Consider the following 141396-nt stretch of genomic DNA (forward strand, 5'->3'; position numbering starts at 1 on the left):
GCCGAGAGGTGGCTCCTCTGGCAGACTCCTCAAAGCCGTTCCAGGACCCTCCCTCAATTGTTGGGGGACCATTTTATTTCTTCGCTGTCAGCATCCGAGAAACCAGGGCTGGAAGCCCAGCTCTGCATGTGAATGCAAGTGCCTGAGCCCTCTGAGCCCCGCTTGTCAAACCGTGAGTCCAGGCTCGGCCTGGAGGTGGGAGTGAGGGTCTGGGAGTGAACACGTCGAAGGGCCCGCCCCACGCCCTCGCACCAGAGTGCCCACTACGGAGGGACGGAGTTGCTGTCGGGCCGGGCAAAGGTGTGGCCGGGAGACAGACAGAAGGTAAATGGGCCGCAGGGATACGCCGGTCACATGACAAAGGGTGTCAAATAAATGCCATTTGACGTGAGGAAACGTGCCCACTGTTGGTGTGACAAACATCAAATCACAGCAGTGACAATGGAGGAGAAGTCATGTCTCTGTGTGTTGTGTGGGTACTGATGACGAAGGTCCCCATTGGAGGGCCATGCCCCCACCCAGACGAGAAACAGCTGAGGAGAGAGGTGAGGGCCAGGGCAGGGGGAGATGAGGAGGAGGAAGTGGAGAGGAAGAGAACCCTCCCCCACAAGCCCCCTGACTGGATCTCCTACACTCCCCAGAGGACCGAGAAGGAGGACCAGCTTGCAAAGGGGCCCAGAGCAAAGCTGCCGTGGGTGATGGGAGGTGCCTTCAGGGCCAGCAGCAGGCCCTTTGGGGAGGGGTCCGGGAGAAAGGGCAGCATGGCCACGTGGACCAGAGGTTCCTAATGAACTCCTGGAGCGACTGATGCAACATCCAAACTCTCAGCAAACTCCAGATTGGAAAGACTGAAAGCCAACTCTGCGAAAATATTAGCCAAGTTACATCAGGGGAGTAAAATGGAACTATTTTTATTTTTTCTTTGTACTTTTTAGATTTAAAAAAATATATATTTATTTATTTATCTTTTAGAGGGGAAGGGAACTTCTCGTGTATCCCCTGCTGGGAACTGGCTCCTGCCGGGGGAACTGGCCTGCAACCCAGGCATGTGCCCCGACTGGGAATCGAACCACAATCGTCTGGTTTGCAGGCCCGTGCTCAATCCACTGAGCTACACCAGCCAGGGCTGTACTTTTTAAATTTTTAAGAATTGAAAAGGTGCTACTATTTGAGTCAAATTGAGCTGATAAGCAAAGTGTAAGAATTATGTGGGACTGAGTGATCTTCTTGGGTTACGTATTTCAAAGGGAAAAAATGGGACAACTTTATGGGGTCTGAAAGTGGAGAAGAACATGTTTTGGCTTTGTAACCACTTCATCTGAAAACAAATTAAATAAATACCTTATGGAACAGTGAGAACCTAGGACATGGGGAGCAAAGGCGAACAGAGTATGTAGCACCAAGGATTTCAATTTCCAATGCTAAATCCTGACTGACGTGATGAGTCTTTAATCGAATATTGTTGTAGACACTCTAAGAAGCCCACTCACTGGTGTTTCAGAACTGGGGGCCACCTTCCTTCGAGCCGGCCTCGGGGCTCTCAGGACCCACCCGCATTTGAACCAGCACTGCGAAGAAAGGTGGAGAGACAGTTATGTACCCAATTCACAAGCCAGGTTTTGCAAATAATTGTCATGTTCTAGAACGATCTCTGGGCTGCTATAAGGTAAGGATCATAGCACCCTGGATGGCCAAGGAGAGAACAGTAGACCTTACATAAGCACTCTTTAAGATTTTTAAGTCGAAACTCGGGCCCCTTTGATCAGGGACTGAGTAAAATGAAATACTTCTACATAACAAGAACAGAAAAGGAAGAAACGGGACCATATTGAGAGGAACATTGGACCCCCTCCCCCCCCAGAGAAAGCACAGTTTTCCAACCGAGGGGAGGCCTGAGGCCCTCGCCGGTGGAACAGCCTGGACTCAGTCCAACCTGCTCCGAGGGCCGCACCCGCCCGGCTCCTGTGGGCCCTGCTCTGATGCGGGCGGTGTCCCTACAGAGACCGACCTGCTGTGTAAGATCGACCTGCGCTCTGGGTCCTCGCTTGTCCAACTGGGGCTCCCACCACTGGGACAGGCTCTGATCCGCAAAAAGCCGGCGGAGGCCGCTGAGTTGGCGGTGTACGCACTGGTCAGACCCCGAGCCTCTCTGAACGCTGCCCACCTGGACTCACACTCACACTCAGATGTGCACACTCATGCGCGCACACACACAGAACAGATGCACATGAGGAGGATCCCCAGCACGCCCTCCCCCCACGGGGCACTGTGGCCCCCCCGGGGGTCTCCCCAAACCACAGGACCTTTTATCTGAGGACTCAGAGTCTCCACACACGGAGACACAACCCAGCACCACGGACCCACCACCGCGTCACTCCCAGCACGAATTTGCACTTTGCTTGGGTCACAGCCCAGAGACCGCAGAGGAAGCTCTGAAAATTAGCTCCACTGGGCGCACTCCGCAGGCTGTTATTTGCAGTATTTACTTTTTTTTTAAATGGAATTATTGAGTGAACATCCAATTGTTCCTAAATGCACTCTGCGTTTCCCATCCTTGTGTGTGAGAAAGGTTTTATTATCCATTTGTAGTAATTAAGACGCTGTTGGTATATAGGCCCATAAAAATCCTTCATTAAGCTACTAAAGAGCTTTTCGTCAAAATCACTGTGGCTAAGTATTTATTTAAAAATAAAAATTAAATTAAAATGAAGAGCTCGCCAGTACAAGAAGAACAGAAAGCTCTGAGAGATTTTTGAAAGCGGAGATGGGTGCCCCAAACCATGTCTAACCATGGAACTTCATTTTCTTACGGGGAGAAATGTGCCCAGCTGGCAACCAATCACGGCTAGCTGTAAGGAAATGAATTAACCACAAGGAAATAGTTCTGCAAAATGTTCAGAGTTTGTCATATCTAAGCATTCGCGTTCAAGCATTGCTGCTTGCGAAGGGCGTTGCCGTGGTCTGAGACGCGGGAACATGAGGGTGGCGCCGGGTTCCTGGCACTGAGGGTGGCCCTTTGCCGAGCAGGCCTGCCCCGTGCCACCTCGACCGCCCTCGGGCTGGCCCACTCCCCAGCCGGGAGGAAGGAGACACCCAGTGAGTCCCCATGAACAGAAAACCCTCCAGTGCGGTATCAGGTCACAGGGGAGCCCGCTGAAGAGAAATGCAGAATGGCCTGAGGGCAGGCATTTCTTAGCAGGCCTTCCCTTGTCTTTGAGGGTGAGGGAAGGAGCCTCGAGGGGAGCCCAGGTTGTCCAAGGGCGGGTCCTCCGGCCACAGGGCAGCATTCTGCGCCTGGGTCAGCACCCCGGGGAAGGAACTGGGGCCTGTCTCCACTTTCCACCAGAGACCAGACGGCGCTCTCGCCCAGGACAGAGGCCCAGGAGTCCGCAGGTTCTCTGGAAACACTTCTTTGGTCTCTCGCCTTCAACTGTATCAAATCTTTAAAAATGTGGAAGGACGGAGCACTGCTCTCCTCCGCTATTATTCCTGAGCACATGGGCACCAATCAGTGTGGCCTCGTTGGCCGCAAGCTAATGAGAGAAATGATCATCTAGACTTTATATGAAAACGATGTTGGTGCCGAATAAAGGCCCACGCAGGCCGCTGGGTGCCCTGGGAGCGGAGGTCTCCCGTCCCCAGGGGAGCTGGGCTCAAGGCCAAGAGTCACCAGACTCACACTTGCCGTGAGCCCTGGTTTAATGTCAGCCAAACCACAGCATCTCAAACTTTGCCTTGATTGCCAGTCTTTTTAGTTTCACTGGTGTGTGGTTCACAGGTCTGTGTTGGCTGCACAGTAAGGTGTAAGCAGACCTGACAGTTCACACTGGGAGTGGGGGTTCTCAGCTCCAGCACGCTTGTCATCTTGGGCCCCCAAAGTGAGACTGTCTTTGGCATTGCAGGGGGCTTAGCACTATCTCTGGGCTCTGCCCACTAGATCCCAATAGTACCCACGGTTTGTGGCAGCCGAAAATGTCTCCAGGCAGTCTGGAATGTCCCCCGATGGACACGGTCTTCCCCAGTTGAGAACTGCTGGCTGGGGGGACAGGCCAGGGTGTGGGCTGGCAGGTAGGAGATGACACAGTGAGAGGGGGCACTTTTGGGAGGGTTGCATGCGGAGACTGTTGGTGAAGACGGGAGGGGGCAGGGCACACGCGCTTTGCAGGCCCCACAGTCAGCATCTCGCTGTCCCTGCTCCATCGCACACCCGTCTGCTGCTCTACCCTCAGTCCACTTTAGTTCTGTGTATTGCAAAGCAAATTGCGGACACAAGTCTACCTCCCCCCAGCATTTCCATACACACGGCATGCAAACTGCTTTTGATTTTTTTTATTTTTTATTTATTTTTATTTTTATTTTTTTAAAAATATATTTTATTGATTATACCATTACAGTTGTTCTATTCCCCCCCTTCAATCCCTTCCACCCGCACCCTCCCTCCCCCACCATTCTCCCCCCCTTAGTTTATAACCACGTGTCTCAAGTTCTTTGGATTCTATATTTCCCCCACTATTCCTGCCCTCCCCCGTATCTATTTTCTACCTACCATCTATGCTATTTTCTGTGCCTTCTCCCCCCTTCTCCCCCTCCCACTCCCCTGTTTCTAACCCTCCATGTGTTCTTCATTTCTATGGTTCCACTCCTGATCTAGCTGTCCTCTTGGTTTGCTTTTGTTTTAGGTGTGGTTGTTAATAACTGTGTGTTTGCTGTCCTTTCACTGTTCATATTTTTCATCTTCTTTTTCTTATATAAGTCCCTTTAGCATTTCATATAATAAGGGCTTGGTGATGATGAACTCCTTGAACTTGACCTTATCTGAGAAGCACTTTATCTGTCCTTCCATTCTAAATGAAAGTTTTGCTGGATAAAGCAATCTTGGCTGTAGGTCTTTGGATTTCATGACTTGGAATACTTCTTTCCAGCCCCTTCTTGCCTGTAAGGTCTCTTTTGAGAAATCCGCTGACAGTCTGATGGGTACTCCTTTGTAGGTGACTGTCCCCTTATCCCTTGATGCTTCTAGGATTCTCTCCTTCATTTTGGTCTTGGCTAATGTAATTATGATGTGCCTTGGTGTGTTCCTTCTTGGGTCCAACTTCTTTGGCACTCTCTGAGCTTCCTGGATTTCCTGGAAGTCTATTTCCTTTGCCAGACTGGGGAAGTTCTCCTTTATTATTTGTTCAAATATGTTTTCCACTCGTGGCTGTTTCTTTCCCCCTTCTGGTACCCCTATAATTCGGATGTTGGAACGTTTAAAGATGTCCTGGAGGTTCCTAAGCCTCTCCTCATTTTTTTGAATTCTCATTTCTTCATTCCTTTCTGGTGGGATGTTTTGTTCTTCCTTCTGGTCCATTCCATTGATTTGAGTCCCCGTTTCCTTTCCATCACTATTGGTTTCCTGTGCATCTCCCTTCATTTCAATTAGTTTAGCCTTCATATATTCCTCTAATTTGTGACTTTGTTCCTCTAATTTGTGACTATAATCTACCAGTTCTGTGAGCATCCTGATAAATAGTGTCCTGAATTGTGCTTCTGAGAGGCTGGCAATTTCTTGGTCGCTGAGAGTTATTGGCTCTTGGACTTTGAGTTCTTCTTGTGCCATCTTTCGGGTTGTTCGTGCCTGTTCCATAGCAGGATCAGAGCCCTAAAATGTTCACTAGAACAGGGCAACTAAGTCGCTGGGTTGTGACGCTGTATGTGGGGGCGGGGTCAAAGAGGGACTCTGGCGTCCTGTCCGCCACCTGCCGCCATGGCCCTCACCGGTGCCGCAGTTGCTGCCGTCACCTGGCCCACGCGTTTCGTCCCACTGCATGCGAGTGTGCCACCGCCGTCAGCCCTCGCCCCCTGGGGCCTGCGTGGTCTGTCTCACTGTGCGCGAATATGCGCCCGCGGTCTGCCCCGCACCCCAGATCTTTCTCATCTGCCTGCGCGTCTGGGTCGGGGGCCCTGTCCTGCCCGACCCTGCTCGCTGCTGGCTCCGCCCCTCTTACCGTCCCCGTTGAAAGGTTAGATGTAGTTGGACTTCCGTATAATTCAATTTTCTGTCCTTTGGTTGTGTCTTTGTTTCTCCAAACCTTTGTTGTATTCAAACTTGGTTGTGGGAGAAGGCACAGTGTTGTGCCTCCATCTTGGCGAAAGTCTCTGCTTTTGAATACATAGATCGTGAAACGCTTTCACACACCAAGAGGGACCACACACGTCATGTTGGACTGTGAAAGGGGGGGCTTAGGAAGAAGAAGGGTTTGGGGGACTTCAAAAGCACTAATTAGATTGTGTTTGCCACCTTGGACCCGACCTCACCGAGCAAGAGCAGGGAAGCCCCACACTCGCAACCAAACACCAGTGTGTCTGTCATCAATCCAAACAGCGGCTTCGAAAATCAAAGTGGAGACAGGACCTGGACACACTTGCTGCTGTGAGCGGCGTCCAAGGGGGGCCGGCGTGCCCCACGGGCAGGGCCTGGCTGCTGGCTCCAAGCCTTTCGCTTCTGGGAGGGTAACTCCAGCCAAGCGCCCTTTCAAGTCTCTCGGAGTCTGTTGCTGTTTTCCTACAAATATTTGCATGTTGATATCATTGAACATTCTCTCTTTTTTCAGGTGTTGTTTTAGCTAAAGAAGCATCTCACCCCAAGCAGCCCACAAGGCTTTCATCTAGTTCACATTATGTTAACTTTGCCACCTGACCTGAGAGGTTTATTCATTCATTTCCAAGGCAGGCCCAGGTTTCAAAAAGTTCAATTAGCAAGTAACCTGATAGGGCTAGTGAGCCATGCCAGCCGCCTTCCCTTTGACAGATGGGCCCCCGCCTGCCTGGCTTGGGGGGAAACAGAGCACTTTTCTTCCTAAACCAGACGTCACAGGTGCTCCTGCTTTGATGATGGCACCCAGCGGGCACTGTCCCCGTCACACGTAAGAACCCAACCGGACTGACCCGCCCCGGGACTCGCCGCATCCGGCAGTCCATGCGGGACCTGCCCCTGCTGGGGCTCTGCTGGCACTCGGGAGCGTGACACTCAGGAGAGCCTCCACAGAGCTTCTGTGCCCTGCCCACAGGGACATCTGAAGTTCCAAAGTTTAAGGCTGCCCCCAAATTCTGGAATAAATTGCTATGTAGCACGGTGAAAACAATCATTAGAACATCTGCTACAAAGATAGAAAATCATTAGTTTTAATTACTTTTCTACCTGCCAAGGGTGTCCCCTCCCCAACTGCAAACTACAGATGGTGCGTTTCAGTGAACTGGCGCGTGATTCCTGGGTGTCTGCCTGTCGTGCTGGTTGAGAAAAACGAGAGCCAAAGTGGAAAGGCAGTTTATACGTCTTTTTAGGCATGACTGTTCAAGTTTGCATGCTCATGTTTTCCTATTTACAATTTAAGAAGAAACCCTGGCTGCCGTGGCTCAGTGGATCGAGTGCCAGTCTGCAGCACATGAGAACCAAAGGGTTGCTGGTTCGATTCCCTGTTGGGGCACATACCTGGGCTGTGGGCTGAGTCACCAGGAGGGGGCACGAAGGAAGCAACCACGCATCGATGTTTTTCCCCTTTCTTTCTCTCTCCCTTCCCCTCTTTCTAAAAATAAACAAATAAAACCCTAAAAAAGTAAAATAATATTCAAGAATAAGATGGCGGCACAGGCAGACATGGCTCACCTCTCTGCACAGTCTCATCAAAATAACAACTAAAATACAGAACAACTGTCACTCAGCACTGTCAGAAATTGAATGGAAGTCTGATGACTATGGAATTAAAGAAGCCGCATCCACCCAGACTGGTAGGAGGGGCGCAGATGCAGAACAAGCTGGTCCCTCACCCACACGCGATGGATAAAAATACAGGAGGGATATTTCGGGTGCATGGAGTCCCAGCTCCACACCAGGCCCCCAGCCCAGGGTTCCAGTGCCGGGAAGATAAGTCCCCACAATTTCTGGCTGCAAAAATCAGTGGGTATTGCGAGCCCCAGGCTCACCCCTAGCAGCAGCCAGCCTAGATTCACAGCTTGGCGTCGCCTGAACCTCCAAGCCTAGCACAAGTAGCAACCATCTCAGATTGATGTATAGCTCAGCCAGGGTGGCCCTAGGAAAAACACAGGTCAGGGCTGACCTTGGCCTGCACCACCCAGGAAACCCCGGGGCCAGCACACCCAGTGGGCAGCCACAGACCACGTCAGAGCACCACCACTCTGCCCGTGCACAGCTGATCCTCCATGGAGGGCGGAGGTTTGTGGTCATTGGTCACAGCCAGTCCTTGCAGCTGACTGGCCTGGGCCCATCCCTCCCACTGATCTGCCAACAGCAACCAAGGCTCAGCTGGAAGAGGAGGGTGTACTCAGCCCACACGAAGGGTGCACCTTGAGCGCCCAGCTTGGGTGATAAGGGAGGCTGTGCCACTGGACCCTACAGGACACCTACTGCATTAGGCCATGGTACCAAGACCCAAAGTCAAAACAGCTCTACCTAATACACAGAAACTAACACAAAAAGGCTGCCAAAATGAGGAGACCAAGAAACATGGCCCAAATGAAAGAGAGCAAAACTCCAGAAAAAGAACTAAACAAAATGGAGATAAGCAATGTATCAGATGCAGAGCTCAAATCACTGGTTATCCGGGAGCCCAAGGAGCTTAGTGAGGACCTTAGCAGCATAAAAAAGGTCCAGTCAGAAGCGAAAGATACACTAATTGAAAAGAACAATTTACAGGGAAACAACAGCAGAACGGATGAAGCTGAGAATCAAATCCATGATTTAGAACACAAGGAAGTAAAAACGAAACCAAACCAAACCAACAAACAAAACAACACCAAACAATCAGAACAATAAGAAGAAAAAGGAATTCCCAAAACATGAGGATAGTAAAAACAGCTTCTGGGACAACTTCAGGAGGTCCAATATTTGCATCATAGAGGTACCAGAAACAGAAGAGAAAGAGCAAGAAATTGGAAATCTGTTGGTGAAATAATGAAAGGAAACTTCCTTAATACGGTGAAGGAAATAGACATGCAAGTCCAGGAAGCCCAGAGACCCAAACAAGATGGATGCGAAGAGGCCCTCTCCAAGACACATTATGATTAAAATGCCAAAAGTTAACGAGAAAGAGAGAATCTTAAAAGCAGCCAGAGAAAAGCAGGTAATTGCCCACAGGGGAGTTCCCATAAGACTGTGGGTATCGGCACGAAATATTCAAAGTCATGAAGAGCAGGGACCTACGACTATGACTGTCTACCCAGCGAAGCTTTCATTTTGCATCTAAGGGCAGATAAAGAGCCTCCCAGACAAGAAAGAACTACAGGAGTTCATCATCACCAAACCACTCTTATATGAAATGTTTTTAAGGGGCTTATCTAAGATAAAGATCAAAACTATCAGCAATAAAATGGTCATAGATACATACCTACCAACAATTGAATCTAAAATATAAACTAAGCAAACAAGACAAACAGAGACAGAATCGTGGATACAGAGAGCGTTTTGATGACTGCAGGTGGGAGGGCCATGTGGGGGAGAAAGGGTGAGGCGGTGAGGGGGTTAAGTACAAAACAGGTAGTCCCAGAGCAGCCCTGGGGACGCACGGCACAGCACGGGAAGTGGAGAAGCCAAAGAACTTACACACAGGACCCATGGGCACGAGTGATGGTGTGGGGATGGCCTGAGGGAGGGGGGGTGCTGGGTGGACGGGGAAAAGAGGGAAAAACCAGGACATCTGTAGTAGCATAATCAATAAAATGTAATTATACAATGAAATTCAGGAATAAGTGAAGAGCTAAATCCTCTAAGACTTTAAATGCCTTTCATGGTGAGGAACGAACAACATTACGTGTATCTGCTGAGAACGTCCACGGGAAACTAATTTGAGGAAGAAAAGGCTAATTAATAAGAGGAGAAGTGACGGCTACCTTCCTTTCATCTTAGAAATGATTAAACAGTGAAACAACCTCTCCGTTTTACTGGGCACGACAAACAGCGACAGCGAAGGCAGAGGGAGCTCAGCAGCACCGAGCTGGAGAGGCGGGGAAGTTCCCGCCCCAGGGAGCTCCAACCCCGCCCCCTGCCCCCCCTTCCCCAACATTTCCCAGCAGAATTTTGCCCAGGGCAAGGCAGCTCCCCAGGTCCCACCTCCTGTGCTCCAGGGGCCTCGCTGCCCCAGGCCTGGCCACACCCAGTGCTGCACCCCCAGCGCTGGCCTCGGAGGCAGAGCAAGTCCTGAGTAGCTGACCTCGCTCGCTGCTCCTTGGGTCTGGTGGAAAGGGCTACGTGGACCCCTGTGGGGACCAAAGCAGCCTGCCTGGAATAGGGATGCAGGAAGAGGGACTGAGAGGTGCGGTGGGACGGGCGGGCTGAGGGGTGAGCAACAGGGGCCCAGGGACTCTCAAGGGACTGAGCAGGTGGGCGGGCAGGTCCTGGGCAGTCAGAGCTGGGAGGGGGAAACAGCGCCGTCTGTCTGGGTGTCTGGAAAGCAGGCCCCGTGGCCCCACTGCCTTGGAATCAGCCCACCTGAGACCAAATACAACCAGAGCATCAGAATCTCCAAACTGCTGTCCCCAGAGAACGAGTTACTGCATATCCCCAAACTGCTTTGTAAACAGAAAGGCCTGGACACAGGTGCTAGAAATTCTCTTGTCTTGACTGTTTTCCCCAGGACTTGGAGAAGCACCAGCTGCTGGGTAGGTGCCAAGTTAAGACGGTAAAAGCAGACTCGACACGTGAACTTGAAAACCACATGAAAGAACTAACAGTTTCCTACGTGCTAACTAGGTATGTTTCTAGGGTTGCTCAGTTTTGTTGATTTCTAAAAGAAAAGAGAAAACACACACGAGATAGTGTACCGACCTGAAATGGCTGCTCCTAGGAGCCCGACCCGGAGAAGGCTTCAGCCTGCCGCCAGGCCCCTGGAGAGGCAGCTGTGGGGAGGGGGCTTCAATGACGCAAAGTCCCGGGAGGGGAAGCAGAGGCAGCCCAGGGCCTGAGGGGTCGCCTGACTGAGAGCCCACCCACGCCCACACGCTTCACTCTCTCACGGAGATTCCTTCGCCCAAGACCTGTCCAGACGCGCCTTTGCCTACAACTTGAACCACAGCCTTAAAAAGGTCCTTTCCAAGAACTACTGGGTTGGCCAAACGTCAGCTACATCTTCTGCCATGAACTAAAAGACATTTTTCATTTCAGCAATAATGTCATGGATTTGGATACTCTGAGCATGTCGGCTCTCTCCTGCTATTGGCTTCTCGTGGGGAGAGGCCAGGGTGCTGCTCATCACCTTCCCGGGCGAAAGACGGCCCCGCCTCAAAGGGTCGTGTGGCCCGGACGGCAGTGGTGCCAAGAAACCTCACAAACCACTTCTCCCGCAATCAGAGCACCTCCTCCATACACTGCACAAGTCTTTTTTTTTTTGCATTTTAATTGCATTTTTACCCTTCTTGAGACAATAAAGTGCAATAGGACAAAAATATTTCATATCTTCTTCCATCTTCAATATTAAAATGACTATAAAAATTCACCAATTTTGATAAGAGTTAAAAAAATGCACACTGACGTGACAGCTGTCACAATACAATCTAACAAATTGGAATGAAGTTGAAGACAACTAAGCACCACTAGAGCCGTCGTACGGGAAAACGTAACGGGCTTTTTGGCCGACCCAACCCAGCTCTCCTGGTCTTGTGCTAGGCAGCGTTCAGCTTCCGTGTCAAACCCCAAATAACAGTGGGACCAAGGAGTGACAAAAGTTACACGGAGTCCTCACTGGCCCTTTCTAAATCCCACTCCAGAAAAGAAGAGAAATGTGAATTTGAAAGCCTGGGAAAAACAGTGTGTTTCAGGAGCATTACAGATACATATACCTCCACCTTCCTTTCCTTTTTAAAAGTAAACAGTGCAGAGTGTGCAGTGGGACCTGGGGCTCAGAGGCCAGCCAGACACTGCGGGGGCACCCCCTGCCACCCCCGGAACCGCCTGGCTCAGGGCTGATGGTCCCCCACGGGGCACAGGACTGACCTCCCGCATCCCCAGCACCCAGCCCGTACTCACCGTCCACCAGCTCCCGGGAACCGGCTTTCCTGAGCTCGGGGCCACGGCTGCAGCAGGCCCACATGGGGGGGGGCGCTGAGTGAGCACACGGAGCCCCAACCGTCACAAAGCCCGGGGCACCCAGGCGGCTGCAGCCCCGGAGGATGGGAAAAGGCCCCACAGGGGAAGCCAGGTGCCTCCCACTCCACTCCTTCTTCCAGGTGAAACCCCCCTCCCAGCCCCGTTGTAAAGAATTGCGGCAGATATTCTTAATCTAAGGCCGTGAAATGCAGACACGTTTCAACAAACAAACAAACCAACAGAAATCTTGCTCTGAGGCAATTGTCCAGGATTTAAGCACCGGTGTCCTGGAGCCTGTGCTGGATGTGTGGCCCTGCCCACCCCCACCACATGCCATCCTGGGGCGCAGTGGGCACTTCTCCTTCAGCGGACTGGCCTCCTGCGCCTGCAGGCCACGCCCAGGAAGCCCCTGGGGAACGCAGGTGAGCGCCCCACTTGCCCACGGTAGGGCCTCGGCCGTAAGGACTGGGCAGGTTGTTTCCATGTCTTGGCTGCTGTGAATGAGGCCGCGGTGACGCGGGACAGGCAGGCAAACAGAGTGGGGTACATGCAGGGAGGCCATCAGAGTCCGCCGTGGGGCGTGACGTGCAGCGTGGTGACTGCAGTGACAATGCCGTGTTGCACAGTTGGCCTTTGCGAAGGGCGCAAGTCTTCAGTGTTACCATCACACGGGCCCCCAAACAGCAGCTGGGAGGGATGGGTGGGCCCCTCAGCATGAGTGTGGGGACCCTTCGCAATGCAAGAGGACACGGCCAGTCACCACGCTGCTCGCTTGAATAGACGGGTTTTTTGTTTGTCAAGTACTCCTCAGTAATGCTGGAAAAAATTAAAGAAAAGAAGAAATATTCAGAAACCACGGCGTTTCCTGCAGGTAAAGAATCGATAGTCTCTTTAGAGAGCGATGTGGCGTGGCTGGGGCTGCGATGAAACAGAAACATCCCAGGAAGGGGGGACAAGGGGGCTGCTTGTCCGAAGCTCTTCTCCTCCGGGAAACCAGGGTCTGGGAGTCAAGTTCAGATAATGCCACGGCTGTAGGAGGTCTTCGATGCCATATGCAGAGGCCAGCGTATGGACCCACTTTACAAACCCTTCTTTGGAAACCACACCTGATTTTCAAAGATGAAAAGAAAATCTGGGTTGTTTATGGCTCCCTCACTTAATTACCACATGTAACATCCCAATGTATGATTTATTAAGAATGTAAACCTAATGGTAACTCACACCCACCCCGATACCATGATAGATACACGTTACAGTGTTTCTGCCCTGTTCTTATTCCCAAGATCGTGTCTCTTGACTGAAACCTCTTCATCTGATCCAGAAAATTCTCAGCCAAGTTTTCGTCTCATGAGTAAAGATCTACCCACGTGAAACTCCTTTGATGCTGGTATTTTAATTGAACACTAAAAAAATAATACTTCATAGAATACAAGATTTACTGTGGCATATAAAAAATAAAATGACAATAATAAAAAAAATCTATCTCACATATATTACGGCAAAGCCCTAAAAGTTCAACCTCTGCATATCATATATTTTGCAGTTGATTTTCCATTTTCAGCCCCCAAATGCAATAAATTACGAAGTATTAGCATGCAGCATGGTGCCGATCAGACACATTAATTCTCCCCTAACACATCTCGGCCACTTCTTGTATCATATTTGTCTTTCCAAATCTTTATTAACTCCACCAAGAGAGCTTATTGAAGGCCTACCTTCACTTTGACCTCAGGGGCTTGCAGCCAGGAAAAACAGAGCGAATTAGAACTCTGATGTTCTCATGCAATATGGGGAAATCAATAGTTTTAATTTTCACATGGAGGACCACAATTTTCAGCGACGGCTTCAGCAGGTTTTAATGGACACAAACAATTTACTTTTACTGTTTTAATTGTTTTTAGTCAATCGCTTTTTATTGCCCTCCACATCTGACTAAACAAATTAATCGAGCTGTATTCATAAATGATGACTTTGTAAAATGGCCGGTTATGTATATTTCACCATTGGAGTCTCGATTAGGAAGCAGCGGCCCCCAGGTAACTCGGGTCACCGTGGCGGAAACTGGAGCAGTCGGGAGGGAAGGGACAGAACAGTGGCCCCCGGAGTTGGGGCCTCCGAGGACAGCTGCCTCCGTCCCCTTTCTCTCTCCCACCTGAATGCAAAGTGCTGCCATGTGTTCCCCAGGGGGAGACCTGAGAGTTTCAGGTTGCTGCACAGCCAAGGCCTCGGGAGCCGGGCGGATAAGAGCTGACACGGGTTAACTGGGGGATGCTGCGGCAGCTCAGAGGAACCTCAGGGGTTGGGGGTGCGGGCTGCTGGGACGGGCACACTGTCAGGCGGGCCCCTCACCTTGCAAAGCCGGTGGCACCCGGAGGTAAGCGTGCACTTGGGGTGCCGTTGTGTCAAGCACACAGGCGTGAGGGAGCCCCTCCCCACGGAGCTGCCAGGAAATCGTGTTCTACCTGTGAAGGTTGCAGCTTCTCCGTGTCTCCCCAGAGCACCGCTCTCTCCGAGTGGGTCTGACTTCTGCAAATTTGATTCCATGCACTTGCGGGGAAAAAAAAGAAGGAAGAGGGAGAAATGGAAAGGGAAATAGGAGACGCAGCACAGACAAGAGTGTGCCTCACGCACAGGACGAGCAGGTGTCCTCCAGGGGACGTGGGGATGGGACTCAGCGGTCCCCGCAGGGGCCCTGAGCCTGGACTCTGAGCCTCTGCGGAAGCCGCCACTGTGAGTGCTGTGCAGCGGGAGAAATTGCTGCACTGGGTTTACTGAGAGATGGAACTGTAGTTTCCAAAACGGGGCCCCACACAGGCTGGCAAGGCCCACAAGGCCCTCTCCCCTGTCTTCCTCTTGTATACATGCCTGCAGGCTGTGAGGGCCAGTCTGCAGCTCCAGCAAGTCAAATAAGACTCGTGACCTCTGCTCTGGGTGCAACGACCTAAAGCGTCCAGGGGAGGACGGCCTCCCTGTACCTGGTGCGGGGCTGGTGGCAGCACAGGCAGGAGTGAGCCAAGTCAACTGACAACAGACCACGGGCACACGCATAAAACTGAAGCGATAAAACACTGAGAACAAACACAGGAGAAAATGTCTGGGGCTCAGGGCTCGGCAAAGAGTTCTTGGACTTGACACTGAAAAGCATGAGAGCAGGGTGGGTATCTGGACGTCATCCACACTGAAGCCTCTGCCTTCAGACCAGCCCGGTAACAGCACAGAAAGGCGAGCGTAGCCGCGGAGGTGACATCACCAGCCAAAGACGCTGAGAGCACATGGAGAAGCGCCAACGCTCAGCAATCAGGAGGCCTGTCAGGGACACCTGGGAGATGGGAAGCAAATGATCCCCTTCAAACACGGGCCAAAGCCATGAACGGACATTTCATCCGACGGGATGCACAGGTGGCGGCCAGGGACGTCGAAGTATTTTCAGCTGTGTGAGCCATTAGCAAATGCAAACTAACCCACAGCCAGGTATCAGTCCCACCTGTCGAAACCGCTGAAGCAGAAGAGGGCGAGAACCCAGCTCACTGCTGCGAGGACACGGAGCAGCCGGTGGTTCGAACATCACGGGGGGGGGGGGGGGGGGGGGGGGGGGGGGGGGGGGGAAGGGCATNGGCACGGCCCAGCCGCGTTGAGCCTGGCGGTTTCTCACACAAGTAAACAGGCAACCAACCAAACCCCCCCCCCCCCGCCCGCCCAACTAGACAGGCAACCCTCCCATGCTGGGGGAATTATACCCTCATGCATTTCCTCCTAAAAATGGCAATTTTATATTCACACAAAAACCTGTACACAACAAAATGCAACTGTTCAAAGGGTCTTTATTTGTAACAGCCAAAAACTAGAAACAACCCGGACACTTGTTGGTGAGTGTTTACACAAACAGCGGCATGGCCTGCTCTGGGATAAAAACGAACAGAAATAAAAAGAAACAGTGTCGAAGTGTCTGACGATTTCCTCTCATTCATTTATTTATTTGGTAGAGTTTTCTTTCTTTGCTTCTTTATTAATTACGATACGTTTGACCACGTGGATGAATATCCAGAGAATCAGACTGTGAAAAAGCCGCTCTCAAAGGGGTATATCCTGTGTGGTTACATTACATGACATTCCTCAAACGAAGAAGAAAGTCAGCGGCTGGGGAGTGAGTGAGGTGACGAACAGGGTGTTTGCGTTGACGCGACTGCACGGCACCTGGGCTGTGACAGGGGAGCGGAAACACGAGTGACGGACTGACCGCCCTGAACAGGCACGCGCGGAGGGCAGGCAGACTGGGTGAACCCGGACCAGGCGGGCGGCGGTGGCGATGTTGGCGCCCCGGTTGTGCGACTGTGAAGGTTGGGAGGTGTCGTCACACAGAGGGTGCCCAGGGTCTCGCTCTACTTCTCTCAAGTTCATGTGAATCTACAATCATCTGAAAATAGTTTTTAAGGGGAAGAAGGTGGATTTCACTTTATTAAAATGGGCCGTGCGCTGGGGCTTTCTCCCTCTGTCGTCAACGGGCCCGGGCGGCTGGTCAGGAGCCAGGTGGCTGTGGCTGCACCAGGAACCCAAGGGAACCAGCAGGCTCGTGGCCGACGCCCCAAACCCACACGCAGCTGACGCTGCTGCTGACGCCCCGCAGGCCCCGGCGTTTGTAGGCCACAGTGTCAGGACGCTTGTCGACCGATCCCACCCCACCGCTCAGAAAAGACACCGAGACAGCTGCAGAGGCACAGGCCACCCGCCTCATCACAGCTCCCACCGGGTCGGCGCTGAGTTCTCTGGCTCAAGTGGAAAAGATACAAGTGCCTGAGGCCTTGACCTGGCCCCTCGATGGACCCCTTCACAGGCAGGACGCCGCTAACTGCACGTGACGAGACTGGGGGGGCCCCAGGGGTCACGTGGGGTCTGACGACAAGAAGGGGAACGTGACGGCTGTGCTCCGCCCAGACAAGCCAGTCGCATCCGGTTGCTCCAGGTTGTGATCAGCTTCTAAAATCGATGTAGAGTCCAAACTCCCATTTTTCCTCCTTCTGGAGAAAAACAGCTTTCAGAGAGTGGGCCACGTGCAATGGCGGGGCGACCGTGGTCAGGAAGCATCTGGACCCTGGAAACAGGCTCTGGGGGGTTTCCATTCAGCTCTTCTGTAAACTTACAGACTTCCTGGCTCTGGGCAATTAATTTCAAAAATGCCAAAGCCTATACGCAGCTATTGAAGACTGACAGCCTTGTGGTACCGAAGCCTGCTTACGTGGGGTTCACGCAGCTCGCACAGTGGAGCGAAGTGAGGTTTGTCCCCTGGCTCACCAGCAAGCTCCTGTGTGACCTCGGGTAAGTCACTGAACCTCTCTGTGCCTCAGTTGCCTCGTCTACGAAGTGAGGATGATGATAGCTGGTGGGGTTGTGGTGCAGACTCAGCAAACGGGTCTGTGAAGCATTCAGAGCAGCGCCCGTTCTAAGTAACATAACAGCCCAGGCTGGCACGGCTCCGTGGGTTGGTCACATGGAGTCCCGCAAAGCGGAAGGTCATCGGTTCCATTCCCAGTCAGGGCACAGGCCCAGGCTGCAAGTTCAGCCCTAGTTGGGGCACGTCAGAGCAGCAACCAATCGCTGCTTCTCTCCTTCCCTTTCCCTCTCTCTAAAAATAAATAAATAAAATCTCTAAAAAATAAATACCATAACCTCCCAGCAAGTACTGCCTAGGACAAATGCTTCGCTGGAACGAGGAAGCCCGTTCCTTGACTCTTCCTCTTGGTGGGAGAAGACGGAGTTTGGGGCACTTGACTTGTGAGTTTTAACCACAGGAAAGGCCTGTGTCCGATTTCATCCCTGGCAACAGGGGGCGATGACTCTAAACGCTATTTTAGCGGCTGCTGTGACGGCTCCCTGACACTCAGCGTCCCTTCTCACTGTGCTTGGCGTCCGGTCCCTTCCAAGGTTCCACAAGGATGCTCTGTGGCCGCTCCTTTGAGGATCAGGTGGCTCGCTGACAGGCCACAGCAGAGCCCGCGGGGTCTGGTCAGCAGCTCTCCTGGTACCCACAGGCATCTGACCAACCTCTGGCGGCCAAGAGACCTGTGTGGCTGGCCTGCATCAGGCCACCCCGGAGTTAGACTAAGGCCAGGGTCCCTATGGAGACCTGGTTTAAAACGCCACTGAGGCCACAAAACAGGTCCCACGATTTGTCAACAGGCAGCAGGGGCAAGTCCTCCCTGAGGCCAGTCATCGAAGTGAGTGGTGTCCTCACATCCAGGAGGCTGGGCTGCGGGACACGGAGAGGCTGGGATGCTCTCGGATTCCGTGCACTCGTCAACGAGCTGCATCTGTCTCCTGGAGTCACCTGCTCAAGGGTAAGTGATGATTTCTAAGGTCTCTTCCGACTTTTTCTGGAGTCGATTTGTTAACTGAGATCAGGGAAACCTCGCGTTCCATTGCAAATTAGGACTAAGTGCACTTACATGATAAAGTGATTTAAAAATGAGTCGTCAGGGAAGGATCTGGCATTGGATGTACATGTCCACTTTTTTTATCATCTCCCCCACTTTGCCGTGAGTGGCGCAGGTGACCCCCAAATCCAGAGACCACGGGGAGCCCTGGTTAGAAGGCCCCCTGCTTGATCCCGAGGCTGCCTGGTCACCAGGCGGCAGCTCTTTATACTTACGGCCGTGCGCCGCCCCCCATCTGTTACAAGAACACACAGGTGAGCAAAGCTCTTCCCCAAAGAAACAGGCACTTAGATGTGCCTTCCACACTTTGTAACTCATCAGACTGGGGTGTGTTCTCTGGAAGACGGGCTGGGAGGTCAGAGACTGGGGTGGGAAGCTCTTCCTGGGAGCCCAGGCCAGGCTGCGGGGAGTTCAGCTAGGAGACGGCAGGGAAGCCAACAGCCCACCTCGCTGACTCCTCCCTGGAGGGTCGGAATGTCCGAGTGGACATCATGACCTTTGCGGTGCCGAGTTCTAAGAGGGAGTGGACAGGTGTCTCAGTTGTGAAATTAGACAACGGAAGTGTATTTAATGGTCGTATTGCAAGTGTGATGACTCATCTGTCCCAGGAGTGTGGCCCCAGAGGAGGCATCTCGGGTGGAACAGGTTGTGTGGGGGACACTCTGCTGGAGGTGCTTGGCCTCGTGGCAAATGATACCCTCCCGTGCCCAGTCCTCTCAGGAGGTGCTGTGGCTGGAACTGCTGTGAACACTACAACCAGCGGCAACTTACAGCAACTTCCTTATTTAGGATCTGGGGTTGTTGGGTCCGAAAGATGCCAGCTGTGAAGCCTGTGTGTCACCTTAGGGGGGGGGGGAGCCGGGCCTCATGGCCGGTGGCGGGAATGTGACGGACAGGCTGAGGTGGCCGCAAGGGCCCAGAGAGGCTCAAGGTGGACACAGCACTGGTCATTCCTGGGTCCAGGAAAGTGGCCAGCGGAGGCTTTCTGCAAGACAGACTGTCGGACCGTGGGGTCCCAGGACACGCCCACCCTCGGTTCCGTATCCCTCTCAGGTTCAGGCAGAACGCAGGGTCTGATGACCGGAAAGGCAACACCAGGAAGGAAAACGCCACCACTGAAAAACGCTCTGTCGTAGAGGCACCACTTCAAAAAGGAGAGGTCACTTCAGAACACATCACATAGAAAATAATTTATTTTAACTTCACTTTACTTAGTGTCTGTAAGTGATCGGGGTGTTGTGGACGTGCCAGTGACGAGTCTGTCCGTTCCCACCCCCCCAGCGGAGCTCTGCCGCGGGGAGCACTCACAACCATGCCCCTTGCGGTGCATCCTCCCGCCCTGCTCCTCGCCAGGGAGCTTTAAACTCCGTAGAGTGGTGATCCGTCGCTTCCTGTTTAAACCTTTGCCCTTGCGTGGGAATTTTAACCAGAACAATGTTTGCCGTTGGAAGACACATTGAAACGCGGCTGGTCTGGTCACGTGCACTAATCGTTCACCTTGGAAGCCGTGACCTACGCATCGAGGGCCACGCACACGGAGCACATTCAGCAAAGTCGCTCTGAGGGGGCTCCATTAACCGGACATACTGCTGGTTGCAATTGTGCTTTAGGCAGGAAAAATGCGTGTGTAACTTTATCTGAATACAGTTTAAACAAATTATTCTGTGAAAGTAGGCATAATAAAAAGACCTTTTTGAAATTTAAACACTTTATGTAAAAGGCAACAAGTAAAAACGTACCACCGCGATTTGAAAAGGGCCCTGTTTGCTAACACTGCCTTCCAAGGCGGTTCAGGGCAGTCTGTGTCCACTTTGATACAATAGAGCCGTGACCCCGGTGCTGCACAGCTGGGCACAAACATGACCTCGTGACCCAGGGACACAGACCTGCGGCGCTGAACGAGGCAGGGGCTTCTGCCCGCCCGGCACAGCACTTACACAGTCGTCACTGAGAGGAAGGAATTGTACACCCTAGTGCCGTCCGGGGACTTGGTGCCGTGGGTCAGGAGCTCCTGGATCGTCATCCAGTTATCCAGTATTTTTTTGTTCCTCCTCCTCATCATCTTCTTGTGGCTCAGCTCCAGGATGCTCACCTCCCTCCTGTCCTCCTCGGTGGGCTGCTCCCGGGGACCCTCCAGCCGGCTCTGTAGCAGGAGCGCGCGCCGCCTCCGCTGCTCCCGGGCGCGCGCCACGTGCTGCTTGCGCTCCTCGCGGCTCCAGTAGCGGCCCAGCTTCATGTCGCTGGCCGCGTCGTCGTCAGTGGTCACACCGCTGCGCTCCTCACGGATCCGCAGTGCACGCTCCCGCAGCAGGCGGTCACGCACGGGCCGCTTGGTGATGTAACGGGAGCCGTCGCTGCGCACCTTCACCTTCCACTCGGTGCGGGGCTCAGGGGGACTGGCGGGGCCCAGGTCCTTGCACACGCCGAGCAGGCTCACCTGGCTGTGCGCATACTCCACCGCAGACTTCTGCTGCACCAGCTGCATGTAGCTGCGGTAGCGCCGTGCGTGCGCCGGGATGTGCGCCAGCTTGTAGGGTGTATGGGCCGGGAGCGCGGGGCCGGGGCCATCTCCGGGGCTGTGCTCAGGACTCTGTGGAGTCGGGCGCAAGTCTGCGTCCTCCGTGATGCAGAGCGGACTCTCAAGGGACGGCCCGCAGGCCCCCGCCGTCCCCTCCGCCCCTCTCCTCAGGGAGCTCTCTGGGGACATGTCCAGGGTGAGTGGGGTGCTGCGGCAGCTCTCCCCAGTGTTGTAGGCGCTCGAGCTGTCCTTGTCTGACTTCTCGGGGAGCTCGGTGATGTCCGACAGCTCACGCCTACGGCCCTCAGGCTCTGCGTCGCAGCCACGGAAGCCGCCAGGGTGCAGCGTCCAGGCCTCGCGCAGCTGCCGCGCCCGGTGCGCGCGCACGACGCTCAGGCACTCGAGCTCGATGCTGCGCAGCTCCGCGTTCAGCAGCTCCAGCTCCTGGTCCACACTCTCCGGGGCGCCCCTGCCTGCGCCTGCATCTGCTCCCGGGCACTTGAGCTCCAGCAGCTCCGCGTCCAGCAGCCCCAGCTCCCCATCTGTGCTCTCGGGGGCGCCGTGTCCCGGACACTTGAGCTCCAGGAGCCGGCGGAAGCGCTCGCATTCGGCAGCTTCAGCACATTCGGCCCAGAGCAAGGAATCGCCTCCAAAAGGCAGGTCTCCGCTGCCCAGTGTGTCTTGGCTGCACGTGCGCGTCCTCGGCCCGGCCAGCGGGGCGGAGGACGCAGGTGCCTCCTCGCCGTTGTTCTCAGGCTCAGAGCTCTCATCGTTGCGCGTGCTCTCGTCCGTGCGGCCCACACCGCTGTCCTTCTCGTGCTGGTTCGACAGGATGGTGGCTGTGTCTGTGGTCCCCCCGTCTTCTTCATGCTTCTTCTACACAGTGGAAAACAGGAAAAAACGGTCACGGGGAGGGCGGCCTGGGTGCGGTTACCGGGCAAGACCTCCGAAAACAGGGGTTTGGGGCAGGGTTGGCCTCCACCATCAGCCCAAATCAGGGGTGGGGCAGGGTCTGGGAATTAGCCAGACCCATCTGGCAACTACTGATGCCATGGGACAAGTGAGGGGCTGGTCACCTGCCCTGGAGGAAGGACCCAGTGCCAGCGAAGGGCTGGGCCTTCTCTCCCAGGGACAGCAGGGGTGTGATGATGGTGGTGGTGGCACAGCCGCACCGGAAGGAGGAGCTCAGGTTACCAGGGAGAAGGGCTTTACTTTTGGAACCGCAACCACTCCCTGCTGGACCTCAATGCTGCCAGCTCTTGCGTTTTCCCAGTGAACAGGGAGAGTCGGTGGTCCCTCCGCATTTTTCCCGCCGGGGTGCACGGCTCCCGGCTCACTTGGGGGCGCAGGGACCAGCTGCTGTCCGTGCCCCTGCCGCCGGCGCCGCGCCCACGGCCTACCTGCTGCAGCACGCCCGCGGTGAACTGCACGGCCCTGCGGTGCTGCTCCTCCAGCATGTCCATGTGCAGGTCGTCCAGGAAGTCGTTTCTGTCGTCGTCCATCCAGCCCTCGTCCAGCTGCGGGGAAGCAGCGGCAACAGGCCTCAGTCCCTTGCTTTCATTTAATTAATTTACATTTTTTATGAACAGTCGCCTCCTTGGGGAGAAACATTTCCAGGGCAGTCTGCCTGCTGCTTCGCCCTGAGTTGGAACTCTGCCCCGTGTCTGGGGGAGTTGCCAGGGCTCGTGGTTTTGTTTCTCACAAGCTCCTTCACCCACGCCGGCTGCGTTCGGAGACACGGGCGGCGTGGCTGGGCCCTGCTCGTCGGCCACCCCCAAGCGCCACAGGCCGCCCCCGCTTGTCCATGAAGGAGCAGACTAGCCAGGGCCCTAGACCCACAGCCCCTGGGACACATCTGGCCCTTAGTTCTGTTTCAGTACAAAGATTTTTTTTTATATTTTATTTATTTATCTTTAGAGGGGAAGGGAAGGAGAGAGGAACTGAAACATCAATGTATGGTTGCTTCTCGTGCATCCCCTGCTGGGAACTGGCCCCTGCCAGGAACTGGCCTGCAACCCAGGCATGTGCCCTGACTGGGAATCGAACCGTGATCGTCTGGTTCGCAGGCGAATAGCTCAATCCACTGAGCTACACCAGCCAGGGCTCGGTACAAAGATTTTTGACCAACACTTCTTTCATTTTCCCTTTTACACTAGGCTGCCAAAGGATAGCACAGAAAACTACCTATCCCCTTCTCCCCCGAAAACCTTATATTCTTCCCATTTCTACTTTCCTGAAGAGGAGGCACCATTAGGTCCCTTGGAGAGGGACTCACCTTGGCGTCTTTTCTTTAAAAAAAAAAACTCATACTATGTTTAAGGTATTTGTCGTGACTTGATAAACACAGTGAAATCATCATCTAGTCCAGCTAATTAACACCACCTCATGGCTACGTGTCGGTGCTGAGAGCACCTGAAACTGACTCGGCAAACCCCCAGGGGCCAGGACAGGCTGTTGGCTCTGGTCACCATGCTGTGCGCCCTGCGCTCTGTGACTGGATACGAGACCAGAGACAAGGCTTCGGCATCGGTTGGATCTCAACTCAAACATCTCGAGGGGTATGGCTCTGGATTTCCCTTTCTGCGTTTTTCTCTTTTCCTTCATTTGGTCCCTGCGTCCACACACCTGTACCATTAACTGCCAGGGTGCAGAGTGTCTCCAGGTTCAGACCTGATGCTTGGGCAGTGCTCTGCAAAGTCAGGAGCTCAGGTCTTTGGTTCAGGAATAGGGACCCAGCTTCTTGCTTAGGAAGCTCACTCACCTGGAGCTCAGGTCTTGCAATCAGCAGGGAGAAGTTCTTGTTTTCCTCACTAGTGAGAAGAGCCAAGGCCTCCTCACGGTTCCGCACCTCTATCCCGTTAATCTTAAAAAGAAAAAAAGGGGGGGGGGCGGGGAGGCAGGATTAGATCACACAAAATCAGTCCACGTTCTTTCATGCTTGTACCTGTTACCCACTTACGGCTGGAACACGGGACTTCCTGAAAAGGACACTGAGTTTTGGGGGGGCCTTGCTCGGAGGGGTGCAGCATCTGGCCCAGGACAGAGTCCGGGGTGTCCACAGCCCATGTCAGGTGGGCGCCACGTGACCAGAAGAGTGGAGAAGGAACACGTCAGCCAGTTAACGAGACCCAACTCCTGGGCAGCGGCATCAGTATAGATGTTCTCGGAGAAGCGGGAGAAACGGCAGTGGGTCCGAGGGGACATCACGGGAGCTGAGGCCGGAGGAGGACGTGGAGTGGTGCACAGTGTCTGTGTGCCCAGCCTGGCACTTGAACTTGCTCAGGCCGGCCGGCCGGCTGGGCAGTGGGACGGACTTCTCTTACCATCACACCTGGCCGCCCTCCTGCGGGGCTGTTGCTTCCTGCCCTGGGGATTTGGGCTCTGCTGCTCTGCAGGGTCAGTCCCAGGTGGGTGAACCCTCTGGGGACACAGGGACAGTCCCCTGAGCTGGGGGCTGAGCCTTCCACCAACTCCTGTGCCAGTGGCCCAGGAGGCAAGTGAAGGGGTCCCGGTCATTGAGGAGAAACGCGGTGTGCCCCACGGCAGATGCTCGTGGGGACCCACTGCAGCTGTGAGTGGACCGCCAGCACAGAAGTGACCAAGGGCTGGGGCGGTCCTGCAGCAGGGGGACCCCAAGCAGCAGAGGCCTGGCGGAAGTCCAAGGGAACGTGGTATAAGCAGTGAGAAAGGACAAAACCCCTCGGGGTGGAAAACCTGCTGGCAGGTGCAAGCACAGTGACTACCAGAGGCAGATGTGTGCTGGTGGGGCTGAGAAGTGAGGAACCCGGTTTCTGGGAGATCAGAAAAGACGGGCAAAGTGTCTCATGATTCAGAAGAGCAGCAGGCTCGAGGCAAAGAACGACCCTTAGAAGCCATCCTGTTAATGCCGAGAGGTTCCCATTCTGAAGACAAGACCGAAGTTGACACGCTGGTTCCACAATGACGCCTTCAGGAAAGCTACCACGAGATTTATTCTGGGTCATGAGTTACAAACTGGGGCTTGGTCGGACCCCCTCATGCGCTGTCTTTGGCCCGAAGAAAACGAGGTGCGCCCGCTGCTGCCCGGGTGCAGAGTGCCGGGCACCACCCTCTGCACGGGGCGCCCATTCCCTGTAGTCCCGCCCTCCCCGGGGCACCCTTGGCTGTGCCCACGTCTTTATGGCGTCTGGTCTCCTCGCACGTCTGCGATCCGCGTTCTCTAACCCTTGAGCTGTCATCAGAGCCGTCTGCTCTGTGGCGACTGGCGGAAGCTGGCCTACCTGGATGATGCGGTCCCCTTCTCGGATGCGCCCGTCCCTGGCCGCGATGCTGTGCGGGTCGATCTGCAACACACAACGCACGTGTCTCAGCGCATGCGCGCTGCTCCAACGCAAGGCCCCCTCCATCCACCGCCCCGCAGGGACAGAGCTCATTCCGGGCAGAACCGCGTCGGTGTCAAGGACGCAGTGCGCTCGGCGCCCCGCCCCCCTCCCGGGCACTGCGCCCTCCAGGAGCAGCGGAGCAGCGCGTGCCTTAGGTCTGGTCCACCGCCCGCGCTCCGCCCAAAGGCGGAGGGAGCTACAAGGAGCCCTTTACGCGGGTCTGCGGCTCAGTCCTCCCTCTTGGGCGAGGAGCCGGGGACTGGCCACTGGATTCTGCCCTTTCCTTGGGGACAAACCACCCAACCACCAGATGGTGGCTCTCCGGCCTTCCGAGGGCGATTTCGCGGAGTGTGTGGCCATCATGGCTTGGCTAACTCACTCTAACCTAACCCCATTACAGATGCAACTCCATGAGGAGGGAGGGGGCAGGGCGGCGTCCCTGTCATTGCAAAGAGCAGCAGAGGTGAGTAGGTCAGAGCACAGAACAGCGAGCCGCCCCTCCGCGCACCTCGCTGATGTAGATCCCGATGTCGTCCTCGTCGTCTGTCCGGTAGCACACGGTGAGGCCCAGCTTGTCCTGGCTGTTCACTCGGTACAGGTCCACTTCCTGGCAAAGGAGGGCGTCCCCGTGAGACTCCCGTGGGCGGGGGCCCTGGTGGGGGCCCAGGGGCCTTACAGTAGTTCCCTTGGATGAAGAACTGAATTTCCTTGCAGCCAGCGCGAAAGGGACGGTTAACTTACCAAACAACAAGTGCTTATGCGCAAGGCATCCACGCCCAGGGCATTTCTCACCTTCGCCTCAATGTGAAGTCATCTTGAAAACAGTTATTTTATTGCTTCCCTCCCCCCAATTACCTACATTTCACTCAGCATGGAGACTTGGGGACAGGGCCTTTCAAAAGCATTCTTTCAGTGTCTGCTACAAACACCACCACTTCCACGCCCCAAACCACCCAGCCCCTTCACTACAGATGTTCCCAGTGTCTTGGTTAGATAATTTCACATTGTGTGGCCTTAATATTTACAGTAACAGAATGTGCAGACAGATTACACGTAAACTAATCCGGGAAAGGAGAGTGACGTGACAGTAGTAATTAACGCTTCCCACAACAGCTGTGGTATTTATAGTGAGAAATTATTCTCAGCCGCTATCACTGCAAATTAAATAAGACGGAAGCCAAGTGAGCTGGAGGGGGAGACACGCACAGGAGCACGGGGGACACTACAGTGTGCCTGACGGAGTCAGGGCTCTGGGAATGGCTGGGGTCCTGGAGGGCACTCCCGGCCACGGTCCCGCCACCATGCCTGCTGCCCATGCGCTGGGCGTCTGGCTGAAGTTTTCACTCCAGTGGCTCCCGTGGTGAGGCAGCTCCCCGACCCAGCGAGGTCTCTGAGCCACTGACCCTGGGGACCGCTTCCTCTGTCCGGGCTCTCGGAGTTGGGTGGTGAGGATGCAGCTATCTTTGTGGTGAACCTCAGAGCAGGTACATAGCAGCTGCTCCCTAACCCTCCCCACGAGAGGTGCCCAGCACCACGGCCACTGCAGGCAGAGCAGCGGGTGCAAAGGCCCATGGGTGCTGTGTGCACAGACGAGGGGCTGAGTGCAGCCGGGCCAGCCGGGGCCCCACCAGCCTGTGGGGAGGAGGGTTCAAATTTCACTTCACATCATGGGAACCACGACAAAGCTCCGTGTGGGCACTGCCACGACCCCATGGGCCGTCTCCTGCCATCTGGAGTATCGCATGGGGCAGAGTGTGACTGTGAAGCCTCCGGCCCCAGCAGCTCCGTCTGTTGCGGGTGCCCAAGCCTGTGTCCTCACCGCAGTGCCTGACAGGACAGGAGGTGCAGACACCGTCTGACAGCAGCTGCTGTGCCGTTTATGACGGGACGCAGTAATTTGGGGCTGGGTGGGAACTGCAATTCCTCGACGCTACAGGGCGTTCCGCAAACTCTCGGTGCTCCCTTCCCACTGGGAGGCCAAGCCTTGCGCAGGGGAGCACAGGGGCACTTCACGTGATGAAGGAGGTAAGCTTTCCAAGACCGGAATCAAACTGGTGTGAACAATGCAGAGTATTCCTGGATTACAGCCCCTGCCCCCCCGCCCTGCCCGGGTCCTGTTGCTTATCGGTCTAGATGGACCACAGGATAAAAACAAGCCGCTAAGCCTGACATTTCAGATGCGGCTGAAACGACAGTCCAATTAAGAGAATGAAGAGGCCCTGCACCCAGGGTGTTGCTTCCTATTTCAGTGGCAGCCATTTCCGCAGAGGGTCCCAGAGCCCAGGCTGACGGCTGATCTGCCTGCAGGACGATGGGTCCCTGAGGCAGAACCGTGCACCGTCCTGGGCCAGGAGTGCTGTGCACGACTTTACATCACCTCCACACTTCGTCTGTGTGCTTGGTGCTGTGGGGGACGCAGACATGCTTCTCAAAAGACTGTGTTTTCCTTTACTTCAACTTTACCTTAAAGCTGGGAGAGGGCATTTACTTCTTCATTCATAGAGGTTTACGGGGACACTACATGCCGGCGCTGTCCAGGCAGGAGGGGTGTCAGTGCACGCGTCACACTGGGGCCCGCACTTGGGGACTTAGATTCCAGCAGGGACCAGACGCAGGCGAGAAGTCGCCCTGGGGACCTGGGGCTTTGTGCAGAGTGGGGCACATTCTCTGGGGGACGTGCCATGTAGGCAGACACAGGAGCAGGTGGGAAGGCCTGGTGGCCAGTCGGGGTACAAACAGGGACAAAGTCCCCACAGCTCGGAGAAGGGTGAGGAGGTGGTCATTTTTGGCCTCGAGTACCACTGAAGGGGGGTTAGGGGTTTGCTTGATTTCTGCCAGATCAGTGGCAGAGAACTTGCAGGGAGGGCGTCGGTGGGCAGGTCCCCTGGACCCTCGGCTGCCATTCTGGGTACACAGGGGCATGGACACGGTGATGCGGGGGAGGGTGGGGGCTCACAGCAGGTCCGGATCCTCGCATGTCAGATGGACGGGAGCAGGGTGTGTGGGTTCAAACCCCCAGGAGAGGACTTGCTGCCCTCTTTTGAGTACTTTAAATGAAAAAAGACCCTATGAACCAATGTCACCCCAGTAAATATCATTTTAAAAACTGGAAAAAGAACAAGTAAATCTCCGCTTTGGGGTCTGGCTGTCAAACTGCTGTGGAGGGAGAGAAAAGCTCACATGCATTTAAAGCAGCAGGAAGTCACTCTTTTGAAAGAAAGCCACCGGAAGTCACTCAGGTGGGTGACAGAGAACTTACTGGGCGTCATGCAGCCCTGAAACGAGACAAGGACACCTCACCTCCAGCTCCAGCTCCTCCCTGTCCGCGTCCTGTTGGTAGTCGCCGGGGTCGTAGTACTCGTGGGCCGAGGCATGCCTGCACATGGGGGAGAGCTGTCAGTCGGCGCGGCGGCGGGGGCCTGTCAGCATGGCCCGCTCCCAGCCCGGCCAGGCAGGGGTGTCCGGCACGGCCCCACACCTCCCATTGTATTTCCCAGCCCAGCGGCACCTCCATCACAGCGTATCTACTGCACACACACATGCTACACGTGTGCTCACACCAGTGCACACTTGCACACACACACGGGCAGGAGAATGGAGCTTGTGTGTCTCCAGGGCAGCTGTATGACTCGGTCTCCAAACATAGCACATCTCAGAAAAGTGCCGATGGGGACACAGAGCGTCAGCCTTGGTTGATGGCTGGGGACCGAAGGTCCTGTTCTCTAAGGTCAGCGCGATGGCCGTCAGGCTCTGGTCTCCCGCCCCGACACATGGTTTTGGAAGGACAGGCCAGCACGAGGGGTTGTTCAGACGGGGCCTGCTGGGGCACCGGGTGCTGGGGGTGCTGCCGGAAGGCTGGTGGGTGGGCCGTTGACACGCCCACTCAGTCTGACGTGCAGTCCCGCTGACTGCTGAGCTTGCAGCCAGAATGCGGAGGTCCCAGCTCTCAACACTCCCGACACTTCTCCAGTGGCCCCGGGGATGAGTCAGGTCGCCCCAGTGAGGCTCAGGGGAAATCAGGGGTTCTGCTCTGAGACGGCACAGGGACAGTTCAGCCTGTGAGCACCAGGCGTGGCCTGACAAGCGTCATCAGTGGGGAGAGTGGTTTGCACACTCGCACTCAGGGAGCTGTCCCACAGGGCTCACTGCATGGCCGGCCGTCCGGTGGCATGGTACAAGCTGGCAGCTGAGGACAGATACCCTCACCTTCAGTCTGGGTGTCTGCGTCCAGCTGCACAGGACAGCCCGTGTGTGGAGCACGGGACAGCTCTCTGCACGTATCCTGCTCCGCCCTCACGGGCTGTCACCACAGCCACGGAGCTGGGCACTGGCCCGGGGTCCCTGACAGCCTACCAGGACATGCAGCAGGTGAAGGGGACCTTTCAGAGTCTGACAGAGCCCTGGGGCACCTGTCCTCCCTCCGGCGGCGGTGGAGGACAGACGCAGATCCATCCTCTGGTTCCCTCGGGCGCCCCCAGAGGAGGCGAAAGTGCCCTCTGAGAGAACGCACCAGTGAGTTACCTGAGCCAGGAGCGACGTGGGAGGGGATGGGGGGACGGACCCCGGCAGAGACTGGGGCCCGAGGTGGACGTCCTGCTCTCAGACGTGCAAAACCAGGTGGGAAAAGCTATCGGAACCGAACATCTTTACGCCAGTGGCCACACCTAGAAAACTCCTTGCTTTCCGTTTTGTTCCTAAATATCTGCCACCAAGCACTGAACGAGGACAATCGCTGCTGCCACCCGTTGAGAGCCTGGCACTCCTTGTTTCACGGAGCCCAGCGACCCCGCATGGCAGGTCTGGTTCTCATCCCACCCCAACACAGGGGAGGTGGCGCCCCGGCAAGTCGCCCAGCTGCAGGGCCAGATGTCGCCGACCCGGGGAGGGGGTGGGAGGCTGCGAGCTCCTGGGAAAGCAGGGTCCGTGAGGACAATGAATGTGGGGCTGAAGTGCGGAGCTCACGCCAGGCAGCGGGGACTTGCTGCGCGGACCCAGGTTTGCCGGGGACCCAGGAGAGCGGAACTCGAGCCTCCGGCTCTGTTCCCACCCGCAGCTCGCTCTGCTGTCAGTCACCAAGAGCCGTCCGCACCCCTTCCCGCTGCACCCTTCCCACTGCCGTTTTCGGTGATTAGATTTTATTCAGATCCAACTTTTACGACATCAGTGAGTAATTGTGTCCTTAGAACAGAATTTGAATAACTCCGCTCCAGGGTTGTAGTAAAGTAATTGATATGTCAGGGTGGTTCTGAGCAGGGTTCAATTTACGGCCTCCATAAACAGCACCGCGAGGAGTGGGCAGCCTGGAGGGGGCCCACCAGGGGGCAGCGGGACCCCAGCCTCCCAACTGCTTTGGAGCAGGGGACCCTCCTTGTGCTACTTACTCCGCAGGCAGGAGGTAGGGCTCCAGCCTGGGCAGCGGGGGCGGGGGCACCTTGGAGAGGGCCGTGATGTGCTCGAAGGTGATGTCGGTCTGGGTGCTCGAGTCCACCAGCTGCAGCTCCGCTGGGGCCGGGCAGGCGCGGGCCCGCGGCGCCCTCCTCAGCACCTGCACCACGATGGGGTCTCTGGCCGTCTTGAATGCTTCCACGGCCTGGTCATGTGTCGCCCTGGATAAGTCTTTGCCATTGACCTGTCAGAGGAATGTGGGGTGGGGTGAGACTCTAATCAGGCAGAATTTGAAAGACTGTTTGGGGTGTCAGCAGCTGGAAGGAGAACTGCCATCCCCCCAGGTTCAGGTTTCCCGAGGAAGGTGGTGGGTGGGGTGCGCGTGGAGGTGCAGGGAGGGCGTGAAATCTCACGGCGGGGCCGCGGCTTCCTGCTATGATGTCTGCAACCCAATTTCCCCCCCACGGAGCCTGTGAGAGGGGAGGGCGGCCTCAGGCAGAGTCATTATCAAGAATAACAGCTAACAGCTACCTAGAAATTAGTTACATTGTTATGTTTCAAGGGTGCGGATTTTTCCAGTTTGTTGGTAACATCACTGTTGCTTTTAGGGAAGTGACAGGGAGCTTGCTCTTTAAAGGAATTCCCTCGCTTTCCTTTAGAAAGCCAACTGAACACACTAAGTGAATGGAAACGCAGGCCACAGGTGGGCACGGTGGAGGTCGTGGAGGAGCTCACATGGCGGACGTTTCGGCCGGTGTCCAGGACACGACAGCCGGGTCGGTCACAGCACTGTGTCCCGGTGTGCGTGGCTGCCACTGCGCTCTCATCCCAGCCCTCACCTCCCGCCTCTGACACATCGAGTGAATGGCACGAGGCCACGCTGGTGGCCCCGGTGGCTGAGAACACTGGAGGCTGCGCCCAGGGCTCTGCTCAGTGGCCCCTTCAGAACTGACTCAGCATGGCTCACTGCGCCACAGCTCGCAGAGGAGGACACAGGAGCTGCACCTCATCTCCAGAACAGGGAGTCACTCCCAGCACCACGGAGAGCCCAGACTCCACCTGCCCTCCCACCCCCACCCCCGCAGCTGAGGGGTGCGGCTCGGTGCTCCCACAGTTTGGTGACATTGCACGGTGGCACCGCACGAATACCATCAGACCCGAAATATTCCAACAATCGGCAGATTGTACATTGCAAATGTGCCATCATGGTGTAGGAAACATTCCGCAGAACTAACGAGGTCTGTCCAGAGGTGTCCAGCCACATACTATGAAAAACAACCATTTATGGAAGGAGATACAGGGTACGAGAACATTGTACACAGGACAGTGATGGCCCACCCAGTCCCTTCAGAGTAGGCCCCATGAGACCCCATGTAGTTGTCTCAGGCCTCAGCAGCTGCCCTGTCATCATTTCCCGAATCTCACGGATAATCTGAAATCTCTTCCCTTTCAAAGGTGATTTTACTTTGGGGAAAAGCCAGAAGTCACAGGGGGCCAAATCTGGGCTCCAGGGCAGCTGAGTCACCTGGGTGATTTGGGTGCTTTGCCAAAAAACTCTGCAGGAGCCCTGGCTGGGGTGGCTCAGTGGATTGACTGCGGCCTGCAAACCAAAGGGTCACTGGTTCGATTCCCAGTCAGGGCACAGGCCTGGGTTGCGGGCCAGGTCCCTAGTGGGCAGAGAGGCAACCACACATTGATGTTTCTCTCCCTCTCTCTCACCCTGCCTTCCCCTCTCTAAAAATAAATAAATACATGCTTTTAAAAAACCGTCTGCAAGAGACGCGATACCTGAGTGGGCAAGTTGTTGTGATGAAGCTGTCAATCACCAGCTGCCCACAGCTGCAGCCTCTGAATCATCCAAATAACTTCTGTGGAGGAACGTTCAAGCTAAATGCAAAACTGGACCCAGACCTGTTGCTCTGCCCACTCAGTCATTTTGAATGTGACGGCCACACAGTGCACACGCTCACTCCACCGCCCCCACTGACTAGTACAGTGAAGTCGTCTGTTCACACATGCACATTCCAGTCCACTCTCCTTGGCGGCCCGGTTACATCGGTGTTGGGCAAACGATCTCAGTATGTTAAAATAATTGGACTTTTTTCCAGACAGACTGCGCATACCTTCAGAAGTTTGTCTGCTCCTCACATCTTCTTTGGAGAGAAACACCAACAAGTTCACGTCACTTAACGTGGTGACTTAGCCCTGAATTTAAATCCCTTTGATCAATGCTACATTCTTCCCAAAGGCACACTTTTAGTGTTTACTCGTGACGCCGTTTACAACGGACGTCGACCCTTTCCTCTCCAGCACGCGCGTCTCCCCTCAACACTTCCCCCCTCAAAACACATCGACAAGGAGGTCCTTCTGCCGTGCGGAGCTCTCGGTCTCCCTGTCTGAGCAGAACGCCGCACCTGACCCGGCACCCATCCATCCCTCGACCTTTTATTGGGGCCAGGGCCTGGTGTCTGGCTGGGCTGACGAGGAGATGTCAGACTCTGTCCTCGCAGTGAAGCCCAGAGTCGTTCACACACGTCGGGAAGGAGTGCCGCAGAACCAGAACCACAGAGGGGCCACAGAGGGACCCCCGGGCCCGGCAGAGGGGTGAATGGCTGAACTGCCCAACGCTGAGACCCTGCCCCTGGGAGGGTTGGCCACGCTGGGGTTTGGCACACCACTTTCCTTACTCCTTCACCTTCGAGAAAAGAGTAACAGGACACAAAGGCATTACTTCTAGTCTTCCAAACCAACTGACCACCTTCGTCCCTTCCCTGATCAGAGCCCAGAGGCCGTGGCCCCGGACAGGAGGCAGTGAGACTGGGAGGGAGAGGGGGTCAGAACGCAACCTGGAACTGCGGGAGGCCCTCTCCGAGGCAGAGCTCTCTGGGCTGTGCTCTCTGCGAGCACACAACTCCGGGCTCAGATACCACAGGGAGGGACAATGTGCTGGTGAGTCTGTCCCTGGGGAGGTATGGGCATGACAGCCAGCCCTGCTGGTCTCTGCCCTCAGCAGGCACTGGGAGCGGCTGTCCCAGAGGGGCTTTACCCACGAGGAGCACAGACTCAGGATTGTGACTGGTCCCAAGTTGGTCTTTATGCATAAACACCAGACCTCTTGACACAGGGGACGACCGTGGGCATTGCCTCCCCTGGGACCCCTAACCATGCTTACACAAGAGGCCACCCCCCCGCTGGCTGGTCCTGCACACAGTCAGGGCTCAGACACAGCACTGGAGACACCACAGCTGCCTGGTCACCAAGCGGCCTTCTTTGTGCTCCCCTCTGCCGAGAGCGCGGGTCCCAACGGCCAGGGCTGGGAGCAGGTGCTCCGGGCAGATGGGCTGGGAGTGGGGACCTATCAGGGGCTTTGAGGATTTGTCCCTCCTTAAAGCAGGACACCAGGCAGGGAGGGTGGCCCTTTCTGCTGTGGGCAGAGCCCTGCGTGGGTGGCCTGCAGCCCTGGGGGCGTCTCTGGCTCACGTGGGGAACCGGTGTTTGAGGCTGAATTAACGGAGGCTGAGGGTTGCAGAGCAGAAACACGGATGATCTGGTGTCTCCGGTGATATCGCCAAGTAAGCAAACTGATCTCAGAACCTCTGAACCCCGGATTCTTGGCATACTCGTCGTCATGTTCCTTACACTTTGGGTGATTTCATCTTGGAGCCTAACTACCTGCCGCCCAAGACATCTGGCAGGTTAAACGTCACACACACACGTGGTCACGTCGGGCAGAATGTGTTCCCATTGGGTCACGAGGAATTTCTGACAATGCGCTTATGTGGCTGCATCCCCATCAGCTCCTCTCACAGATGGGTGTCACTGCTTCCCTTGAGCAAAGCTGCGCGGCTGAAACGGTGCCTGGAAAACGAAGGGCAGGGCCCACCCGGACGGGCTTGGGGATGAGGGCTGCAGGGCGGACAGCTCCCAGGGACGAGAGCAGGGAAGCCCCCTAACTGTGCACAGTGGGTGCTGCTAAAAGGTGCCGACGCAGCGACACACCCACGGTGCCTACCCCAGGCCGTGGGAAAGGGCAGCGCAAACCCAGGGGGAGGCGGAGAGCCCCGGCTGACTGCCAGGTGCCCTCTCGGCCCCCACTGGACGGTCACCCTGGCCAGGGCCCCACCCTCCGAGCTGCGCTTCTCCCCATTGTGCCCGAGGGGACATTCCATCAGCACGACACTGTGTATGTTTTGATCACACACCGTTCAAACCAGCCCCTCCACACACCAGGAGGGGCCTCCTCCTTCATCACAGCTGGGGAAGCGTGCACGGGACCCCAACGCCGGGGCCAGGCCACAGCTGGGGTCCTGGCTCTGGGCCGTGGGCAGTTTAACCGTGGAGTCTCGTTTCCTCATTGACAAGGGCGGTGTAATTGACGTGTAGGGGACATTAGGAAGTTTAATGAGATAATCTACATACAAGACCTAACATGCAAATGACATGAGCTAGCTCAGAAACCAGGGCTAACAGGGACCTACACCAGGACAGTCCCACTTCCCAGGAGACACAACCTGTAAATCGCAGGAGCAGCCCGGCTGGTGGGCTGAAGACACGTATGTAGGAGAAAGGGCTCCTGGCCCTTCCTGCCCCCCCCCACCACCCGTGCATGGCTGCCAGCACCAGCAGGAGTCCTTTCTGTCCCTGTCCTCGGGTTCCTGGGGGCCCTTCAGGGGCCCAAGGAGATGAAGTTTACAAGCTCCTGGGTACGTGTGCACGAGCTCCCGACGAGACACCCTAGGGATTGTTACCTGCCTTGACAGGCGATGAGATGAGGCGGGAGTCTGCTGGCCCAGACGACCCATCATTGCTGCCAGATTTGTTTCGAATTACCTTGTGCCCATAACACTTATCACACTGCCATTGTGCAGTCACATCACCAGTGAGGCGATGACTCACCGCCGGCCACTGCAGACGGCAACCTGCCTCCTGGGATTGGCTCCGCCTGTACGCCCCACTCCGAAGTGGAGTGATGGCCGCCGTCACAGGCAGAACGCTCACCCAGGGACGTTCAGCCGGTCAGATTAAACACCATTAACTCGCCCAATTGAGCAGATTGCTTTTACAACCCTTCGTGCTGCTTGAAAACGGAGCAAATGGGAGGCTGTGGAACGGAAGTGCTGATTGCAAACTTTATGATAAATCCAATGCCTGAGTTCTTCACCTAAGGCTCTGGCTGCCCCCTGGGACTCTGGTGCCATCAGGGAGGGGGACCCATCCGTCTGTCCCTCGGCAAACAGGCCACAGTGACGGCATGGCGCAAAGGGACCTTAAGGAGGCCCTTTACGGGACGGTCTTCCGAGACGAGACAATCATTCCGAGGGGTGAGTCCTCCCTGGTGCCATCTCAGCCTGGGTGACATGCCCACAGTGGCTCACATGGCACCATGGCTGCTTTTGCCACAACGCCGCATGGTGCCGAGCTGGGGGCTTGTCTGCTTGGGGGTAAACTCACTGAGCCCCCCGTCCGCCCTCCAGCGCTCAGTAGTTGCTTCGGCTCCTCCGACTCCCCCCGCCTCTGGCTGACAGCCACTGGGGAGTGTCCTGGGCAAAAGCGAGGCCACTGCAGGGCCAGTGTGGCTGAGGTGGCCCGGCGGCTGCCTGGCACCGAGCGCAGGGCCAGGACAGGCTCGGCCTCCACTGACCTGGACACTGTCCCGGTGGAACCGTTGTCCTATAGCTTCTCTGTCACCTTCCAAACCAGGAGCCCAGAACCTGGCAAAGTTCTCTATACTGCAGTGCAAGCAGTTTGGGACGTATTTTAATGCCACATTTGGAAAAGGCAGTCCATACTCTCTCCAAATAGAAAAACAAGTATCTTTACAGGGAAGGCATTTGGTTTCTGAGGACAGGTGCCTTGTGGTCACCTCCACGTCTATTACACGTGCAAATGACCCAGTATAAAGTGCTAATGCAATGTAAAAGTCAGCCTATTATAAATTGTGCCCCTGGGGAAAACCCAACTTTTAAGGGTTCATTTAATTAAATATGGGGTGGCGATTCCATTCTGTAACATATCACATCTGTTTCCAAACTACGTAGAAGTTAAATTCCACCTGATATCAGAAGGACCATAAACCACATGCTGAAGAGCAGGAGGGTGTGCCCTGACTTGGCTGGATCAGAAACCTCCTCAGAGCGACATTGGCAAGGGGGGGACCCAGGTGGCTCCTGACTTCGCTCCCGGGCCCCACGAGCAGAGCCACGAACAACTCTTCCAGGACAGGACCCCGTGGAGGAGGGGACCCCGGAGCATGGCGTGAGCTGGGAGTGCCGTGCACAGAGACACGGTGGCACTGAAGGAGAGAGAAGCCGTGGACCCTGACCGCACTGCCCCTCTCCCGGCAGGTGCACCACGCAGGCAGGTATCCCCTGAGCCTCTGGCCCCTCCTCTGGGGACGGAGAACCTGGGGGAACAACCAGCACCCCCCACATGAAGAGTCACTGTGTGGGAGTCCAGGCTCTGCTCTCAAACCACAGGGACTGCAGGGGAGTCGGCGGCTCAGCCACCAGGAACCCGACATGGCGAAGAAGGCAGAGGGGCCTGCCACAACGGGCACGTGCGGTGGGCACTCCAAGTTCATGCCCGCAGTGCCAGGCTGTCATCCCAGACTGTGGCAGCTCTGCTCCCTGCAGAACCAGGCCGGCTGAGCTTGGACCAGGGTGCTTGGACCAGGGTGCAGCCGAGCCTGGCTCACATCCTCCAACAGGCAGTGTTGCTGGCCCCGGGGTCCAGCGTGCTCCTGCCCAGGCCCGGAGCTGAGGCACAGCCCCTCTGGGGAGTGTGTTCTGGCCCCGGGTGCACAGGAAGGCCGGTGACAGCTCTGGGCCTGGAGGCCAGCAGGGACAAGAGGACGCAGAGCTGAGCCACTGGCCGTGTTCGGCTGCAACGTGGGGTGCGAGTGGCCTGAGCCGAGCAGCAAGACAAGAGCTTTGCTGGCTTTGGAGCTGCTTCCTCCTCTGTGCCAGGTCAGACACCGACTCACGGCCACACCGAGGTGGCACGGGCCTGTCCTCACTGCTGGACCACACCCTCTGCTTTACCATCTCTCCAGAGACCAGTGACCCAAGGCGATGGCCTCTCTGACCCAGTTTCTGAGGCCTGGCTGCCCCTATCCCTCCTGTAGGAAGGCCAGCTGTCCCCCTCTGGCTCACAGCCACAACCGGCCTGTTTGACAACACACACCAGTCAGCACCACACTGCACGGGCTCCGGGCCTGGTTTCCAGCCCCTCGTCAGCACGTGGGCTGCACAGCCCAGGAGGTGCTCAGTGGGTGCTGGCCACGGACTAGCGCCTTCCCTCACTGTCGGGGCACAGCCCTCGCTCCGTGCAGGGCCTTGAGCAGAAACATAACCAGGGGAGGAAGAGACCAGGGAGCTGCGCCGAACGACTCACAAATTTCAATTCCTGGACAGTCTCCAAGCACCTGGCCCTGCACTTCCTGTCTCAGATGTAGATAGTGGCCGGAGAGAGAACTGACCCGGCCAGGCCAGGGTCACAGAAGCCCCTCGTCAGGAACCGTCCCGCCAGGACGCATCTGTGTGGCAGGTGAGCGCAGCCCACGGCAGCGGGCACTGTGCAAGGAGAGGGTGCACAGGGCCTGTCATCTGGCCAGGAACTCCTGAACTGGACAAGAGGGCAGCACCCTGGACGTCAAAAGCCACCGCGATTCTGGGGCGCGTCCCTGCTGCCGCCACTGAAACGGTGCCGGAAGGTGGCGGCTCTGTCTGGGCTTCTCAGACGCCCCAAGTAGCAAACGGCCACTGGACAAAGGGACATGGCTTTGCTCTTTTTACAAATTTTTAATTAATGGACATGCAGGTCACCCCTAATGTTAAGTCCCACAACCACAGACACTGGGCAGGGAGGGGAGGGCAGCTGTCACAAAGGGCAGGACAGGAGAGTGACCGCCACACCGCCACCTGGCCCAGGGGGACACTCATCTTCCCCGACGTCTGACAGATCGACTCTGGTTTACCATGGAGACGAGGGTCCATCCACGCTGTTTGTTCACAAAAAGACAAAGTTTCCGTTTAAGGTCTCTTTACTCACAAACACACAAATGCAGACCCTCTCAGAAGCCGCTCTGTCTGCAGCTCACGCACATCTTCCCTTCTACGTCAGCACACGTTAGGGTTTGCGAGAACTCTCAGGGGTGCAGAATGCCCTACAGTAACAAAAATAGAGCCGTGTCTGACAGTTTTCAAAAGATCTTTACAGCCAGCCGACCCCCTTGGGTCCCCCTTAGTGTTTTTGTTTTACTTTCCTTCGGAATTTGGGGGAGAGGAAACTAACGAAAGGTATCTCTATCTTACTAAATATTGAGTCCACTTAAACATTTCTAAGATCTGTAACTTACGAGTAATATTACAATGAACATCTGAAAACCCACTGTGAGAAAAAGAACACCAGAAACGTGTTGCCATGACGCGATGAACATCACGAGTGGGTGATGAACGGCGTGCCCAGTGAACTCACCAACAGGAACAGAGCGAGCTGGCCCAGGGAGAGCCCTGCCGCCTCCCGGGACCGAGAACTATCACCAAACTGGGGCAGACGTGACAGACAGCCCGGTGCAGGGGGCATTACCCGGCCAAACGAGACGGCCAGAAACACCGCAGCCTCCCAGGGAAGTGGGCACACCCCTGACAGCAGACACCAGCTTCTCCCCGCGTGGGAACGGGAAGTCCATACTTAAAACACAAAGAAAGACTCCAACCTCACACCGTACACAAAAAACAAACTATAAAAAGCAAAGTTTATATGACGCTTTTAGAACAAAATATGAGACAGGAGCGTTATGGCCTCAAGGTAGAGAGCACATGTCCTAACAGACCGAGAGCACAAGCCGTAAGAAAAGACTCAGGTATTTGACTTGGTCCAGTTACAGGAGTCGGTCGTGGGGACGAGGCAGACCAGCCACACACTGGGAGGAGCACGCAGACTAGATCTTTTAAAACCCTGCAAACCAAGAGAAAAATGGGAAAAATCCAACGGAGAACTAGGTGAAACGGGGCAGGTACTTCACACATAAGAAGAAACTCAAATACGGTCAGTAACCATTAAAAAAAAGAAACCATCACTAACAACCAGAGGAAAGCAGGTTTAACCAACGTGTGCTCTCTCTCCACGCTCACTGCGGCGGCAAAGCAAAGAGTCAGGCAGTTCCAAGGGCTGGCAGGGACGTGAAGCAATGAGAACCACGATGATGAGTGCACCGGCTCTGGAGAGCCTGGGGAGGCGTGGGCTCCAAACGCCCCCTTCCCGTCCCTCCCTCCTGTCCAATGCCAGCATCTCTGTCACTGCAAGAGCAGTGGGTCTCAGAGTGTGGCCCCCAGACCAGCGGCATCCGAAACCCTGCAGGGTGGAGCACAGGACTGCGCACTAGCAAGCCCTCCCCATGGCAGCGACGGGTGTCCAGGTCCCAGAGCTGCAACCCCAGAGACATTTCTGTACCTGGAGATGGGTGTAGACAAGATGCAAATTATAAATGAGATTCCACCCTCCCACTCACTTTTGCTATGAAACAGGGAAAAAAGTGAGCATATCCCTAATGCCCAGTGACTATGGGAGTGAGGGGTGTGGCGAGGAGGAAACTTACACTCCGCTGGGTGCCCAGGGCATCACGGGAGAGAGAGCTCAGGGCTGGGACAGCAGCAGGGGTGCAGGGCACTCTGGGAGTGCTCAGCACCGGGACAGTGACCCATGGGGCATCCTGCGAGGGCTCAGAAAAGCATCTGAGCTGGTGTGGTGGCCCGCCGGCCTCTGTCCCGAGGGAAAACCAGGCACACGCCTTTATGGCCGCCAATTTAAAGAAGAGGCAGAAGGGGGCAGAAGCCCTGGTCCAGCCCCGAGCCATTCCTTTTCGTGGCATCATCAGTGTGAAAGTGGCTTCTCTCCCATTGTTGACTGAAGAGCAAGCAACAGGGAGTGACGGACAAACGCCCACATCGATGGAAGCGTCCTTCTCTGCCCTGGGCAGGCACCACACTCGGGACCCCGGGCCCCAGGCGTGTCAAAGCAGGAGGACGTGGGTTTTCCCTTGCACCTGCCTGGCCTCCACCAGCTCAGGACGTGAGGCCGCTCCCAAAACAAAGCTGTCAGAGCTGACTGGTCGTTTAAACACACACACACCTACTTGAGAGGAAACTACACCAGGTTCAACCTTGCTGTACAGGGTTAGGTTCGTGTTCGTCCAATTACCCACCATGAACCCCGCCAGCAGTAACAGCACCACACACCACTGAACCTCAGCGGACTCACGGCCGCTCTGAAGCACTAAATCCATCTGAGCGCTGAACAGCGCTAACTGAACATGAAGATAGGGTTGTATGCAGCCCACCTTCCAGGATGTCCCTTAAACCTCATTCGCATTAGCATTACTACAGAGATCTGGGTTTTTCCGACCAAGCCGGCTAACTGATGCAGAGAGGGTCACCAACACACACCCCTACAGTCTCCTGGCAAGTCACAACTATGGGGCAAAGTCGTGCCTTTCAGGACGGACTTCAAGTAGCATCAAAAGGCACACACGACTCTTGGGCTGCTCCTGTCACCACCGAGAGGCGCAGGAACACGAGCTATCTCGAATCATCCTTCTTAAAACTGCCCGGGAGGTTGGTGGGACCCTGGGCTTCTCTGGAGCTCCTTTCTGTTGCCCACCGTGCTGTCCCCTGACCCGAGGGACCAAGAGGCTCCCAGGAGCCCTTGTCATTGCCCGAGAACAGACCCAAGTACCCTGAGGCTGGTGGAGGTGCCCGGCGGCACTTGGCTGTTTGAAAACGTGGGGTTTTCATGTGGGGCCCAGAGCAAGAGCAGACTCTAACAACTAACCCGATGGAAATGACCGGAACGAGAGAAGAACTCTCGTGTGGGGTCACAGTGCAGATCGGCCCCATCCATAACCCTTCATGTGTCCGTCTCTTCCTCTCTGAAGTGGGGGCAACGGTATCTGGCTCTTTGTGCTGTTGTGAGAACGTGCACGGTAGGCACTCAGCACAGGGCAACACGTAACAGGTGCTCAATAAGTGACACTGCGGCTGCTGGGACCCCGCTGGAGTTGAGTCAATAGGTTCTCCCTGCCATCCAGACATCTGCATGCAGGGTTTAGGGAGCACATTACTAAAGTTTTTAGTTTGAAGCCTAAACCCCAACCAGAACTATTCCCTGCTCCCTAGTGAAATGGGCTGAGTCACCATTTTCCAAGAGCCTCTGGGTGACCTTAGAAGAGGTGGAGGGAATGCATGACGCTGACCAGTGAGTCCTGTCCCCCGCCTAGGCCTCCCTGGGCAGACCCCCCTCCAAGCCTCCACAGAGGGGCATCCCCTTTCTGTGAGAGGACACAGTGGGGTGGAGGGCTGGGGCTGGTCTGCTTGAGTTGCCAGCACTGAGCCGGCAGAGCCGCAGACACCCACCCCATCTCTGCAAACACCCCCTCAGCGACCAGGTGACAGGCTTCAGCTGGAGCCCCGCCACAGCCTTGGAGCCCTGCAACTCTCGCTGCTGCCTGGACGTGCAGTCCCCCGGGCCAGTCCATTTGTCCACGCAGAGGCCTGCGCTCCAGAGGACTGTAAAGCCTGTTCCTTCTTCCTCCTCCTCCTCCTCCTCCCACAGTGCTGAGTGAAGTCACAAGACAGGCTGCTGCTCCGAAGTGTGAAGCAAGCGCTAACTTAAACTTTAAAAGCCAGTGGCACAGACGCTGTCTCAACTCTCCCTGGACACGAGAGCGACCACGAAAGCACAAAGAACTGCTGTGACTCGGCTGACCTTCCCACCCCAGGGCAGGCAGGAGGCGGGGCTCGCGATCCCCCTGGAAGGGCTCCAAACACCCCCAAACACCCCCAAACGCCTCCGTGCACTGTTCAGCCTGGCAGACCGCTGATGTGCCTGCACCCCTCCCAGACCAGGCGGCTTCACGTGCTGCTGTTTTTCTGATGTGATTAAAGGTACCATGAGGTATGTGCGCAGCAGAAGCAAAGCCACTGTTCAGCATCATTAAGCTCACAGCAGCCCCAGAAAGAAATCGCAGGCAGCTCGCCAAAGGCCCTAATGAAGAGCATCTCTTTGAATTAGCTCTGGATGTGGAAAGGATGGAGTCTGAGCCCTAGAATGTTTGATCCTCTGTGTGCGGCTGTTCAGAGGGCTTGCTGAAGCCAGGCACACCGGACCTTCTGGGGCCGCCGTCTGCGGCGGAAACCTTGGGTCCCTGCCCTAACGAGGCTTTGCGTGATGAGAGTGGGAATTCGATCATTAGGTCCTGTGAGTGTTCTGTGAATTCCTTCATGCTACGGCTCAGGACCCCCGAACAATAGGAGGAGGGGCACTCTGCTCTGTGGGCGCGAGGGTAGAGGGTCCGAAAAGAGACCTGCCCGGCTTCCTAAACGGCTGACCAAGAGCGTTCCAGAGGGAAGTCACTCATCAGCAATTTACTGCGTGAAGCCTGGGCCAGATACAGTTCCACATAAACTCACCTGGTGAAAATCAAACACAGAGAATCCAGACGTCCTCTGTCTGCGGGTGGGGGGCGGTCCTCATAATAGGACTCAACCGCGGAGTCACACGGGTGTGCAGGTGGTGTGCTCGGGGTCACCTTGTCCAGGCTGACCCGTGCAACTGACACACGCACAGCAACAGCTGGTGGGGAACATTTCTGTGCCCCGGGGTGAAGAGGAAAAAGTGGAGTGACTAAGGCCACACTTTGGGCACCGTGGGCACCGTACACTGGGTGGCCAAGTCTGTGACACAACTTGTTCTTGCTTCCGTCCCGAGTGACTGGCCAAGAACTGGGCTCACTGTGCACCGTGCCGGACGCTGTGGCTCGTTCGGGATTCCAGACGGGATGGGGCCGACCCCCCAAGGGCCCCAGGCCGCTAGGGAAGGCTGGGTCCGGCAGAGTCTGTGCTTCCAAATGTATTTATGATGCTCATGTTTTGTCAGATATGTGCCCCTGTACACATGGCGAGGGGCACAGGCCCCAAATGGTTTGTTATTGCCATTTCTGAGCCTTGGTGCAGAGGAGACACCCCCAACCCTCCGGCCCTGCCCACTTCTGTCCCCCAGGGTCACTATCTCATTAGATGGGGGCCCGCCAGCTGGGTCTCAGGGCTTCATGGTGCTGCGCGCCCTCTGGTGGTGTGAGCAAAAATGACATGCAATGGATGCTAACCAGATTGTTTTTTGACTCAAGTGTGGCTCTTAAAGAATATGTTAATATATTACTTATTGTAATAAATTAAGAAACAAGAACTTCTTTACCATTACCACAACCTTGTTCTAATATTCTCATATTCAAAAACCTCACTGACGGGATTATATTTTTGAATATTGAAGAAAAATTTGAAGATGTGAGAATAATTTAAGGGGAAAACCGTGAACTGCCGAAGTAAGGGTCCCAACAGCAGGACCTGCCAGTGCAGGGTGAGGCGGGAACACTTAGAAAGGCAACACTCAGATGGGACAGATGGTGACGGGGGGAGATTTGCGGGGGGCGTGGGGGGGGTGAACACACAATACAATATACAGATGATGGAGGCATGACGGAACTGTACACCCGAAACCTGTATAAGGTCACTAACCAATGTCACCCCAACAAACTCAGTACAAATTTTTTAAAAGATAAGAAAACAACACAAGTGTCAGAGATAAGTTATCTGGGTTACACTCTAAATATCCCTCCATCTCAACTGAAATTTCCTGCTGCTAATAATGACTCTGAGGTCAGAGAAGCCGCCTGCTGAGGGGAACAGCCCCCAAGATCAAGGCACTTGCCCCGAGTTGCTAAAACTCTCCCAGAGGGAGGTGTGGATGCACGCAGGCAGCCCCCAGGTCCCGTAGGCTGCCTGGGACTGCTGGGGGGGGGGGCAGGGACAAATGAGGGAGGGAGCCTGGGTTGGCACTCCTGTCCTGGGCAGTGTGTGCAGAGCCCTCCTGGCCACGCTCTGACCCTTCCTCCTAAGACGCCCGCTGTGCCATCTGCTCAAACCCATGCAGACACTTCCGTGCCACTCTCACGGAAAGTGCATGATGTAGCAGACAACGTGCAGCAAATTCAGCGAGGCCGGCTGGTTCCCAACACAGATAGGCTCCAAAGCCTCCAACCCACCCCCCCCCCCCCGCCCGCCGAAGGGGCGCCCAGCCAGGTGAGCGCCTTCCACGCACAGAACACAAGGCAACGGGTACCTGGCAAACTTCGTAGAGCAGCCGGTACTGCTCCTCAGGCTTCTGCAGGCTGCACAGGCTGCAGCCCATGTCGGGAGGCGTCTGCGCAGGCTCCGGGCGGGCCAGCTCTCTCCGGGAAGGCGGCCCCTCCGAGTCCCCGGTGCAGGGACCTCAGGCGCTGCTCCGGAGGCTGCAGACCGCTGCGCACCCGCCAGCCCTCCCTCCCTCCCTCCCTCCCAGCAGCAGCCAGCTCAGAGGCACTGCGCTTCCTCCTCCGCTCCCGCTGCCTGTGCTCCGGTGCACACGTGTATATACTGCTGCTCATGCATATTAATCAGCGCTCATTGACTATTCATAACAGACAACGCACAGAAGCCATAATTGCCAAGTAGGACAGTTGAAATCTCCCTAATCAACAAGCAAGTGCTCCAGCGGTGGGGACAACAAAAGGCACCAACAGTTGCTCCACAAGCCGCTCCTGGGCAGGGACCAGGGGCCAGCGGCCACCGCGGTGCCTCCTGAGGGGGTGTCTCACAGAGCCCCCGTGCACCTCGCTGAGCGGAGAGTCTTTCCAAAGATCTCAGGTTCACTCACGGTGACATACAGAGCATCACTGCTGCAGGTGATGCAGGTGCACGAGCTGGCTCCACGCGATAGACTTGCTCTGAACGGCGTTCCCACAGCACCTAACGCTTTCCTCAGCTGCCAGGAAGACCCTACACACGTGAACACACCGTAAAAATTCAAACTGTGAGACCCACTGGTGCAAAGGGACCAGGGTGGTGAGGACGGGGCTGCCCTGAGGTGAGCAAGCAGATAACAGCCGTCACCAAAGAGCCCTTTCCGTCCCCACAGCAGAAAGCCACGTGCTCCGGCTGCCCTGCTGACCAGAGGCAGCGGAGACGCCGGCCTCGTGCCACCCCCACAGCGCTGCAGGCGCTGCCGGACCGCAGGGCCCCCAGACGTGCCTGCGTCCTGGGCGGTGAAGGCGGGAGACGCCACGGCTCTCAGAGGGGGCACCATCCCATCACTCAAGCCCCTGCCCTACTGGGTGAGATGGTTAAAAAGACATTTTTTTTTAGCTCAGAGGGACAGCTTTTCCTCTCCATGGAGAGAGCTGGCGCTAGAAGTAAAAACCAAAAACAAACGCCAAAGCCCTTTTCGTAGCCACAGCCCCGTGGCCTGAAGGAAACGCAGGCACAGGAGCCTCTCCTCCGGCAGAGGGCGGGGGCGAAGTCTCAGGGAGGCTCCCACGGCCCGCGCCCCTTCGCGTCAGAAAGGGCGAGCTGTCTGGGAGGACTCCCACGTCCCCCCCAGAGGCGAGGCCTGCAGCATAAAGCCACCTTTCAACGGGAGGCACATGCCCTGGGACATGACCGAACCAGTCCCGGTAAAACCCCGGTGGCGGGCAGCCAGCAGGCACAGCTGGTCCAGTTTCTCGGGCAGCCGGTGAGGAGGTGCGGGGACCGGGCTGCATCAGCCAGAGGGGAGGAAGGGCGCTGCACGCTGTCCCTGCCTCCTGTCACCTGGGCAGCCACAGAGGTGGGGCGCACAGGCAGGGGCCTGGGGTCCCCAAGCGACTCCCAGGTTCTCAGAGTCCCGGTCTCTGAGGGGGGTCGCAGCTGCCCACAGGCAGGGCTGTGATGGCAGGATCCTCAGCAGCTCATACCACACTCGGGCCAAACCTGGTTGCCCCCCAGACGTCTCAGGCTGTCACCTGAGGATGTGGCTGCTGCCTGCCCAGGGCACCCCTCACCCAGTCCCTCCACTCTCAGGCCAGCTGGTCACCTCCTCATATCTGCCTGCAGTGCCGGTCCTGCGGCTCTGCCGTGGCCCCCCAGTGGCACTGCCCCCTTCCCGTGACCTGCCCAGCACCCACCTCTGCGCAGGGAGGCCTCCGAGTAAAGCCTTTGCCGGCACCCTGTGCCAGTTCAGTTCTCAGTCACGCAGATCTCGGCACCATGTCACCCTGCCCATTTCACCGCCTCTGTGGAGGGTCCCCGGCTTCCTGAGGGCAGGCCTGGGTCTGGCTGTTACCTGGCCCGGCCCCGGGACAGTGTCAGGAGACACCTGCCTGTGGCTGAGTGCACAGGGGAGGCCAGCCCAGCGTCCCACAGACTCCTGTCCCCTCCCTCCTCCCAGGCCACTCGTCCCAGCTTGTGCTGGGACGGGACATTCCGATGGAGGGGAAACACACAGACTGCCGCCACCCACGGGTCTGCCTCTCTGTGGGTCCCCAAACGCCTGCATCATGGAGAAGCAAAGCTTGCACACGCCCCTGTCCCAGAACCCAGGTCGCGCAGACCCGGAGGTCTCTGCCCGTGACTCTGGACTCTGCTCGGGAAGGCTCCCAGACCGAGGCCCCCGCTGCGCTGTCCCTCCCCGGCCGCAGTGGTCCCTCCTGCAGACTCACGTCCGCTCCCTGACCTGCCCCCAGCACTTCGGGATGGAGCACCCACAGGCCCCACCCCCCTCTGCACCTCAGCCCACGAGGAGCCGTGCGCCTTCCTCCAAACACGCTCGGCTGGAAGGGTCCCAACCTGCCGACGAGGGCCTCCCAACGGTCCCCCCTCCAAAGCCCTCGATGCAAACCACCCAAGCAGGAGGACAGAGAGGACACAGCGTAAGCTTCACTGCCACCACCTTCAGAGCAAACTGAGCTGCAGAAAGACGGGCTTTGGGGTCAAGGCCGAGCAGCGGCTTCCTGGCGGGACAGGAAGTGGCCCAGCCTCCAGCCCAGGCCTGTGCTTTTCCCTGCCGGCCCCACCTTCCCCGTCACACCTGACCCTGTGGCCGGACCACCCCTCCTCAACGCCTCCCGGGTCCTCCTCGCAGTCCGTCCCCAACCTCCACAGTCCCTCTGGCACCTAGGGCTGGCCCCCCTTCCTCCTCCCACCCTCTCAGGAGATTCGGAGACACCCAAACGCCCGGGCCACCCAGCTGCACGCAGCATCTAGCTGAGCATCTAGCAAATTTCAGTCCCCTGCTCCCGCCCGTCTTGTCTCTGAGCTCCTGTGGAGGGGGGTCCCACAACTTACAAACAACCTGTGACGCCTCCAGTTGTCCCTCCCTCTTGTCACCTTCCAATAAGCACCCGTTGGGGAGGACCTGCAGAACGCAGTGCAGTTGGGGTGCGGCCCCGCCTCTCCAGTCTGGGTCATGGGGCCCCACAGGTGCCTGCCTGGGGCTCCTCCCCCGATCCCCGTCTCACCACATGGCAGTGCCGGACAGCCTGGTGAGGAAGCTTTCTGAACTCCCAGGAGGCTGGCCAGAACCTCAGCATCCACGGCAAAGGCCCCGTAAGTTTTGTTTCTTACTTAAAGTTTCGTTATGAATGCCTGCCAGACACAACGTGGAGCCCTGGCTCAGTGCAAGGCCCACAGACGCATGAACTGGACAGCATGGTCCACGGGTGATGTGCGGAGGGAGCGGGGCCATCACACAGGCGGCAAACACTGAACCGAGCCGTGTTTTCCCTCCGAGGAAGGCAGCTGCTCGCTGGCCCACATGCGAGCTTCGTGTCCGCCGGACTAACTGCAAAAGAGCAACACGTGGCAGGAGACACCCCAAACTCTCGGACAGTCACTCAGACCCTGGGGCATCGGAAGCCCCGTCTCGGGGGCTCAGGTGCTAGATGCCCCCAAGAGAGGACCACCCGTCAGCCTAAGCCCCCGTTTTCCTGCCAGGGCCCACGGATCAGAGTGAGCACCCTGGTGGGAACCACGGGGGACATGACGGCGTGAGCCACGCTGGCTCCTGTCTCTTCCCAGCAGTGACCTGTGGCTTGGGTGGCCGGCATGCTCTTGGATCCAAGGGCGGAAGAGCTGCACTTTGCTGATGTCCTGGTTTGGTCAGTGGTTTCCTACTTGGATGGTTCTCCCCACAACGTGGTCCCTTCCTCAGCAGAGGATGCGTCCAGTGACCAGGGCAAGGACTGACAGAGTGACCTGTGGGCAGCCCCTGGGGTCCCTCCCAGCACCCGCTGGCTCAGGTCAGGGGAGCTGGAGACACCTCACGGGCACCTGCACACGCAAAGCCAGCGCCCGCTGCCGTGAAGAACCTGCACTTTCTGTGGGGTGCGGGGCGTTGGGTCCGAAGGCCGATATTCTGGGGCCCTGGACCCCCAGTCTGTGTTTCTGTGAGTTTCTTTGGAAGCCTGGTCTCCAAGGGCCAAGGAAGACGTCTGGGTAAGTGAAGCTCAGTGTCTTCACTTCACGGAGGGGCTGAGGAGCAGGACTACAGACAACGGTGTCATCCGGCTTGTCAGGGACAGGAAGAGCGGAGACAGAGGCAGGCCAGAGCCCTGGGGCCTGTGGGCCGTGTCACCTCCTAGTCAACTGACTGGTCCCGTAAACTGTCACCTGCACCAGGAACTTCGGGACCAAGCATCTGAGCAACACTCTCATCTGGGCGCCGGGCATCGGGCCGAGGTCCCCGTGGCCACTGGTAACCACCAGTCTTCAGAAAATGGAGAAGTGATTTCCAGCCTGGAAACCTCCGGGTCCTGCATTCCTAGGTCAGCGCGGGCAGCTGCCCCAAGTCCACGACCCGCCCTGAGCGAGCCCGCCAGGGGCGCACACAGATGTCTGCATCGTGAGGAGGACTTGCGGGTTGAGAGACAGCTATTCTCCTCCTTCCGGCCGGCAGCCACAGCGTTCGCCGCACCCCAGGCCTCACTGTGAGCTAGGAGGACGACGCGTGCAGTCACACAGCGCACGGTGACCGAGCCACGCTTTTCCTCGCACGCAGCAGCAAGTGGGCATGTGACTCGGTGAAAGCCAGCTGGGACCGACCGCTCAGGCAGCTCGAACAAGTGGCCGCCCCTACCTGGCGCTCAGGGCCCAGGCTGCCGAGGACGCTGCCTCCCTCCTACCCACAATGGAGTGGACCTGTGTTGTCCAGGAGCCCACTGCACACGTTCTGGGGAAGAGCCAGCTGCTTAACGCACCAAGACCCGCCCCCCATGTGTGAGTGCAGCTCACACTCAATGCCACCGGCAGCCAGATACCCTGTGGGCTGCTCCTCGGGGACAGTGACCCAAGGGAGGGTCCCTCAGAGGCACTGGCGGGACCACGCCTTCTACTTCACTGCTGGCTTGCATTCTGCGCAGTAAAGACCTTTGAGGAGGATGGTCCTCGGCCTGGTTCCGCCTCGAGTCTGACGGCGTTGGCTTTCAGAAAACACCCCACAAAGGGTCCCGTGAGCCTTACACCCCCCACGGTGGACGCCCACCCCCAAGACCCCCTGCTGGACCGAGGGCCTGGCATCCCACAAACCTCACCACGACATTTCCCCTTTATCCTGTGGAGCTTACGGAGGGTCCTCAAGCGCTTACTAAACCCACGACTGAGCCATTTCAATGCACACGAAACCCAGGTAACAGTCCTAAGGGCTCGGGGACACACTTGACATGTGTGCGGAAGGCAAACGGCAGGGACAGGGACTGGAGCCGGTCGACTCGACAGCAGGTGTGCAGGCCTCCCGAGGGGTCAGAGGTCGACAACCTGGCTCACCTCCCTTTCTTGGGGGGGACGTGCCATATGTTCAGTCAGCACACTCTTCACAAAGGCACAGGCCACTCCTAAGAAGCAACTCTGTGCCTTCCAGGTGACCGGTAGGGTTTCCAGACGGAGCCACACTCACAGCCAAGCCGGTTCGGGGGCCAGTCTGCATTCCAGATGGCATCTCTGCCTTCCTGCTAACAGGAGGGTGGAAAGGCTCCAGAGGCACCGTATCATTCCGTCTGGGCCGCGCCCACCGGGAAAGGTTGGGCGCAAAGGGAGAGAGGCAAGGGCGGGGGTGGGGACGCTCGTGAGGGCCTCAGCTCCTTCAGCCCTGGGAGAAGCAGCGGGACAAGCATTTCCCCCCTTCTCGTGCTCTTGGACAACAGCTGACAGTCTCCACATTCACACAGCCCCCCTCACCCCCCACCCCTACCCCACCACCAGCCGCCTTTGGGGCTGAGTCTGCCTGGGAAGCTGCCCTCCGGCCCAGCCTGCTCGGCCATTCCAAGTGCAAGGCCAGGAGAGGCCTGACGTCTCACTTCAGACGACACCCCCACCCCCAGTGCCAACCCAGAGCCACAGGTACTTCTTCAGGCTCCAGAGTCACCAAAACCGTCCACAAACCACCGGCAATCAAGTCATTAGTGGTGCCTTTCAGGGCCATCGCAGTGAAAAGCTAATTGCTCCCAACTTTTTACTGGTAATGAATGATGGACACAGTCAGTGTTTGTGCTGTCTAGTGTGTGTGTGTGTGTGCGTGCACGCGCACGTGTGTGCACATGTGTGTGAGAGAGAGGTGTCCAAACACCAAACCCGTCGGTCCGCCGGGTTAACCACCGAGGACCGGCGGCCACGGACGTGGGGGGCGCCGACCTCACACACCCACAGGGGGCTCAGGTCATGGATCAAAGAGCAGCCCGACAGAGACCACAGCCTGTCACTCCGCTCCGGATGTGGAGACGGCCGTGTGAGTCACTAACAGGAGTAAATAAATGGCAGGAAAATGCCCCAGAAAGTGGTTTCAGATGGGGCTGAGCTGCCAACCCCGTCCCACGGTGACTTATTAGGTGAACCTGCCCTCCCCACAAGCACCCGTGGGCTGACGCCAGCTAATCCCTACGTGTGGCATGAGGTCATCGCCCCCCGTGGAACCCCACAGACGCCCCAGGTCTGGTCACACCACCTGTGGCGCTCAGCCGCGTGGGGGCGGGGTAGGCAGGGCTCACGTCAGTCACGGGACTGCTGCTGGCAGGGGTGGCCTGGCGCAGAGGGACCACACAGGGAGGGCAAGTGGCCACACGGCGACACAGGGAACCCGACCTACCAGCCTTCCACAGACACGCACTCCGGGGGGGGGGGCATGGCGGGACAGATGTGCCCACAGGGCAGGTGAGCCGGCGAGTCGGGTCTCAGGTGGACACGGGGTGGGGGGCAACCCCTTGTTATTCCCACCCCCCCTTCCAGGAAACCCTGGACTACCTGCCACCCACAGCCCTGCCCCCGGGGACACTCGGGGAGACTCTGTTCCAACCCGAGGCCTCACTTCGCCACCGGCAGAGCCTGTGCTGGGAGCTCCTGCCCCCAGACTCGGCCGCCAGGCCTGGTCTTTCCGGTCTGCCCCAGCCGGCGGCGCCGCCCTCACGCCCACGAGAGACTTGACTCTGAGCGGCACCGCCCCTCGGTTCTCCACACACGGGGAGGCACCGAGGCTGGGTGCTGCATGTCACCCCCGAGCTGTCCCTGCCATGCCGGTGCCTCGCCGTTGCCCTGAGGCAAGCAGGGCGCCCGCAGAGCCAGCTTTCCTGACAGGCGCTCTCACCGGCGGACGGGCCTCTGCAAGTGGGGACCCTGTTCTCCCGCGTGACTGCGCAGCCGTCACGCGGCAACATTTGTGTATGGGCCTTGAGTCAGCGGACAGCAACAGGAGGTCGCTGCCCAGGCCGCGGCCGGGCCGCGCCGGGTGCTGCAGAGCCACGGGCCGGGCTCCTCCCCAGGGTGCAGGGGGACCCCTCCCACGTTCTTTCAGATGGGCACAGTGACCTCAGGACACACACCGCCACTTCATCCGCTCGTTAGGTACACATAAATCCACATGTAATTATACATGTTCCACAGTGATTCTGTAACACCGGCCGTGTTGCTGTTGCAATAAAAAGTATACTTTGAAAAACTCACCTAAACTTCCCCGAAGACAAGGCCCCATTTCTGCAAGCGAGTTGGAAATCGCCGTCCAGCAGCCCCCAGAGGCGGGCCACGGGCCCAGGGTGGCCTTCGGGGCACAGTCCCTGGGGGACAGTCCCCCTCTGACCTCCTCACCTGCACAGCCCAGGGACAAGTCACCACGGAACAATCAGATCCCAGCAAGCCACCGGGCTCGGGGCTCCCTGTTGTTAAACCAGCGTGAGGACAGACAGACGACAGAGGGTGAGGCGGGAGCTGAGCTCCGGGCCCCTGCAGGCGGGCGTGTTTCTGAGGAGGTTCCCACCCGCAGCTGAAGTCAGCACCAAGGACACAACCGAGAGGCCTCAGCTGGACCCAGGCAGCTGGACAAGCAGAGGGAGCGGCTCAGAGCGGGGAGACAGGCCGGGCAGCCTCTCCTCGCCGGCTGTGCCTCCACCTGCCCCAAGCCCATCAGCAACGGCCCCGATCCTCACCTGAGCGGGGAGGCACCCCATCCCATCCCCGTGTCTCCAGACCAACGTTCCCTGGCAAGAGGCCATGGGAGGGGCTGGCGAGAACGGTCCAGGACGCACTGGTGCCGAGCTCCGAGAAGGTGCCCGAGACCCCGACTCCAGACGTACCTCTCCTGTTTGCTCACCTCGGTTGTTACTGGGACTGATCTGCATTAATTACGGGCACTGTCATCAAGCTGGGCGGAGTGGTACCCATCTATAAACGCTGAGGGCCAAGCAGGACAAGAACAGGACTGCCTGGAACTGTGACGGAGACGTGCCTGGCACTGCCCGGCAGAGCTGGCCAAGCAGGGCGCCTGCCGGCTGAGAGCTGGGGGCTCTGGAACAGGCACGGCGGGGGAGGGGGGACACTCCTCAGGTAACCGCACGGGTGGATGAGTGAAGGGAAGTGGAGCAGGCAGGGGCTGTGTGCTGAACTTGGCCTCCGTGACACGGGGCCACCAGCCAAGTTTGGGTCTCTTCACCACGGCCAAGTGGTGGTGTTTTTGGTATCAATGCGCTGGTCTGGCTGACTCACCCTCCCCAGAACATGTGTCTCCCGCCTCCACTCCCGTGGCGCCCTGGCTGGCTCCGTCCAGGCCAGTGCCTCCTGTCCACACCCTTCAGGAACTGCGCCCCCTTCCCGGGGACCTGACCCTTGTCGTGTGGAGGTACCACCCCGTGTTTCGTTTCTGTAGTCAGGACACACGCTGTTTCGTGTTGGAGAGAGGGTCGACGTGAGTTAGTGGCCAGCGGCCACCCATGGACCCTCCTCCTCCGTGCGGGGTGAGCAACACCCTGATCACAGGGTATGTCCTTCGCTCCTGGGGATGGCTCCGGGACGTTCAACCGGTCGACCAGAACCACCTTTCCAGTTTGTGGACCAGAAAGGTGAGGTGGAGAAGTAGGTGCAGTGACCCACTGAGACTCACACAGTAAGTGCGGGAGCCAGGACTCCACCTCAGATCCTAGGGATCCGTGGCGCCGCGTGGACACGAGGGGACGGCCACACTCCTACTGCCCTGTGAAGGCCAGCAGGCCCGAGGCCTTGGGCGCCAGCCCGACCTGCACACGAAACCTCCCCCAGCAGCCCGGCCCCCCCGCTGGGCCTGCGTCCCCCCCCTCCCGCCACGCGTGCACTGTGCTCCCGGTTCAGAGACGGAAGGGCCTCATCTGGTTCTAAAACCCCGTGAGAGGCGGGGCCGCAATCAGCCTGTGGACAGGAGACCGACCGTTTTCCCCAGCACTGAGCAGACAAAAAGCATAAAACTGCGTGGAGGTTTTCCCCAAACAGATTCAGAAAAGTCAGAACGCACGCTCTCCTTCTTCCCTGGGCCAACTGTCCTCCTCTGGCCCCCTGCCGGTTTTCCTGATGCTGCTCAGGCAGAACATGCTGACTTGGGCAATTCTGCTCAGAAAGAACGGATGACATCGGGCAGTCGTGGGGATCGGGCTCGTCGGGCGTGGGCGGAGCCAGTGGAGAAGGCACAAACCCAAGTGCAGGTGGACTCGCACTGGACGCAGCGTCAGGAAAAACAGCCACGCCGGGCACTGTCTGCTCGGTCCGAGCGTCCGCCCTCTGCCTGGCTAAGGGGCCGGCAGATGTGCGCACGCCTGTTTCCAGTTCACCCTGACAGTGGCTTCGGCTCCATGTCACATGTGCCTGAAAAAGAACCTGTGACGGTGGCGGCCCAGGCGCCCGCAGCCCGTGGTTCCCAAGGACAGGGCCCAGCCTGGGGTGGCCAGAGGGACAGCTGCCAGTCATGCTGGCTGGGCCGGGCCGGAAGGAGTTGTCTCTGATTGCCTGGTGGCTGGTTGTCACCTCCGAGACAGTGTCGGGTGGCAGCTGGCTGGGGTCACGACAAGATTAAGTACAGAGCCCTGTCTGCTCTGGGATCCTGAATGCCCCACTCATTTGCTCAATGTTCATTAACGAGGAAGAAAGTCAGAGCCCATCTCTCAGGTCCGGCGTTGATGCTGGGAATCGCCTGTGCCGGAGCGCAAACAGGGACAGTGTCTTTCGACCACGGACAGCATGAGGCACCAGGCAGATGACACAGCTGCAGGGACGCCATTTGTCTGGGGGCGCCCCGGCCTGAGAGCGTCTGCAGGGGCCCCTCGGCTCCAGGGTGTGGGTCCCGTTTCCTCACTGACGTCATCAGAGAGCGTGTGGTCCTGCTCCTAGGATCCTGACTCTGTTGGGTCTCGCAGCGTCTTCCGGTTGTGGAAGGGGGAAGTCAGTCGGAGAGGCCTAGTGTGGGAGGCACAGGGACAAAGCCCAGCCTGCGCGGGCCGCCTGGCCCGTCCTCTCAGTGAGCAAAGCAGAGACACCGTCAGTGTCGGCACCGCGAGCGCCCAGGGTCCAGGGCCAGGTCACCGCCCACCTCGCTCCACGCTGACCTCGCTCCGCGTCCCTGCAGCCCTGGTCATGCAGCACAAGTGAGGAGGACGAAGCTCCGTGTCCAGGGGCAGGGTCACGCCTGGGTCTCCCGCCTCCGAGCTCTTCTCCGATGACCGAATGTGCCACCTCTGCTGCTCTGCTTGTTTTGTGGGCACTTGTGGGGCGGCTCGCGAGGTGGGGGCACGGGGAAGGAAAGGAAGAAGAAAGTGAGGCGGCGGGAGCCAAGGGAGAGACTACAGCTTCGGGGAGAGGCTGTCACCTCGCCAGCAGCGCGACCCCCAGGCAGGGCTCAGCCACGGGAAGTTTGGGTAAAACCGAGAAGCAGACTCCCAGACGGGAGGGGCTGGTGCCTGCGGTCCAGGAAGCAGGGCTGCCTGGTTTCCAGGGCTCCTCCAGCAATGCCCCGGCAGCAGCAGGTGGGGCTGGCTCTCACGCACCCGCTGCCCGAGTGGCAGATCCCCGTGATGGGGACGGTTGCTTCGAGGGGACTTACCATGCAGAAGAGGCTGTGTCCTCTCTTAAATCTGGAGTCCGGACTCCCCTCTGTGGGGTGTTGGGCACCCCAGGCTGGAGTGTTCTGAGTGTTAATTACAGGTGGAGAGGCTGTGCCCTCCCGAGCACCGGCTCACGGTGGTGGGGTGGGGCCTGGCGCGCCCCCGGCTCACTCTTGGCCCCCGTGCCTGGTGGATGCACGTCTGCGGGTCTCTCTCTGGTTTTTAAGGAACAATCTCCAAAGGGACCCGGGGTTGAGGGTCCACAGGTGACGTGCGGCGGGCCCGAGGCTCAGGGACTGGCTGCTGGGGCCTGACACCTACTGTGCGCTGTTTGTGTTTAGTGCCAGAGAAGCGGTCTTCCTTCCCCACGTCTCTGTCCCGGCAGCAGGATTTCCAGCTCAGAAAACGCGGTGGCTGTACGGCCACGGGGACTTTCGGCAGCAGTGCAGGGGCCTTCTGTGCACACGAGGCGGGTTGCTGTCGGGTCCCTGAATTTCATGCCAGGGAAAGGACCGCAGGACGGTTCGGAAGACGTCTCCAAAGCGAGACGACTTGGAAACGAAACACGCACCGAGGATTGTATGTTCCTGACTGTCAGTCACGCTAATTGCGCTTCGCTCTGAAGCCCTGTCAGGCGAGGGGGACGGGCCCGCCTGCCGCCCGGGATGCGACACGTTCCCTCCCGGCAGGGGGCCGCTGTAATTGGCGGCTCCGTTCTCCACACCGGAGGGCAGTTCTCCGGGAAAAACGCCATGTTAACAAGATTTTACAAATCTGACATATGGCGTCCTATCTGCAACGACCAACAGAACTCCCCTCTCCGGGGTGCTTGTCACCGGGAAGGACCGCAGGGCAGTCGGGGAGACGCAGGAAGTGGCCCACAGTTCCTCAGGGGACAGTGAGTCTGTGACTGTAAGAACACGCCCGTGAATAATGACAAACGGTCAGACACTCAGTGTGGCTGCGCTTCAGAGACTGAAAAGACCACAGGGAACGCCTCACCCAGGCCACAGGGCTTCCTCGGCGACCTGTGGGAACACAGGCCGCAGTGACGTCTCGGCCTGGAGCAAAGCCACGTGAGCTGGTGGCCTTGGGCCCCGTCAGGAAGGAGACCCACGGTGCCAGACACCCAAGTGCCCGCCACAGAGGACACGCTGGGCCACTGGTCAGCACACGCCCCGCTTTCTTCCCCCACAGACACCCAGTGACAGAGCTTCAGTGGACATGTCTGGGAGACACACTCTAAAGTAACCTTGGTAACAAGAAGAATGTTAGATTCTGTTTTACAATTCCTCCAAAATGTATTTTTAGAGAGAGGAAAAGGGAGGGAGAAAGAGAGCGAGAGAAACATGGATGTGTGGCTGCCTCTCACACGCACCCGACCAGGGACTTGGCCTGCAACCCAGGCCTGGGCCCAGACTGGGACTCGAACACGTAACCTTTTGCTTCCTGGGACAGCCTGCACCCACCGAGCTACACCTGTGAGGGCCTGTTTTGCAATTTTCAAACTTAGTTTCTGTAGCGGGATGAAGCGTGTCCCCTAGAAAAGACCGTGTTTAAGTCCTGACCCCAAGTCCCTTCAAACGGGGCCTGTTGGAAAGAGGTCTCCACGGGGCAGATGAGTTAAAATGAGGCCGAGAGACGGGCCCAAGTGCAGCAGACTGACGTCCTCGGAGGGGCGGCCCCGTGGAGACCCGTGGGGACACTGTCGGAGGTGGCGGCGAGGCGTCCACACGCCAAGGTCACAGGTGGCCCCCAGGAGCTGGGCAGGAACAGTGCTCAGAGGGGCCCAGCAGCAGCCTCGTCCCTGACTCCGCCCCAGGACGGCGAGGGTTACCCTCCTTTTTTAAGTCACTCAGGCTGTGACTTCACGGATGAGGGACTCACACGTCCTGGCAGCCCTGGGGGGGTTGGGGAAGTGCCTGCGGGCATTTCCAGGGTTTCTGGAAGACTGCGTTTGTGTGAGTGTGAAGAGGCCTTCCCTGGGCTCCATCCCCGGGCAGCCCGGGCGGCCTGCGGTCTGTCCCTGGCCTCTCCGCTGTCCTCGGTCTCTTCTGCATCCTCAGGATGGGTCTCTCCGGGTCCCCAGCAAAACGGCTCCTGGCTCTGCCCCCAGGGTGGGCGTGTGCATTCACACTGGTTCTAAGGGATTTGTAAAGGTGACGCGCTGGGTGAGAACCTCTGTCACATGCTAGCTGCACACGGAGGCTTGGAGGAAAAGGGAGACTGGGGGCTGAGACGGACACACAGGGGCTCCGCGGTCACACCCTGGACGGAGGGCAAAGGTGGGACACAAACAGCAAGTCCTCTCCCCAAATTGTTCAAACCGAAGTGTGGCTCTGACCCGTTCTGAAGATGCTGCGTGGAGAGAAGGCTGCATGAGAGGTTAAAACGCTCACAGGGCTGTGAGTGAGGCAGAAAACGGCAGGGCTCCTCACCACCACCGGCTCACCACCACCGGCCCCTGCGGGGGGGCCCACTGCCGCCAGTGACAGCCACGCTCCCAGGCGTCCTTCCCTCCACCCGCCTGCCTGCAGGGCTCCCTGCCACCTGTCAGGGGCTCCAAGCCCGAGGCCACGAATGGACCCTCACTCTTGGACCCTCGGGTTCTGCTAAGCAGTCCNTAAAACGCTCACAGGGCTGTGAGTGAGGCAGAAAATGGCAGGGCTCCTCACCACCACTGGCTCACCACCACCGGCCCCTGCGGGGGGGCCCACTGCCGCCAGTGACAGCCACGCTCCCAGGCGTCCTTCCCTCCACCCGCCTGCCTGCAGGGCTCCCTGCCACCTGTCAGGGGCTCCAAGCCCGAGGCCACGAATGGACCCTCACTCTTGGACCCTCGGGTTCTGCTAAGCAGTCCATGGGGACCCCCGACCACCCTGGGCGGCAGGACCTCGAGCTGCTGTTTCCTTTAATTGACTGACCTCGGCGCTGAGGTTCAGAACGGCCGTCACCCACGTGTGCCCTCGTTCCGTAGCTTCCAGTGACCTTTCTGTGGCCCTCACACATGTGGCCACGACCGTGCAAACAGTGTTTGGAAAACGAGCAAATTCAATAACCCGACTGCAGCGGCACCACAGCACCATTTATCAAACTGGGACCTGAGTGCGCTGTCTCACTCGGCCCTGTTTTCCACCGCCAGGCATTTGGGGAAAGCTGGTAATCAACTTAGGAATGATTAGATTGGAATTTGTAACACTTCCCATTATTAAACCTTCCATCTTCATTACTGCAACTTAATGATTACATCACGGCTGAGAAAAACAGATTACGGGTCACGGGCATCGTTGGGAAAGCTGTAGCACACACTGCAAAACACCAGCAAACGGTCAAAACCACGGAGTCTGCAGCGCGTGGCTGCAGGAAGGATGAGGCTTACAGAGGACGCCAGGTCACCTTCCTTCAGTGGAAAGGGGCAGTAAGACTGGGCTCTGCCTGCACCCTGCTCTTCCCACGCAGACTGAGGCGAGTGAGGGGATAGCTGCAGGGGCCTTCCTTCCACGGTTCTGGGCAAACACGGGGTGCACTCTGATCCAGGAAGCAGGCGCCAAGCCTCACCTGATCTTCAGCTGGAAGGGGCCAGACAGGGGCCGGGGTGGGCCGCACTCCTGCAGAAGGACGTTCTCAGGCTCCCCGGGTCCCTTGTCCTTTCTCCCCGAGAGAGAAAGTACCCTTTTCTCACTCAAGCCCTCAGCCGTCCCACCACCGCCCTGGCCACAGAGACGACCACCGGGCAGGCCTGGCAGCCTCTCGGAGCCGACGTTTTGTGGGGTCTCGCCGTGGGCAGCCAAGAAAGCACAGAAGTCAAGGGGGCGGGAGGCACATGGGAGGCGCAGAGGGAAACACCGGACGTGGGGTTGAGGGGCCCGTTCTCACACGACAGAAATGCCGAGGGCAGCGATGGCACCGTGACAACGGCAGAGCCCAGATGTTCACAGACACGCAAGCTCCTCTAGGCCCTGAAGGAAGCCTGGTCCAGATGCAGGGATGGAGGCCGGGAGAGGTCACTAACTACCCAGCGGGAGGGGAGGCTGCCTGCATGTGCTCGCCTGGGGGCCCCGCCTGGTACTGGGCTCAGCGCCCCCTACAGGGCCCGGGGTGGCCTGCGACGGTAAGAGAACATCGCAGATGTGACCTGTGCCCTGTGGAAGATGTAAGACACTGAGGCCTCCGCCATGGATGGAACGCTGTCTCCGTCTCCTTCGTGGATGGCCTGCTCCCGAGGAGGCCGGCTGCAAGGTGTGACCTGCGTGGCGAGGCCCCGCCCCGGCCGTGGGAGGAACGGAGGCTGGGCCTGCTGCCTGTGGCCTGTCAGATGCTGGAGCAGGTGGCTATGCAACAGCAGCAGGTGACTGATGTACTTACTAGTCACACCAAGCAGCTGATGTGTGACAGGCTTCTCGCTCCTGAGAATGAGACCCGACACCTCTCGCCTGTCACGTTCGGGGGGGTTGCATTTTGACCGCATCACAAACAGTGAACAGTGAGCTCACAGTCTCGGATGCTCGGTAGCATTTTATTTTTCCAGCCACTTCCTGAGATCTTGGCCGGGCCCCAACTTACCGGTAGAAGAAACGTCCATTTTAAACTAAGAGACCATGAAAAATGGTGTATGCTTTTTAAATGCCAACGCTCACAGGTACGTAGCTACTGTGCAGAGGGTGACAACGAAATGGAGTCCATCTCAGGGGAACCGGCGGGTGATGGGATGTGTGCCAGCCTGTCTGTCTCCCCTTGCAACGTGCAGGAAGAAACTTGGAAACGCAGGCCGGGCGAGGGTGATAAAAGCCTCTAATTACCACCGAAAGGCGCCTGCAGCATCTCTGTGAGGTGATCAGCAGCGTGTCTGGCAGGGCTACCCTTGACTCATTGTTTCCAGTTTCTCCAAGTGGGTTTCACTGAGGTCAGTGCCAGCAGGCAGCACAGACGGAGCCCAACGGCCTGTGCGTGAGAGCTTCCTCTTCCTCACGGAGGTCAGGGGTCGGCTGATGGACGCGGGGAGTGGCTGTGGGCCCAGAGGTGCTGGTGGCCGGAACGGTCAGCAGCTGGCATCCGACTCTGCTGGGCCGTAACTGGAGCTCTGGGGCCCGTGCAGGGCCACGGTGGCACGGGTGGGGTGACAGCCATGCGTGAAGACCCACAAGGCAGAGGAGTGTCAGGTGGAAGGAGGACGGGAGCAGTGTCCAACAGGAGGACCCCGTGACACCCACCCACCGCCCGTTTGCTCACTGGGCTTCTGTCTGGGTGACGAGAGGCTCTGCAAGCAGACTGCACAGCGGTGCGGACACAGAAGCGTCAGAGTGGTGAACGCCGAGTCACACACTTTGCCACAGAGAAAGAAAGAGAGAAAGAAGCAGGGGAGGGGAGGGGAGAGAGGGAGGGAACAAAGGAGAGGACCTGGGAGGGGAGGAGGCGCGGGGAGGGGAGGGGAAGGCCACCCCCGGGGGGGCCGGGGCAGCCCGGACGGGTCTGTCCTGTGCCGGCAGGTGTCCTGTGGCTATTTGTGAATCACCTGCAGGGCCACAGGGGACCGTCAGATGTGTCAAAGGTCGGCAGTGTTATTTCACTGCAGGCAAATCAAACGTTTTGAAGAGAATGGAGAGATACGAGTAAATCAAGATGAGAAGCAGCCTGAGGTTAAACCCGCCACCCCCCGAGGCACCTGCCTGACCTGCGACACCGCCTGCCCCACGGCCGGTGCCTGCTGTGTTCTGTGCTGCCCCCGCCACAGCACCGAAAACACGTCCGAGTTCCCAATGGCCCTGCAGGTCAGAGTCCATGCTGTGGCTCCGAATTTACACGGGTGTTTCTGGAAGGACAGCTTCAGGTTTTGAAATTCAAGGCATTTTCTCAAAAAACTTTTTACTGAATTAACATAGCTCTTAATTCTGTGTTTTATTATTAGAATATCATATTCTTCAAAAAGAAAGCAAATGATTTTTTTTAACCACTGGGAAAACAGCAGCAATCCAGTGACTGTGTAAATGACCAGCAGAGCAGGAGAGCCTCGGCTGCCCCTGGGCCCGCTCGTCCGAGACCCCCGAGGAGGCCGCCCCCACGTCCTCCGAGAGGGACTGGCCAGCCCGCTGTGACACACAGACGAAGACGTCTCCCTGGCCTCGGCTAACCACCGCGGGGACCAGCAGGGCCCTGTCAGAGCTCCTGCGAGGACAGAGGAAGGCGCAGGTTTCGGGCGGCAGGAAAACCTGGGCCCCGCACCCTGCCCCTCCCTCCTCACTCTCCCCTCCTCTGACCATCTCCCACCTCCCCCGGCACAAACAACGGGAAGGACGCTCAGCCTGTGGCCACTGGTGTCCTGACCCCCCCTCGCCCTGTTGATCTCCTGGGGACCCTGAAAGCAAGTCCTGGAGCCCATGTCCTGCCGTCATAAATCACAGCTAGCACATCACGCCCAATGCAATTTGCCATAATCCCCCCATTCCATCTGACGTCCATCTGTATTCAGTCTTTTTCCAGTTAGTAAAAAAGTTGGTTAAGAAGGTTAAATTAGGATCCAAACCCCAAATGCCACATTATTAAAAAAGTTTTTACCCCAAACTTTATTAAACAGACCAATCTTTCCCCCAAATTGACATGCGGCTAGTTTCACCATATAATGACTACCTCAGCGAGCTTCACAGTCATTAAATCCAGGGCAAAGCCGTCAGGGGGCCGGATGCCCAGGCCTGCGGGTGCGGTCAACGCGCAGACTGAAGCACGCGGTGGCAGGATCGTGTCACCACGGGACTAACGTGCACTCTGGGCCGCCTTTCCCAGGCTCACAAATGACCAGGTGGCCGTGCAGAGTGCTTGGGTGGCAGCTGGTCTGTGCGGCTTTCGGAAAGTGTGTGATTAATTCAGACGCAGCCATTCAGAAACACGCGCTTCCCTGGTCTGTTCGCCACTTATCTGCGGACGAAGACAGGTGTTCGGAAGCTGCAGGTGAATGTTGACACTGCCCCTGGCACTTGGCCGTGCTTTTCCCGGTGAGTTTACCAACAGGCGGGTGGGAAACACTCGAAAATCCCCTTCAAGTCGAGTGATCAGATCTGAAGGTGATGTTCTTGCTCTCAAGGCTGACGCAGGTGCCGAGGATCAAAGGAAAGTCAAATCCAAGGGCTTGGGAGGTGGAGCAGACGGCTGCCTGGCGGCGGGGGCACGTTTTATTGCGGGAAATCTCAGGCCCGTGTGGAAGTGGGTGGCAGCGTGGTGAGAAACAGGTGCCCGTCCCTCGGTCCCCCTCACTGTTCATCCGGCTTCTACGACTCGGTCTCACTCTCGGGCCTCACGTGGGGACCTCTCGGCCTCCGAAACATCTTAGGAACGTTGGGGACGTGGGACACTCACCTAGCCGGGCACCCGCGGGGGCTCAGAGATGGACCCAGTGCACCCAGGATCCACATCGTCCCGCATCGTCCCAGAGGGGCGAGGGACACAGGTGTCACCTGTTGATTGCTGAAGAGAGATGTGAAGGGTCTGGGAAGTGGTGCACAAGGGTCAGACAGCGCTGGGGTTTGCTGGGGGGCCCCTCCTCACCTCCAGGGATGGGCTGGCTGCACAGTGCCCTGGGCAGGCTGAGGCCAGGGGTCTGGGCTGTTTGCCTCTGTCCTGTAGGGCCCCTGGCCCTACTATCCAGATGTGACGGGTCACGGTGCCTGTCGCTCCACCTGACACTTGCCTCCCAGACCCGCCCCTTTTCCCACCTTCCTGACACCTGGCTTCCTGCTTTGGGCGCCTCAGTGGGTAACATGTCTGTCCTGACTGGGACTCTGGCCTGGAGCACAACCTTCAGATCAGAGTTCCATCTGGGAGGGCGGCTGGTGGCCCGGAACAATGATGGCTGGCATCCCGGCATCAAAGGACAAGAGTTTAAGCACGACTTTCATTCAAAACCGAAACAAAGAAAACTGGGTGTTTGAAGGCAGCAGAGTCAGCATTTGGGCGCTGTTTCATCACTGCTGCCCCCGAAACTGCAAACGTGCCATCTATGGCCTTGACCGCCCGATCAGGTCTGTCCTCGAGAGCTGGACCATGAGCATGTCCAGTCCACTGTGGCTCACTCTCCTCCCAGCAGCCGGAGAAAGGAAGGGGTGACGTCCGCAGAGACGGGGCTGCACAGGGGTGCGGTGGGCACCTCGGCTGCCCTGGCAGAGGAGGAGAAGGCTGAGGGACGCCAACCCAGCTTCACGGAGACCCCACCCCTTTCCTGCCCGAGGACCAGGAGCCGCGACTAGGCAGTCCCCGGAGACAAATGAACACAGGGCTTGACCAGGGAGAATCTCACCAGAGTCAGGGAGCGCCCCAGACTCCGGTCCCTGGACAGCACACATCTGCCCGACCCCACCTCACCCAGGGCGGCCCTGGCCGAGCTCCGGCACAGCCGATGTGCTGCTGCCGAGTCCCGATCTCTTGGATTTTGACTTCAAAATCCCCACAGTGTGACGGGATCCGCAAGACCAAGACAGGAGGACCCTGGAGACCTGGGCCAGGGCCAGATGCGCTGGAAACTCACACAGCCTGGGGCTGGGGCCACGCCCCACCCCTCAGGGAGCCCGAAACCAGCAGCCACATCCAGGCTGGAGTCCCCCCACCCAACTCTCATCCAACACACTTCAAAGGCACCTGCTATTCTCAGTGGGAGGCCCTGGGGTGGGGGCTCCACATGGAAATGACAAGGGCGGCATTTTGGGAACCTCCCTATCCCAGCGATGCCCCGGGTGGTAAGCAGCACAGAAACTCCAACACTGCAGCCCCCTCCAAAAGCCCAGAGTCCGAAGGGGCGGGGAGAGGGGCAGGAGTGCCTCTGAGAGGCCAGAGGTTTCTTGTATCGTTTGGGAAACCCACTCAGCACAGGAACGGGGCTTATGGAGAATATTAGGGGACACCTTTGAGCTTCCTCTGCTTGTTACTGTGATTGAACTTGGCCTTTAAACTTCTTTCTGCTACCCGCCCCTCCCGCACTTCTACATGTGGGCCATGGCTGAATTACCAGGCTTGAGGGTGAACCTCTGGGCTCCAGAGCAGACCAGCATCACCACAGGGCAGCCCCCCGAGACCCAGCCACCGCACGCCATCCCCCACCTGCCAGCGGCTCCTGCTGCAGACTCGCCCGACCTGGCCCACCTGCCAGCTCCTGCCTTCCCCCCCTGGGTTGTCCCTCAAACTACCCATACGTGTTCCAGCCACTTCTCTGTCCACCAGAGCCGTCCACTCGTTCCGAATCAGTCATCCTCCGGCTTTGGTTTCTTCATGATGCCCAACCCGCACCGTGATCTCTGCCATATGCTCTTCTGCCTGTTTTGAGTTGTGTCCTCTTTGTCCTGCTGGCTGGCGGGGGTTTGGGCCCCTCGGGTGGTCTGGGCCCTGGAGTCTAAATGCCTCCGGAGCAGGCGTGGCTCTGTGCTCACCCTGCCCCTCACCACCCTTCTCTTTCCCCCAGAAGGTGCAGGTGGGTGACTCAGAGGCCTGGTCATCTTTGGAGTCCTTTGGGAAGGTCACCACTACAGCCTTTCTCACACGTTGCTACGACTGTGTGAACCTGGTTCGAGTTGCAGAATCCAGCCTTCCCTGCGGCGGGGCTCTCGACCAGCGAAACAACTCGTCTGCTTGATTCCACCTCTGGCCGAAATGCTGCTGAGTCCCCTGAGCAGAGGGTGACGGCGTCTTCCCACATCTTTTCCACTCGCTGCTGGGACATGGACGTCAGTGACGGCATCTCCTCTCGGAGTCACGTCCGTTCTGAATCACCACGTTCCTGTCGTCTGTCCCTGGGGCCCACCCACCTGCTTCCAACACAGCCGTCACTTCTGGACTCCGGGCGCCAGCGCCGCTCCCCTGTGGCTACAGAAGACTCGGTCTCACCCACGCTTCTCACCGAGCGGTGGCCCGTCCCAGACACCTCTGGGCTCCTCTGTGAAAGGCATGAGCAGGGATGCTGCTGGGTGGGGTGGGGGCAGCCTAGTGCTCAGGTGTCAAAGGGAAGCCATACTGAGCGTGGCCCTCTGGCTCCGCACATAGGAACAGGTGCACAACAGGCACCTAAACTCCGACACCAGCCACTGGAAAACAAGGCTCCTTGAACTGTCTCTGCTCTTCCCTGAAGGAGACGCCATCCTGAGAGCATGTTACTGAGCTGAGAGGAGACCCCCATGAGTGGCACAGCACAGAGGACCAGGAGCTGTCGAGGAGCACACGGGGATGTGGTGGCCCGTGACACACGGCCAGGTGACACTTCTGTCCGCAGTGACGGCCCTGCTCTCAGCCACATCAGAGCTCGGCTGCAGCCCTGGGGACAGGTGTTTGTGGGGCCCCTAAGTGAACGCCTTCCATAACGGGACCCTGGGTGGACGCCAGACACTCAGTTTTCCAACTTCCTTCAATATCTGTTGGTTCTAGTTGACGTTCTTCTTTATTACAGCACCCCTCCCCCGCCCCCACGCACAGGTGGGGCAGGTCCGGAGCAGAGCAGAGCTCCTGTTCTGTGGCTTGTTCGGTGTGGAACCAGTGTCAGGAAACCAGGTGGAGGCCACAGGGCCAGCTTCGGAGCAGGCAGCTGGGCCAGGGAGGGGCTCCATGGGTGGAGAAAAGGCTCCTCCTCCCTGCAGGGTCGGGATCTCTGAAGAGCTCACAGGGAACCTAGGTTCCTGAATAGCATCCAGGATGGGGTCACGGACATGCGCGGTGCCAGGGCGCCACCTGCTGGCAGAGCCATGTGTTACACCCAACGCTTCCCCCTGGAGTCCTTCCCATGCCTTTAAATGACAAGGGAAAATGAAATTCTTCCCAATGAGTGGTGGCTTGGCATCGCTGCGGCTGGCACGGATGCCAGTGGCCAGGGGACATTACATGACCAGGCTTGGCATGCGGTGGCTTCAGAAAAGGCAAGTTTCTCTCCATGTTTTCATGACCTCAACTTTGTAACGTTTTTTATGAATGTAAAAAATTTTCACAAAGCGTTCTGGTGACTTGGTCTTCTCACCAGAAACCAGCCACGTCTTAGAGAGCCGTGTTTCCTGTCCAGGCTAACTCCGGACTTACTTTAATGGCTCCCTCAGAAGTTTTTCTACCAGGTGCTCCTTTTACAAGCAATGGAGGGAGTGGCCTTCACATCCCCGGAAGATTCTACCGAGGCCATAAACCTGGCATGCGTTCCAGGCACAGGCGGCAGGCAGGGGAGACATCGGAGATGCGCAGCCGGGTCCCCACATCGCAAACCAACAGCTCTTTACCTTCACGAGGACGCGCGCTCTCCCCGCCTGAAGACAGGGCTTCAGAGATTTCTTCACTGTCGGCCAGTTCATCCAGGACGCTCTATTCCAAACATCACTCCCACTGCGGTCTGCTCGGCCTCAGCGGACGAACAATGAAAACTCCTTCTTCTGCCCAGTCTGGTGGTTTTTCACTATGGACGACATCATCGGATGCTTTTCCCCGTGGACTTATTTAGCAAAGTGTTAAATGACAGAGTGCAAGCGCATTTCCACGACTCGGCGCTTACTGTGTCTGGACTCAGCCAGCTCCGTGAGACCGTGACTGTGTCTCAAGAAACTGGGGAGAAGCTTTGAACTTCTTTGGGGCAGAAAGGCACCACAGACTGAAATAAAATACCTACAATTAAAGCTTTCACACAAAATGTACACACAGATTGAGTTCTACTCTTTGACGCACAGGACAGGGCGCAGGGGGCAGGGAAAGATCTCGGATGGACGTGGTTCTGTACAGGGGACCACCTTCCCCTCGGAGCACAGCCCAGGGGGATGGAAACCGGGCAGGCAGCCCTTCTCCGTGAGCTCAGGGCTGTGAGCACAGCATCCTGACACTGCGGTGCACGGGCAGCGAGTGTCCTTCCACACCCCTCAGCCCTGAACGGAAAGTGAGTTGCCACGAGTTACTGACATCACTACTCTCCCCAGGTGACCACCCAGTGCATCCTGTCCTGGTCTCTGGTTAGACACACAGGAATGCGGGGCGAATTAGCAAGTGTTGCGTAAGGAACGATTCCCATACAACTTACACTCGGTCTAATTAGCTGATAATGGGTCATTAACTGAGGGACTGAAGAAGGGAAACCAGTCCTTTGTGCACACAAAGGCGCCATTCAGGATGAACGGATTTGTTTTGACTTGGCCCTTCCTGGCTGGAGCCACCTGTACAAATACTGCTCAGGTCCGATGACAGGCAGGGGTTCGCGGTACCGGGAAGAGTCCTGTCTCCATGGCAACCTTCCTAGCTCCAAACAGGGCCGGCTGTTTTCCTGCAGGCAGCCTCTCAGCCACACTGACAGACTCACTTCGGGCCTGGGGTGCGTCTGGACTCTCGTGCCCACTGCTCCTCCCGAATCACCAGCATCTGGTAACTGCGGGCCTGACTTGGGTCCTCCAAGCCCATCCTCCGAGCCCATCCTGAGTCCACGCTGCCGTTTCTAGGAAACACTCTGACTCGACAGCCGGGGGAAGCACCAGACGCACCCCCATCTCCACACCCACACCCACACAAGTCATTCCATTCTCCCCCTAAAGATCACCGTTTCCGCAGAACTGAGGGGCAGGCACATACTTTCCTTTTCCAGATGGTAATGACATGACTGCTCACCATGTGAGGAAATACACCAGGTTTCTGGGACCGGCTCTCACAACACAGAGCGAACAGACAAAGCAGCAAGGCTGTGAAAACGCCCAACAAGGGCTGCTGACCTTGGGAGCGACGTCGATCAGTTTCTGACTGGCAGCAAATCAGAGCACGCGCCACTGTACAGGGGTAGATTTCAGCCCGCCTGCCCGGGGTGGCCCTGAGGTGGCCCCGAGGTGGCTGGGACCGAGGATCAGAAGGCGGGGATTCTGCTCCTTCCGTCAAGGAGGAAGCGCTGCTTCCACACACAGTGTGTGGTTCCGTGCAGCTGGCTCCCCATGAGAGACACGTGGGGGCACTTCGGACACGAAGCCCCCGGCCCTGACAAAACCCGTCTCATAAACCCAAGGCTCTTAAAGTAACAGACTCTCACTGAGGACTCTTGGCAAAGAACATGGTTCAGAATTAAAAGTCGGAGGGTAATTCGCCCACCTTTGTCCACATCAGGTCTGCTGTCCTCGGCTCTAATAGACAGGGACACCACGTTGGACAGAAACAACGCCGCACAGAAAACGCCCGAACAAAAATCGCCAGACCGGGAATCAGCCAAACCAGAAGAAACAGTCTTCACTGCACAAACCAGCAGGCCCATCAGCCTGAAAACCAGAGTTTTTAAACCATTGTCTTGTAAGTCTACGAAGTTGACCAAATAAATGTCTGCAGCTGGAACCTCGTGTATTATTTATTTAATGTAAGTTATTATTACTTAACATAAGTATGACTCAAGGAGTAAATAATCAGCTTGTTAAAGATGGCTTACTTGTACCTATAACATCTCAGGAAAAAGCAAACAAGTAAATGTTTGCAACGAAGACAGCAATGTTCATATTTCTAACATAAGCGAAATTTTTCCCACCAAACATGCCCCCCAAACCCCGGAAGGACACAGGCTTCGTCCGGGACCGGACACACCGCTGGCTGAGGAGCTGATGAAACCAGGCCCCACTCGTGTGCAGGGGAAACCAGCTCGACTTCGATGACTCGGCCCCGCTGGTCAGGCACCTGCGAGGCGAAGGGGATGAGCTCGGCAGCCAGGAGGGAACAGCGGCCCCGCCCTGCGGGGACGCTAGGGTTCCAGACACCAACGGAAAAGGGCGGAGGGTCCCCACGGAAGGGAAGGGTCTCCCCAAGTGCTGTGTGCACAAGTAAAACGACAGAAAGGAGAAAGGAAAGGCCTGGGGGCGTGGCAGCCGCAGGCCGGACTCCACTGGCCTGGGAAGCCCTGAAGCTGAAACCTCATCCGAGCTGCAGCCCCTGGCGGGCGCACCGTGCACTTCCCTTCCCACGTTCTGCACGCCCTCATCCACGTGCTCTCGTACACGCACTCACGAGCACACACCCACGCACACACACTGTGCAGCAGGCTTCAGGACCACACTCGCAGGTAATAGGTTTCCCTGCGTGGTGAGCGGGCAGTGGGCGCTCCTCCTGGGTTCTCAGGACCGCTGGACCCCAGGACACCTATCACTTGGGTCACGGGAGCTGGCAAGGAGCCGGAGCCCAGCCGGGTGAGGTCGGGTCTGACTGGACTGGGCGCTGGTAGCAGGACTCCTGGCCAAGGTTATTGGCGGCAATTGCCACGCTCCCTGACCTCAGACCTCGCTTGGGAACTGCGGGCCAGATCCCAGGATGAGGATGCAGCAACTGCCGTGTGGTCTGTCTCTAACTCAGGACAGCCTGGCTACCCCTGCAGACCCTAACCCCAACGCACCCCCCCCCATACTACATGCCCCAGCTGACCCGAAGACACCTGCTTGAGGCCCCACCGGGCATCCCGGATGCACTGACAGCATCAGAGCCCCGTGTATCAAACCAGAGAAGCAAAGAAAAACCGTGAGAGGGAACCAGAAACGCCCATCAGCCCGTGCTCCCCGGCACAGATTTGCGTCCTGTACTCGGTCCCTGAGGCCCTGTGGTCCCAGCGGGTCCCCGGCCGCGGTTCCCTGCGTTGCCACCAGGGGGCAGTGCAGGAGAGGAGCTGTCTTCTCCGAGCCGGGAGAGCACGGATTATTTCCAAATTTGGTCACTGGGGGCGGCTCCCAGGGAAGGCCTGGTGGACCCCGGGATAGTAAACGGAACTTCTTGGGAGTGGGAGCAGGAAGAGCTCTCAGTGGGAGGCTGCAGAAGGGGCGGGGAAGGCCACAGAACAGGATCTGCTGGAGAAAGAGTGTTTTCTCCATCCTGCCCTCCCCTCCCCGTCCCGCGGAGCTTCCTCCTCCGAGTCAACACAAACCATCCAACCTCGGAGGCCCCAGGGTCTCTGAGGTCCGCTGACATGTGTGGGCTGAGCCTGGCTCCCAGGCCAGGGTTCCTCACCGAGGGCCTCGCCCCTGAGCCGCCCAAAACCTTGTGGAAGAAGGCAGGTTATAAATAACCATTTCCAAACACAAAGCCTCACTCTGCTGTTCCCATTTTTCAAGTCTGATTTCCCTTCTCATTTTCCAGGACCCACTGAAAAAGCAAGTCCGTCCCCAAAAGTCATGCCGGCAGCTGGCCACCCAGGGTGGCGGAGTTCAGGGCACCACTCTTGCTAAGCACCCTCCGTGGGCTGGCACCCCGAGGTGCTGGGCCAGATCCATGCTTGGTCCCTGCCCCTGAACAGCAGACAGAGTGGCTGCCACCTTCTGCCTACCCCTGTTGCCCCGCCTCCACTTCTTTGTGCATGACAACGAGGCACTGAGCAGGTGCAGGCTCCAGCCCCTCTGAGTTCCCAGGGCCACCGCTGGGGGGCTGGGGTGGGGCGGCCCATCCACCTTCACTCACTGGCCAGGCCTTTGAAGTGTCTCCTCAGGAAAGCCACACAAAGGTTTCACTTTAAATGGGGGTCTCAGCCTCTCCCCTGCCTGCCCCAAGCAGCTCTGGGCTCTGACCGAACCATCAATTCTGGCCAGAGCCGCTGGGGCAGATTCGAAACAGAGAACTTCCCGCCTCTCCTTGCCTCTTGAACACCCTGCGAAAGCCTCCGCCTGGGGAACAGGGCCGGGCCTCCTGCCACCTTTCCTTGAAAGCGAGAGCTGCAGATGTTCTGAAAACAACAAATTATCTTTGAAGACACAGCAGCAACAACAAAGAGCCATTTGTCTGGTCCCTGCGGAGGGTGGGGATGGCCCTGGGACAAACGGCTCCCACCACAGGCGGCTCCCACCACAGGCAGGCACTGTGATGTCGGGGAGCCCCAGTTTGGTGACCTGCTCTGCTGCTGATTCAGGGGTCCCTACTGCATCCCCCCCGGGTGCCCTGTCTCCCCAGTCCTAACTTTACCTGGTGACCAGCCCACTGGCTAGAAGCCCAGTACAATTGTCACATGCAGTCCCTGGGTGTGTACGGAAGGAGGCGCTCTCCCACACAGCCCAGGAATGCCCACCCCCGGGCTCTGCTGCCGAAGAAACACTAGCTCAGGCGCACGAGGAAAAATGAGCAAGGCCGCTCACTATTGCGCTCTTTGGAAAAGCGAATCCAACCTCAAACAGCCTAAAATCCAACAAGAGGGCAGTGGGCAGCGTGTGCTCCATGCCAGTGAGGAGGCCTGGACCAGAGGGGCACCTAAAGGACCCCCGGAGAGACACTACAGATGGAAAGAAGGCATCGGACTCCCAGGCGGGGCTGGCCTCTGGCCTGGGCAGAGGGAGTCTGACCCAGGCAGAGTTTCTTGGGTTGTGTGGACCCCGAGAAAGGGCTCAGACTAGAAAGCAGGGCCTCGCAGGCTCTGTGCACAGGAACGTGCCACACAAAGTGCCCTAAGCTGCCACCCGCGCTGAGTCCTGCCAGCTGAGCGGGCCCCTATATAGGAGTCCCTGGAGTCCTATTTCTGCCAATAGGACTGAGGCTTCCCCTGTCCAATCAGAGCTGTGCAGCTTTATCCCCGCCCCCGTCAACATCTTCCCCAACCAATGACAACAGTTCCATTTTCACCAATGTGCCTTTTGGACCAATCAAACTTTGAAAATTTGGAGTCCTCATTTACATGAGAACAGACCAATCAGGGGCCAGAGCCAGGGCCTTCTGTCTATATATGACAACTCCCGAGCCGCAGGGAGGACATTTTCCTTTTCCACCCTGGATGGAAGCTGTGCTTCTGGGTGGGAGCTGACAGACAGATGCCGACTCACCAGACCAGAGCACAGAAGAGTGGGGCGGTGCAGAGTGGAGTGATCTCCCCAAAGAGGGACCTCACCCTGGGGCTGCCTGGAGACTCCTGTTGGCGTGGAGTGGGTGCCAATGACCCTGTATATGTAACACTTCATAATTCCAATGTCACTCTTCGCTTCTCAGTGTAGGAACGGGTCAGGGTGTACACAGTGGCTTCTCCGTGGCAGGAGAATGAGTGACTTAGTTTCTCTTTGCACCACTCCTCAGCCCCCGGAAGGAAAGCAGCAAGCCCTTCCCCTGTGTGGCCCCCTGGATGCCCATCTTCGGGGAGAACGCCCACCGAAGAAGCTGTAGGGGACGTGGAAAAGGAGGGGCAGAGGCAGGTGCAATGCCCATGGTCCTCCCCAAACCACCACCCCAGCCCTCTGGGCCTGGGACCCTTCCATAGCCAGGTCCCCAGGGCTGGCTGGCAGTGGGGTGGAAGCAGTGGCCTTGCTTTTGGACATCTGTGTGGACCAGTTTGTCCCTCTGCCCCTGCAGTGGCCCCTGGAGGAAATGGCCTTGCTGGATGTGCAATCCATCGGGGTGGTGGGCCAGGGTGGGTCAGGGGACGGTGGTGGAAACCAGACCCCTCCTGGCCCTGTGGTGCATCCGCAGCCTCAGCAGACAAAGCAGGGCGTGTAGTCGGGAGAGTGCCGCGGGCAACCGGAAAACAAGCGCTGTGTTTGGGCCCAGGCGCCGGGGCCACAACTGAACAGACATCTCATTGTGCTCGGCCTGAAAGAAGCCTGTCCAGAGCCAGCCGCTCAGGCTGACGGTTAAATCACAGGGCTGACATTTACCCGGGCAGCTTCCAGCCGTCTGCACAACCACACAACATCTCTGTTTCACAGGGACGAGGACAGCAACGACGCAGACGCTGGGAGGCGGGGGTGGGGCGGACGCCTCCGTGAGCGCAGCGGGCAGCAGCAGTTTCGGTTGTTGCAGGAGTTAGCACGCGTCCCGTAAACAAGTCTGCTTGTGTAAATCTACTGACAACGCAATCGATCAGAACGCATACATCTTCTCAGGTCAGGTGTGTCCCTGCCGGCCCTGGGCCAGCGTGGTGGCAGGGACGCCTGGGTCTCTGCTCACATCAGAGCCGGCCTGGGACTGCTCCCCTCCGACGCCCTGCACGTTCCGAACAGGATTCTGAGTCATTTGTAAATATGTGTCTTGTTTCAATAAAACGCCCTGACCAGCTTCATAACCCTCAGTGCAGAAGGCAAAACAAGCCACTCATCACCCACATCTTTGCGACACGCGTGCATACACATGGTTGTCTGGAAACGCTCAGCAGCGTCACATAGGAACCTCCCTTTCATTAGGGGACACTCTCCCTCCACAAACGAAGCAGCAGGCTTGTTTCCTACGAGCCTTGTTAACACACTGAAGCGAAGCAGAAATTAAGCCTAAGCCCCCCTCGCTGGCCAAGTGCAGTAAATAAGACGCAGGCAAACCCCCGAGGGGAGGTGTTCCCTGGCTCCCAGTTGCAGCTCCAGCCCAGGGTCCAGCGAGACCGGTGGCCTTGCAGCCCACAGTCAGCCCTGGACACACCTGGACATGTCCAGACTTTCACATGTTCTGAAAGGCTGCTGAGATACTAAAGTGAAATTAGCTCAGCTTGCCTATTGCAAAGTAGATTTTTAAAAAGCTATTTCTTCCTGTTTTTAGGCTCTTCCAGATTTCCCACCAGAGACACGACTGTCCTCGTTCACTGTAGCGCACCCTGCAATACTCAGAAACAGGAAGAGCCTGCCTCACAGAGAGGAACGGGTTGGGGGTGGAGAGGTCCGGCCGGTCAGAGCAGTCTCGGGTGCTGAGGGCAGAGACAGGCTCCAGGAGGCAGCAGCCAGGCTTCCAGCCGGCCTGCCTACTGGGCACCCCAACTACCCAGCAGCCTGGCCCTCCGAGTAGAGACCCAGGGTCGCCGAGAGTTAAGTGGGCAACTGGGTCGTGAGAACACGGACGTCTGAGCCAGTCAGAAGGCTGCGGTGAGAGCTGCTGGCCTGTCTTTTCTCTGAGCAGCTGTGGTTAAAAATCCTTCCATGGACCATCAAGTGCCCGCTCTGGTCCAGCTGAGAAATGGCAGCTCACCTGCCCCCAGGTGCTGCGGGTCAGCTGGGTGGAGGCGAGAGATCTCACAGGAGCTCTGCAGAACTGAAGCAGCAGCCGTCCGAGGTCGTGAGGAGCTAATTCCGGACTGACCCGGGCCTTGGACGCTCAGGCCCTGGTTAATGATCGGCACGCTGGACTCCAGCCAGTTCAGCAGCTGTTAGACCAGCACCCCTGAGAAGCCAACCTGTGAACACCCACCTGCCCCAAAGCATGGCCACGGCTTTCCCAGGATACCCACACAGAACGAACTGCAGGGCAGTGTCTTCCCTTCCCTGCCCCAAACGAGCGCCCCGGACAGATGGACGCTGAACCGAGACCTAGGAGGGCAGCATCTCTGAAACCTGACTGAAGCAATCGGCCAAGGAAATGTTGGTTGCCCCCAAATACTCCAACCCACAGCTCTACAGTGACTGGGATGGCTCTGTCTGCTGTTCTTGAACGACCTAATCTTCACTACTTTTGAAAATGGACACCCACACAAGGCAGGCATGCTCATGACATTCTACGTAAAATAAAGGACTGGAGAGAAAAATCCCATCTGTGTCAGTCCCCAAACCTGTCACCTAGCTGGTGCGTTCACCTGGGAGCAGACTCCCATTCAAGGGCCAGGCTGCCTTTGTCAAACACAAGGGAGCCATTTAGGACCGTTCATCTCATTTTAGGAACGATGCTTATGAAGAGGGCGATTAGCTACATAATCGGAGACCACCTTTGGTGGGGATTAGCAGGACTAAGGAAGGAGTCCCAGAAGAGCCCAGGTCTCCCGGGTGGGGGCGCTTTGATGACCCTGGAAGGCAACTTAGACTAAACAGCCTCCTTCAAGTTGGAATCAGCCAGGAAAGGTCTGGGCTGACCCTAAACCACCCTTCCCTAGGGCGCACTGAGCAAACGGCAGATTTAAACCAATGACAAAGAAATAGCGTTTTATCAAGATTTTCATTGAAAAAAGGCTTCACCGGCAGGTGGAGGGAGGGACTTCTGAGGTCACTGGGTTCCCGCACACCCAGCAAGTGGCAAACTCCGTTCACCAGGTCTGGGCCTCGAGATTGTGCCCCTCGGGGGAGGAGCGACAGTTCTGAGTTCCGATCTCACCTGCTTCCTGGTGGATGGGTGCTGGTTTGAAACCCAATGGACTAGTTGTCTGAATCCCAGGCAATGACCCCCAGGGGCTGACAGGGTTCCAGGCAGAGGTTCCCAAACCCCAGCTAAGGTGGTTCAGCTGTGGCCCAACGGTAGTGGCAGGTACCAACCGGGGCTTTCCCGTGCCGGGCGTGAGGACAAGCGTCTCAGCTGCACCGACTCGCTAAACCTGGAGCAGTGCTGTGTGCGTCTGTGGTTCCTAAACCCGTCTCCAGGTGCAGAGACCAGCTGTGCTCCGTACACAGGGGGAGCGTGAAGGGGCTGCGTTTGAACTGGTGTCTCGGAGTGCAAAGCACAATACCTCCCTACCCTTCCTGGCACAAAAGGCCACCCTCCCCGGCTCACTCGTGTCTGGGCAGGGACGGCCCCAAAGACACAGAGGCCTCGTGCTCCTTCTGAGCCTGGGTGAGCCCCCCCCATCTGCCAAGCCAGCCCTGCTGCTTAACACCTAGAAGCGAGTGTGCCCCACCCCACAAAGTTCCTGTAGGAAGAAACTGAGGTTCCCCCGATGTTCTAGTTACCTCCACCCAAGACTTTAAAAGATGGCCGTAGAGCCCTGCGCCAGACTCGGCCAGCTCCCTTTAGAAAGCTGCTCTCAGCCCCAACACAGAACCCCAGGTCCTTCCTTGCAGGGGTCAGCCCCTGACACCTGTCCTGCTGGTGAGAGCAGGACTCTGATCTGAAGCTCGCTCTCAGTGAAGGTCAGACCCCTTCCAAATGCAAGTCAACCAAACTTTATTTTAAATAAATGGAATGCGTGAGGGAGTGTATTTTTAAAAGTATACAATTTAAAAAACCCCAAAGCTCCTCCTTAGCCCTAAACAGTAGTCCCCAAACTTGAACCCCTGGCAGCAACTGCTGGGTGGGTACAAGCCCCAGGGTGGAGAGGCTGTGTGTGACCGGAGGGACACTCGCTGCTGACACAGCACGGAGCCTGCAGACCATCCCCCAGGGCACGTGTGGCCTAGCCTCACTCTTTCCGACAGGCCGGTCACGTATTCCTTGCTCCTCCCCTGGTGGCGGAAGCCCTGTGGCCCAGGCTTTCCAAGCACGAGCCACATGCAGCATCTTGGACACCTTCATACACATGCTCCTCAGCGGCCCCAGTGCAGAGGCTGAACCACGGAGTTTACACGCCTGACAGAGGCTCAGCTCCTGTTGGACAAGGAACTGCCGAAAGCTGGGCCGCCAGCAGTTCAGGACAGCCCCGAGGCAACATTCCCCACCCCCACCCCGGGGCCAGGTCGCCTTCCTCACGACGGGCCGTGCCAAGCCCTTCCTGTGCTCTTGCTCCCGGTGTCCTTGGCTCACTTTCTGTTGGGTGGGCTGTCCTTTCCTCGGACATGTGTGGACACGCCCAGAAAGGTCAGCCCTCCGCCCGCTTTGCCAGTTTATGCTTTCATCCTGTCTGTGCCGCCGTTCCGAGCCCTGAGTCTCAGGCAGACTACCAGCCCTCTTCTCTGCGCCTCTGGGTGGACTGCGTGAAAACCAGAGTCCGATGCAGGCCCACTAATCGGTGCCCATGAGGGTGTGAGGCTGGCCCGGCCCTGTCGTCCTGAGCTCTGGCGGTTACAGCAGCCGGGTCTGGTGCACAGTGTCTCTCTCGGCCAAGGCCCAGACCCCCGGGCGGAGCTGCACACCTCGTAGGGCTGTGTGTGGCGGGGTGTGCTCCCCGCCTGCCGTTGCTCTCTGGCTGAGGATTCCTTCTGGTCAAAGCAAACTCTGCAAACCACAGAACCCAGTTCCTGCTGCTGAGCCATGACCACGGCCATGCTGAGTGCTGCCAGGCCTCCTGTCCACGCCGACTCCCCCAACCCCACCCCTGAGGGGAAACGACAAAGTGCTTGTTCCATGGAACACTGGAGGGCATGCACCCAGGCCACCAGAGGCCTCGAGGACGCGGTTCAGTCACCTGGGGGAGGGGCCTGTGTGCCCGTCACCGGGGCTCCACCTGGGGTGAGGGAAAGAGGGAAACCAGAGCTCAGCCCTCCCGGCTCCAAGCGCTGCTCTTGACCTTGGGTAACTTCACCTCTCTGAACCTCCCTTTGGTATCTGGTGAAAGATGACAGTTTCACTCTTTCAGAATAAATCTCTCTCGGAGTTACAAAAGTAACAGGGTCAGACCCGGAGACCTAATTGCTCAGTACTTGGGCTACAGAAAGTACTTCATGAATGTTCGTTATTGTTTGTTATGTTAAGTGATTCCCACATGACTATTAGAAAAGGTAGAATACAATTCCAAACAAATTGTGGTTTCTTTGGGATTTATAATCCTGAATTTTCCAAACGGGTCTTCTTCCTACATGAAGAACGCTCGCCTCGACCTCCGTACAACATGCTGCTGTTTCGGGCCCTGAAACGCAGTCACGGAAGGACAGACATTGGTAAATAACCCAACCCTCCCAACTTGGTACCACAGGTAGGCTTGGCCCAGAAGGATGCTCGGGCCTCTCTGAGGGCAGGTGACTGGGGTGTGTGCCAGCTCTGCTCTCACAGGAAACTCAGAGAGTATTTGGGAGCCTATAACCATGGTGACCAAACATTCCAGATGTCACTTGATCCAAGGGGACGCAGTGCAAAACCCACACCTTGCAGCGGTGGGACCCACAGAGGGAAGGCACCACTGGTCTGCACCTGGACAGAGACACCACTGGCACCAGAGTCACCGAGGACAGACGGACGGACGGGGAGCCCCCCCCCCCGCCGCCCCAGCCTCTCTGCCCCGAGCACACCTCAGGTGGGGTGCATGTGAGGCGCCTGGACAGCGAGATAAAGTAAAGGAGCACTGACTGGGCACCTTCCCAGCAAACCTCAAATGCAGACGAGCAGACACTGGGGTCTGGAGAAGCAGAGGAAGAGTGGGGGGAAGGGGGAGGAGGGCTAGGCGCCAGCAGGCAAAGCCAGGGGCAGGTCTGCAGGTCTGGCCAGGAGACTCATCCAAAAGCAGCCAGTACCCGGATGGCAGCAAGACTACCAGGAAGAATCAGATCACTTGGTGGGGGAGCGCTGGAGAACCCCCACATTAAGGGGAGGGCTGGGGAGGAGGGTGGCACCTGCTGGGAAGCCAGGAGTTGAAGAAAAGCCAGCAGGAGGCCCGCAGAGGACTGCTAGCTTGGAGGGTTCTAGACCTTAGTGAGACGTGTCAGCAGGAGAAGTGGACGCCAGCCCAGGGATGCGCGGCTCACGGGCTCGCTCTCCACAGCTCCTGCTGCCAGCGGCCCAGAGCTGGTCGGGGGTGTGCTGCCCAGGGGCACGGGGGCAGGGGAGGGTTCCCACGCTGGACCCCAGCCGGACACGCTGTGGGGGCCAGGCCACCCGCGCAGCCCCGGCAGACACGAGGCTGCGCCTCGCCGTGTGTGTCTGTTGTGCCCACTGAGGAGCAGCAGCAGATGCTCGTCTGGAGCCTCTGCCCGCCCCACGCCTTCCGGCTGCTTCCACCCCTGGGCCCTGAGGACGTGCTCACACAAAGGCTTCCTTACAAACACACCCGTAACGCGGAGGCCGCGGGGTCCCTGTCTCGAGTGCCCCAGGGCTGCTCAGCTGGCCCTGTCCTCAAACCCCCGTGGTGGCAGGTTCCACCCAGAGAAGTGTCTTCCACCCTCGCTGCCCCAGAGACCACCGAGAAAGTGGACCTGGAGGGACGTGGGACCACGTGCGGCTCCCGTGCTGTGGGGACTGCAGCCCGGGGTCTGGATCAGCCCGGGAAGCGTCTCAGGCTCACAGAGATTCCGTCCTGTGTCTGAAGAGTCACTCTGACTGTCTGTCACCCCAGGGCCACCGCAGGGGCCTCCTGTGGCCACTGGGGAGCCTGCTGATTGCCGGCCCCTGGGCCCGACCCAGCATCACAGACACTGCCCTGGGATCAGCTGGCCTGGCCTGCGGTGCGTGGGGTCGTGCGGCACCGTGGTGGGCAGCTCCTCTAAGCCAGGTCCACAGAGGCCCCCATGGCCTGGGGGCAGGTTCCTGAGTCCCCCCACCCAGCACATACTGGCCAGACCGCCGCTTTGTAACGAAGCCTCTTTGCAGAAAAACACGGGCTCTACGGAAGAGCCCTGGGCTGTCCCAGGACAGCAGGCTGCTCCACGCAGCCCCCACCGCACTCTGCCTACCCCGCCCACGGGCCCCACGGTTGCCCGATGCTGCCCTCAGCATTTCTCCAAGGGCTGGCCGCCTCACAAGGTCACCACATTTACAAAAACCGAACGAGAGGCAGTGGGGGCCGGGCCCTCCCCTCACGTGTGTCCTCAGCCAGCTCTGCCTGTCCCAGTCACTCTCTCAGTGGCCGAGGCATGTGCTGGAAAAACTGCGTCAGCGTGAGTCGTGTCTAACCAAGGGGCGTCTGGGAGAAGCACATGTCACTGTAGAAAACCAGTGACAGACGAGGCTGTGGGTGGTGACCAGTGGCCCCAAGTCTCCACTGACTCCTCGTCAGGAGGTAGAATCCAGCTCCTCCCTGGAACCCAGGCCTGGGGACTGCAGGGAAGGGGTGACAGTGTGACTCCTGGTGAAGTGACAAGGGTGCTGGGGGCCCATGGCATCTAGCCTGCCTTGCCAGCCTCCTGGACCAGGAAAAACACGGGGACATGCCGGCAGCCCCCAGGTCCGGGTCCAGCAGGTGTGGATAGGGCCCCCGACTCCCACTCCCCCCAGGTTCCTGGGAGCTGCGCACTGTGCGTGCTGGGAACCCACTTTGGGAACCACAGGCTCGGAGGGCGAGAGGAACCTGCCTGCAGGAGGAAGCCACTCCCACAGAGTCCCCAGCGTCACCTGCCGGAGGCCCAAGTATTGCCACATCACACTTCTCCTCAGGCCCACATCCTCGCTGCCGGGGAGCCGAGACCCAGGTCAGAAAGGGGCTGGGGGAGAAGTAGGACCGGCGCTGGTTTCACCAACAGTGTGGCAGTTCCATGCAATCGGGCCGACAGGGGCCAGGCACCAGCAGCTCCCGGGGACACGCAGCTCTGGGGCGAGGGGAGGGGAGGCCCCGAGTCTGACCTGGCTGACATGTGCAGGATGATGAAAAATGTGGTGTAGACCTGGCCCAGCGGCGGAGCGTTCAGTCTGTGGCTCTCGGGGGGACACCTCGGGCTGGCGTGTCCAGTTCTCAGCACTTGTCCCACATCTTCCCATGAGGCTGTGCTGAGGGGTTTGGCACTGTGGGGCAGGGCCCCTGCCATGTCCGGAGTGCCCGGCTGCCCCTGCAGCTCTCCTGACCTTCAGGGAAGGGTGAACTGGGACCTGCAGCTGCTCCAGGCCCTGGTCTGGGCCTTGGGGCTGAGCTTTGCGCCCAACGACTCACCCTCCCTTCGGGCCCTGTGACGTCCTCGGGAGGCGTGCCCCATGCCACCGACAGAGAAGAAAACGCCCATTCTGGGCGTCGACAGACCCCCCCATTGACCGCCATCGTGACCACGGGCGCCACGCACACCAGGCTGCTCCAGTGTCTGGTCAGCAGAGCTGGGCTGCTGGACACGGAACCCCTCGCTCTGCAACGGGACGACCTTGCTTCAGCGCTAAGGCGTGAAATGGCCGAGGGCAGCAGTGTCTGTGCAACTCAGGCGATCGTCACGGTCAGCAGACGTGGCTGCACTTGTGCCTGGAGCACAGCCCAGCCATCGGGCCTCGGACCCATGGAGAACGTGGTCCTGGAGGTGGCGTCCCCGGCGGCTTGGGCTGGGCCGGCAGGCAAGGTCTTCCTCACGGGTCCCGTTCCCCAGGTCTTCTCCGTGTGGCCAGCCCGCGGCTGGGGCCCCGCGTCTCCCTCTCCCAGCCTCTGCCGCCTAATTCAGGGTTTTGTCTGTTTCCCTTCGGTGAGAACTGCTTTTCTCGACTTGGATGCACTGGCTGTCTGGCTTGTAAAGTTACAATTAAAGTCTAGTGGAAGTCTCAGCCACAGCAGGTGCTGAGTGATGGATCCCGTCAAGCAGCTCACCCCCAACCCGCGTCGACTCCGGCTGCTTCGTGACTCTCGTAATTGATTGGCTTAATAAGACGCAGGTGTGAAGAGGTGGCAGGGTGGGGTCGCTCTGCTGCCCTGACCCCACCAGGGGGCTGTGGGCGGGTCCAGCTCCTGACCGGGTGTCCAGTCGGGACCAGCTGCAGAGTGGACCCGCTGGGGCAGAGGCCACTGAGGACGCGCCTCTAACGGAGAGCTCCCCGCACGCCTTTAGCGGGGCCCCAGGGACGTGACATTTTCATACGCTGCGCTTCACGATTCCCAGCAGCCTCCAAATACCCAATCCTTTCTGGCTGGTTACAGGAAATTTCCAAGTCCCCAAACTTCGGAGAAATCCCAGACCCCGGTCATCGGTTTGGGGTGAAGTTCTCCCTTTTCAGCAGCTGCTGAGGTCGGCTGCTGGCCACGAAGACCTGGAGGGGCCGAGTACTGGTCTGGATTCAGGTCACGCCCGAGTCCAGCCTGCAGCCTCATCTTAGCCAGCTCCCACCCCCACGTTCCCGACCCCGGGTATCACGAAGGAAGTGAGAGCCATGTGTTTCTGATTCATTTACATGTAGCTCATCAGAATGTAGTTCTGTGAGAGCTCTTGCATCCAAGAAGCATTCGGGGTCTTTTTACGGGACTTTTAACCTCCCTAGAGCCAGGAAGCGGGGACTTGCCAAGAGTAAATGAAATCACGTTCTGGGTTGACTGAGTCTCTCCCACCCCAACTTCAGGGGCTCACGGTACTGGCAACGACAGTGGTGCCCTGCCCTGTCTCCAGGGGCCGTGGAAGTGGCACTGACCCACCTGGACCCAGGTGACCGAGGTGGCCCCAGCCGCTGACTTCCACACTGCCCCCCCCCCCACCGCCCCGCCTTCGCCATCCGTCACTGAGCTCTGTCTCTGGGACTCTCCTGGCCGCAAACTCCACCCAGTGCCTTCCTCTGCACTGGTGACATCTGTCTTTCCCCTGGGACAGTGACAGCAGCACTGAACCGGGCTTTGCCTTCACTTGATGACATTTTGGGGTGTCTAGTCTTTCTGCGTCAGGACAGCTTCTGAGCTCTGAGGAAGAACCTGCTGCAGCCGCCCAGACGGCCCAGCTGTGCTCTGGGAAACCAGAGACGCCGTGAGTCACCCTGTCTCCCTCCCTGAGAGCTGGGGGGGTTCTCTCCTGGACCCTGAGACGGGGATTCTGGGAAGGCCTTCGAAGGCTCCAGAAGCCTCCCTTAGCCTCGTCGTCCATGGGGGAGAATCAGTCTCTGTTCGTGTGTCCCTGGGTCACGGAGGGGCTGGGCCTGCCAGGGAAGTGCAGGGGCCTGGACATCTGTCCCCCCAACCCCAGGCTTTGGGCCTGGAGGCGGCTCAGGGCCAGCTGCTCTTCCTGTGGCCGCACACGCACGCCGCCCACCCACACAAGCCAGCGACCCAGTGGGCTGGTCCACAGGGCGTTCTGTCCCCCAGAGCCAGGCCAAGTCCGCGCTCGGCCTCAGGAGTCTCACAGAAACTCCACTTGAAAACTTCCCACGTGCACCTCTGTCCGTCCGCAGAGAGAGCTGCTGGTCCGCCTGGCCGAGCAGGCAGCCTGCCTTCCTCCAGGTTCTCGGATCCTGCATCACAGGAGGCCGTCGCCCGGGTGGCGTTTCCCCACAGCCCATTTGCCCTCGAGGCCACACTTCCACTCCCACAGTCAGGCACTAACTGACGGCTCCCAGACTCACTCTCTGCAGGATTTCTCCCACTGGCACCGTCTTCCCGGTGGTTGCAGGCACCCTGGCTGCAGGCTGGACCGTCTCTGAAGGTGCAGCTCAAAGCAGCAGCGACAGCTAACTCCTCCCGGAAATAGGAAGAACCGAGGGATGAGGACCAAGGATCTGTTCCTGAGGGTCACCCGCCTGGCAGCTGGTGCTGGGGGTCGGTGGGCTGTGCGCGTGTGGGCCCCTCAGGAGACTCCGCAGCAGCTCCTGCCGGAGAACCGCCCCCCAGGCTCTGGCCCTGTCCTGGCGGCCTATTTACTCACAGGCGCCTGGGGTCCCAGCCCCGGTCCGACACACCAGAAATTCGGACAGGGCCTGGGTGGCAGCCTCATGTCCTAGTGCCCCAGTGGGGTGAGTACATGGTCAACACGGAGAGCCAGGCTGGGGCAAGCAGGCAGCCCGCACAGGGTCACACCAGCCTCACAGCGGCTCGTGCACACAGAGGGGGAGAACACCCCAACTTTGGGGTTGCCCTTACACATGTGGGGGGCAGAGCTGGAGACGGGGGCAACTCTGTCCCCACAGTAGTCACGCCTTAGAAACTTCCAATGGTGGCAGCGATGGGCAGCTTTACCTGCGTGCCGGAATGTAGGTTCAGGCCCTGTTCGCTGGGCCTGAGAATCCTGGCATCCTGAGCAGGACACGGAGAGGAGCCACTCCAAGGGAGCAAGCCAGGCGGTAGGGGAAATGCGATTCAATGGTCTTCTGTGCACCTGCGAGGCTATACCTGGATTCCGGTCCCAGCCGTGACACTTCGCAGCTCTGTCACCTGCGTCAAGTTACAAAGCTTCTCTGGACCCACTGCACCCGCATGTAGAAGGAGGGGAGTGTGGCAGAGGGCCGCTGTGCGGACATCTACACTCGCTCACACACATACACTCACACTCATACACATGGGGTAAGAACTCCACCAGGCACGGTGTCTGCACTCTGAGCTGGACTGTGGTCACCACCAGCAGCAGCAGCACCGTCCGCAGAGCACAGAAGTGTGACAGTGAAAACCCGGAGCACCCTAGACGCCCCTCCACAGAGAAGCTCCAGGCAGCAGGCCCACACTCTGGGGTGGAGTCTGAGTGCCGCCCGGAAAAACTCCAAGACAGAGAGACAGACAAAGAAGCCTAGTTCCAGGACTAGCCCCCAGGTGTGCTCACTGCGACCTGGTAGTGACCGGGCCGGGACTGCGTGCCCTTAGCGTGCAAGGCCCCAGCAGAGCCCTCAGTGGCTGGGGCCAGACTCTGGCAGCCAGCCTGGCAGCCACCTGCTTTAGCTACCAGACAAAGCAGACACATTGCAGAGAGCAGAGCAAAATTAAACACGTTGGTGTTTGCGTTTCAGAGGCAGTTAGGGATTTATAACAAAAGTGTCACGTTCTGAATGGGAGCCAGGAGGTTTCGATGGCTGTGCCCCCATCACTGCCACCTGTAAGGGACATTTGCAGCCACCACGTCACCCGATGGGAGGAGCACCAGTCCTGGGACGGGAAGAGGCTGACCTGCAAGCCTGCAGCCCCTTGGGAGGGACAGACCATGGCCCAGACAGCCCAGCTCTGCGTCCACGCGCACAAGGACCGGGACACCCTCACGGCACCGGGGGTTTCGAAACAACTCAGACGTCGAAGGAGTTAACATCTCCCCACCGAGATTTTGAGAAAATGTTCTCCTCGGGATGGTGGCCTCTCCTGGAGAAAAGCCAGGTCTGTCTTCAGGCGGCCGCAGCGTGAAGACCTGCAGCTCCCAGGACACAGGCCTAGGTCATGGCCACCTCTCAAAGCCCTGACCTCAGCCAAGATGGGGACGCACAGGGCAGGAGAGGGACACTCTGGAAAACCACGTCCAGGGCACGGGGGGCGGGGGGATGACTGGGCGGGGCCGTGGGGACCTGGGTTCTCTATTTCTGAATTCCAAGCAACCATTGTTTAAAACGCATGGAAGTAAAAAGAGCAGTTTTAAACACAGGACTGTTCACAGCTAAATTTGCACCCCCCCACATCCTTACTCGTAACTAACACAGACGTAACTTCAAACACACGCACAGCATTTAACGCACGCTCATCACAGAAGCTGCAGAAAAGGCAGAAAGTACAGAAACACCACAGGGCCGATGGAGAAAATTCAGACCCATCCCCGCCCCCCACGTTTGTCCCAGGTCCCCCCCAGACGGAAGTCCTCTGGGCCTGCACAGGTCCCCCCCAGACGGAAATCCTCTGGGCCTGCACCCTCTTTAACAGCAGTGGAACGGCTGCAAGTGTGCGTTCATCTTTGGGACTCTGAGATCTCCTCAGACCCCGAAGAGAGCTCTCCGACAATGAGCAAAACCACTCATCATCGGTGAATGCTCTTCACTTCAGAAGAAAAGGTGAATAAAAAGTTAGGACTTTGCCAAAAATGATTTCAGACACTGATACTATAAAGCTTACACAAAATAATGTATAAAATTTACATAATGGTAAAAAAACCATAAATAGCTAATAACAAGAACACAGTAACTTTCTCTCTTTCCTTCTGGCCGAGGTAACGCTCTCAAATGGACGTGACTATTTTTAGCCGGAGCTGCTGGACCCCTGGATAGAGCCAGGGAGGTGGGGGCTGTCAGGGGTCGGTGAGCAGGCACACAGCATCCACCCTGAGATGTAAGGCAAGACACCGAAATCCTAAATGGAAGGAAACAGGCAATGAGAGTAACTGGTTAGAAATGCTGAGCGCATTCCAGACCTGTGACGACTATTGTTTACGACCACTAGTTGGATCACACAGTTTGGGACACAAAGCCTTGGGTTTGCAATATAACCTACGTCAGCAGGAAAGAACAGCCACATACTCCTTTTTTAACCACCACAAGAACGAAGAGTCAAATCCTCAGATGAGACACAGTCCCAGAAATCCCACCTCCTGACTTAAAACTAGCGATTGGGTTCCGGGCAGAGATCAACGCTTTTTGGGACGGAGCAGCTGTCGTCTGCAATGCTTTTTCCTGGAGATGGAAATGGCGCAGCAAGGAGCAGGAGTGCTGCCCCCTCTGAAAGCAGCTGGCTTCCCGCCCTTGAGCTGCTTCGGCTTCAGACACCAGGGTCTGGAGGTTTTCCCTGTGCAGGAGCGGGGGGGGGGGGGGGGGAGTTAGTGGGGGCTTGGCCCATCCTGTGCGGGGCCAGCCCTGGGCCTGGGGGCAGCCACGGGAGGCAGAGGCTGGGTCAGTGGGGGCAGGGCCACAGCCTCCTCCTGGTCAGGTGGGATTCCACAGGGTCACTGGGGTAATAATGCTCTCACAATTGACATGGCTATTTTTACCCAGAGCTGTTGGACCCCTAAATAGGGCCACGGAGGTGATGGCTGCCAGCGGTCAGCGGCAGCTGTAGCCCCAGGACTTCCATGTCGGAACCACCGGCCCCTGCGTGCGCGGTGGGCTGGTGTGGCACTGACACCTGTTTGCTGGCCTGAGTGACCTCTGTCACAGAGACACGGAGGACAGAGGACAGGGGGAGGGCATGCAGTTACAGAAACTGCTCATCTGGGGAAAACATGTGAAAAATAAGCGAAGCCATCCATTATTAGCACAGCAGCCAACCAAAGGGACCAACTCTCTCGATGTCTTCCTTAAACGTCCAGTTAGAAACCCGACTTCCCACGGATCATCTTGAATGAAATGTGTGTTTTGTGTGAGATCAGACTGATCTGCGAGGACACGTTTGGTGTTTATGTATGTGGAGCTGCTTTTGTGCACCTGCTTTTAAGAAAAACGCTTTCCACCTCCCAGCCCCGGCTGGGCCCACCTTCCCTTCTTATAGCTGCTGGGATCCAGCAGCCTGTGCCCCACGGAAACGAGCCGTGGTTTCCAGAATCCCTATGCAACGCAGACAGACGGGAAGGCCCCGCATGTTCTGGCTCAGAGTCCACTTTGCAGTTGGAGAGCCGCGTTCCTACCAGGACCTCCACCTGAGACCAGTGTTTGCCAAGGTCTGTCTTCCCAGGCCCCGCCCAGAACTCACCGGGCTCCGCCCCCAGGCTCCCAGCACTGGGAGCCTCTGACCTCCAAGGTCTCCGGGCACAAGGGATGAATGCAGGCTTTTCCCTCACACATGGGTGGAACAGCATGTGGTTCCACACTTTCTGTCTCTTTAATTTGGGGAGGGGGAACGGAACTCTGCCAAAAAAGTTCCAACATACCTCTGGTGGCTTCTCACCGTTGGGGCAGAGCACACATGCCTTATGCAGCACCGTCCCCACGCAGCATTTTAAAGTCAGCTTAACCCGAGACCACAAGTGGAAACCGCTTTTCCAGACTTCCCCGGGCCACTAATGCAGCCAGGGGCTGCAACTTGGCAAATTACACTTTCTCTTTTTAAAAAAAGGTAGACGGGCTGGATAAATCGAAAGCAGCGCCTGGGAGAGAGCTGCAGAAAGAGCGTGCTCTTAGTCACGTGTGCACGGTGAAAACCTGCATGTAAAAATGGTGCCTGTTTTCTGCATTTGAGGGTGTTAACAGTCTGGAGCCCAACGCCTAACAGCTGCCATTTGGTGAAACTTCTATTCAAAGCTGGGGGCCACGCACCTACTTGGGATTTGCTGCACATTTGCTGTGAAAAGTAATAATTTTCAAGCGCCTGAATCTTCCACCCAGTTAAGAGCAGAGTGGAACAGACTGAATGGAGACCACATGGTCTCAGAAGCCAAAGCCATCTACCGACCGGCCCTTGAAAGAAAAGGTTGGCTGGCTTGGTCCTGGTGTTTGCTGAACTATCACAATGTCCTCCGAGGTGTTATCATTGCACCTGCCCCTCCACCCCCATAAAGGAAGGCAAGTGCAGTCCGAACAGAGAAAGCAATCTGCTAGAAGCAAAGGAGGCAGGAGCTAGGGCCCAAGGCAGCCGGGCTCCTGGCCCAGCCCGTAACCACAGCATGCCCTGTTACGGGCTTTATGGTAACTGTGACCACGGACGTACCGCCAGGGCTGGCGTGGGTGCTGGGTCACAGGCCTACCTGGCACTGCCTGGGGCTGCCCGCCCCCTGGCCCCTCTGCTCCCACCCCCGGAGCTGGGCCTCCCAGACCCCCACAGTCCACGGCTGGGCTCCTGGGCAGACATACTGCAGGACTGAGAGCAGTGGACATGGGACAGTGGCCTGTAGCCCCAGGACCCACCTGCCTGCTTGCTGTGCAGACATTGGTCGGCCCTCCCTGCCATCCGCCCACTGGTCCTGACCCCACTTCTCATTTACGCATCTGGACTGTCCTCACTGGCAGCCACGTGGCCTCGATTCAGGGTGCAGCCCCAGGAGCTGGGATCCCCACCCAAAGTACCTGCCTCATCCTCTCCTGGTGGGGCACAGAGGGGGCCTAGTCTCTCCATGAGGTGCTCAGCACCTGGTGCTCGCCCACCAGGCCGAGGCTCCCCCCTCCTGGAGAACCATCCTCATGGCCACCATCACTGCCCCTCCCCCGGGCTCAGAGATGAGCTGCCATTGGACCCAGGCTCCGCAGTCACTGAACGTGGGCGCTCACCAGCCCGGCGCCCCTGGGTGCGCCCAACCTCTGACCGTCACGATCCTCATCAGCAAAGGGGAAGCAGTTGTCCGTCAGGCCTGCCCTGGAACGGAATCCAGCAGAGGACCAAGCTCCAGGAGCCCGGCGGACTGAGTGGCAGGGACAGCCGTCCCCAAAGAGGGAGCTCCTCCTGGCTCCCCTGGACCCAGGACACCCCCACCTGAAAAGTGGGGGTGAGGAGTGAGCCTTCGGAGCTCGAGATCAAATGGTCAGTGACCACAGAACCCACAAACTGAAAACTGAAGTTCAAAATCACAGCCTCCGTCTCTAGAGTTTAAAACGTCCTCGGGGGGGAAAGCAAAACTGACGGATTTTATCAAATCTGCTCAAGCAGAACAGGCGGTGAAACTGCTTCTTAGTCAAAGTCCAGTGAATTGCTAAAAAAAAAAAATTCCCCGAGGCTTATTTATCTGCCAGACGTTATCCAGAAAACAACACTTATTAAAGTACAAACCGGGTTCCTTTCTGAAGAATGTGTTCTCATAAAAATTCTCACACCTCAGTCACCTCCCTCCACTCCACTTCCACCTCCGAACACGAACGTCCAGTGACCAGCTCACCTCTCAGACTCCAGCACCTGCCGTCCCCACTTCAACGTTGATGACGCAGGGCCTCAGGTGTCTGGGGGGTCACCATGTGGGGGCGGGGCCGGCCTTCAGGGAGGGGATGTCCTGGCAGCTCAGACAGACTGATAAGTAAAATTAAATGGCAAATGCCACTACAAAGTCTAATAAAATAAACTTTAAGAAGTGAAGCCTGTGACCGATGCTGACACGGGAACACTCATACCCCTACAGGCGAAAGGGCACAACAGGGGGACAACCGGGCAGGGCTCTCTGACAGCTGACACAGCCCAGACCGCAGGGACACGGCTAAGCCAAGCAGGGGAAGAGCCACCAGCAGCCAGGGGGCAAAAGCCACATCCACTCGGGGACCCGCCTGCAGTGACCCAGCCTCTACACACCTGCGCGTCTGCCAGGAGCTGGTGGTGGTTCTAGAGAAAATGCCGTCTTCTTTCTAAGTTTGAGGCGAAAAGCCCCACGAACAGTGAGGTGCCCTGGTCACTGAGCTCCCCTGGGACGAGCCCGAGGGCCCAGCGGCCACCAAAACAAACTCACTCCTGTGCGGGTCCCCTGCTGCGCCTCTGAGGCCCGGACGGCACATCAACGGCCCGTGTCAGCTCGAGACTCTGGTAGCCTCGGAGGCCCCTGGGGAGCTGAGCAGAGCTGAGAATCACTGTGCTACAGAATCCGGGTGAGGCTCACCATTCCTGTAAGCACCAAATTGCGCTGAAAACCACCCTCTACCTGTCACTACTGAGTCCCTGCGGGAGAGGAGGACCACTGTCCCCGACAGTAACGGCCCATCCACCCAACCGGGCCCAGGCAGAGAGGGAGCTGATGGTCAGGAGCCCCCACCCGACTACCTGACAGAAAATGCAGAGGCCTCGCTGCATTTCACAGGAAACCTGCACACAGCACACGCTCACGGGCAAAGGGGGGCTGTTGGCTCTGTGTCCTGGTGTGTCCTGGGGGCTGGCTGATATGATAGCAAGACTGCTGACAGCTGGCATGAGAAACGCGGGTGAGTCTCGCCTGTCCCGAGGACCCCTCTGGGGTCCCCTGCAGCCAGGGCCCTTGCGGATGCCAGGTGCGGCCCCCCGTTTTCCAGGTGAGGACATGAACACGGTGTGCCAGGATCCATCGCTTTCATCACGGGCACAGCAAGTTGCGGTCTCGAAAGCAGGTGTCTGGAGACAGAGGGGGGTACAAACTGGCCTGAAGGTGCACCAGACTCAGCGCACCAGAGCCGCGTGGGGACAGGTGCGCTCCAGCGGGCGTCCGCCCACCACAGCCTACAGGAGACTGGCCCACTGCCCGGTTTTTTAAATAAAGCTTTATCGGGGCACAGCCGAGCTCATGCATCCGGAGTGTGTTCTTCCTAGGAGGGGTCAGCTGAGGGGCTGCCAGAGAGCGTGCAACCCCCACGGCCGAGAGCACTTCCTGTCTGGCCCGCCACCGAGACTGAACCTTACTCAGTGACAAACGTCAGTGTGAGGGCTGTTTCATTCTTGCAAATCCACAGGAGTCCCCAAGAGGCCTTCTGAAGCTTTCCAACAGCCGGAAGACAGAACTGACCTGACCGCCCCTCCCCCACCACACACACAGGTCATGACCACACTGGGCCCTAACGCCAACCCACACAGTGACACTGTAGAAAGTCACAGCAAACGCGGAAGGGTGCTGCTGGCCACCAAGGACGGCCGGTCACGTCTCAGCCACAACGCACACATGTTCTGGCACCAGAGCCTGGGAGCACACCCTCGGGATGCGGCCCTCAGGCTGGAGGGTCCTGCGGTCACGGGCAGACCCCCTCTATCTCGACCCCACAGCAAAGCAGCAGTGGTCAGGCCGAGCCCCCCGTACTGGACTCTCCGCTGCTGAAGGGAAAACGCCCAAGGTCAAGGGCCTCCTCGGCCCAGGCTGCCTGCTAAGGGCTCCGAACAGGCTACGCCCCCTCTCGGAGCCTCTTGTCCGATAATCCCCTCAGCACCAAGGAGACCTGCACCTGGGACAGAAGGGCCTCTTGGCCGAGCTGTGAAAGCGCCCCAGGCCGAGCCGAGCACTTGACCATGACGCCAAGGAGGCCGAGGGGCCCGCACTGACTCCCAACACGTCTCGAAAACAAGCGAAGTCGGCGAGTTCCGCCAAACAGGCACAGTCATCCCTGTAAAAGAGCCAGAGGCCGCAGCCAACACTGACTCAACCTAAAAGACACGCAGGTGATTTTTTTAACCGAATCCACACTCCCCCTCACCTCACCATTTTCCGAGCCCGGCAGTCAGCTACACGATCAGTTCACTTACGACACAACCTACTGCACCCTGAGTGGCTGCTCTGCGCTCCAAAGGGCTCCACCCTCCCTGCAACTCAGTGACAGGGCTTCTGGAACCTGGGCGGCCGCCTCAGAAACGGCCAACACGCATGTGTACTTTCCTCTCGTCTCCCTCGTGGAGGAGGTGTATCAACAGAAATGTCAGTACAAAAAACGACAGTGAGTTCACAGCCTGGGTTTTCTTCTAGGAGTTCTGTGGGGCCCCAGCAAAATAAAAGGTTTTTGCTCACAAAGAAACCGTCAACAAAATGAAAATTTAACCCATTTAATGGGAGAACATATACATCTGACAAGGGACTGATATCCAAAATTTATAAAGAATTCATGCAGCTCAACACCAAAAGAAAGAAACAATTTAATTTAAAAAACAGGCAAAGGATCTGGATAGATGCTTCTCCAAAGAGGACATACAGGTGGCTAACTGACATGAAAACGTGCTCAATGTCACTAACCACCAGAGGAGTGCAAATTAAAACCACAATAAGATACCACCTCACACCTGTCAGAATGGCTGACACCAGTATATCAACAAACAAATGCTGGTGAGGATGTGGGGGAAGGGGAGGGAGGCCTTGGCACTGTTGGTGGGAATGCGGACTGGGGCCACCACGGTAGAAAGCAGGATGGAGTTTCCCTAAAGTTAAAAATGGAACTGCCTTATGACCCAGCGATTCCATTTCTGAGTGTGTAGCCAAAGAAACCAGAAACGCTAATTTGAAAGAATACATCCACCCCATGTTCGCTGCAGCAGTACTCACAGCTGCCACGGTGTGGAAGCGGCCCAGACGCCGTCAGCAGGTGAGTGGACAGAAAAGCCGAGGTGCGTCTGCACAGCGGAACAGTGCGCGGCGGCAGAAAAGAAGGAAGCCTCGCCACCTGTGACGGCGTGGGGGGACCTGGGGAGCACCACAGTCGGTGAGAGCAGCCAGCCAGAGAGAGACAAGTGCCTCCTGGATCCACTTGTCAGTGGAATCTGAAGAACAACAAACAAAAGAGAAATAGACCCATGGACACAGAGGACAGACTCCAGAGGGGAGGGGTGGGGACCGGGTGAAAGGACCGAGAAGGACAGGTTGGTGGCCACAGAACAGGCACGGGGGGGGGGGAACTGGCGTCCAGCACGGGGAGCACAGTGGACAGTGTTGTGATAACCGTGTGCGGTGCAGGTGGGTGCTGGGCATGCTCATTGGTGACCACTCCCTGAATTACACACTTATCTAACCGCTGTGCTGCACACTCACGACAAACAGAGAACGATGCTGACTGTCGAGTGCAGTTGGCAGTCAGACAGTGAGTACACAGGGCATTCTACCCAAAGGGCTCACAGGCTGATTCGGGAGATGCCTCTCGAACAACTTCGGGCCAGCCGCGTGCTACCCATGGGCCACAGAGGTGGCGGGGCCGCTGGAGAGGCCCTCCCTGCAGGACCCTCACTGTGTCCTCTTGTGCCTGGAAGGCCGCCTGGAGGACCCCCTGTCAAGGCTGCTGATGACCAGCTCAGGAGGCTCCGCAGGCCAGCGCTGCCCCTGTGATGCCAGTGGGGTCTTCTCCAGGAGAGACGGGGGGAAAACTGCAAACTGTTGAGCAGACGCAATGCCGCCACAGCCGGGGCCAGCAGGGGCGAGTGTCTGACCGACCCAGGGCTGGTCAACGCCCACAAACCTCCCACGCAGGTTCCAGGTGAGGAAGTGGAAGCACCTGACAGGCCGGTGTGCTGTGGACGGTGCCTGCACACAGCCTTCACGTCCCCGCCCCGCTGCCCAGGTGGCCCAGCCTCGGGAGTCGTCCTGCCCTCTTACCGCCCGGCCTCCGCTGCCTGAGCTCAGAGGGCCATCCCACTGTTCCCACAACTGGCCCCGCGGTGGCCAAGTCCACGTCTGCACCATCACCCAGCAGAGACCCCCAAACACACGCATGCTGACAGCCAGAAGCACTTAAAGAGCCTGAACGTTCAGCTGAGGTCTGAACGTCGGGGTGAAACACTGAAGGGAGAGAAGAGGACAGTGGGATGAAGGGGGAGGGAGGGGGAAGGGGCGGGAAGACCCACTGAACCCCCCAGTCACGGTGCTGTCCTTTCGCAGGAACAACTGCGCCCTCTGAGGCGACTGCACGATTTGCACAAGCCGCAGGGACTTGCAGCTTCATCTGTGGCTTTGAACTCGCCCACCGGGGAGGACGGCAGGGACACTGCCAGGCTGCCAGCTCCCTGCAGGGAGGCCGAGGCCCGGCCCTCCTTGGGGCTTCCATGGGGCTCTCCCTTCGTGCACGAGGGGCACACACGGGGTCCAAACTACAAGGATGCAGAGACACGCGCTCCAGAGCGAGGCAGGGAGAATTTTGGGCCCCCGTGCTCAGAAACCGTCTCCACACAGTGACTCACTGGTCGGAACTCAACGTGGACACCAAGCACCAGCCCCCAAAGCACCTGCTGAAATTGTCCGTCTTCACCCTTTTCACTCCGCTTGGCTGTGCTCATCGGCTAATCACACGTGTTGACAGAACACACGCCTGTCCCGCAGCCGAGGAGCTGGCAGGTTTGCTGTCTCATGGGGGCGGGACACTAGGTATTCAGAGTGACAGCTTGGAGAGCCACACAGAAAGAACCAAAGTCCTGGAGATGAGTGACATTTCTGGAGAACAGAATTACAAAGAGCACAAAAGGTTTGAAAATTAACTCAGGAATATCTGAGTCCTACCTGGAGACAACAATCTTCGAAAGCCCACTGGTGCGGGGCGGCCCGTCTGTGGGTCTGCGAGGAAGCGGACTTTCAGGGCACGCCCAGGCCACACGCACCTCTGAGAGCACGCGCTTCAGTCTGAGGGGCCGGCAGGTGCGCGTGCAGCCGGGTGTCCAGGTTCAGGCACCCGAGTCTCCTTCCCTTCTCAGCATTTAAAGGGCGTGTAAAGGAAAGACTGGGACAGTCGCTCCACACTAGTCTCACCATCCTGAGCTCAGGAACTCAAGTTCACACTTTCTGCTGGTGACGTCACCAAAGACAGATGTGGAGACGTCCGGTCAGGGACTTCCCATCTATGTTGGCACTCACCCTGGCTCTGGCTTCACACTGATTCTGCGGGGACATCTGTCTGTGTGAGCCTGACGCTGTTCCCCCTAGTTCAGCACAGAACCCAAAGCTCCAACCTGGTAGCAGAAAGGTGACAGTCACAAGGTGAAATCAGCCCTGACCAGTGTGGCCCAGAGGTCGGGCGTCCTCCTGCAAAGCGAAAAGGTTGCCAGTTGGCTTCCCGGTCAGGGCACAGGCCTGGTCCCCCGCTGGGGTGCACGTGAAAGGCAGCTGATCCGTGTTTCTCTCCCCCTTCTCCTCTAACAATGGATGAGTAAAATTACAAGAAGAATGGTGACATCCATCTCTCGGCTTCAAATGCCTGGCCCCATTGTCTGGTGCCTCCCGGTGTGTCTGCAGCTTGGACCCCTCCCAGCGTCCCCTCCAGAGGGCCCCCGCCCAGGGTCTCCTGGGGCCCCAGCTTCCCGACACCCTGTTCTGATCGCGCAACCCAGCCGATGAATTATTTCCTGGACGATGCCTGAAAATGCCATGTCAGATAGTGACACACTCAAAACAGAAGGGAGAGGAGGAACTTCCAGAACTCCCATCGCAGTCCCACAGGAAGAGTGGACCCAAGCCACTGAGATGGCCGCGGACAGGTGACTGATAATAAAACTTCCCAAATGCGCTGGCAAAGCCTCGGCTACGGGACCACAGAGCACACCTGCCAGTGGAAATCCATGTGCAAGGCGAGCGTGCCAGCCGCAGCCGGCTCGGCTATGGCACCTGCTGCCACACAGGAGAAACCGGCCCCGGCTTGAAACACAAAGCCTGGGAGCGAGGAAGGTGGTAGCTCTCTCTGTTCAGTGTGTGAAACCCAGTGTGGAGCTCCCAAAACTGGACTCCCGGTTTTCTTACAACACCTTCCTGTTTGCCTTAAAAAAAAGCAAACCTAGGGCCTCCGCACTCACTGCTTCCCTGTGGCAGGCACTTCACTCCCTCGCTTCCAAATCACACAACTCTCTCCTGAGTCCCCCACATGGCAGGGGGGCAGCGCTGGGAGGGATGTGGCTATTTAAGGCCGCTGCTATTCCTGTGTGGGCAGCTGCCGGCTCCACCTGTCTTCTGTCCCAAGTCCCCGGGACACACTGTCACCTGCCTCTCATGCTTCTAATGTCTGACCTCCTGTAGTCTGACCCTCAGAGGTTGGCTGTGTGACCTGAAAATCTATTTCCGAATCAGGCGACAGATATTTGCCAGGTGGATGCCCTGCCCCAGGCAGGAGGCCATGTCCCGGGAACGGGGCAAACCCGGAGCCAGATCGCTATGTCCCTGCTTGGGAGTGTCCACAGAACAGCACCCACCTGGGCCCACTCAAGGGCCTGCAGACCTCACAGGGACATGTGGTCCCCACAGGCCCCTGGGTATGGGTTCAGGAGCCAGACTGTATTCAGATGTCTGAGCTGGCAACAGGCTGTGCCCCTGGATGAGCCAGCAGCAGAGGGGCGACGTGAACACGATGTCGGGAAGGACATCTGCTGTCAGTGCGCAGGTGCAGCTTGGTCTCCACAGCAGGATGCGTCCAAACTGCCAGCCACCGCCCTTCAGTGACTGGGAAAGCAGCTTGGGGGCAAGCTACGCGTGTTGAAAAGCAGAGTAACAGCAGAAGTAGAGCCAGCACGCCCAGGGTGAGGACAGAGGCCTCTCGGGAACACGGGCCAGATCGCTCGAGTCTGCGGGTGCCACCCTGGGCTGCGCCACCCTGTCTTCCTTCCTGAGGTCTTCCCAGTGCTCCGGGGACCTGTCTAGCCTCAGGTGCATGGATGTCCACGCTGGCTGCCCTAGACCACCAGGGCGCACGCCACAAACAGCTAACACGGCAGGGCACGGCAACATCATTTTCCAAAACGTCACAAAAACACACGAAGCTTTATGGAGATGGATTCCCTGATTTCCAGCCTGTGACATCGATATTTACTGTTGTGCCTCTGCTAATGGACTGAATCGTCTCTGCAGAGGAGACTAATCTCTGAAAGCTCCCCTGCCTCACCTGAGCACAATGCCATGGCTGTGCCATAGGCCCTGCGGCCGGGGGTGAGGCCAGGAGCACTGGCACCGGGTACGTGGCTCTGGGTGACACGTCAGAGGCTGGTGACAAGGTGAGCAAGTCGGATGCATCCGGGGACAGAGCCCACCTGGGCCCATAGGCCTGCAAGGCCATACCCTAAATGAACTCCATCCACTCGGGGGAGTTCATTTACAACATCCAGACGGGGGTCAGGGTCAATTCACAGCACCGGCACATTTGGTAACCACCACCCGGACCAGGAACCGGGCGGAACCCATGCTGTGACCTGTCCCCGCCCTGACGTCTAACCCACAGGGGGAGAGGGCTGCTCTCAAACCAAGACAATGCCAGGCTCAGGGTCTAGGGAGCAGAACCCAGTGGGAACGCTCCAACTCCAGGTTTCCCTGCGTCTGTTTCACTGGCATCTTTGTTTGCAGCCATGAAGGTGACTTTCAGGCACAATCATGACCCAGAGTTCCCTTTAATTTGGTTAAAGAGCAGCACGTTGCTGTAAGAGCAATGTCACATCTGACAGAGCGGGAGGTGACTGCCTGAAGAGTCTGAGAAACGCTGGGGAAGGCTTGCCTGCCGCCAGGATGGCAGCGCCACCCCCGCCCGCTGGGTCAGGACACCCTCTGCGGTTGTTTCCATCCGCCAGGCTGGCCTTCCTCACATGTCCTGCCGACAAGACGGGAACACATGGATTCCCTGTCGCGTTCTCCTGAACTCCGTACGACTGCACGTTTCAGAAATCGTTTAGAACTGGGATCCATTGCCGCAAAAGGCCAGGAACAGTCCCTACTGAATACCTTCAATGTTCTAATGACCATGAGAAACCACAAGTGCTTACGCAGACCTCACTTCCGAACCAACCAAAGGAGAAGAGAGAACCCCGTGCCTGGCTCTCTGGGGTCAGACTTCCCTGTGCGCACTGTGAAGTCCAGTAGCTTCCGCGGATGGGACGGGGAAGACATGTACTTAATGTGTCAACCACATCCACCCAAACTCCCCGCGATCGGGCTGCCCAGGGAGTTAAATAGCTGTCCCGGGTCAAACAGCCCCCCACCCCGCACTTCACGGGGCTTCTGCTTTCATCTCTCACAAAGAGAAAGGTTCCTAACACCGCATTCAAAACGGCCGGAAACTTCCAGATTGGTGCCAAGTCACCGGGTGACGTCCCCGAGACGCGCTCAGACGCACTCGAGCCCGCCTCCCCACACGGACGCACACGCGGTTTTTTCACTGGTTCTTACGTAAGCAAGCGAAAAGTGTCGTTTGTCCAGACGTGGCGAACGAGGGCCACGCTGACGCTGGGAGGTGGAGTCCAACGCCAACAGGGGGCTGAGGCCGGTCCTCTGCGAGAGCCGGGTGCTGTCGTCCTGCCCGCGCGCCCTCTGCCGCTTCCTGCGGGGGGGGGGGGGGGGGNTCACTGGTTCTTACGTAAGCAAGCGAAAAGTGTCGTTTGTCCAGACGTGGCGAACGAGGGCCACGCTGACGCTGGGAGGTGGAGTCCAACGCCAACAGGGGGCTGAGGCCGCGGTCCTCTGCGAGAGCCGGGTGCTGTCGTCCTGCCCGCGCGCCCTCTGCCGCTTCCTGCGGGGGGGGGGGGGGCGATGACGACGCAGAACCCGTCACTTCGGCCCCATAACCGCGGAGGACAGGCCCTGTGGGGCTCTGTCCCGTGGGGTCAAAGTCAAAGGCAGACCGTCGATGGTGTGGGAGGGGCGCGGGCTGGGTGACTGGCACACACTACGTGAGCGTGCGTACGTAACAACGTAACCTAACGCCGGAAAGGCGCAGGCAAACGTGCTGTGTGGTGAGCGCCGCGAGCCTCTCACTGCAGTTTAACGCACGCGCCCAGAAGGGTGTCCGCCCAAGTGTGGCCCTGCTTCATGGCCCTGGAACTCAGCCCCAGTCCGCTCACCGCGGGAAACCGTCACGGACGGAGACGCCGCTCAGGGTGCGTGTGTTCCCAGCAGCCGCGGAGTCCCGGAAGGCGAAGTGGCCGGCGGCCCCACACTGGCCGTGTCTGAGCACTGACCCGCGCACCCGGGCCGGTGCCAGCTGCCTCTGGGGGCCTCTCCAGCAGGTCACGGCACATGCAGCTCCCGGTCGGGCGTGTGTCCACACGCACTGCTCGTGAATAGTGCTGATGACATGAAACACACCCGACCTCCTGCGGGGAACAGACTCGGGCGCGGACCTGTGAAGCCGAGACAGTGCACTGGGCCACGTGGGATCGCCATCCAGTCGGAGGAGGGACCGAGAGGACTGGAGTGGCAGATGACGACCCATCTCCGCCTGGGCATTTGCCGCACTGCGATGTGGTCACGCTGTCCCAGGGGAACATGGCCCAACCAAAAGTGGGCTGAAGGGCAAACACCATCACCTGGGCAGAGAGCGAGTCCCGCCCCTGCAAACAGACGCCCTGCAGTCTGGTTGCCAACAGAGGTTGGCGGCCCGCAGGCCCCGGCCATGGAGCAGTACTTATGTTTTTGAACAACAGCCTCAGGAAACGCATTCGCCCCAAGAACAAGGCAGCAGGTTCACCCAGGCAGTCTTGCTTGAGCAAATTCCAGCCTGTGAGCACAAGACACCTCAAATTACAGTCCCAAGTAGCCCCGAGTTTAAGAGCCCCCCAAAAGTTAAAGGGTGGGCAGTACTAACCATGTCCTGGACACAAACCAAGTCTCTTCACACCTAGGTGACCACAGCCCCCACACCCAGCATGGTCTCCCGTGAGACCCCCCGTCTCTGTCCGTGAGGATGAGCCACCAGAGGCCATGCCTCCACTGCAGATGCATCCGAAGGAGACGACCTGTCCTCCTCACATTTGCTCGTCTTAAAGCCACAGTTGCTCTTGGCCAGAGCTTTGGAAACGGGCAAGGAGAGCACCTGGGAAACACACGTGGGAATGTGCCCCGACACGGACACCCAGTGCTTGGTGTCCGGTCTCCTGTTCGGTGGCCGAGCTCCTTGTGGGTTCGGTGCAGTACCCTGGGCCCCACATTTCACTCCCCCTCCCCAGGAGAGCCTGCCAACAGAGCAGCCGAAATGGTCAAAAACACCAGAGCGTCCTTGGGGTCGAACTTTGTAACAAGAGCCCAACAAAAAGGCAAGGGTGGCGTGCTCCTTCTCAGCCATGTGGACGTCCCACAACATCATGGCTCTTCCCGAGCATTGCCCCCCCCCCCACACACAGTGTAGAGGACAAGCCTGCCATACAGAGAGTCTGAAATGGCAAGTGAGGACCCACAGCTGACGTGTCAGGGACGACGCAAGAACACGCCATATACCAGCCTTCACCCACAGGCGCCAGACAACCAGCCTGTACAACGGGCAACAGGTGGCGAAGACAGGCACAACAAACACACCAGAGACCAAGGCCCCTGGGGGTCCCTGCTTGTGCGCCCAAATACCAGCCTGACTCCAGTGCCAACAGCGCGCCCGGGGACTGGTGCGAGCAGTCACCATGCACCACAGGGCTGTCCGACACTCGGTCCCCCGTGGGGCCCCCCTTGCACATCGCCGAGCTGGCGCAGGCGGGCAGTGTCGGCCGCAGAACTGCCGGCCCGTGTCCACGTACCTCCATGATCCTGTCGTGAGTCTGCAGGCCGCCATCCCTGGCTGCGGGCCCGCCGTCCACAACCCTGGAGACAAAGATGCCCTCGCTGGAGGGCCCGTCTTGCTTGTCCTGTGGGTGGGAAAGCACAGGCCTGAGTGCCAGGGGCCGTGGGGGCCCCATGGCTAAGACAGCACAGAGTGGCCACCATGTGAAAGCGTTTGTCCCCCAGCCTGTGTTAGCACAGTGACCACCGATCAGCCCACCCCGAAGGGCACAGAGGGGCCCTGCCACCCCACCCCGTGGCCTCTGCCCGTGTCCCTGTGTCCTCTCCAACTCGTGTCAGAGTGTCATCTTCCCATCCTGCATCTGTCTCTTCCCCAAACTGTAAAAGCTGTGGGGGGCTTCACGCAGCCACACTGCCCACCTGATGCCCCAAAAGGTCGAGCAGCATCCGCCTCCTGCTGCCCCCAGACAGCAGGCAGAGGTCACACCTCCTTCCCACGTCCTGAAATGCCTTTGCCCGTGTTTACGTGGGGTGAGCCCCACACCATGGGACCGCTGGGGCAAAGGGCACACACATCGATCGGTTCGGCGGAATCGCCCCCCAGAGCCAGCACAGTGGCTCCCAGCACGGCGTTCCAGAATGCTGAACAGCAGCTCCCAGTGATTGTAATAACGCTTTTAGTTGATTTAGCAATACTAAGTACTAAGCAGCTCTGCGACATCTAATAACCTGACTGGAAACGGGTGTTTTATTTTGTTCTGATCTGTATCGGAAAGGCCTCCCCAATCCAGTGATTTCTGATCCTGTCTCCTCAGACCCCTGTGGGTCTGCCAATGCTGGGATAGGATTCCGGGACAGGAGGGTGCTCGCTGCTTCCATGCCTGCCTTTTCTCAAAATCACACCCTCTGACGAACTCGTAGAAACGTCCCTGCGGCTCGTTCACGACTGTCTTTCCAGGCGGCGCTGAGGTGACTGTCCCAGAGCCCACGCACTGAGTGTCAGCGAGTCACAGCAGGTCTGTGAGCTGAACGCACAGCACGCTCCCCCCCAGACGAAGCCCCTGACGTGAGAGGTCAGGATGTTCTGCATCAACACCTGGGTCCAGTGGGTGGGGATACTCGGCCTGAGGCCCTGAGATCTACTTCAGTGGTGGCCACTGTGCAGGGGCTAAGAGGGAACCACACTCCCGGCCCCTCTGCCAGAGGCACGTGGAGTCACACCTGCGATGCAAAGACACCAAAGTCACAGCCTAAGATGGGCATCAGCGGTTTCCCCAGCGCTGACCCCCGTGACAGGGGCAGGTCTCCGATTGCCACTAGACTCCATCAGACTCTCCCAAGAGGGATGGGTCAGCATGCCGGATCCCTGGGCCAGCTTGGCTGTCCTGACCCCCGCCCCCCTGTATGGCCAGCTGCACGGCCCCCTTCACTGCCTGAACGTCCATGGGTCCTGGCCCCACTCACCACTGACTTGCTGGGACCCCTACTCCTTCCTCCTTGTGATCTTGGGTGTGTGCCAAAGCTGGGCCACAGCCCCTTGTCCAGACCACAGGACCAGGTGCATTGTGAGCTCACACTAACCTCGAGGGGCACGTGCTCTTCATTCTTACTTCATAAGCAAAAGTGCTGAGAGAGGCCAAGCAACTTACCCAAGATCACACAGCCAACCCACAGCAGGGTCAGCTGCAAACTAAAGACAGGCTGTTCTCTCAGACACACTCTGAGTGCGATTCTGTCTCCCACTGAGCAAAAGCCCAAAATAGTCATGAGTTCAGAAGACCAGCATTCGGAGCGGTGGAATATTCCACCAGGGAAGCTGGAAGGTCTCCGGAGACCACAGAGAATTTACGGACAAGCCCGAGCTCCCCAGAGGTGACGTCAGCCTTCCAAGTGAAAGAGGCCTGTGTTTGCTCTGACTCCACCACTCCACGTTCCTCGGCTGGAAGAACAGGGAGACAGGGATGGGGTTTTGGCTTCGGTTCATTTTGCAGAAACCATGTCCAACAGAAGAAGCCTCTCCAGGAGCATCGGGAAGTTCAAGCAGAAACTAGAAGGAACAGCAAACAGCTCAACTCAGGCTAAAGTGAGACCGTGGTGGGAGCAGAGGACAAAATCACAGAAAATCATCACATCCACGAGACACCTCTGTCCATCTCAAGGCCTCTCCTCGTACATCCAAAGTCGGCTGTTTGTCGAAGGGAACTGAGCTGGTCTGGGTGTATTTTGCTGGCTTCAGAAATGTGCAGAGTTCCTGACAGTGATGGCTGTCTGCCAGGGGCAGAGGGGGCGGGCGTGACACCCCCAACTGGCCACCACTCCTTTGGGGCTCTGAGGACGATCGAGGAAGCGCTGGCTTTGCTAAGCACTCTCTGTACCGGATGCAAAGCCTGTGTCAGAGCCCAGCTCTGGTGCGGACAGCCTGGCATCTCACAGGAATCTCTAGGGCCCGTGCATCCCGGTCCCCTGCACTGGGTTCTACCTGCAGCTCTGCAGGGCCCTGCTTGGTTTCCGGGTGACACCACAGAATACACTTAGGTTCCACTGAGCCTTTTCCACTCATCAGCAGAAGTCTGAACAAACACAGCGGCCAACATGTGCTCACAGAATCCGATGCTCCTCCTGGGACACTCCGGAAGTTCCTGCAGAAAGGCCAAAGACAGGGAGGACACACAGGGATGCCACCAAACCGGTCCGGTTTGTCCCGAGGTCTCTTTTTGAGAGAGAAAGAGAATAACCGACCACAGGCTCCTTGCCGAGCACGAGATGGGACCAAAGACCCTCGTGCTCCCGTGAGGCTGCCTGTGCTGTCACCACCAGGGAGGCACAGCAATGGTGCCGTCCACCTGCTTTCACAGAGGTGGGTGTCCGCAGGTCACAGAGTCCTCCGGCATGGGCCCTCCTGCTGCTGCGCTTCCCAGGTGAGGCACCTCTGACAGATGCCGGTGTGCGGCCACCTGGCACCGAGCCTGTCCGCTGCCACTGCTTTGCCAACGGCACTGCTCCCTTCGCGTCTGCGGCGCGTCTTGGTGCTTCTCTCTGTTTCCGACGTGGTCATGGTGAGCACACACATTCCACTGAGCTGTGGCCGGCCGACTCGGATGTTTCCTTCGTGCTTGATTGGGGCACCAGAAACCATGCCCAGAAAAGACCGTGACCCTAACCAATCAGCAGCGTGTGGCTTCTTGACACTCCACCCACATGGGAGCCTCATCTGGAAGACGCCGCCGTCCCAGGCTTCCAAAGCTGGAGAGCAGAGCCTGTGCCACTCACGGCATTGGGGACACGGGGCGTGCTGGGGCAGGGCCCATGCCGCCGTGACCGTGGGCTGCAGGCAGTGCTCACATGCCACCCACAAACCTCAGGGCTGATGCCCGTGAGTCCACCTGTGCTCTGTGAATGGACAGCGAAGCCGGATGACCACACGTGCGTCCATGTGTGGCTCACTGAGCCTCCTGTGGCCGCTGCTGCGCCCTGCTAGTCACCGACAGGCCACCTGGTCCCCCACGTGCGGGTGGAGACAGACAAGGAGGCCAACGCTGTTTCCTGTGACACGGCATCTGCTCTGCAGCCTGCGGGCAAGAGCAGCTTTGACCTTCACCTCCCGTTCTGTGGGAAGCACATTTTGTGTGGCTAGTGCTGCCACAGTTACTCCTTGGACGAATCCGGGCAAAGTAAATAGAGAAACTTCTGGAAGGGTTCACCACCCTAGATGCCACTAAGAATGCTCACGATTCACGGGGAGAGGTCAAAACGGCAACAGCAACAGGAGTCTGGAAGACTCTGGGTTCAGAGTCTCTGAAGGAAGGCCTCTTGGGTTCACGGCCTTGGCAAGGCCTGGCGATGCTCCCCCTGCTCCCGGGGTCTTCCACACCCCGCCTTTCCTGCCGCTCCCTCATACTCCGCCCGTCTGACACTTGCATGTCTGTGCTTCTTCCCTGACAGACATCTCCCCGGACAGACCCAGGGACACAGGGACACAGGCTGCCAGCCTCTGTGGTCCCCCCGGCCCCCGGCAGATGGCCCTGCTCAATACTCCTTTGTTAAATGGCTTAGGTTTCCCTTTCCTTTCCTTGGACTAGTTTCCTTCTACACTATGAAATGAGGAACGAGCGAGAGGCGACATGTGCTCAGGTCGTCCCACCTGGTGCTGAGACCTAGCCACCTGCCTCAGCCCCTCCCTGCTGGGAGGTGACCCTGACCAATGGGGACTAGGCCCTTTCTCTCCGACGGGGGGCTAGGATGAGTGGGGTGGGCCCAGAGTCGAGTGGGAGGAGAGGCCAAGCACGCCACCCACAAGGATGGCCTGTCCCCACCTGCAGCCAAGCCCACCCACCAGCCCGGTGCCACCTGCATGCACTGCCACCAGGCCAGCCAGCACAACCGCCCACGAGCAGACATCTCCCCGCGTCCAGCAGCTGCTGCATCAGCAGGACGAGGATGCCACAGGAAACCACCTGCCCGAATCCCTCAGGGTGGGGACGCGACACAAACCAAGTGTCTGATCACAGGGGCCACGGATGCGGTCCCGGCCCCCACCCCCATCCCCCCAGGCCACAGCTTCTGGCCACAGCAGGGAAGGAACACCCTGGTGGCAGTGAACATACCGCACATGGCCGCCCGCCGATGATGTTGAAGCCGAGGGAGCCGGCGTCCCGGTGCAAGACCAGGGTCAGGCTCTTGGTCTCTTCACCCTGCAGGGAACAGAGAGCGAGGTCAGTTCTTCATTCACAAAGAGAAGGCAGGTGGCAGGGACGCTCCTTGCTCCTGGGTCATCCGTGGTCAGTAAACCTCTATGCCTCTTGGAAGGGCTGGAGCCAAGCCAGAGAAGCCCCACCCTGGGTCAGGTCACAGACACGCCTCATGCCTTGGAGTGACGTCCAGGCATCTGGTGAGCCCCTTCCCTGTAGATTCTGACTGGCAAGTGCATCTCCCGTCTCATGCCCGGGGCAACGAGCTGAGAACGCACCTGTCAGTTTGCTTCCCCACCTCACCTCCTGTTACATCACGAATACTGCCAACACGACCCTCCTGGTCCTGTGAGCCCAGCGCAGTCACCTGTGCTGGGAGATGTTGGGGACAGGCCACAGAAGGTCAGGGGCAAACCTGAGGGGAGACTGAGGACTCCCGCCTCTGCAGAAAGGGTAGGCACCACCAAGGTGACACCATGGTGTCTACAAGACATGCAGCAGACAGAGCGGCACAGACCCTTCCCAGTGCACAGGCCGTGCTGCCCAGGCAGGGCTCAGAGGCTGCGGGCTCCCGTCTGGGGTGGAGAAGCCAGGGCGGCTGGGCAGACCCGCTCAGTCACAGAGCGATAACCACGAACAGGTTGGCACCTGTGCAAATGGCCACCTGACACGTGTGGCGTCAACACCAAATTGGCTGGCACGTGGCTGGACTGCGCCTGGGGGGCAGTCATTGCTGCCGCGCAGGCCCGGTTCACACGAGTCTGGATACTGGTGGCGGCTGTGGCCAAGCACACACACCATCCCCTCCCCCACTCCCAACACACACACACACACACACACAGATGAATGTGCAAAATCATCTCCAGGCTCCAAGCTCTCTGCAACCAGCACTGTTTCTCCAGGAAAGGGCCCCACCCACACCACTGCTGAGGAACCAACCCAGCGGCCCTGGGCGCAGGAGTGACGGCGGGTCCCCATCTGCGAGACCACACACAGCTGTGCAGGGCCACGCAGTGGCAATGCAGCGTCCAACTGGGACGCTGGGTCAGCCAGGACCCTGGCTGACACCAACGCCCACACTCTCTACAACCTGCTGCTAACCATCCGCAGCCTCTCCTACATCCCCCGGCCTCAGAAGGCGGGGCCTTCCCATTGAAATGTCACGGAGAACGAGACCGCTAGTTAGTTCTGCAATTGGAGTTGTAGGCGCAGCTCCTGGCCCCGCACAACCTGTGCTGCAGAGATGCCGCACGTCCACGGTGCCCTGCAGGGCGTCCGAGGAGGGTGACGTGGCCGCCAGGAGCAGAGTCAGGGCTAATGCTCGGATCCACAGCCAGGACCTGAGGTGGGTGTCCTCGTCCACAGAACGAGGACGGCGCAGCTCCTCCTGCCCCACGGTCACGACGAAGCACGGATGGGCCCGTCCCTCTGAGTGCAGGGTGCAGCGCGTGGGTGGGGCCTGGGCTCAGACCTCAGCAGGGCACGGAGGGGACAGGACACGCCAGACCTCAGCCCCAAGGCCGAAGCCCTTCTGCCCCCTAATGCCAGCAATGCAGAGCACCTACTCCTGAACGATGCTGTGAGTCCAAAGCATCCGGAGAACTCCGTGACCGGTGACGGCCACCACCCCTTCCGCTGAGCGGGCCGTCGGGGCAGGTGCCGGGTGGTGGCCACGTGCAGGAGCTTTTCAGAAACAGCACGCTGACGGAGAGCTCCCCGTGCAGACCCTGCAGAGTGTCCCGGACACCTTCCGGGACAACCATCCCCAGCCCTCTGGCATCCAGCAGTTCTGACGTGGGGCTTCGTACAGCGTGAGCTGGGCAGGGCTGAGCAGCCGAAGGAATAGCTCAAACACCTGGAAACACTTCAGTTTACTCAGTGGAGTGGGGGGCGGGAGGGGGGCGTTGCTGCCCAGAAAAACCGTTCCTTTTCACACGCGCTCACTCTGGCCTAGCAACCTGGGAAGGTGCTGCTGCAGCTGAGAAGACAGGCCCCTCGCTCCTGAACACACCCGCTGGACACACACACTCAGTCCCCGGGGAGACAGACCAGAGGCAGCCCGCCCGGTGTGCTGTCACAGCTGTGATGGACAGGCGGGACATGGCCCCAGGAGACAGCCGTGGTCCCGCCTGGGGAGACAGACAAGAGACAACCCTCTCACAGCTGTGATGGACAGGAGGATGCCCTCCCAGGGGCGGGCCCACCACGAGTCTCAGGACCACAGCTGGTGCATGAGGCACAGAGGGCTTCCTAGAGGTGGTGATGCTGGGGTGGGGAGGACACACAGGTTACCCAGAGACAGGCACCACATGCTGATAGGAAAGCAGGGGCAGGAGGAACTGGGGACTCACAGGTTACCTGGAGATCAGGAGCGGGACAGACTGTTCAGGTACAGAAGAGAGCAGATGCAAAGGCCTTGGCAGAGGAGGGCAGGGGTGGTGTCGATGTGCTCAGGGAAGCCGGGAGGACAGAAGGGAGAAGAAGACGGGCAGGCTGGCAGGACGTGCTGCGCGCTGGACCGCACAGCCTCCCAGGAACCTGGGAGGCACAGCCGCGTCTGAGGATGAAGGCTGAGCACAGACTTGCGTTTCTAAGAGATAGCCCCTGGGTGCAGGTGGCGAGCAAATCAAAGGGAAGCAACAGGCAGAAGGAGCGGTGGTGGTCCAGCCAAGAGGTGTTGGGGGCGGAGACCAGGCCGATTCTGTGCCCAGCGGGTGCAGGGCGGTGCCTGGACACAGCTGTCACAGCACGGGGTGCCACTGGCATCTCGACACCCTGCACTGCGCTGAGCACTTGCCCCCCCCACACACCCAGGACTACCCAGCCCAGGAGGCGGCAGAGCTGAGCCCAGAGGGTGACCCCGGGGGGGGCGGGGACGGCGGCCGTCTGAAGAGCAGCGCTGCCTTCACGGCCTGTGCAGGAGGGAGTGGGAGCAGGACTGAAGCACAGAGCGGGTGGGGGCGGGCAGAGCAGAGGGGTCAAGGCTGAGTCCCAAGAAGCTGTGGGCCCAGAAAGCCCTAGAAGCTCTGCTGTGGGAGGCCTGTGTTCTAAGGACCAGGGGCTGAGTCGTGGAGGGAAACCAAGGCAGGGAACAGAGCTCTCTTGAGCCCAGCCTCACCAAGCCCAGGGAAGCCCAGTGAGCTTCTCACAGGTTCCAGAGGCTCCTCGCCACTGTTGCCTGGCAGCCTGGCACCCAGCACAAGGCCTGGTCTGCCTCTGGGCATCAGCGAGGGCCGTGGCAGCCAGGGCGGGGGATGTAAACACCGTGTGGAGAAGCCCGATCCTCGCTCACCCGCACTGAGCCTGCCCCCCGCCCGGCCGAGGAGCCACGGACTGTGAGAGGTGGACTGGCCTCCCCTGGTGTTCATCATGGACACAGACCTCACGCCCCAAACGGGCCAGAACCTCAGAGTCATACTTGGGGGTCTATTTCAACAGGCTGAGTGGTTCCGATCGAGGGAAGTCTGGGAGGTGGGCTCTGGCTCAACCTGAGAAGGGCGCCCACGGACCCTGAGCACCCGGCCGGTCGGCTAAGGCTTGGTGAATGAGGCCAGGCCATCCCACAGGGTGTGGGCTGAGCCCTGAGGAGCCGGTACCGGGGGTCTTCCGAGTGCTTCGTGTCTAGTTCAGCCTGTAACACAGATGTAAACACCACAGCTCATAAAAAAAGAAAACCATCATGCGTGGGAGTTTTGCAGGGACACCAGCCCTCTGGCTTTTGGAAAATGAACAGGGTCCAGTAAGGCAGAGCTCGTGGGATGAAGTAAACACGTGCTCAAGCAGCCTGTGCGGCAGCTGCAAGGGCCGCTGAGGGTTAACCTGGGGCCAGAGCAGCTTCCCGAAGGCCTGGCGGAGGCCCAGAGGCTGAGGCCAGAGAGGGAACCAGCAGAGCTGAGGCCGGGGCCAGGCACTCAGCCCGCTCTGGGGAGCAGAGCGGTCCGCAAGCCCAAAAAGCAGCATCTTGTCCCCAAGCGGACCCCCCTGGTTCTCCCACCACTCAGAGCGTCAAAAGCTTTCTGTTTTGATTCAAGTGTCCCGTTTCTGACTCGGAGAGAATTTACCCAAACACTCCAGAAAGAAAACAGAAAGGCAAGAAAACTAATAAACTGGCCCAACAGTGAATGACGTGTCGAGCCCGGGGAGTGAGCGGCTTATTTATAAACAAGCGTCCCGGGCAGCACCAAAGACGGCAGGAACAGCACCAGCTCGGGCCCCCCTCGCCCCAAACCGGCGCCTGCTTGAAGGCCAGGCTCTGCCCTGTGGGGTGACTTGTGGTCTCCCCAGGCCTTTGTAGCCTGTGCGCCCCCGGGAGCTGGAGCTGTAAATATTTGCCCTGCGCCCAGCTCGGCCAGCTGCTCAGCCTGCAGCTGACAGTCAGGCGGGGCCAGGCACAGGGGCTGGAACACTGCGGCCTGGTGTGCGCCAGGGAGGGAGGAAAAGCAGACACAGGCCTGGGGCCCTCAGGGCAGACTCACTCTCTACCGTGGAGCCAGAGGACAGGCAGCCACATAGGCGCGGCTGCTGGAGCCGCGCCCCATGGCCCCTCTGGTCCAAAGCGCGGCCTTTGCAATCAGGAAACCCTGGCTCTTGGGGTGATTTCTCCCCGCACCCCCGCAGAGAGCACTGGACAGTATCTGGAGGCATCTTCCAGTGTCAAAACTTGGCGGGGGGTGGGGCAGACTGCTCCAGGGGTTGTGGGTAAAGGCCAGGGAAGCTGCTCAACAGCCCCCAACAAAGAATTGCAGGCCAAGAGGTCTGTGCATCCCGAGGCTGGGCCCTGAGTCAGACCCCGACCCTTCTGGGTCCCGAGTCTGTGTGCTCCCCGAGCCCACTCCGCCACCTCAGGGGACCCAGCAGACAGACGACGCCTACCAAGTGCCATCCATGGCGATCACTGCTCACTACACTCCCGCTGCGGGTGGCACCCAGAGGCAGCAAGGACATCAGCTCAGAAACGGCCACAGAGGTGGGCGCTCTGAGCCCAACTCTGGCACCAAGACGCCGAGACCCAGGCCTGGACGGCCCCTCCCCTGCCCGGGACTGTGTCTTCTCCACGAAATGAGAAGCATCACAGCTGCCCCCTTCGATTAGAAAGGAAACAGCTGAGAAGCACTCAGCACAGGGCCTGGGGCAGAGTGGCCTCCAGGCGGGTGTGTGCTCGCAGCACCTCCAGGCCGTGGGGAGGGCTCCATGGTGAAGATCATCGTGAGCTTCAGAGGCCAGGCATCTAGCCCCCACCCCCAGCCCAGGCACAGTGCCAGGTCCTCCCTCCTCCGCAGCTGACAGCAGCCACTTTAGGTTCAGGGAGACTGCTGCACCTGGACAGAGCCGCAAGGTCACCCAGCTGGTCAGTACAGAGCCCAGATTCTAAAACAGTTCCAGTTCTCAGGACTCTGTCCCAGCGATTACTTAACGCTTGGTGTCGGCTCCTTTCATGCTTCCTGAAGCCCCCGGAAGAGCAGCACAGGGGGTGCCTGGCTGGGTTCCACCTCCTGTCACTTCACCAGGGGGCACAGATCTCCAACTTCACAGCCGGTCAGCAGCTCCCCAAGGTCAGCTGCCGGCTGCCAGCGGAGCCCAAGCGCGAACCCAGCCCTCCCTGCCAAAGTTTCTCTGCTGGCCCCCTCCCAAGTGCTCCGAGCCAGGATGAGGGACTGGCTGGCCCTGCGTGTCCTGAGTAGGGACCATGTCTCCCCACCCTAACAGAGGTTAAGAGACTTCCCCCAACACCCCCTAGCGCGGTGAGCAGCAAACCTTGAACCCTCTCCTGGCTCTGCTCCCAGGTTGTGGGTTCCTTTCAGTCTTTCCAAGATGCTGTACCGTTTTTCACCCTATGTGCCTAGTAATCTGTAGGAACCCGAGTTTACAAGTTCGGGCTGACTCAGCGCCCTGTTCCCAGTGACACAGCTGGCAAGCAGAAGCAGCAGCCTCCCCGGCCAGGATGCTCCTGGGAAGCCCCTGGCATCCCAGCACCCCAGGGACGGAACCGGGAGGCACCCTGGTTACCTGGGCCTGGTAGGGGGGTCCGACAGGCGCTTACCTTGCCAGCGGCTGGCGTGGCCACGCAGCGGCTGAGCGAGTCCAGGCGCGCGCTGTACTCGGTGAACTTCTTTTGGTAGCGCAGAGCAGTCATTTGCAGCTCCAGCTGCGCTGCGGCCAGCTGCGCCACCAGCGACTTCTCGCGCTTGCCTGCGCGCAGAGCCTCCTTCTTGAGCGCCTTATGCAGCGCGGCGAGCCGGGCCTGCAGCGCGCCGTTGTGCGCCCGCAGGGCCTGCGCGCAGCAGTGGCCGCCCGCGCGCAGTTCCCCGCTCGTCAGGGGCAGCCCGCAGCCCTCCTGGCAGCGGCCCACGGGTCTCGCGTCGCACGCGTCCCGCATGTGAGCCTCCAGGTCGCGGCGCAGCAGCACCTGGGCGCACCCTGAGTGGCGGCAGCGTGCGGGAGCGAAGTCACAACGCTCCAAGTGCTCAGGCAGCTCCTGCAGCTTGACCACCCGAGTGCAGCCCCGAGCCGCGTGCGTGCACTTAATGTCCAGTTTGAGGATAAGGCGCTTGAGCGGCAGCACGTGGTTGAGCTCCTTGGCCGACAGGCGGCCGCGGCAGCGCGCGGGGCAGCTGCCCTCCTGCACCACCCAGGGCAGCACGCAGCCCGCGCAGAAGACGTGGCCGCACGGCGTGGTCAGCGGGTCCTCCAGCACCTTGCAGCACAGCGCGCACTTCAGATCCGGGTCTACGTCGCCGTCGAAGCGGTCCAGCTCGAAGCCCATGGTGGGGCCGGGCCTGGGTCGCCGCCGGGTAGCGGCGCCCTCCCTGCCGCCCGCCCTGCGAGGAGCGCAGACCCGGCCGCGCGCGCGCTCTCCGCGGACTGAGCCCAACTCGGCAGACTTCTCGGAAAAGGCCCTGGGCTCCTCCGCCGTATTTGCACGAGCGCGAGCGCACACACATCCCGCCGGCGCCGCCTGCCCGGCCCGCCCGCTGCTCCTCGGAGGCAGCGGGAGCCTCTGGGGTCGCCGAGAGGCCGCGTACCCGGATGGAGCCAGCACCCTCCTCTCCGGGAACTCCTTTCGCTCGCTCGCGCTCTTCGCTTCAGGAGGCAAGTTCCAGCCGAGAAAGGTTCACTGAGCCGGGAGCCGCGGCTGCCGTCGCCCCGCCCGGCGTCGCGGAGCCCCTTCCGGGACCACCGCCCACGGAGTAGTCTGCCTCCCGCCCCTTCCCCGCCTCCGCCCCGCGGCTGGCTGCTGCGGCCGGAGAAACCGCTGGGGCCGCTACGTCGGCACTTACGGTCGCTGCTGAATCCGGCCGGGACTTTGGGAACCCTCGGCCCCCGCGCCGGCCCTGAGCCCGCTTTTGCGGCCTGGTCTCCACCTGACACCTCCAACTGGGAAGCCGGGTCTGGGACAAGGCCGAGGGAGTCCGGCGGGGTCATGTGCAACAGAGATTCTCAGACTCCAGCGCCGATGCAGCTGTGACCCGGCACGTCTGGAGCGTCTCCAGGGGACGCTGACGCCGCCAGCCAGGATTCAGGCCAGACTGCAGTGTCTGTCCTGGAATCTGGGCCTTTCCAACGGGGGTGGTGACCTCCTGGGCGGCTTCCTTCTGTGTTGAAGGAAGACCGTGGGGGGTTCACAGCATCGTGCATGGCCCGGGGGACTGAAGCGAGGCTGGAAGTCAGACTCTGCGCTCCACGTGGCGCTGGGCCTGCGCAGCGCGTTTGCTGTCCCTTTGCCTGGCTGTCCCCTTCCGCAGCTGTGGACCCTAGCCTTTACTGCTCAACTGCTTCGTCGACTACAACAGTCGCCTTGATGTTCTGAGGGTCACTTGTTTGGAGCTGACCTTTAAAAAGCTGTCACTCGACAGTGCTCTGTAATCGGTGTTGGTGGCATTTGCTGTCTGTTGTGGGAGGGACGCCTTGCAGTCGCCCTGACAGTGCAGTTCTTTGCCAGTTCAGGGGACGGGAAGCACTGGCCTTATTAGCGCAGGTGCATGCATGCCGGAACCCCCGTCAGTGTGTCTGGTGAGCTGCTGGCAGGGTCCCAGCCAGTGGGCAGGAAACACGGGCTTTCGGCGAAGGTCTGGGGGCTCCCAGTGGTCACACCCTGGGCGATACTCTTTGAGCCAAGCCGGTTCTGCGACGCAGGCCTGGCTCTCCTCATAGAGGTTGGTGCTCCCTTTGGGGGCCGCTTCTCTAAGAGAGGCCCCGCCTGACAGCAGACAGGGAGGCGGGTGAAATGCTGCAGCGGAGGCCACAGAGCGGGGGTGGCGGGGCCTCTCTAGGGGAAGAAGAGTCTGTTGGAGCCACTCTCCTTGGTTAATTGTAGAATTGGGGGGAAACCCTCCTTGACCGTCAGCATATTTTCAGTGGCTGAACTTAACAGACGGGATTGAGCAAGGACAGCACCAGTTCCCAGGAGGGGGTCTAACTGGGGGAAGGCCAGCAGGACATTCCAGGCCCAGGGAGTGGGACTCGAGGTGTGAGGGTTTGTTTCAGTTCGAGCAGGCCCAGGACTTGACACAGGTGAGAAAGGAGAGAGCAGAGCCAGGTGAGGCCAGGGAGAAAGCAGGAGCCAAGCCCGGAGGTCAGCATGGTTGTGCCCACAGCTCGGCCAGCCCACCCCAAAGTCACAATGCATGTCCTGCCTCAGGTCATCGGCCCAGTCCTGGACTGGGGCTGGGGGCAGTCTCACTCAGACCTCAGAAATGAAGGGCGCCCAATGAGGCACAGGGACAACGCGCACAGCCCGGGACGACACCCACACACACCAGGCACCCTTCCTCCCTCACCAGGGCACTGACCTGAAGCACTGGGGAAGTGCGTGTAAGAGGTGATAATAATGCTTGTTGTAATAAACCCTCAAAATGACACCTGCAGCCGCAGGCCCTGCTCCCGGAGCTGAGTCACATGACGGGACGGCTTCTGAAGTGGATTAAAGCCTTACAGTGTGGCAGAAACCTGCCCGGATGGACACGAGCTCACAGTGCACACTCACCAAACACAGTCCACCCAGGTGTTCGCACGTCCAGACGCACTTGGAAAACAGTTTTCTAAGACGTCAGAGGCCCCTGATCATTCCCAGCAGGGAGAAAACCAGGGCTGCAGTCTGCAGAGTGAAGACTCATGAAAACATGGAGTCCCCAGTCCGTCAGAAGTCAGTGGCCAGTCATCACAGATGTACGGGGATGTGTGACACTAAAATCTAGTGGTTTCCACTCATAAACGAAAAACAGAATCCCAGAATCCCGGCACTGGCCTCATTAATAAATCGAACATTTTTAATTTGGAAAGTCTGTTTTGTAATATTCAAGTTTCACTTTATGGCGTGTTGGATTTGTGTGTGTATGTGTGTGTGTGTGTGTGTGTGCAAGCTCTTTAAAGTCCTTGCCGCTCAGGCCTGTGATCCAGGACCTCGTTAACTTTAATTTTTCTCCTGGCACCTCCAACACTCTCATTTCTCTGTCTGTAAAATTAGGATAATAATCATCTGTGCTTACCTAGCTGGGTAATAATCACTAATTAACTAATTTTTACCTGTGGAAACCCCTGGAGTCTTTGCGCGAGCTCAGTGCTATCATCTCGGGCTGGTGGGGAGGGTCCCACTGTGCTCCTGGGTGATGTTGCTGCCTCTGTGGCAGCCCCTCTACTGGGAACGTCACAGACCGTTTCCCTGTGTCCTCCAGGCCGCCCGAGGTGACGGGCACCACCCTGAGCATGACCCTGGTTTCCTGCGACCAAGGGCCTCAGGGAGCCGGGGGTGTGGGGCCACAGGCACCGACCAGGGAGGTTTTGGGGCCCCCCACCCCCGCAGCATGTGACACCACTGTTTTCATTGAAATACGCTTCACTGTGTTAGAGACTTGCCCGTTGTTTGGAGGTTTGTTTCTTCTCTTTTCTTTTTATCATTTTTTATGAGCAGAGAATCACTTCTTCTGGGAAGGCCTCAGCAAAACATGCTTGGGGTGTCAGCCAACCGGGAGAAAATGCAACTTTCCCCTTTCTTTGAGATCCTGTCCTGAAAGTGTGGTTTTAGTGCCCAGAGCAAGCAGCCATTCGGCATGAAAAAGTTAAAACAAAACATCAAGGAAAACCGTCCTACGAGGGTGTGGTCCTCCCAGCCTATCTGTGGGCTGTGCTGTGAGGAACAGAAGTCACTGGGAGCTCTCCGGCCGTCTTCCACGCTGGGCAGGAGGAGCCAGGAGACACCCTGTTCAGGCAGCTGGCGGTGGGCCACTTCTCGCCAGAAAGGGCTGTCATGGAAAATCCGCAGCAGCAGGAACATTCTTCCGCGCAGGTCCAATGGAAAACGCGTCCAGGTGCCGGCCGACTGCCACGCTGGCCAGCAGCCACTGCACCCCGACAGAGACGAGGGCCTCCGGGGCGGGCGCCGAGAGGAAAGCGCCGGAGGCCCGAGAGCTGGTGGGAACCTCTGCGTGACTTGTAATTTCCCTGTGGGTTGTGCCAGCCTCCAGATGGAGATAAAGCCAGGATCGGAGTGCGCCTCCCGGTCTCCTGGGCCCCAGAGCGGCAAAGGTTCTGATGCAGCATGGGCACCCCCCCTCAAACTGGAGGCGACCGGAGGGGGTGGTGTGGGACAGGCCCTGACCCCTGGCTGGCAGAGGCCCCGTTTATGAGTGGGATCGGGGATGGAGCCACAGAGCTGCACGTAGCCCGCGTGGTGGCAGGAGTCCAGGGAGGTGCCAGGCCTCACACTTCACTTGGGGCACAGCTTTTCTTCTCCGTGCAGAAGTCCCCACAGGCGGGCATCTGGCCTTTCTGGGGGGAAGGAGAAATGCGATAAAAATGTATCGAACAAATAATGTACAAGGTCTGGCACACATCTTTTGTTACAAAATCCTAAGCCTGTGGTTCTGTAACGTCACAACCTCCTGCTCAAGCTCACCATGTGACATTTCAGGTGAAATGTTCACGTTGTAACTACAAATTACCACACCCCTGTTATTACCCGACCGGCCACACCCCGGCAGGCATCTGCTGGACCCTGGGCACTTGGCGGTTTCACGGTGGACGTGACCCAGGCCATCCAACACCCCCGTCCGTCGACAGGAAAGAACTTCACCACGGGGAGCACCGTGCGCCATCACCTAAGATAGCGAGTACCTTCCGCCGCAAGGGCTACGCCGTCTCTGTCATGAGTGTGCAGCCAGGGGGGCCCCAGACCACGCGCGAGCACCGGGCTTGGGGTTCCCAGGAAAGCACCGTTTCTGGGAGTGCGGGACTGGGCCGCGGGCCTCCAACCGCCGCCCCTGTCGTGAGTGATGCGCTGCTGTTTGGGAAAACCAGAATCAGCTGAACTGGACACGCCGTAGTGACACGGAGTGACAGGCTATTCAGCGCACGGATGCTCAATGAATGGCAGAGACACGGATGTTTCAGCACACGGATGTACGATGAAGGGCCGTACTTTGGACAGAGGGGATGGGGCGTCTTGGGCTGGGGGCCAGGACCGCCTCCGTCCAGCACGACCTGGGTCACTGGCAGCTCAGGTGTGTGCGGTTCACCTCCGGTTCCCGTCCGCCGCAGGCAGAGGCTCCCAGCGCCTGCCTCACAGGTGACACGCTGAGAGGGACAGTGTGTCTACACCCACGCACAAGCCGAGTGTGCGGAGGCTGCTTCCTCAGGACCCGAGTGCACACACCTCTCTGAACTGTCTACTAACTCAGCTCGGCACCTTTCCTAAGCCGCCGCATTTTAAACGTCGGGGAGTCGGCCCAGAGATGCCGGAGTCAGGGCGTCTGAGAGCGGCAGCTGCGCTGGCCGAGGTCGGGTCCTGCCTGAAGTCCCTGGGAGCGGTGTCCCCACTCTCCCTGCTGGTGGGCTTGGCGCCGACGGGGCCCCGAGGCACAGCCGCCGTGGGCTGGGCTTACGCCGGTCGGGGACAGGCAGGCAGGGGCAGTGGCTAGGGCACGACTCTATGCCCCTTATGACCTGGGCTTAACGTGGCATTTTGACAGGACACGGAGCACAGTGAATCGAAGTCTCGTCACCACACAGGAGGCCCCCGAAGGGTCACATCCACACAGAGACGCTGGGCAGCTCCACGCCCTTTCCCACCAAGTTTCGTCTTGTCAACTCGCCCCGGGGACCCACTTGCAAAAGGTCCTTCCTGGGCCCAGGCCCCTGACCCTGACAACCCTCAGCCATTGGCCTGGGGACGAGGAAAAGCCCTGGTGACGGCTGCAGTGACAGGATGTCTCTCTTCCTGCCCAAACCCTGAGCTTGCCCATTCTACAAACATCCACCCTCAGGTCTCTGGCCCCTCTCTGTCCACTTGTATCTTTATGTTTGAGGGACTCGACCTCTTTATTTTAACCTCTTAATTTCGGGGACCTTCTGCAACAGCCCCGGCACCCGCACCCCAGCTCCCTGCCCACAGGAGGATCGGCCCCCGCGTCCACCCGGAGCCTGTTAGAAATGCACAGTCAGGCTGGGCCCAGCCCTGCGGAGGGAGGAGCCGCCCTGACAAGCTCCCTGGTCACTCGGACACGTGTCACCATGAGGGACACATGGGCCGGAAGAGCAAGAGTGTCCCTCGGCAGCCGCTCCCCCCCGGGCACCAGAGGCTGCCCCTCGGGGCCGGCTGAGGCACTCCGGGGTTTGGGCCACGGCTCCTGGTTTCTCACCTCCAGGAAGTTCCGGGGGCAGCGTGGCTGACCACACGACACCGGCGTCAGGGGAACCGCCACAGGGCAACACCCCGTGTGGGTTTGGGGTCAGCCCACTGCCATCGGGGGCAGGTTTAAGATGCTCTGGTGACCCCAGGGCTCAGGTGGCTGCCTGGTCACAGAGCCTGAGATGAGGTTTGCGTGAAAGCAAGTGGTGGAACGAGCTCTCGGTGTGTGTGTGTGGGGACCAGGGACAGAAGGGTCTTGCCACCGGTGACTCTGTGGGCGCAGAGGTGCGTACACGGCAAGGCTCATGCCCCTGGAGGATCAGGGGCCCCAGGACCGCACCCCACAGGAAGCTGGCAGGTCGGCAGCGGCGGTCGGTTGAGGGGGAGGATGCGGGCTGGGCCAGCACCGGGCACCTGTGTCCCTCTGACCCGGCTAGCGGCCGCAGGTGAGGCGGAGCACCTGGCCACCTGGTCCCTCTCCCTTTCGGGAGCGCTCCCCTGGGAGTCACTGGAGCAGAGAGCCGAGTGCAGGCTGGGTCGGATCACGTGCGAGCCATAAAAAGGTTCATGTTCAAGGGCAGCAGGTTAACTAAAGGCAGGAGGTTCACTGGTTTTACAGCCCGAAGCGGCTTCTCTCATCTTTAGTGAGTGGAACGGGCAGACCCGGCTGAGTGAGCGAGGAGCCCCGGGGCTGAGCCTTCGGGCAGAGGTGGTGATGGGGCGCCTGGTTCAGGGGGTCGTTTGCCGTGAGCCTAGAAAACATCAACTGCTTTGCAGGAGGATGTTTTTATACCACGGGCTCCGGGAGTGCGGGTTCCAGATTTTCAGTGCTGTTTCTCACACCCCGCTCTGCCGGAGACACACGGGTGTCCTTGCAGGTCGGAGGGTCCGTCTCTTACTCCGTCCCCCTTACTGAGACGCCTGACAACGCCTCCAACTGCTGCCCTTTACACCGGAGTCAAGCCCAGGCCACCGCGTAATCAGAACAGAATGAAATGTCGGAGAACAAAGACCTGACGCGGCCGCGAGCTCTGCGTCACGGCCCCTCCCGAGACCAGTCCCTGGGCGCGGCGGCATCATTTTCTGTGACTCCTGGGCTGCCAACTTCCCTTGCACATTTTACTATCGACGGACCACCAGGACGAGCCCGAGCCCCCCCAGAGATGAGGCACGGGGACCCTGCAGGCTGAGTCTACAGCCAGGAACACAGGGTACCTCTTCTCCAGCACCACTTCCCCGCTCGGCAGGCGGAGTGCGGACACAGTGGGAATTGAGGGACGGAGGACACACGGGGCAGCAGAGACTGGCTGAGGGCTCGAGGTGCGACCCGCCACCCCTCAGTGCGGGGCGGGAACGTGTGCAGTTCGGGGGCATTGTGGGGTGTGCACCCGGCGGGCCATCCCGTGATGCCCCTGTGCTCAGAGTCAGCACGTGTCTTGGGGCCCCGGCCACTGTGTTGCAGCAATGACCTCCACACGGGGGCCAACGTGACGTGTGCGGGGCACAGCCTGAAGGACTGTGCAGGGCGGGGGGGGGTGCCCTCGGCCGCAGGTGTGCTGGGGGCGGTCCTTCCCCTGGATGCTGTAGGGGGGGGGGGTGGCCTCCCAGAGTGGCAGCCAGCGTCGGGGACGGCGGTGGGCAGCGGGCCGCAAACACGGGCACAGGGAGCACACTCCCCAGGGACGTGTGTGAATGCTCCATCTGCTGAGTACGTGCAGGTCCCGGGTGACAGGGAGCAGAGTGGGAGCAGGACGCCAGAAGCAAGGCGGTGGCAGTGGGCGGGGACGGGTGGGGGAGCGGAAGGCTTCAGGCCCAGAAGGGACGGCTGAGACACCTTGTTGTCGGCCGAGCCAAGGAGGCTGAAGTTTAGCAACAACAAAAACACGTGTCGAAGTTACTGACTCTCGTCAGCAGGACGGCTTCCGGCCGAGCCAGGGGTCCAGTCGCCGGGCCGGCAGCACCGACCGGGACAGCCCCCGGGCCTGGCGGCCCCCGCAGGGCGGGTTCCTGGCCCACGGACAGAGTCAGACAAGAGCCTGACTGGCCGCTGTGGCCCAAAGCCCGCTGACCGCAGGCTGCCCATTGTCCGCTGTCCTGACCGGGCGTGGCCGTGGCGGAATGGAGTGTGAGCGTGTGAGGAGAGGACGGCAGAAGGAAACACCGGCCCACGGCCCACACGGCCCCTTCCAGAGCCCCGGCGTCACCAGCCTCAGGGGGCCACGTCCAGATATCTGTGATGCTCCCGTTTACCACGTTTCTTTATTTGGCCTTTGGAAAATGCAACAAAGACGAATGTCGTGGTGGTTACTGGTGATTAAATTCCGTAATTAATTTTGAACTCAGCGTGAGCCATGTCCTCAATCTAACCAAGCAGGCTCCTCGAAATCCACATTGGCCGATTGGTCAGCACGGCTCTGGGCAGACCCAGGGGGCGAGTTGTCCCAGCAACGCAGTCCCTGCAAACTGAGCAGCCTACCTCCACCGACGACGCTGACTCGATCGTGTTGAGAAAGTGCCATGAGCTACACCGTTTTCCTTCAGTTTCTCCAGCGCACACTGGGCCTGCAGACGGGGCGCGGTCTGGAGGTGGCGGCCCTGTGACAGGCCTTTGGGCTCGGTCCGGGGACACAGAAGAGAACATCAGGCCGGCTAGTCACGGAAAAATCACTCTCCTTCCTGTGGGGACATGAGAAGGGAGCCCCACGCGTGCTCGGGCCGCCCTGCCTTTGCGTTGCTCTGTTGGGTTGGGGTTGTGCCTGTTTGACACCGGGGACGTGAGAGGAAGGAGTGTGGACAAGGTCCCCTTCAGGACTGAGGGAGCCGGTCCAACGGGACCGTCCCCACGGGAGTGACCCCCGCCCAATTCACGTGGAAGGCCAAGTGGGGCTCCCAGGGGCACGGCCCGGACGCCCCGGGTTTGTTTCCCTTTGTGTATCCAATGGGCCTTAGAATCCACTTCAAAAAGACACAAATATTTTCCTTGGAAATGCAGATACTTCCTGCCTTCGTGAAGGAAAAACAAACGAAAGTTGTTTGTTTGGATGAGCAGATGTGGGCTGGATGAGGTATGGGGTGAAGCAGAGGAACTGGCGCGGTGGGGGGCCCTCTGACCCCCGCTGCGACCCCTGACCCCGGCTGTGACCTCCGACCTCGGCTGTGACCTTGGGCGCCTTTTTCATGCCCTTGCCCCGGCCTCAGTGCCAACGGTAAAACAGCAGTGAGATGGTGCTGTAAATGCTCAGGTTTCTTCCGGTTCTTCCATGTGTCACAACCAGAAGCCATTTCCTTTCCGCTTTTATTTCTCGTTTTCAGTAACTTAATGGGCCCTTGGCACTAATTTGAGACTGGGCTCAGAACTGTTCCCATAGTATCGCCTCTCCCCATCCCCACATTGTGAATTGTAAGTAAAATATGTTACCGTTCAGAGTGGTGTTTTCTGATACATTTGGTCTTTGTCTACGAGGGGCCCTTCCTGGTCCCCAGCTCCCAAGCTACTTAGCTACGTGATGACACCAACTGGGTGTCCCTTGTTATGCGAAGGAGGTGGCTTTTGGACCCCTCCCGAGGGTGGCGGCGGGTTGTCAATAGGAGCCAGTCTCACACCGGATTTCCGGATGGAGAGGGGCTGGTGGTGGACTCAACTCAGCAGCCAGTGGCTCCATCAGTGGCGGGTGCAGAGTGAAGTCTGTGTGCACGCAGACCACAGCTCTCGGCTTCACCGTGTCGCCTGCTTCCCTGGGTCACCGTGCAGGGCTCCGAGCTCCCTAGCTCAGGTCCTGGCCCTCAGCCTCTCTCCATCTGGTTGTTGTTTCTCATCCTTTACTGTCCTCTGTGATCAATGAGTGAGTGGGTTTTCCTGAGTCCTGTGTGCAGTTCTGCACCCAAGAAGGAGTCGTGGGGCCTCTGATTGCCCGCCTGCTGGTGGGACGCATGGGGGACATGGCCCCAGGCCCCCTGAAGTGCAGGGCCGTCTGCGGGCCCGAGCTGGGGATCTGATCCCACCTGCAGGTGGAAATGTCAGAGCCCAGGTGACCTCCCAGACCCCTGCTTGTTTGTGAACGGCTCCATGGTGGGAGGAGCCTCCAACACACACTGGAATCAGGTCTCAGACCCCACGCACCCCACACACCCCACTTAGACGTTCCTCTTCCCCTGTGGTGACCCTGCAAGCAAAGCAAGGCGTCTGTCCACAGGGATTTAAATGAGGGGGCACTGACTCCGGTCCATTGTCCTTTCGTGTTCTGGCTGTTTACAGACCCAGGCTCGCAGTTAAGTGTGTACAGGCCTTGTTTACGCAGCAGATCGTGTAAACAGTTATTGTAGCATCAGGAAAGCACACAGTCACAGAAGAGGCGAGGGCTGATGCAGCTCCGAACATCTGACTTTCCTCTTGGAAGAAAACGAGGGTGCAGGAGTGTGAGCGGCCCCAGCCGGCGCGCCTGGCGTGGAAATGTGGGTCCAATCTGAACAGCCCCCCGTCTCCCCTCCCAGCAGGAGCCCCGTGAGTGCGACCTGAGGGGGACGTCCGTTCGGGGAGGGCTGCCACCTCAGGGTCCCGTCCCCTCCACCAAGTACGGCAGGGTTGCGTCAGGTACCTGGCGGACCGTTCTACCATCAGCCTCCCGCTCCCTGCCAGCTGCTGACATTTTCCTCCCTTGAATGTCGCGGGAAGAAGCACCACCGAAACCGACCACGGTCACGTGTTTACCACGCGCAGCTCTTCCTTCTGGATGGCGCTCCCGTGAGCTTGGCAGAGCTCCCTCCCGAAAGATGTGATCCAAGCTCCCAGACACGGAAAGACGACGGTCGTAGGATTCCACTCGCCCGAGGCCCCAGGAGGAGTGAAATTCACAGAGAGAGGGTGTGAGCGGTGGGGGGGGCCCTGGGGGGGGCAGTCGGTGTCCACGAGGATGCCCACTGAGGGTGTCTCTCTGCAGAGACGAGGACTGCAGACGTCGGTGGGAGCGTGCTCGGTGCCACAGAACGGGACACTGAAAGTGGCCAGATGGAGAGTTTGAGTCTATGTTGCCACGGTTTAGAAAACACTTTCAAAGTGTTCTTAAACCTCATTTGCGTTTCAGCTGTAGGAATCGTCTCTGTGTTATCAGCATGCTGATGTAATACTAGGTCAGATGGTAAATAATGAATATGCCAAATGTTCAAGTTAAAATGCGAGGGAGTTCCTGAGCCAAACGTAGAAGTTATTTATGTGTTAGATTTTGAGTATCGTCATGCTTCCCTTTTTTAATCCCCATCCAAGGACATATTTCCGTTCTTTGTTCAGAGAGAGGAAGGTAGACAGAGAGGAACATCGATCGGTCGCCTCCCCCACGCGCCCCGACTGGTTGAACCCACAGCCTAGGCATGTGCCCTGACCGGGAATCGAACCCAGGACCTTTCCGTGTACGGGACGGCGCTCCAACCCCCTGACCCACCTGGCCAGTGCCTTCATGCTTTCTCAATAACTGGGAGACTCTGGGGCAGCGAACACAGCCCGTGGTTACCTGGCGGGGTTGCACCTGGAGGCCGACACTGGCCCACGGCCACTCGTCCCATTGGGAGGTTTCCGGCAGCCACATTCAACGAGTAAAAAGAAATAGGTAAAACTAATTTCCTAACACATTTTATCACGTAGATCCATAATACTATCATATCAACATATAATCCGTATAAAAGTACTAATGAGATGTTATCGACCTTCCCAGACTATCGGTTTGCTGTGCGTTTTACCATGAAAACACGTCTCAGTATGTTCACTAGAAGTTTTGATCTGCGTTTAGACGTCACAAAATTTACATCTGAAGAAGTAGGTTCTCACAGCTACGCTGTTTCAAAATTCCTGACTGTTTCCTAATTTCTGAATTGAATATCGAGACATAATTCCTCTAATATTCGCAACCATGTTGACAAAAGACGTGGTTTATTTCTTTTAGTGAATTTCTTTTGTCTTAATTTAAGCAAAAACACGTCTCTGAGTGTCCGCACGAATTTGCTGCTCTTTGTCAGTTCAGGATTATTGACACCAAATCCGAAAGGGGATAATACACACCGAAAAGCAACTCTGAATTTTTTAACATCAACAAAACACTCCTCAAATTTTTTGCTATCGTTTTTATACCCAATTTGTGTGAGGCTACCAACCGAAATTAATATTGTCTGCATATCGATTCATATTCGAAAACAGATAAGATTATTATTATCGGGATGCCCTAGGAGAAGTTCACACTGTAACATCCATCCTCACACTCGTTTGGCTTCCTCCCAAGCTTTTTAAAAGGTAAAGCCTTCTTTGGAGGGATGTTTTTGAGTCACGACTGAACTCAGAGGGAAGCGCCGGCGTGTCCCAGACCCCCCGCCCACGTGTGCACAGCCTCCTGCTTCGTGGCCTCTGTCCTGGCCAAGCGTCCTGGCCCAGCAGGAGCCATGTCCTCACATCACAGGTACTTGGTGTCGGCAGAGTCCCCGAGGGTCCACGCTGGGTGTTGTGCCCTCAGGGGCTGGGACGGAGTTGCACGAGGCCACCCGTCAGCACGGCACCCAGCGCCCTGCAGAACAGCAGCCCCTCTTTGCCCGACTGCTGGCACCCACGGACCCCGTCGGGGTCGGCCCCGTGTGTCGTTCACAGAGTGTCACAGAGTTGGGATCGCACAGTGTGTGCCCTTTTCACGTAGAAAGAAGCTTTTGAAGTTTCTCCATGTCTTTTTGTGACTCAGTAGTTCCTTTCTTTTTCCCTGAGTAATAAATACCCCAGGGTCTAGATGGGCCGCAGTGCACCCATCACCTGCTGCAGGGCATCCTGGCTGCTCCCAGCTTCCGGCCGTGAGGCGCCAGCTGCTGTGGGTGTCCCTGTGCAGGTGTTCGTGTGGACACGGGGTGTTAACTCCCTTGGATGTGTCCCAGGGAGTGGGGCTGCTGGGCCACATGGCGAGAGCCTGTTTACCACCTCCGTGAGAAACCGCCAGACCGACTGCCTTCCCGAGTGGCCGCCTCATCACCCACTCCCACCTGCAGCGAGCAAGCCTCCTGCCGCTCTCGTCCTCACGGCAGTGGGCAGGTCTGCATTAGGGTTTTGGCTCCTTCCAGGGGGGCAGTGGTATCTCTGTGTTTTAACTGTAATTCCCAGATGACATGGGATCGGAAGCATCTTTTCATGGGCTTATTTGTCATCCGTCTATTTTCTATGGTGAGGTGCCTGTTAAGGTCCTTGGCCCATTTTTAGAAAATATCAGGCTGCTTGTTTTCTTATTCTTCAGTTTTATGAATTCTCGGTGTGTTTTGGACGACTGTCCCCAGGAGGTGTGTCTTGTAGACACGCTGTGCTTGCCCATGGCTTGTCTTCTCTCCCTTTCCATGCTCCCTTTACGCAGCCGAAGGTTTAAATTTCAGTGACGTCCAGCTTATTGATTATTTGTTTCACAGATCAGGCCTCCGCACTGTGTCCAAAGATGTGTCACTGAACCAAGGTCACCTGGGTGGGCCCCTGGGTCATCTTCTAGGGGTTTGCAGTTTTGCTCTTTACACACAGGCCTCTGGTCCACCTGAAGTTAGTTTCTGCGAAGGGTGTGCGGTCCGTGTGCCCGCCTGACCTCTGCACGCAGGTGTGTGGGAGCGTCAGGTCCACCGGCTGAGGAGCCTGTGTCCGCTCCTTCGTCGACGGCCAGCTGGACGGGTGTCTGGGCCGTCGATTTTGTTCGTCTGTTCTTTCATCGGCACCACACTGACTCGAGCTACTGCAATTAGGCAGGAAAAGGGGGAGAGTAAAAGGCACCCAAGTTGGAATGCAGAAAGCAAAACTTCCACTATTGTCAGAGGACATGATCTTAGATGTAGAAAACTCTAAAGACCCCACCCAAAGACTCTCAGAACGTATAAACAAATTCAATCAAGCAGCAGGCTACAAAATCAATATAGAAAAGTCAGTTGTGTTTCTGTACACTAACAACAAGCCATCAGGAAGAAATCAGGAGAACCACGCCATTTACGACCACATTAGGAAGAACCAGGTGTCCAGGAACGAATGTAACCGAGGAGGTGGAAGGCCGGTGGCTGAAAACTGTGAGGCCTCAGGAAAGAAACGGAGATGACGGACAGATGGAAAGGTGTTCTGTGCTCACGGACTGGGAGAATTAGTATTGGTAAAGTGCCACTCGACCTAACGAAATCTATAGGTGCAACACAATGACTGTCAATATCTTAATGGCATTTTGCATAGAAATCGCACACACAATCCCAAAATTTGTAAAAACCTCACACAGCTGAAGCAGTCTTAGGAAGAGGGACACAGCAGGTCATGAGCCACATTAGGAAGGCATGGTGCCGGCTTCCAGACAGACAGCCAGACAGACAGAAGGAGAGGAGTGGCCAGAGACAAACTCTCCCCGACCCCATCAGTTAATTGACCACGGAGAATGCAGAGGACAGATCCTTCAATAATGTCAGAAAACTGGACCGATTCCTGCAAAGAATGAGATAGGCATTTTCCCAAAGAGGATACACAGACGGCCGACAGGCACCTGGAAAGACGGTCCGCGTCTCTGATCATCAGCGGAGAGAAAACCAAAACCACAGTGAGAGAGCCCCCGACACCTGCATACCGACCGAGAGCGAAAGGACAGAAGCAGACGTCGGCGGCAGGGATGTGAGGAAAGGCAGCACTGTTGGCGAGAACGCGAGTCGGTGCAGCCACTGTGGAAGCCAGTGTGGAAGGAAGCTCCTCAGAATAACCAGATGATCCAGCCATCCCACTTACGGGTATTTATCAAAGAAAGCCAAAACACTAATTCCAAAAGGTTATCCACCCCACATTCATTTCAGCATTATTCACTAAACCCAAGACCTGGAAACAACCTGTCAAATAACCCAAGAACAGGTAAAGATGTGGTGTGTATGTGAATGCCGTCAGCTACAGAAAATAAAATCTTGGCATGTGCCACAGCACGGACAGGACTCGGGGTGTTAAGTGCAGTAAGTCAAACAGAGAAGGACAAATACCATGTGACTCTACGTGTACGTGGACTCTAAAAAACAAACAAATGAAACACCAAACGTATTAGTACAGAGAACAGACGATCGTTGCCAGGACATTTGCATATATTTTTCGGTAAATGTTTGGTAGAATTCACGAGTAAACCCATCTGGCCCTGGTGCCTTTCTGTTTGGAAGGTGATCAGCTATCGATTCAGTTTCTTTAATAGATGGAGGCTCATTTATATCATCGATTTCTTCTTGTGTGGATTTTGACAGATTGTGTCATTCAAGGAAGTGGTCCGTTTCATCCAGGTCATCAAATTGTGGGCGTAGAGTCACTGACAGTGTTCTGCCGTCACCCTTCCGAGACCCCTGGGGAGGCAGAGGTGCCCCTTTCTCGTTTCTGACATGCGGAGGGTCTGCCTTCTCTCTGTGTCCCCTAGTTGGTCCAGCTGAGGGCCCTACTGATCTCATCAACCTTTTCAAAGAGCCGGCTTCTGGCTTTTCAACATTTTCCCTACTAATTTTCTGTTTTCCATTCGATTACTTTCTGATCTAATTCTTATTATTTCTTTTCTTCTGCTTACTTTGGATTCAATTTGCTCTTTTTTTCTAGTTTCCTATAGTAGAAACTTAGATTATTGTATCTGGATCTTTCTCCTGTTCCAGTACATGCATTAGATGCTGCAAATGGCCCTCTGACCACTGCTTTTGCTACATTCCACACATTTGGACAAGCTGTCTTTTCATTTAGTTCAAAATGTTTTAACATGTTTTTGATATTCCTTCTCCGACCCATGTATTATTTAGAAGCATGTTGTTTAATCTTCACATATTTTGGAATTTGTCAATTATCTTTTTGTTATTTGATTTATAATTTAATTTGGCTGTGGTCTGACAGCAGCCACTGTACGATTTCTATTCTTTTAAACTTCTGAAGGTGTGACTTCTGGCCCAGAATGTGATCCATCTTGGTAAATATTTGACGTGAGCTTGAGAGAAATGTGCATTCTGCTGCTGTTTGACGTAGCAGTCTGCAGACATCAATTATATTCGATTGATACAAATAAGTACTTGAGGCTTAAAACTTAGCTTGTTCCTATTAGTGTGACCGCAGTGAAGAATATAAGCCCTCCTTCCAATTTTTGGTTTTGACCGTTGAGTATCCGGCCGGCATTCACTGGGTCTCGAGGAAAACTTGGCTTGATGGGCAAGCTTTGTAAAACTCTTCCGTGGCCCAGCCATGCGCCCTGGCAGCGCACGGCGCCGTCAACACCCTCGTCTGCCGTTTTTGTGAGCGTTCCCACAGAGCGGGGATGATTGCAAGCACCTGCCCTCCCATCAGAGGATTCTTACTAACTGCGCCCATGCTGCTTTTCACAGAACCTTCCGGAAACACCGAGCACAAACAGTTCACTGAGACTCCTACAGAAGAGCAGAGCAGTCGGGAAATCACGTGCTGTTGTTTGAAAGTTCCATTAACTTTCAATTTTTAGCTCACTAACCGAAATACCGTGCATCGCGACAGAAACTCGCGTTTCATGTCTAGCTGAAATTGTTCTTGGACAGATACAGACGGTTAAAAAATATCCACGTAAGTGTAATTTTAAAAATTTGATTTGCTGTTTCTTAGTAAATTTGGGAGGCTTTAAGACAACGCACACCCAGAGGACTGACTGGGGTGTGTGGTGCGTGTCATAAACTCACGGAAACTGAAGTGCGTGTGAATTCTGCGCGGTTTGAATCGCCCGATCTTTGATGTTGTTGGAACACTGTCATGGCCAACTGTTTTCTGGCTTGGCTGAAGATATTTTATGTTTTCTATGGATTTCTGTCTTTCCTCATGATTTTGTAGCACAGTTTTCATACAGGGATTACTTCCTTTAATCATGTCCCTGCCTTTAAAAGAGTTATCTTTCTTTTTTGTGTGTGCAGGAATCCAAGGTGTTTGAAACTGGCCACAGTGACAAGACCACGTCCTGTCAGAAAACATTTAAAATTCATGTGTTGGATATTTAACGTGGATTTCGGGTAACTCATTTCATGTATTCTTTTTTGACTTTCCAGGGGAAATTATGCCTCATATTACGGGGTGATATTTCGTAACGGACTTGGCAGAGCGCGCATCTCAGTGCCGGACGCGGTCCTTCCTCACGCCGAGTTCCGCGTGGGAAGGGTTCAGCCGCCGAATTCAGGCTGCAGGGGCGCGTTCCCGGTCAGCCTCCACCATACGCCTCAGCAGCGGGTAGCAGCTGCCGCAAACAGACCACCTCTCAGTTCGGGGGGGAGCTGGCCCCCCTGAGACCAGGCAGCCACTACACGTGACTTACATTCTCTGGGCGTCTAAAACGATGGCGTCTCGCTGCCCAACAGGGGCCTGAAACAGCCCCGCGACCTGAGGACAGCCGCTGCCCCTGCCCTCGTCTCCTCCACCTGCTGCCCACCCCTGCACCCGCCACACGCCTGGTCTTCTCTCGCAGACATTCCGCTGCTTCGCACATGCGTCACTGCCTGGGCAAGCGCGCTCCACGGAGCGAAAACGCTCTTCTGGGCCCACGACTCAGAGACGTGCAAACGAGGAGCAGATGCCTCTGTCCTCCCAGAAGCAGGGGGAGGGCCTCTGTCGCCGTGGCAGCCAAGGGACTTCTGCTTGACGCGCTGCCATCGGCACTTGAGTTGGAGGTTCTGTTTCTGTGGGAGGGACAGTCCCTTCCACGGACAGGGGCACGCGGTCAGTTTGCAGACAAGGCCTCGCTGTCAGGAGGACATCGCAGGTGAGGCCTGTGTCCGAACGTGCTGAAGCCAGCGCGGAGCTTCATGTGTGTGGATTGCGGCAGCGGTGAGATGGCTCTGGGGGGAGTTCCGAGCAGGCGGGGCGGAGGGGACCAGGAGATGGGGTCGGGCCCCTTCCCGCCAGCGTCTCGTCTCTCCGGAGCAGCCAGGGACAGAGAGCAGAGCGGCACCCCACTGCGTGGCCACCCGCACCCCCAGGAACGGCCAGAAGGGGAAAGAAGGTGAGAACACATCAAAGAGACTCCCAATCTGGCACCGGCGGTGATTCTGTCTCCTTTGGGAGTCCGCTCATTTGGGTAAAACTCCCCTGTTCTCAACAGGGGACGACGAGCCTGCTGAGACAGGAGCTCTGGCCCCGGCCCAGGCTGGAGGTCTGCGTTTGAGGACGGGTGCCACAGACAATGGGGGGCAGCGAGAGGACGCCGGGAAGGACCGCGCGAGGTGGCCGTCCTGGGAGCAGCGCCTGGTGAGGGGCTGGAGCTTCGGACAGTCGGGGCAGGTGACCTGACTTGGTAAGGGTGACGGCGAAGGGTGGCTGTGCCGGGGTGCCCATCGAGCCCCCGCAGGAGGGGTGGCCGGCCAAATGGAGCCTCGTTGTGTGGGGCTCTATGCCGGGCTTGCTCTGCAGGGCACCCAGAGGGCGCCGGCCGCTGTGTCCCACCACAGGCACGCCGGACTCCATCCACATTATTTTCACGTTCAGGATCGGCCGGCTCTTCGCTGAGGGAGCCACGAGGTGCACGGCTTTCGAATCACCCCCTCCCACCGCCCGGCCTCCGAACAACTCCAGTGAACTCAATTTCCTCTAGTTTATAGTCAGCCTGTTTAAATTACTGTTATTTGGCCAGGATTATTTCACAGGGATTTAATTGTGCCTGTAAATCGAGTTTCCTTCAGCTTGGTCTCTTGATTCGTTCTCTGCCCCTCCCCCACGTCTCATTCCACATATGCTCCAAAACACATCGATAATTCATGCCATGCAGCAGCCGTGTTTGCTCCTTTGTGACGACACACATGTTCTGCGTCGTGTCCTGGTGCCGAAGGCAACGTGGGCATTGTGAAAGGTCTTGAATTTTTCATGGAAGTTTGTTGGGGCCAAAGGGCGTTTTGCAGAACTTGTTCTTCGGCAGAGCAAGTCTCTTTTTCGTGACCGAGCCAGCGAGGTGGGCATTTGCCTCACAGACTCTGTTGGGCGAGAGGGACAGGTCGACGGGTCACGGGTGGGAATGGCCATCAGGTGGACACCAGGCTGGTCCCTGCCCCGTGCTCGGCCTCCCCGACCTCCTCCCGAACCTACCCCTGCCCTTGGGGACACTCAGCTGCTCGAGCCTGCTCGACAGTGTCCCTGATATTTCACACCTAACAGGACACGTGTCCCCCAGTCCCCTCCACATGTTCCCGTCCTGACTACACCCTCGGGGACAAAAACAGACCCAATACACAGCTGAAGCCAGAAGCCCAGGTCGTGCCCTGTTGGGGCGGTGGCTGCTGGTGAGGGTGGGAAGTCTGGACGCCTCGTCTCCCTGTCCTTCCTCCTCCCTCCAGCTCTGCCCTCCGTCCCTCCTGAACTTGGACTTGTCTTATGTTCTTCTGATTCTAAGGCCTGAGCGCTTGAACTTTGTTTTGTAGTTTCTAGTCCATGTCATCCTTCACCTTGGGATACTTACGGAATACTCGGTGTTTTGTATGTTGTCCAATCGTCTTGAAACAACCTCGCAGAAGGCAGCGTTACTGTGGCTATGACCTACTTCCAGATAGGAGGCTGTCCCCCAGCAGGTTTCGGGGTGGTTTGTCCACGGCCACCAGACTCCAGCCGGGTCTGTCCAGCTCCAGAGCGGGACCTGCTCTCCCCTCCTGTATCTGGGAATTGGTTCCCTGTCCCTTAACTGTCCTGCTGTGGGGTCCTGCTCTTGTCATTTAACGTCCGTCCCAGGGCCTGGCAGCCCCTTCCTGTGCAAGGCCACACAGCGAATACTGTTGGCTTTGGGGGGCAGAGGAGCGCAGTCACATCTGGGGGACCCTGTGGGGGGGCCAGGCAGAGGCTCAGCTGCGGGTGTGGTCTCCTCCCACCAAACCTTATTTTGGGTGCTGAAATGTGAATGTTGTATGATTTTCACATGCAATTAATTATTCTATTTTTTTTTATTTTTCAAAACCATAAAAGCACTCTTGGTGTGTGAGCCAGAGAGAAGCCAGCAGCGGGCCACACCCTGCCCCTGGGCCGCTGTGTGAGGCTGCAGGCTCTGGGCTGGTCCCGGGGCTTGGGGTTCCTCGGCTTCCTGGGAGCCCCACCCCCTCAGCTGCCGCAGACGGCAGACAGCAAGGATGCTGCCCCAGGCATTTTCTACAGTCACCCTGAGGGGGAAGTGCCGTTCACACCTCATTTTTGCAGGAGAACAGAATGAGCCACGGAGCCAGGGGCCGATCTGCACAGCCCTGGACCAACCAAGTTGGGTGGTGGCCCCGGGGCTGGCGCCCTAGGCTCCTCGAAACTGCGCCCTCCCCAGGTCCTGTGAGATGATGAACTTCAGCCGGTTCTGCAAACCGTCGGGGGTTGTGTGAAGAGAAGTTATTATTGCTTCAGCTTCGTCCAGGTTTCTCCAGGGGCTGGGCAGCCCCCACATCGACACGGATCAGAGCCGAGGCAACGGCCGCCCCCAGGGGGGCCTGTTCCCTTCCACACTGGCCCTCAGCGCCGTACACGCGAGCCTGCCCGTGCGTGGCGTTGCCGCTGGCTCAGATCCGCCCCCTCCGCCCCCACCGGGCTCTGACGGAAACCCAGCTGCTGCCTGCGGGAAGCAGCAGGTCAGCGGGCGGGGTTTTTCCACTCTCTTCTCTTTCAGGTTCGTCAGTTAGATAGCAGGAGAGACATGGCTTAATTATTGAGAAGACCTTGGAGCCAAATGGAAAATTTAGGCTACGCCTTACTCAGATGCCAGGGTAATTAGAGCCCAATTATGCCTCTCATTTGGCGCTAATGAATGAAGATCAATTCGAAAAATGGCGTAAGCGTGGATCATGTTTATGGAGCAGGGAATGCGAAGTGGCTGAAACAGCCTGCGCTCTCACCGACTGAAACTTCTCCAAGCGGCAACCAGGAGTGACTTTTAGGTCAGCTTCATCTTCCAAGTCCACGCAGCCGGCCACCGCCGGCGTTGGAGCCGGTCCTGGGCACAGCACACTGCTCCTCGTTCCGTGAGGAGAGCGAGCCCGGTCTGCGGTCCGTTCCCGGCAAGGAGGTCGGGTTGGCAGGCGGGTGCTGCCGCCGCTCTGGGCGGGTCCTGCCTGCTGAGGCGGAAGGTGGCTTGCAGGGCTGGCCCAGGGCTCTCCGGGCCCCGTACCGTCCACGGTGTGGCGAAGACAGCCTTTATTTCCCTGTGGAAATCGGATGGAAAGAGCCTGTCTCCTTAGTTAAAATTTTAGACTCCGTTTCCATGGATACGGACTTACCCGCCCAAACACCACCTTACCCGCTGTTCACCTGAGTTGATGAAACAGCGTCCACTCTCCCAGTGAGCTCATGCTATTTGACTATGTGTTCTTCCGCAGGGTGGGGTGAGAATGTCAGCTCTTGGCATTCGTGGGTGATCCGAGTAAACATTCCCACAGAGCAGTGAGGGGGCCGCCCTGGACCTGCCTCCTCCCCGTCGGGGAGCCCGCTCCTGGGAACGCGGCCGCCTGGCTCCCTGTTCCCCGTCCCATGCACGCCCCACACAGTCTAACAGTCTCACCACCCAAAGCAGCATTAGGAAGCAAACAAGGCAGGTTTTAACCTCAATTTCCAAACAAAAAAAAAATAGAAAACAGGCTTCGAAGAGCTTAAAGGGACCAAAGCCCCGTCACCAGGCTGCTGAGTCCCATGGCGACCTTCCCGGGGCGACCCGGGGGCGTGGGGTCTGCTGCCCACACAGGTGCCCTGGTGTTGACCCCTAGTTCAGGTTTAGACAAACGTGGAGGAAGAGCAGACGGAAATCTGAAATGCACGGCTCAGAAAGAAGGAGATCTTAAAACAGGTCCCCCCCCCCCCCCCGTCTGTCACTGTCACCAGACTCGGAATCAGCTTTGGTCGTCGAGGCCTGGCTACCTGGCCGAGCAGCTGGGGACCCCGGAGGATGCTCCCCTTTACCCCGAAGTGCAGTCGAAACAGCACGCGCCCCCGTGTTCAGAGGGTGCAGTTACCATGCTGGGGATGGACCCGGGTGGGGACCTTGACCTCGGGGGTCAGGGTTTGGCTTCTGCCACTTGGGCCCCCACACCCTGGACTCGGGGGTTGAGCTCCATCAGCACAGCCAGGGCTTTCGACACGTGGGGCCGGTGAGGGGGGCTGTCGGGCCCTGCAGCCCCCGGGGCCTCCAGCCACCCCCCCCCACCTCTCACATGGCCCCAGGGGCGCAGTGAGAAAGGTAAGAAGGCACCACGCATGTGTGTACGTGTGTCCACCCACGGCTCCGTCCACACCTGCGCCCACCTTGGCTCTCCAGGAATGGCCACCACCGTGGCAGCGACCCCACATCGCCTCGTGGGCAGGGCTGCCATGGCCCACGGAGGGGCCGAGCACCGCACGTCAGAGGTGGGACTTTACTCAGGGAGCACGTTGAGTATTCACAACTTCTCACCAGCTTTCGGCAGGTCTTCATGGAAAACAAAACATACCAAAAGCCTAAAAACCAGGAAATTGTGTCTTTCTCCCCGACTCCGAGAAGCGTGTTCGGTGTGGACAGAGGAGGGGCGGCGACCAGGGGCCAGCTCTGACCCCTGCACGTCCAGGCCGCTCCTTTTTAAGGAGCGTCTGTCTCCTCATCACGGAGACAGGACGATTTCCAGTAACTTCTCGACCGTGCTGCCCTGAGAACGCACGAGGTCTTGCAGGTCAAGGGCAATGCCCAGCGAATGAGAGATTAATGCACTTATGTGCGTGGGAATCATGGCCCAAGGGCATGGGGGGCACGGAAACGGGTCGGAAGCAGGAGCTGGCACGGGGCAGGCAAAGCAGCCGCTGGCCCTCTCAGAGCTTCCGCTCTCACGCGGGCGACGAGGTAAATGGACGCCAAACACGGAACCTGCGCTGTGGAAGATGGGGCCCCAGTCTGGGTGGGATGGGCACGGTGGGTTTGTGCCCAGCAGGATGGGTTCTGGGGGGCTGTCCTGACTGTGTGGACAAGGAAGGACCCCTCTTGGAGGAGGTGCCGCCTGACATCCCATCCCCGATGTCCCATGAGTCAGTGGGACGGATCTCCAGTCGGGCAGTGCAAAGGCCCTGGGGGAGCCAGGCCAGCTCAGGGAGTGAGATCCTGGGGGGTGGGGGGCGGTGAGGAGAGCCAGGCCGTGTGCTGGGGTGGGCCGACGGGGGCGGGGAGAGAAGCAGGAAGGGTGCGTGGGTCTGCCCAGGTTCATGGCTGTGGATTTCCTTCTGGCTCTGTGGTGGAAAGTGCAGAGTTTAGAAGCTAGAAGCTGCCTGGTTTGCACCTTTCAGAGAGGACGTTGCCTTCCATGGGGGTGGGGAACAGAGTCCTCGAAACAAGAGAGGACACACAGAAGGTGGTTCCAGGGCCAGGACAGCCACAGACGGTCCCCGAGTTGTGTTTGTTCTCAGATCAGACCGGCCTGACGGCCCAGGTGGAGGCCGCAGCCGGCCGAAGACAATGGAGCAGCGGGAGCTGGAACTGCTTTGGGGACAGTGTGACGCACAGAACCCTTCCCCACCTCGCGCCTCAGGGACACGTGTGTGGGGCTTGCCTCCACTCCAGGGACTGCAGGAGCTGCATGGAAGCCAGTCGGGGCCCACGCACCGCGCAGGGCTGCAGGGCCTGCAGGGTGCACAGGGCGGCTGGGCTCTCGGGGTGCAGACCGAGAGCCTGGTTTTCTGCTGGGACGTCCAACCACAGACCAAGATGACCGGCTTTAAATCCGGGCTGAAAATGACTCATCTTTGCTCTTTTGTCCTCAAAATAAAACCAACCAACAGAAAAGCCCTGTACTCAGGGAGGAATTCAGCAGACGATCCTCATCTGTCCGACTTTCCTTGCACTGAGGCAGCGAATTGGAACGAAGGCGTTCCCTCTGCAGGCTGACATTCCCTGGGTTCCACAGACTCTCCAGNGAGTTTAGAAGCTAGAAGCTGCCTGGTTTGCACCTTTCAGAGAGGGCGTTGCCTTCCATGGGGGTGGGGGACAGAGTCCTCGAAACAAGAGAGGACACACAGAAGGTGGTTCCAGGGCCAGGAGCACCACAGACGGTCCCCGAGTTGTGCTTGTTCTCAGATCAGACCGGCCTGACGGCCCAGGTGGAGGCCGCAGCCGGCCGAAGACAATGGAGCACTGGAACTGCTTTGGGGACAGTGTGACGCACAAAACCCTTCCCCACCTCGCGCCTCAGGGACACGTGTGTGGGGCTTGCCTCCACTCCAGGGACTGCATGAGCTGCATGGAAGCCCGTCGGGGCCCACGCACCGGGCAGGGCTGCAGGGCTTGCAGGGTGCACAGGGCGGCTGGGCTCTCGGGGTGCAGACCGAGAGCCTGGTTTTCTGCTGGGACGTCCAACCACAGACAAAGATGACCGGCCTTAAATCCGGGCTGAAAATGACTCATCTTCGCTCTTTTGTCCTCGAAATAAAACCAACCAACAGAAAAGCCCTGTACTCAGGGAGGAATTCAGCAGACGATCCTCATCTGTCCGACTTTCCTTGCACTGAGGCAGCGAATTGGAACGAAGGCGTTCCCTCTGCAGGCTGACATTCCCTGGGTTCCACAGTCCCTCCAGCTGCCACCCCACAGTCGGGTCTGAGCTCAGAGGTGAAACAGCGTGGAAACCGAGCGGCCCAGAGATCTGTCCTCTGTCGGGGGTCCCGGGGGTCCCACACGCGCTGGCCGAACTGAGCTTTGTCACCCAAGTCCTCAGGGGCCTCCACCTCCCCGGCTTGTTGTTATTCTCAGCTGAACTCCAGGAGGGGCCCCGGGTTGTGCGTCAGGAAGCAAGAGCGTGGCTGGGAAAATGAACGTGGAGGCCACACGGGTGTCTTTGTCTCCGTGTCTCTCCTGCAGCATCCGGAGACCGCATGTCACCAACACGCCACTTTCCTCTCCTGACGGACGTCCAGGGGGCGGAGGAGACCACAGAAAGGGATCCGTGCCCGGAGAGCCTCGGGGAGGAGTCTGTGTCCCTCGGGGTCCTGTGAGCAGCCCCAGAGGAGGGACCCAAGGCCCAGGCCCGCGGGACGTCATCAGGGCACAGGGCCCTGCAGCATGGGGGATCGGCAAAGGGCCAGCTCTGTCCACACTGTCCTCACCTTAGGGACGGGGGGGCGCTGGTTAACCTGTGAGGTTTGGGGCCAGACAGCGTGATTGGAATGCTGCCTGTTGTCAGGCCTGGTTGTGTGTGGATAGGACAGGGTCACACCTTCAGACCGACCATGGAGCCCCCGCGATGAGATGGGGGAGAACAGCCGTGCACATGCCCTGCACCCCCGAGGGCATGGCCCCAGGTGGGTGGGAAGCCGGACACTGTGCCTGCCCTGTTCTGGGCGTCAAGGAGAGTCCGAGAAACAAGACAGGGCTCCTGACAATCGGGAACTCTGATCAACTGTTAACTACGGTTATTAAAATAAAGGAGGTCGGTTTGGACTCAGAGAAGCTGCGTCCGGCCGCCGACAGATCACCTGCTGAGAAGCCTCGAAGCCCAGCAGCCCCGAGACCCCCACCCCCGGCTGCCCACATGTGTGGCCTTCTACTCGGTTTTCGTTGTTAAGAAAAGGCTTTTGTAAAAAACAAACTTTGTTGTTAAGCACAGGTTTTGATTTATTAAATAGTTAGGGTTGTCCGAGACTTCCCACATGTCCACCCTTGGCTTCTGCTACCAGCGCTGTCTGGGGAGTGTGGTCGTGGTTCCCCCAACCAGCATCGATACGCTGTTGCTTAGTGACGTCTGTGCTTCACTAACAGTTCCAGAGGTTTTGTTTTGTTTTTAATCAACTGTCCTTCTGCTGTCCCTGGGTCCCGTCCAGGTTGCCACATGCCCTTCAGTCGTCACTTGTGCGGGGGCTCCTCTTGGCTGCGTGTCTCCTCGTCCTGGTGCCCCTGTCTGTCCTGGTGCCCCTGTCTGCTCTGCACAGGTTTTGCAGACCGTCCGCAGGAGGGATTTATCTGCTGCTTTCCTCACCCCAAGGCCAGGGTCGTGGGTGTGGGGGGAGGCCCTGAGGTGACGTGCACAGTGTCAGGGAGGCAGATCGCTGTGGAGTTGACTGTCGAGGTTGCTGCCACCTCGGAGGGTGGACTCCCCCCGCACCAGCTGCCCTCTGCAGAAGGAAGTCACCGGGTGCAGCCACACTGGGTGCAGACGTTGGAATTTGTCCGCACAGGTTTCTCTCTTCAGGGCCCTTCGTGGATTTGGTCAGCTAGTCCCTCACACCAGCGTGGGTTCGTGGACGCTCAGGCCGCAGTGTGGGTATAGCCCGATGCTGCGTGTTCAGTCTCCTCGCTCTCGCTGTCCCGGCTCCGGCCAGAGAGCGCTCCCCGGTGTGGCTTCTGGGCCTCGGACACGCATCCCCCCGTGTAGGCTTGCTGGTTTGTCCCTTACCTCCTGGTGCCACAAGATTGCATCCTTCCATCCTGGCCCAAGATCTGGCCATTTCTGAAAGGAGCCCTGGTCCCCTTCATTAAAGGAGGTGACAGAAACCAAGGCCTGGGCCCTGGGGAGCCCAGGGCCCACCCTCCTCTGCCTTCCCAGACGACGCAGGACGGGAACCGCTGTGTGTTGCTGATTCTGTACGTGCTCATGTCCATTAAGTATTTCTACACGCAATTTTCTGCATCTGTATCACCCTAAACACGCCTGTGCACGTGTCTGATCTCCGAGTTCCAGCCTCTCTCCGCACATCTGTGCATTCCCGGGCCCGCGGTCAGGGGTCCGGCTGCCACTGTCCCCACCTATTTGCCTGATAATTCAAGTCCACTATGCACCGCGTGTAGGATTGGCACTGGTGACCCGCCTCCTGGGATGGACTCCTGGAGAGGGCTTCCGGATCACAGTCCCCGACGCTGTGCGCCCCCAAGTGGCTAAGTCAGACATTTTCCGGCCCTGCTCCCACCACCCCAGGTATCTCCTGCGTTTGGAGTCTGGTCCCGGGTCCTGCCACCCTGAGCGCCTTGTCCTGGGGTACCCGCCCCCTACACCGATTTCTCTGTTAAATTTGCAGACATCGTGGATTACTTTGGGCTATAAACCCAGCAGATTCTGACAAATGTGGAGTCCAGCATCTGCGCTTACAGAATCCCACACAACAGCGCCCCACTCTTTCACCCCTGTGGCTCCCAGCGGCCCCCGGGCCACTGCTGGCCTCTTCCTGCCGCTTGCATCTTCCCCAACCAGACCCTCAGGTCACTGGACTCACACCAAGTGGCCATTGCACCTGGGCGGCCTTCACTGAGCACTATCCCGTGAACAGCCTTTGTTTTTGTGCCTCGAAAGTGCATCTGCTCTCCTCACTGACTCCCTCCCCAGGGGTGTGGTGGGCGCAGGCCTCGCCTCCAGGACAGCGGGGCAGCTCTCAGGTTTGGGGGGCGGAGCACGGCTGCCATGGACCGCCCCACGGGCGCTGTGCCCACGGGCGTGCTTTCCCACCAGGTGGGTGCGTTTCTGGGAGCTGCCCAACCGCAGGGTGAGACCCCGTCCAGCTTTGTGAGACGTTGCGGCCTGTCTGCCGACGCTGCCACGCCTTTCTCCATCTGCACGGGCAACGGGGGCGAGCTCCTGCCGGCACGTGCTGCTGCAATCTAAAAAATCCCAGCTATTCAAGGAGGTGAGAGCTCATCGTTGTTGCGACTGGCAAATCCTGAGGGAAAACAATGATGTTGGGAGGCCCTGGCTGGGTGTGCAGGCGGTTAGAGCGCTGTCCCCATACGCCAAGGTTGTGGGTGCGATCTGCCGCTTCTCTCTCTCTCTCCCTTCCCCTCTCTCTAAAATCCATAAATTAAAAAAAAAATTCATGCGGAGCATCTGCTCATTTGCTCATTTGTCGTATCGACCTTATTTGCCATGTGATGTTCTTTAGGGAGGCGTCTGTCTGCTTGGGCCTTTTGATCTTTTTTATGGGTTTGTTTGGTTCCTTATGTGGAGTTTCAAGAGTTCTTTGTACGTCTCGGATACGAGCTCTTCATCAGATATCTTCTCCCAGTCTCCGGCCTGTCCTGTGAAACCTGTACCAGCGTCTCTCAAAGACCACACGTCTTTAATTTTTATAAAGTCCAACTTCAGTTCCGCTGTCATGGGTCATGCGTTCAGAGTTGCCTCCAAAATCTCATCATTGAACCCAAAGGTCGCTGGATTTCCCCCCAATATTTTTATCTAGACGTTTCGCAGTTTTATGTTTACATTGGGGTCTCTGACCCATTGTGAGTTAATTTTTGTGAAAGGCATAAAATCTGCATCTAGATTCTTTTTTCTTTGTTGCATGAGGATATCCAGGCGTTAGGCCCCATTGGACAGAAAGGCCGTCCTTCCCTCCTCGAATAACCTGGGCTTCTTCCTCAAAGCTCAGCCAAGGGGATTGGGCAAACCAGCTCACAAGCTCTGTCTGCTGTTCTCTCACCCACATGCCTCTCCAGGCACCAGGCTTCCTTGAAATTGGACAGCAGGGGTCCTCCCATGAGCCATGGGGGGGCATGAGCACGGGGCGGGGGGCCCTTGTGACCTGGCTAATCAGACTGAATTTTAAATTGCGTTTAATTTTCATTAATTTAAATTGAAATGAACCCCTGTGGGCACTGGCTATACTATTGGGCAGCTCACTCGTGGAACGACAAGGAGGAGAGTTCCAATCCCAGCAGAACTGGGTGTCGTGGGTGTCATGCTGGGCGGGCCTCCTGGCACAACCCCACGCCGTTAACCCCACGGCATTCACCCCGCCGCATTCCAGTGACGAGCAAAGCCTCCTGGTGCCCACGGCCTGCAAAGCTCCAGCCAAGCAGAGATGCCTTGGCCCGGGAGGTCCTCGCGAGCAGAGATTCCCGACGTGTGGGGGCGGGAGGCGGAAGAACCAGTGCTGAGAAGCGTCGGGGCGACTCCTCGGGTGGGCAAGACGCTGAGCTGTTTGGACACGCAGACCCTTGCTCAATCGCCGTCTCTCCACATGGGGATGCTCGCCAACGTCTGCGCGTGTGAGCACCCCTGGGGTTGGCTCCCGCGGGACGGGGTGCCTGCCGTTCTTGTGTGCCCGCCTCCCCGCCTGCTTCGCCTGCCTGCCCTCCCTTCCCTCCTCCTTCCTGTTCCTCAGTCTTGCGACTTAGCGCGCGGCTGCAGTGTCGAAACTGTTTGGCCATCCTGAGAAAACAATGGGCAGTCATCGTCCAAATGGACTTCTGACCATCTGCTCTGCATGGGCTCAGCTAGCACCGTGAGCGAGAATTTCTGCTCGCAGGACAAATGCCGTCATGCGGGGGCAGANAACCTGGGCTTCTTCCTCAAAGCCCAGCCAAGGGGATTGGGCAAACCAGCTCACGAGCTCTGTCTGCTGTTCTCTCACCCACATGCCTCTCCAGGCACCAGGCGTCCTTG

At 58.1% G+C, this 141396-nt stretch overlaps 1 protein-coding gene across 1 annotated transcript; it reads right to left on the bottom strand.

The window, feature by feature from the left end:
- Positions 1–20139: 20139 nt before the first annotated feature.
- Positions 20140–112557, bottom strand: PDZRN3 (PDZ domain containing ring finger 3). Its single transcript, XM_037049528.1, has 10 exons — positions 111508–112557; positions 105384–105470; positions 100797–100904; positions 30765–31012; positions 28684–28759; positions 25892–25990; positions 25282–25344; positions 23784–23885; positions 22423–22539; positions 20140–21898 (listed from the first exon to the last, which is right to left on the bottom strand). Exons 1-10 carry the CDS (start codon positions 112228–112230, stop codon positions 20438–20440), a joined length of 3084 nt encoding a protein of 1027 aa, XP_036905423.1. The 5' UTR covers positions 112231–112557; the 3' UTR covers positions 20140–20437.
- Positions 112558–141396: the final 28839 nt, after the last annotated feature.

This window comes from Sturnira hondurensis, unplaced genomic scaffold (assembly GCF_014824575.4).
Source record: "Sturnira hondurensis isolate 20B ecotype Veracruz unplaced genomic scaffold, ASM1482457v3 Scaffold0006496, whole genome shotgun sequence".
Lineage (NCBI taxonomy): Eukaryota > Metazoa > Chordata > Mammalia > Chiroptera > Phyllostomidae > Sturnira > Sturnira hondurensis.

Excerpts from the sequence above, each read along its gene's own strand:
- PDZRN3 (XM_037049528.1), bottom strand. The coding sequence starts at position 112,230 with ATGGGCTTCGAGCTGGACCGCTTCGACGGCGACGTAGACCCGGATCTG. Across the intron at positions 31,013-100,796 it reads CTCACGACAGGATCATGGAG|GTCAATGGCAAAGACTTATC; the intron begins GTACGTGGACAC and ends TTCCTCTGACAG. Across the intron at positions 23,886-25,281 it reads AAGGGGACCGCATCATCCAG|ATTAACGGGATAGAGGTGCG; the intron begins GTAGGCCAGCTT and ends TTTCTTTTTAAG.